The sequence below is a fragment of the Macaca fascicularis genome, chromosome 5, assembly GCF_037993035.2.
Source record: "Macaca fascicularis isolate 582-1 chromosome 5, T2T-MFA8v1.1".
Lineage (NCBI taxonomy): Eukaryota > Metazoa > Chordata > Mammalia > Primates > Cercopithecidae > Macaca > Macaca fascicularis.
In genome coordinates, this window is record NC_088379.1 from 126,198,184 (window position 1) to 126,342,362 (window position 144,179).

The 144,179-nt window shown below is 37.7% G+C and overlaps 1 protein-coding gene, 1 long non-coding RNA gene and 1 other non-coding gene across 4 annotated transcripts; 1 reads left to right on the forward strand and 2 right to left on the reverse strand.

The window, feature by feature from the left end:
* Nucleotides 1-30,417: 30,417 nt before the first annotated feature.
* TNIP3 (TNFAIP3 interacting protein 3) lies at nucleotides 30,418-115,097 on the reverse strand. 2 transcript variants are annotated; one of them, XM_065545429.1, is made up of 12 exons: nucleotides 115,048-115,097; nucleotides 81,722-81,842; nucleotides 63,318-63,404; nucleotides 60,363-60,443; nucleotides 57,931-57,996; nucleotides 56,356-56,505; nucleotides 49,339-49,455; nucleotides 46,276-46,401; nucleotides 41,586-41,636; nucleotides 40,675-40,773; nucleotides 37,116-37,176; nucleotides 30,418-31,034 (listed from the first exon to the last, which is right to left on the reverse strand). In XM_065545429.1, exons 1-12 carry the CDS (start codon nucleotides 115,077-115,079, stop codon nucleotides 31,003-31,005), a joined length of 1,023 nt encoding a protein of 340 aa, XP_065401501.1. In that variant the 5' UTR covers nucleotides 115,080-115,097; the 3' UTR covers nucleotides 30,418-31,002. The 2 variants fall into 2 exon arrangements, with proteins under 2 accessions (XP_065401501.1, XP_045248762.2); XM_045392827.2 differs by lacking the exon at nucleotides 115,048-115,097 and adding an exon at nucleotides 53,773-53,901.
* On the forward strand, nucleotides 56,406-64,908 carry LOC123573620 (uncharacterized). Its single transcript, XR_006698289.2, has 4 exons — nucleotides 56,406-56,577; nucleotides 57,821-57,922; nucleotides 63,632-63,698; nucleotides 64,184-64,908. It is a non-coding gene; the product is annotated as an uncharacterized lncRNA (long non-coding RNA).
* LOC123573727 (U6 spliceosomal RNA) lies at nucleotides 91,936-92,042 on the reverse strand. Its single transcript, XR_006698465.1, has one exon. It is a non-coding gene; the product is annotated as a U6 spliceosomal RNA (small nuclear RNA).
* Nucleotides 115,098-144,179: the final 29,082 nt, after the last annotated feature.

A 144,179-nucleotide genomic window follows, 5' to 3' on the forward strand; every position in this document is an offset into this window, starting at 1 on the left:
TATTGATTTAACAGCAAATCTGAAATCCTGTGCTGAAGAAGGTCACTAATGGGGAAATGAAGGGGTAAGACCCTAATAAAAAGGTACTTTGGTATGACTTAACAAGCAGTTGCCTAGAGAGGAAGGCTTAGACCATCTTCTGTAGTTCATAAACCCTCTCTCTGGGGGCTTTAACCCCATAAGGCCAAATTCTCAATATGCTTGAACCCTGGCTACTGACTGCACCAGCATTTTAAAGGTCCAGCTAAGTTCAATTCCTGATCCTGTTTATATGTAGACCTAGAAATTGACACAAATATTGCCCTTGACAATCATGATTTGCTTAAATATTTTAATAAATAAACTTTGTAATCAAATTACCAGTAAGCAAAACACTGGACAAGAAGAAATGCACATTATTTCATGGACAATAATGAAAGATTTTTTCTGAGCATGGATTTTTGAATTGATTGGAATTTTACACAAAGAAATCTGCTTGCCCATGGTCCTTTGGGCAGGTAAAATTCCAAGGAGATGCAAAGAAGATGAAGGTGATTACTTTATTCTTTACCTGTTTATTTGCTTGCATCTTCTTCCTTTGCTTCCTCTCATGTGAATCGTCTCTATTCACAGTGGCACAGGCACTGTGCTGGGGACTACAAAAATAAAGTTCGATGAACATATTCTATGCTCATGAAATGCCAGCGTCATGGAAAGAGCCAAGAAAGGAAATGATTTTGCATTGTGCATTAAATCTTGCTGCACAGTGATACGGAGTGCTGTGAGAACACAGAAGATATAGCCATACAGAGGATATAGAACAGAAGATGGGGGCTGGAAACAGGGCTGTTCTCAAGGAGATGATGCATGAGCTTAATTTTGAAGGATAAATATATTTATTCATTTAACAATCAAACATTTACTGAGGACTTATTGTAGGCCAGGTGTTTTTTTGTTTGGTTGGTTTTTGTTTTTTTGGCATGCATCAGTATCATCTGGAGGATTTGATTCAACACAGACTGTTGTTTGCTGAATCAGAAGGTCTGTAGTGGGATTTGAGAATTTGTGTTTCTTGTATGTTTCTAGGTGATAGTTCTATTGGTCCAAGAACTGCGCTTTGAGAGCCATTGCTTTAGACAGAATAGTAAGAAAGGAGGGAAAGATCAGTAGCAACATGGATCAGGTTGTGCAGTTTTGGCATGAAACAAAGGTACTAGGCTGGGCAGTGAGGTGGGAATGGGGCTTGAAATTTAGCCAGACAGCACTTGCAAGCCTTGAGGGCTACATCCACTTAAGGGAAAGACCACCTGACTGTATTTTGTCTCCCCATAGAAACTCTTACAAAATTTTCTGCCCTGTGGGTATGTCTTTTTATCATTGGTCTGCCCAGAGGAACCATTTTATTTGTGGCATTGGTTTTTACTGCCCTGTCTAAAGCCTCTCAAAGTGTGGTTTTTGGACTAGTAGCACTATCACCTAGATACATACAAGAAACAGAAATTCTCAAACGCCACTGCTGACCTTTTCCACAAGGGCATGGGTATGCCAGAGGCTGGAAGAGACATGTAAAACAGAGGATTAACATGGAACTGGAGATGGCTTAGTATGCCCAGAACAAACAAGTGATGGTAAAGACATGACTCCATGCTGGCCAACCTGACTTCTGTCTGTAGTCTCTTGCACTCAGGGACCTTGATTCTCCTCCACAGAGAGATTCTATATGGACATTGTCCTTATTTCACCCTGCCACTATGGACAGCTCCTCAGCTTACCTATTTACCAGGCGATACTGTCTGACATTAAGTAGATGGCAAAAAAAGGCAAAGATAGGACACTCAAAAGGCAGGTTGAATAAAACTAACAAAATAATGGCATGGGTGGAATATAGTGAGCGAATAAAAGAGAAGACCACACGGACCAAAAAGCCTAATAGAGATGACTGAAAGACATGAGTACTCAAGATATGAACCGAGAAATTAATGGAAAAAAATTAAAGAAAATGACCAGCGTTCCACATCGATCAACAACAACAGAAAAGATTACCTGAGTGGCTGTATTTAGCGTTGACCTGAGAGGATTAAAAATAAATTTGCTTGAGAAGAAAGCCGATTAGGATAAGACTACAGAGTTCTCAAGCAAGATAATCATGTTCTGAACAAGAGATTTAGCTTCAGTAATAAAGAAAGAGAAAAATCTTACAGATGAAGATTCTTTTTTAAAAAAAATATTTAAAACAGGCATAACCTGTGGGTTACTTCAAGGGAACTATGCCTGCTGTACGTATTTATGGTATCTCTATTGCCTTCTGACCTCATAATTGTTCATTCTCTTCTTTTCAACAGGGCCTCCCACTTCAAAGAATATTATTAATGTGGTACATGAATTTGGGTGAGAACAACAAAATATTGAAATTTCAGCATTTCTTTAGTAAAGGCAAAAGGCTTTGAAAGAATTGGTTATTTAAGGTCTTCTACATCATACTGACCATGGTATTTTTGGGTTGTGATTAAAAGAATGCACAGCAAGTGGGAGATTGTTTAGTGAATGCTGTAGTGCTTTGTTAAGACTTTCAGCAGCACAGGAGAGCTTCTCCTCTGTGTTATCCAACTAGTGTGCAAGTAAAATCTGCTCTTCTGCTAAGTACTCTCAGTGTGCAATGAAGCTCTGGGAAGGTTGTTACAACAGATTGGTATGCCCCCACTCTTCCAGTTTCTGATTCAAATTTTGGGGTGTGGCCTGAAGATTTGCCTTTCAAACATGTTCCCAGCTGAGGCTGATGTTGCTGATCTGAGGACTATGCTTTGGGAACCACTGTTTGCAAACATGAATCATCTCATTTCTTTTTTTTTTTTTAATTTATTTATTATTATTATACTTTAAGTTGTAGGGTACATGTGCATAACGTGCAGGTTTGTTACATATGTATACCTGTGCCATGTTGGTGTGCTGCACCCATCAACTCGTCATTTACATCAGGTATAACTCCCAATGCAATCCCTCCCTCCTCCCCCCTCCCCATGATAGGCCCCAGTGTGTGATGTTCCCCTTCCTGAGTCCAAGTGATCTCATTGTTCAGTTCCCACCTATGAGTGAGAACATGCGGTGTTTGGTTTTCTGTTCTTGTGATAGTTTGCTAAGAATGATGGTTTCCAGCTGAATCCATGTCCCTACAAAGGACACAAACTCATCCTTTTTGATGGCTGCATAGAATTCCATGGTGTATATGTGCCACATTTTCTTAATCCAATCTGTCACTGATGGACATTTGGGTTGATTCCAAGTCTTTGCTATTGTGAATAGTGCTGCAATAAATAGTGCTGTAAAAGTGCTGTGAATATGTGCATGTGTCTTTATAGCAGCATAATTTATAATCCTTTGGGTATATACCCAGTAATGGGATGGCTGGGTCATATGGTACATCTAGTTCTAGATCCTTGAGGAATCGCCATACTGTTTTCCATAATGGTTGAACTAGTTTACAATCCCACCAACAGTGTAAAAGTGTTCCTATTTCTCCACATCCTCTCCAGCACCTGTTGTTTCCTGACTTTTTAATGATCGCCATTCTAACTGGTGTGAGATGGTATCTCATTGTGGTTTTGATTTGCATTTCTCTGATGGCCAGTGATGATGAGCATTTTTTCATGTGTCTGTTGGCTGTATGAATGTCTTCTTTTGAGAAATGTCTGTTCATATCCTTTGCCCACTTTTTGATGGGGTGGTTTGTTTTTTTCTTGTAAATTTGTTTGAGTTCTTTGTAGGTTCTGGATATTAGCCCTTTGTCAGATGAGTAGATTGCAAAAATTTTCTCCCATTCTCTAGGTTGCCTGTTCACTCTGATGGTAGTTTCTTTTGCTGTGCAGAAGCTCTTTAGTTTAATGAGATCCCATTTGTCAATTTTGGCTTTTGCTGCCGTTGCTTTTGGTGTTTTAGACATGAAGTCTTTGCCCATGCCTATGTCCTGAATGGTACTACCTAGGTTTTCCTCTAGGATTTTTATGGTATTAGGTCTAACATTTAAGTCTCTAATCCATCTTGAATTAATTTTCGTATACGGAGTAAGGAAAGGATCCAGTTTCAGCTTTCTACTTAGGGCTAGCCAATTTTCCCAGCACCATTTATTAAATAGGGAATCCTTTCCCCAATTCTTGTTTCTCTCAGGTTTGTCAAAGATCAGATGGCTGTAGATGTGTGGTATTATTTTGGAGGACTCTGTTCTGTTCCATTGGTCTATATCTCTGTTTTGGTACCAGTACCATGCTGTTTTGGTTACTGTAGCCTTGTAGTATAGTTTGAAGTCAGGTAGCGTGATGCCTCCAGCTTTGTTCTTTTGACTTAGGATTGTCTTGGAGATGCGGGGTCTTTTTTGGTTCCATATGAACTTTAAAGCAGTTTTTTCCAATTCTGTGAAGAAACTCATTGGTAGCTTGATGGGGATGGCATTGAATCTATAAATTACCTTGGGCAGTATGGCCATTTTCACAATATTGATTCTTCCTATCCATGAGCATGGTATGTTCTTCCATTTGTTTGTGTCCTCTTTTATTTCACTGAGCAGTGGTTTGTAGTTCTCCTTGAAGAGGTCCTTTACATCCCCTGTAAGTTGGATTCCTAGGTATTTTATTCTCTTTGAAGCAATTGTGAATGGAAGTTCATTCCTGATTTGGCTCTCTGTTTGTCGGTTACTGGTGTATAAGAATGCTTGTGATTTTTGCACATTAATTTTGTATCCTGAGACTTTGCTGAAGTTGCTTATCAGCTTAAGGAGATTTTGGGCTGAGACAATGGGGTTTTCTAAATATACAATCATGTCATCTGCAAAGAGGGACAATTTGACTTCTTCTTTTCCTAACTGAATACCCTTGATTTCTTTCTCTTGCCTAATTGCCCTAGCCAGAACTTCCAACACTATGTTGAATAGGAGTGGTGAGAGAGGGCATCCCTGTCTTGTGCCAGTTTTCAAAGGGAATTTTTCCAGTTTTTGCCCATTCAGTATGATATTGGCTGTGGGTTTGTCATAAATAGCTCTTATTATTTTGAGGTACGTTCCATCAATACCGAATTTATTGAGCGTTTTTAGCATGAAGGGCTGTTGAATTTTGTCAAAAGCCTTTTCTGCATCTATTGAGATAATCATGTGGTTTTTGTCTTTGGTTCTGTTTATATGCTGGATTATGTTTATTGATTTGCGAATGTTGAACCAGCCTTGCATCCCAGGGATGAAGCCCACTTGATCATGGTGGATAAGCTTTTTGATGTGTTGCCGAATCCGGTTTGCCAGTATTTTATCGAGGATTTTTGCATCGATGTTCATCAGGGATATTGGTCTAAAATTCTCTTTTTTTGTTGTGTCTCTGCCAGGCTTTGGTATCAGGATGATGTTGGCCTCATAAAATGAGTTAGGGAGGATTCCCTCTTTTTCTATTGATTGGAATAGTTTCAGAAGGAATGGTACCAACTCCTCCTTGTACCTCTGGAAGAATTCAGCTGTGAATCCATCTGGTCCTGGACTTTTTTTGGTTGGTAGGCTATTAATTATTGCCTCAATTTCAGAGCCTGCTATTGGTCTATTCAGGGATTCAACTTCTTCCTGGTTTAGTCTTGGAAGAGTGTAAGTGTCCAGGAAATTATCCATTTCTTCTAGATTTTCCAGTTTATTTGCGTAGAGGTGTTTATAGTATTCTCTGATGGTAGTTTGTATTTCTGTGGGGTCAGTGGTGATATCCCCTTTATCATTTTTAATTGCGTCGATTTGATTCTTCTCTCTTTTCTTCTTTATTAGTCTTGCTAGTGGTCTGTCAATTTTGTTGATCTTTTCAAAAAACCAACTCCTGGATTCATTGATTTTTTGGAGAGTTTTTTGTGTCTCTATCTCCTTCAGTTCTGCTCTGATCTTAGTTATTTCTAGCCTTCTGCTAGATTTCGAATGTGTTTGCTCTTGCTTCTCCAGTTCTTTTAATTGTGATGTTAGAGTGTCAATTTTAGATCTTTCCTGCTTTCTCTTGTGGGCATTTAGTGCTATAAATTTCCCTCTACACACTGCTTTAAATGTGTCCCAGAGATTCTGGTATGTTGTATCTTTGTTCTCATTGGTTTCAAAGAACATCTTTATTTCTGCCTTCATTTCGTTATGTACCCAGTAGTCATTCAGGAGCAGGTTGTTCAGTTTCCATGTAGTTGAGCAGTTTTGATTGAGTTTCTTAGTCCTGAGTTCTAGTTTGATTGCACTGTGGTCTGAGAGACAGTTTGTTATAATTTCTGTTCTTGTACATTTGCTGAGGAGTGCTTTACTTCCAATTACGTGGTTGATTTTGGAGTAAGTATGATGTGGTGCTGAGAAGAATGTATATTCTGTTGATTTGGGGTGGAGAGTTCTATAGATGTCTATTAGGTCTGCTTGCTGCAGAGATGAGTTCAATTCCTGGATATCCTTGTTAACTTTCTGTCTCGTTGATCTGTCTAATGTTGACAGTGGAGTGTTGAAGTCTCCCATTATTATTGTATGGGAGTCTAAGTCTCTTTGTAAGTCTCTAAGGACTTGCTTTATGAATCTGGGTGCTCCTGTATTGGGTGCATATATATTTAGGATAGTTAGCTCTTCCTGTTGAATTGATCCCTTTACCATTATGTAATGGCCTTCTTTGTCTCTTTTGATCTTTGATGGTTTAAAGTCTGTTTTATCAGAGACTAGTATTGCAACCCCCGCTTTTTTTTGTTCTCCATTTGCTTGGTAAATCTTCCTCCATCCCTTTATTTTGAGCCTATGTATGTCTCTGCATGTGAGATGGGTCTCCTGAATACAGCAGACTGATGGGTCTTGACTCTTTATCCAGTTTGCCAGTCTGTGTCTTTAATTGGAGCATTTAGTCCATTTACATTTAAGGTTAAGATTGTTATGTGTGAAATTGATCCTGCCATTATGATATTAACTGGTTATTTTGCTCGTTAGTTGATGCAGTTTCTTCCTAGCCTCGATGGTCTTTACATTTTGGCATGTTTTTGCAATGGCTGGTACCAGTTGTTCCTTTCCATGTTTAGTGCTTCCTTCAGGGTCTCTTGTAAGGCAGGCCTAGTGGTGACAAAATCTCTAAGCATTTGCTTATCTGTAAAGGATTTTATTTCTCCTTCACTTATGAAACTTAGTTTGGCTGGATATGAAATTCTGGGTTTAAAATTCTTTTCTTTAAGAATGTTGAATATTGGCCCCCACTCTCTTCTGGCTTGGAGAGTTTCTGCCGAGACATCTGCTGTTAGTCTGATGGGCTTCCCTTTGTGGGTAACCCGACCTTTCTCTCTGGCTGCTCTTAAGATTTTTTCCTTCATTTCAACTTTGGTGAATCTGGCAATTATGTGTCTTGGAGTTGCTCTTCTCGAGGAGTATCTTTGTGGCATTCTCTGTATTTCCTGGATTTGAATGTTGGCCTGCCCACTAGGTTGGGGAAGTTCTCCTGGATGATATCCTGAAGAGTGTTTTCCAACTTGGTTCCATTTTCCCCCTCACTTTCAGGCACCCCAATCAGACGTAGATTTGGTCTTTTTACATAATCCCATACTTCTTGCAGGCTTTGTTCATTTCTTTTTCTTCTTTTTTCTTTTGGTTTCTCTTCTCACTTCATTTCATTCATTTGATCCTCAATCGCTGATACTCTTTCTTCCAGTTGATCGAGTCAGTTACTGAAGCTTGTGCATTTGTCACGTATTTCTCGTGTCATGGTTTTCATCTCTTTCATTTCGTTTATGACCTTCTCTGCATTAATTACTCTAGCCATCAATTCTTCCACTTTTTTTCAAGATTTTTAGTTTCTTTGTGCTGGGTACGTAATTCCTCCTTTAGCTCTGAGAAATTTGATGGACTGAAGCCTTCTTCTCTCATCTCGTCAAAGTCATTCTCCGTCCAGCTTTGATCCATTGCTGGCGATGAGCTGCGCTCCTTTGCCGGGGGAGATGCGCTCTTATTTTTTGAATTTCCAGCTTTTCTGCCCTGCTTTTTCCCCATCTTTGTGGTTTTATCTGCCTCTGGTCTTTGATGATGGTGATGTACTGATGGGGTTTTGGTGTAGGTGTCCTTCCTGTTTGATAGTTTTCCTTCTAACAGTCAGGACCCTCAGCTGTAGGTCCTTTGGAGATTGCTTGAGGTCCACTCCAGACCCTGTTTGCCTGGGTATCAGCAGCAGAGGCTGCAGAAGATAGAATATTTCTGAACAGCGAGTGTACCTGTCTGATTCTTGCTTTGGAAGCTTCCTCTCAGGGGTGTACTCCACCCTGTGAGGTGTGGGGTGTCAGACTGCCCCTAGTGGGGGATGTCTCCCAGTTAGGCTACTCAGGGGTCAGGGACCCACTTGAGCAGGGAGTCTGTCCCTTCTCAGATCTCAACCTCCGTGTTGGGAGATCCACTGCTCTCTTCAAAGCTGTCAGAGTTGTTTGCGTCTGCAGAGGTTTCGGCTGTGTTTGTTATTGCCCCGTCCCCAGAGGTGGAGTCTACAGAGACAGGCAGGTTTCCTTGAGCTGCTGTGAGCTCCACCCAGTTCGAGCTTCCCAGCAGCTTTGTTTACCTACTTAAGCCTCAGCAATGGCGGGCGCCCCTCCCCCAGCCTCGCTGCTGCCTTGCCGGTAGATCACAGACTGCTGTGCTAGCAATGAGGGAGGCTCCGTGGGTGTGGGACCCTCCCGGCCAGGTGTGGGATATGATCTCCTGGTGTGCCTGTTTGCTTAAAGCGCAGTATTGGGGTGGGAGTTACCCGATTTTCCAGGTGTTGTGTGTCTCAGTTCCCCTGGCTAGGAAAAGGGATTCCCTTCCCCCTTGCGCTTCCCAGGTGAGGCAATGCCTCGCCCTGCTTCAGCTCTCGCTGGTCGGGCTGCAGCAGCTGACCAGCACCGATCCTCCGGCACTCCCCAGTGAGATGAACCCAGTACCTCAGTTGAAAATGCAGAAATCACCGGTCTTCTGTGTCGCTCGCGCTGGGAGTTGGAGACTGGAGCTGTTCCTATTCGGCCATCTTGCTCCGCCCATCTCATTTCTTATAATAGGAAATCAGTGTTTAAAATGGCAAAAGTCACAGATTTTGGACAGTTCCCAAAGCAGTGTGATAAAGCCCATGAGTGAAGACCAACACCCAAGTACATGTGTGCACCTCTCACTCTGCGGCTGAGAGATATTGCCAATTTTTCCCCTGCTGCTTACCAAAGATTTCATACACAAAATGACAGGTGCAATACAGCAGTGTTTCAAAAATTCTACCTCAGTGAAAGAGAGCTGATTATAAAGTTAAACAAGGCTGATTGAGTCAGGCTGATTAAACGGAGGAGGTGAAAAAAAATAGACTTTTAAAAATTTTTCTCTTGAATAATTTTTAAAGATTTCCTAGAGGTAAATTTGAGGGCATATATTCATGAATCAAAGTGATACTTGTGCTACATATATCTTTGAACATGCCACTCTGTATTTGAAGAACTCTGTCAGTTGGAAACAAAAACAAAGAGAATAGCACAGAATAGACTTCCTAGTGATGTCCACAAGCAGGTCTGGGAACCCGTACAAATCTTTCTCAAATCAAAAGAACTACCACTGAGATTCAGCAAGCTACCCCTCACCCAGGCATCATTTAAGCAATTATTTAAGCATTTCTACATTAAGTGGCTTATTTAGCCCCAAACAAACCACTGAAATAATTGGAAGCAGAAATAGTCCTTGCACGCCATCCTCCCTTCTTTGAGTGCCAAACACCTCACTTCAGCAAGCAGGTTTCAACTCATGAAGCAATAATGGATTCAGAATTCCGATGGAATAAACTCAAAGTGATGAAGGCGTTTTCAATATTTATCTGTGAGTGACCACGCTTTTCATTAGTCTACACTACTCATGGAGGTTGGTATATTAATAGGTAACCTTCGGCCTGTAAGCTCATTTGGGAAAGCAGTAAGTGACAGGGCCCTCTTTCAAATGGGATAAGTTCACTGTTTCTCTGAAAAATAGCACTGTTGGTTCTGAAAATAGAAATGTGTAGGCACTGAATAAGTATCATAGGAAAACATTACAGAGTCTTATTAGGAATGCTGTTGGAAGTAGCTGTTGTGGGAGGGTGGAGCTCATTCCTGTAAGAGGAAGGTTGGGACTATTGAGTTAGCTCTCAGCTCCTCTCATTAAAAGGGACTTAAACGAAGACTCCTGACTGCGAAGGGGAAGCCAGCCAGGCTGGGTGAAGGAGGAGGTTTCTGCTAACAAGCCTGGTGTGGGGGCTTACACAGAAAACTAGCACAATCGACCTCCTTTGTTCTTCTACATGGAATGATGTATGGGAGAGAAGGCCCTGATGGGTTAGTTAGGGATATCCCTTTTGAGGGAGCCCTAGAAAAAAACCAGATGCTAAAGTAAAGACCAGCTGAGATCAGTGTGACATAGCTTCTACAGCACCCTTTAGTTATGGCCCTGTCATACCAGGGGGAAAAAAAATAAAACATCTGTTTGTTCCCCTTCTGCTTATATACCATGTTTGTGTGGTGTGAGTATCTTGAATGTGCCCATATAAATGCAAAAGACTAAGACCAATGTGGAACGCTAACCATACACACAAAGGAACCTCCGTTAGTCCTCTTTCCATGATGTCAGTATTTTAATGGCTCCATTCTATTCCCTGAATATGGAGTAGACCTAGGTAACCACAAATCCCAGATGGAGTGATCAGGAAAGACTCACTCTAGCCCGCTTCGCTCAAGCAGCTAGTGTTCTTTTAAGCACACATTTTGAGCTCAGCACCTTTGTAGTATTAGCGCTTGTGAGTATTTGGGACTTTCCAAACACGGAGAATAACTTGATCCCTACAGTTTATTCCTTACTGCTTAGCCTTCAGAAAGTGAGCCAAAGGAAAAGATCGTATTCAAAATTGGAGAGTAATTATTGCAAAACTCTTCTCATGAGGCAAGTTTTAAAATGTCAGGCATGGATTTGATTCTCTCTTTTAGACTAACAATGTCTTGAAAGTGTGGCAGAGCCAATGGGAAAGGACCTGGAGAAAAAGCTGCAGGATAAGGATCCTGGGGACCAGAAATGACACAAACAGTGATGGAGATTTTCAGAGTCTACCTTTATAACCTCATGATTTTGTTGCTTTGAAGCGATTTCTAAAGAGACGTGTTTATTGCATCAAAGCAAGACAGCTGATTTTTTAGAATATCTATTATCAACACTAACATTGGCCCTTCAGTTTTCCAAACAAGAATCCTTGCCATACGTTTGGCATTTGTAAAACAGTTTTTCTTTTTGTTTTCAATCATGTCAGAAGTTCTGTGATCTGATTCATTTACAAAGCTCTTGTGGTCTTGATCTTGGTCTTGTTGGGTAGGATTGTGTTTAACCATCCAAAGTGTATCTCCTGTTTTCATTTCAACTGTATTTCAATGCAAAGCTTATTGTCAAGGTAGCTTATTTAAATTGTTAAACAACCTTCAACCTTTTTTTGGTCAGTCTCGAGAACTGTATGTGCAATTCTCTTGTGAAAGAAACATAGTGAGTCACAGCTATCATGACATTATTCATTGCCCAGGTGGACTGCTTCTCAGGACCCAGGCATAATTGTTAGTTGTGTTGTAGACAAACCTAAGTGTATGTAGAGCAAAATCTTCTACCATCAATACCATCACCACCACCAGCACTGCCACCACCACCAGGACAATGGACAGGGAATGGAGAGATTTGAAGACACTGAGCTAAAAATAAACAAGGTCTTCCAATAAGAAGATTCTGGAAAGAATTAGAAAGAAAGAATTTGTTTTAAAACACACACCAAAAAACTTTTTCTTTTTTTTTTTCCCACAAAACCTAGAACAAAATAAAATCCTGTAAGGCATGCACATGGCTTTTGTTTTCACACCTCAAAATTATACTTCAAGCATGGAGATCTTAACCATTCATCTTTATCTTTAAAACTTTTTTTTTTTTTTTTTTTTTTTTTTTTGAGACAGAGTCTCACTCTGTTGCCCAGGCTGGAGTGCAGCGGCACGATCTCAGCTCACTCCAACCTGCACCTCCCAGGTTCAAGCGATTCTCCTGCCTCAGCCTCCAGAGTAGCTGGGACTACAGTCGCCTGCCACCATGACCACATTTTGTATTTTTAGTAGAGATGGGGTTACACCATGTTGGCCAGACTGGTCTCAAACTCCTGACCTCAGGTGATCCTCCCACCGTGATCCTCCCACCTCAGCTTCCCAAAGTGCTGTAATTACAGGCGTGAGCCACCATGCCCTGCCCATTTTTAAAGCATTTCTAAAGACATCTGAGAAGACTGTTGGATAGAGTATTACAGCACTTCTAGGAAACTAACATGAGAACCAATGCCTAGCAGTGCTTTATCCATGCTGATGCTACACTTAGCTGAAACATGACTGCTACTGGTAGCTACTGTTTCTGAATGCCTACTATGTGCCAGGTGATTTACAAAAGTTATTAATCTTTCAAAAACTCTGTAAAAAAAAAAAAAGAGAAAAGATTGAGTAAAATTGCATAAGATCATCCAAATAGTAAGTAGAAGAGCTAGGATCAAACAGGTCTGTTCAATTACAAATCCCATGTGTTTTCCACCATAACTCTTTGCTAGTATTATTATCTTTTTTCTTTAAGAAGAGAGAATTGTTTTAACATATTTGTGAACCAACTTATCTTTTTATTTTGAAAACTTCCAAGTGCATAATCTATTATAATAGGAAGTTTGGTGTTCCAAACTCCAGTAAGATAATGGATGCCTTTCCAAAGGATTGCATCCATTTTCTCCATTGATTTCACTAAATTTCACATAGCCTCTTTTTTTACAGCAGTTTTTTTACAGAATTTAACTTTTTCTAGATTCCTAATGGAAAGTATTCCTATTTTAAATAAAACTATGCATTTCCTATATGTATTACATTAATTGTTAAATGTACTAATTAATTATGAATATTGAACTAAGGACTGTTCATATTCTGAAAATTTATGTTAAGTGGTGGCACCTACTGACGACACATGATATTGCAGTCCAATGTCATCAGAAACATTCTTAACATTTTAGAATAGAAATTGTTCTGTCAAATTATAAAATTATAATAGTAATACAGTGTATCTGAAATATAAGTAGTCACAAAATATGCACGGCACGTTTTTTGGCATCTCAATTTTATTCAATATTTATGTATGAAAGCAAATATATATCATGACTTTGACTGCAAACTTAGCCTGAATTTTTCATTTATGATAGAGATCTTCCAAAAGAGTCTATGTCTTAACACATTCATTATCATCTTGCCATTAGAGGTTCTCCAGTGAAAAACTTTTAGAAATACTGGGTCTAGCTCATCTCTCCTGTGTGAAAGATAAGGAAATGATATTTCTAGCTCTAGGTCTGGGTTTAGAGACAGATTTGGAGAAGATAGAGTTTCAAAGTTTTATATTATTTTCATCAGAATTAATCACAGGATTTTCATTTATATAATATATTTCAAAATAACTAGAAGAGAAAAATTGTAATGTTCTCAACAAAAAGGAAAGGTAAATGTTTGAGGTGATGAATATCCCAATTACCCTGATTTGATCATCAGACATTGTATACAGTCATTGAAATATCACATGCACCCCAACTGTGCACAACTATTGAGTGTCAATTAGAAACTTAGAAGAAAATGTTACATTTGGGATATGATAAACATTTCAAAAGAATGTTGGGAATGTAAGAAGTTTCATGACCCTGAAAATTGATAGCAATGCTAGGATAAAATACTCCATCTGAGAAACCTTTGCAAGTTCTCAAACAACTATGAATGACATCCAGTGGTACACTGGTGAACCTGATAATCTCTTTTGCTGGAATATTTTAAAATTCAATTTTACTTGAAGGAAATTTTGATTGCAAATATGCCATTAGTTTCATCATATAAGACAACAGATAAATCACCAACACTAGCTTTATAATGCAGTCAACATTCTGAAATACACTTATTTCATGTAATAAAGATGCTAAAATATAGGTCAAATTTTAAAGTTCAAAGAATAGCTTTGAAATAAGACCACAGATGAGGGTCTAAGGGTCTGAGGGTCTAAGGAACTAAGATGTAGCCTAGCAATAGGCAAACCACTTCAAAAATGCCAAATGATTGCTCAAACTGAAATCATAGACTGAGGTTGACAAAAATAAGAACTGAAAACATCTAACGATGCATTACTACAGTAAACAACCAAGTCTGACTTAAAAATGTGCAAATTGGCTGCTATTATATTGCTGAAGAGGCAGGCTTTTGATTTTTTCTCAAAATGACTTGGCCAACATGGACACTTTATTGTCACACATAACTAGGGCTTCTGTTGTATGGAGGCTCCAGGATTGATTCATTCAGCAAATCAAGAATGTCATTAAGTATCCACAGTCATTCCTTTTGTTCTACCAGTCTTCAGCCTTGCTCTTTTGGTTACCCTTCTTCATGTTTGCAAAATGACTTTATCTCCAAACCTTATATCCTCATACATCAATGTCCAGAGACAAAACAAAGAAACAAAAGGGTGCTCTCTCTCTCTCTCTCTCTTTCTCATCTCTTTTTAAGAACTTGGAATCTTTACCCAAAAAAATACCCCGTATATATCAATGTCCACTCATGTATTACTACTTAGAATTGGATCAGGAACCTCTTCGCAACCCAACCTCAAACTGGCAAGGGAAATGGAATTCCTGTACTGTGTTATGATTGGTAGAGGATAATTAAGGTTCCATCTGGGCTGAGACTAAAGCAGGACTGGTCTTCTCTGAGAACTATAATAATACCTGCATCAAATATAAGTTCTATAATAAGGAAAAGGGCTCTCGGGAAGAAAACCAAGCGTCTGCTACACAGCACAACGTAAAGCAACAGAAATTGACATCACCAAAGGCCAACACAGAAACTGTTAGCCTGGAAGATACCATGCTAAATAGAAAGTATAAATGAAAAAGAAACACACTTAGGGGGGCTAAAGAAAGGAAAAACATCAGAAGAATGCTTCCGTCTATCCCTTCTGTATCTGGAAACTTCATTTCTGACTCCTGACCACTCCAACCAATGGCAGTCTAACATCTTAAGGCCACTTTTCACAAGGAGTGTATACAAAAGTATAAGAATGACAATGACTTGCTCTGCAGAATACTGGGAGAGCAAAAGGGTTTTGTTCTGACTGCATCTTCCCCACCATAACTCTGTGGGTTCTTTATGCTTACACATACACAACTCATGCAGGCTGTATCTAACCTTGCTGTGTGGCTGATTCTGGAGTTGTGTTATCCTGTGAGCGGAGGGCATGGAAGGCATTTGTTCCCAGGAGGAATCAGGAGCTCTTTGGGCACAATGAGTTCAATTTAGGGCTCTGTCAGTGTAAGTTATGTAAATAATATGATGGAAGTTTACGTAGATAATTTTGTCTGTGTTGCATATTCATTCCTATAATGTTATACATTATCCTCAGAAACTAGATGATAGGATATTTTTTCTCAAACAAGATTAAAGGGGTCAAAGGAATATTATTTTAATAAATCACTAAACCAGAATTACATCACAAAATAATTAAGAGGAGTCCTCAATCTTCTCTTTGGAAATGAAACACATTTTTAAAAGGTGAACTTCGAGAAGACTTTTTACCAGAAAACTGATTATAAATGTATCTTAGTGTAAAAGAAATACCGTACTTGGATATCCTATCAAATACTAATTAATGGCCTAAAGTCACATTTAGATAAACCATATTTAGTTCGACTAAAGAGATGTCAGGCTTCTTTCGGATCTGATATTCTATGATCCTAACAATTCAGAGATTCTATGAATCACTTAATGAGTGTTCTTCTCTATGTTATTGAGTATTTCAAAATTATATGTGTTCACTAATTCAATAGATATTTCTTGAATACCTGATATGTGTCAGAAGCTGTTCTGGGTACTTGGGATGTTTGTGAGCAAAATAGACAAACATTTCAAGCCCTTGTGTGCTAATACCCTACAGGGAGAAAGATAAGCAATAAATGATCAGCATAATAAATTAATAAATATACTGTGATAAAATAGGTAGACTAAGTCAGATGTTCCTAGCTTAAAGAAAAGATAAATATTTAAGGTGATGGATATCCCAATTATCCTGATTTCATTTATACACATAATGTGAATGTATCAAATCATCACATGTTCCCCCAAAATGCATACATCTGTTATGTGTGTATCAATTAAAATTGAAATAGAAATAAATGAATGAATAAATAAATAACAAACATACTATGGTAGGAGGTGGTAAGTGTAATGGGGAAAAATAGGACAGACTCAGAAAATCTAGAGCATAGGACATGTTGCCTTTTTAAATGAGGTGAACAGGCTAGACCTAATTGAGAGAGTTTTATATATATTATATGTGTAAATATTTACATATATGTGTGCATTTACATAGGTACAGAAGTGCAAGCTAAATTGAAATTAAATACCAACTACATAGGTATGTGTATATATATTTTTTACACTAAAAATCCATTAATATATCTTCCACTAAGTTTGAATTTGTCATAATTTAAATACAACCTTGGTTAAGCATTTCTTTGTGTTTTTCATGAAGAGTCTCTAATAGTGTAAAATGACCTTTAAAATGACATTTTTATGGTAGTTTTTGTTTTTCTTGATTCTAAAAGCTTTTTTTAGAAAATTCAAAATACTGGAAAATAAATAAATAAAAATCACATGTAATTCCACTTCTCATAGATCACTACTAATATTCTAGAACACTTCCTCCCTTCCTTTATCCCTGCACTCTTTCCTTTCTCTGCCTTTCTATTTCCCACCCTTCTAACTACCTAGATAGAATTAAGGATTATTATATACAAATGGCTAACATTTTTGAAAATTAAACCCTTAATCTCTTATCTGAAACCTTTGGAACCAAATGTGATTAAGAATTGAGAAATGATTGAATATAAAAAGGTGATTTGGTAAACTGTATGATACCTCCAGTATAATCTGGGATTAGACTGTATAATCAAATACATTAATATTGGAACATTCAGATATTCACAATAAGTAAGATGAATAAAGTCTATAGTTTTATATTAGTTAAGGTCATGTTTTGCCATTTAATTTAGGTATAGAACAGTCTTTTGGTTTTTGTAAGCTTCTTGGATTTCAGAATTGCGGATAAGAAATTGTGAACCTGAGTACATTTTTTAAAACGCTGGCTTTTTAAAAAACTTAGAGTTATGTTAACATTTTCTTATGATAAATTTTTGTAAACAATTTTAATAATAACAAAATAGCTCATTTCATGAATGTTTTTTTTATTTTCTTAGCTATTCTCATATTACTAGACATTCTTTTGCATAAATTTTGATCATATTATTAACTCTTTAATTTAGATTTCTAGAAGTGGACTTTACTGGATCGAAGAATAGAAACATGTTAAGACATGATATGTGACATATATTGCTTTCCAGAAAAGTTGAACAAATTTACACTCTCATCAGCAGTATATGAAAATTCAAATGCTCATTTTAGATAGTAGATACGAGTAAATGTTTACCAAATAGTTTTTAAATGTGTTAAAAATTATTAAATTTACATATTAAGCATGTTAGCTAATTGTTTATCATATTTGATGCATTTTTCTTGTTCATATATTGTTTTAAAAAATTTACATGTAGCATACATGTAAGTATCACATAAGGTATTATGATGTTTACATATGTATTTTTCTGGTTTATATTTACATATGTATGTTACATTGTGTGGATCAAGTTTATTGATGTTTTCTTATGTTATGTTAACTATAGCTTTTAGGAATTTATTTATTTATTTATTGCTATTTTTTTTTGAGATGGAGTTTTTCACTGTTGCCCAGGCTGGAGTGCGGTGGCACCATCTCAGCTCACTGCAACCTCCACCTCCAGTGTTCAAGCGATTCTCCTGCCTCAGCCCCCTCCTCCTGTTTAGCTGGGATTACAGACATGCACCACCATGCCTGGCTGTTTTTGTTGTTGTTGTATTTTTAGTAGAGATGGGGTTTCCCCATGTTGACCAGGCTGGTCTGGAACTCCTGACCTTGTGATCCGCCCACCTCGGCCTCCCAAAGTGCTGGGATTTCAGGCGTGAGCCACTAGGGTTTTATATCTTTAATTTACCATCTAGTCCATGTATAATATGTTCTTCAACTACAATGTATCTTCAAAACTTTTTTTTTTAGAAATTCATGAGTGATATATTTTCTGAGGTCCTATATACAGAGTGTGTGTGTGCGTGTGTGTGTGCGTGTGAAAGACAGAGAGAGAGAGAGAGCATTCACACATATTACAAGATTTTGGCAAGTACATTGGTTCACAGTATTTTCTTATGGGACTTCTCCCTCGCTTTTGGGACCTCGTCTGGCCACAGAGGGATACTGTTTCCATGTGGAAGGCTCAGTGATGCATCCCGGCCCTGTGAGGGCCGTGCAGTCCAACATCACTGGTTCTGGATCAATAGAAGGAGTTCTATGTGAAGTGTAATCTTCAAAACACCCAAGGCAGTGGTTGCCAGTGGAAAAGGAAGAAAGAAAAGCAGCTTGTTTTCTTAGGAAAGTTTGTGAAGAGCAAAAAACAAACGCAGTGATTTTGATGAATGCCAGGAGCATAACAAAGCAAAGACAGCCCCTTTCCATTGTGGGCTATTGGAACTGACCTGATGCAATTGAAGAATACTGTACAGAGAAGCTTCTTCTGCTGTGAACTATGTGCTAAGATCCAGAAACTCAAGAAAATAACTTAATGACTCTTATTCCAGGAAGAGTGATAGTAGATGGCAATTTTCAGAAAAGTGTTCTCTGCTGGCCTGGTTGAGGGTCATGATGCAGCTAGAGTGGCTGCTAATTTACCAAAGATGGCTTCGATGCTTCAAAGACGTTGGCACTGAGGCTGGTTTCTGGCTGAGATATTCCTGGGGTTCCCAATGAATGAAGCTAATTGGTTTTGCTCACAGAGTGACAGGTGATGACTGTTCTTTGATGTCTTCCTTCCTCCACCTCACCAATCAACCTCCTACCTTCCCTCTTTCTGCCTACTCCCTCTTCCTCCTACTTCCAGACACTTGTGAAAACAAGAGATTGTGAAAAGACCAGCTTAGATGAGAGGAGGAGAAAAAGAATTTATTTTTAAGCTTATTACACTCTGAGTTCAGTTTCTTATTCCAGAAATCCACAGTGCAAGAACATGAAAATGCCACACCTCTCTGGCTGTTGTTAACTTTTCCAAGCTACCATATTCTTAGCAATGAATTTGGACATCTTTTATAAAGAATCTGAAATGCACTTAGATGTCATGTTTATAGGTGCAAAAAAACTTTCAGAAAGTTATCTGAAGAAATTTGTTTTTATCATAAACTTACTTCTTTCACTGTTAAATTTCTGTTAGAATACTTCAATTGCCCATCTGACTATTTTATGCTATATTTAGAATTTAACAAATACGTGAAATCAGGATTTACTAGACAAAGTAGAATATTTGTTTTAAAATTGTGAGATTTATAGAAGTTTTCACAGATTAGCTATAAAGGAAAGAACACTTGGAGTATATACTTCCTATCAGTAATTTCCTGTCACTTAATCAACAGTTTCAAGTATAATTTGACATATTTGTACTTCCATTTTTTTTAGGATCTGAGATACATATTTTGTGAAAACTAATTGACAGCCTGATTGTCTCCTGAAAATTGTAGGTGCCTTGCAGACCTTAATATCAAGAATATTCCTGAAGCTCATTTACTCTGAAATATTGTCAGACTTTCAAAATTTCTCTACATAACGTGTAAGTTAGGCTTCATCAGGATGCCTAAAAACTATAATATGAGATCAAAAGTTGTCATTCTGCTAGACTGCTAACTCTATAACCACATTTGTGATTTAGTTTCTCCTTAAGTGATATAATTTGCTTTTCTAAAGGAGATAATCTTAAAAACACTGGAATCAGAGTTTTACTTAAAATTCTTCAGAATTGCAAAATGAAAATTATAAAAAGGATTTTGTGTAATGGCCAAAAGACAAAATGCTCTTAGTTTTCAAAAGTAAACACTTCTGACTCAAGTGGTCTGCAGCTTTGAACTGTGGCCTGTAGAATATGAAACTGGTAAATCTTCAGAATTTCAAAATTGAAAGATAAACTCTAAGAGAGGCAGACTCCTTGAATGTACCATTGCTACATTCTAACTAACCCTAGATATGGTAGCACACCGATGTATTTTTTTTAAAGTGAAAGTACATTACTAAGAAATAAGGTACTTCTAATTGCTTACCATAAATGAAGAGGTTTTGGCACCATTTATATAAATTTAATGTAATTGTAATACTTCTCTCTAAATTGCCAAATTGTGACAGCTTATCTACTGTGTTTTACATAATGAGGGCAAGACTACTAGAGGAACTGAAAGACCAAGGAATACATTGAAAATTAAAGGGAGCTTCAGTCTCCCCTTGCTTCATTGCATCATCTCATGGCTGCTAATAATTGTCCTCTGACAATAGAAAGCCTAGAAAGTATCTCTATTTCTTTCTCATCACCCATCACTGTACATACAGTATAGTTTTCTGAAAATGAAAGAAACTTTTAATAGGTGATATTGACAAACAGTAAGATCCAAAATAGATAAGTGACCAAGATAAGAGGATATGTGTAGAATTGACCAACTGTCCAAAAAGGTACTAATTTACCGAAAATTCTGAAGCCATCAGGAATTTTATCTTAACCTCTCATTAAGGAGATACTCTGAGTTTGAATTAACATTTAATGACAGAATAACTGGAAGTTTATAATGCTGGAGTTTAATTTTGCTGGAAAGAATCACCATCGTCCCACTGGTTTTTAAAGCAGAATTCATTTGGTATAGTTCTTACACAAAGGAATTCCATTTCCTATGATTTATTTATTAACAACTGATTAAAATGTAAATTATATGCAACTAAGTACTTCAGAAAAAGAAATAAAGATATTAGACATGGGCTTTGGTAGTCTTTATTGTAACTTTTTCTAAGTTTGCTTCATTAAAATATCTTCTTAAGGGGCTTTGCTAGATTTCAGAGAAAACTCAAATGAAACATTGCTTTATTTTTTATTACAGTGTTTTCCACTTTAAAATACGTTAAAATTTACTGCATCATGAACCAGGGAAATATTCCATAAGACTGCCAATCATAGCATTTGGATTGCTTAACTCATCTGATTATATCATATCTGATTATATTCTTTAAGGCCACCTCCAGTTCCACTTTCCATTTTCAAACACATTGTGAAGAAAAGAAAAAGTACACACACACACACACACACACACACACACACACACACACACACACATATATATTCCCCACAATACCCTTGACAGAAACTCTCTGAACTTTAACTCCCACATTTGTGATTAATCAAGATGATTTCATTTAAAACTAGAGAAATTAACTCTCTGACTGAAAGAATTGATTGGAGAGATACTGATTGATTCAGAGATGACAGGGAAGCTGTAGGACAAGGTGCATCTTAAGGGGCCTAGGTAGCAACCATTACCTTACCAAGGTGCTCTGCCAAATAGAAGTTCCAGTTCCAGCAAAGGGGTGTCCAGTTGGCCTGATTTGGATCACATGGTTGTTCCTTTGCCCAGGAAACCAGGAGAGGGTAGACAGTACTTTGGATCAAACTGGGTCCAGTGGGGAAACATAATTTTTCTAAAGGATGTTGAGTTGAATGTGTAAAAACCAAGCAAACCACCAGCCTCTCTGGGGACTTTTAATGGAGTATTAAATTGGAATAGCTTTCCTCAAAGAACAGGAAAATTCTTTACTTACTTTTTTATCATTCTTTGAGTATGCACATACAATACAAACCAAAGATAAATAAGGAAAGATATTCTTAATAACTGAGTTTAAAACTTGTAACTGACAAAGGGTTTCAGATTATGTCTAAGATTGAATTATTAATAGGAAGTATTCCCCTTTATAAATGAAGAAATTAATGTATCTGTAACCCAAGTTTTAACCCCGGGCTCACATAGATAGCACAATTTATTACAGTATTTGAAAAATTTGTGATTTTATTCATAACTATCTGTTGGGAGATAATTGCTCCTCTTTTGCCTGTCCTACAAGCAGAGGAATTGGCTGCCTTAGTTCTAGATTATATTTGCAAAAATAATTTTGTGGTGAACAGACTTAGAAGACAGTGTCTGTTTCTGGAATTAATGGCACACAGGTTAAATGTCCAGTATAATGAAGATAATGTCCTCTTACTGCCCATTGCAAAGACTTGGGTTCTCTAAGCTCAGGGTTCCTTTCTTGTAATGAAGCCTACTGCTTGTGTAGGCATCACTTGGCCTTCTTTACTCACCCTGTGGAAGTTCGGGGCCAGATAACTGGCCCAAGAAAATGATGACACTGTGACTACAGTCATCACTATGAGTCACAAAGTCTCTGTCTCTGGTCCAGGAGTCTTCTATCCTCTGCCAGCATCCATGAAACCGTGGTGGGCTCATCGGTTATCTTTTAAGTAGAATAAAGTCTCAGACATTTTACAGTTCTTGACAACATCTTATTAGCCTTTTCAACATTGACCTTTGTCTTTATACAGAAACCAAGGGATTTATTGAGCCCCTGCCATGTGCTAGCCACCATGTTAAGCTTATATACATTTTATAATTGAACTCTTACATACTCCTATAAATGCATAGCTATTGTCTTCATTTTAAGCCTCAGCACTTGAAAAAAAATAAATTTATCAGAATTCATCTTAATGAGAGTCCTGCAATATTTTTGGTTTGTTTTCTGGTGATAGATTGCATTGGTAATTCTTTTTGGTGGAGGGTAAGACCTCAAGGACACACTGAAAAATAAGTGATGGCCATTAAGCAGCTATATTTATCACAAAAGGAGACATTTGTATTACTACCGAGGAGAAGGAAAGAATAGGAAGCTAGAGAAAATGGTCAGAGGCCAGGCACTAAATGGAGACAAGCAGACAAGAAAGTAAAAATAAAAATAACCATACAACAAAGTTGTGGTGGAGGGAAAGGCAGGATACACAAATACTAGATAGGAGCTTTTAGTGGAATTCTATGAACGCAGCCCCTTCCCATGACTCCACAAATCTTTAGGACAGACTGTACAAACCACAAGAAAATCATTGCAGAGGGAAGATGACTTGTGGCACCTCTGAAAGGCTCTGATTTTCACATCCAAGTTTACATCCAGATTGATATGAGCTTTGGAGGTTATGGTGAGATGGTGAAACAGAGAGGACAGGTCACATCAGAGGGGCTGGAAGCTTCCAACTAACGTCTGGGATACTTACTCAAGGAAAATCTGAAGTTCACAGAAATTAAGTGTTCTTGTCAAACACCTAGAATTACTTCCAGTGCTGCACCTTGGAGATATAAAAATAAATAAGGCTTGTGTTCTCTAGGAGCAGACAGATAAGCAAGGGAAACAGGCATGGAAGCAAAACAGTTGATAAAACAATGTTATTGGTATAATGATGACTAAACATATGCAGTTGGTGTAATTGGTAACATGGGAGGGGAAATGAATAAATGGCTTGGGGAAGACTTCTCTGAGGAAGGAAGATCTTTACTTGGCCAGGAAGGGGGTTGCTGACTATGACTGGCAGAGGATGCTCTGAGGAGGACTGCCAGTTGTAAATATCTTGAAAGTCATAATAAGGAGTTTGTCCTTTATTCTATAGGCTATGGGTTTTTAAAATTTTGGAAACAGGATCCCCTTTTTGTCAGATAAACTCTTAAATGGAGCTCTAGTCTACAAATCAGATGAAAGTGGAGCTTCTGCCTAGGTGTGCTGGCTCACGCCTATAATCCCAGCACTTTGGGAGGCCGAGGCATTTCATCTGAGGTCAGGGGTTCAAGACCAGCCTGGCAAACATGGGAAAACCCCCTCTCTACAAAAAATACAAAAAATTAGGCAGGAGTGGTGGTGGGTGCCTGTAGTTCCAGCTACTCGGGAGGCTGAGGCAGGAGAATGGCATGAACCCAGGAGGCGGAGCTTGCCGGGAGCCGAGATTGCACCACTACACTCCAGCCTGGGTAACAGATAGAGACTGTCTCAAAAAAAAAAAAAAAAAAAAAAATTGCCAGGCCTGGTGGTGGGTGCCTGTAATCCCAGCTACTTGGGAGGCCGAGGCACCAGAATTGCTTGAACCTGGGAGGTGGAGGTTGCAGTGAGCTAAGATCGCACCACTGCACTCCAGCTTGGAAGACAGAGTGAGACCTTGGAAAAAAAAGAAAGAAAAGAAAGAAAGAAAAAGAAAAGAAAAGAAAAGAAGGAAGGGAGGAAGGAAAGGAAAGAGAAAAGAAAGAAGGGAGGGAGAGAAAAGGAAAGAAAGAGAAGGAAAGAAAGAAAAAGAAAGAAGAAAGAAAGAAAGAGGAAGGAAGGGAGGGAGGAAGAAAGAAAGAAAGAAAGAAAGAAAGAAAGAAAGAAAGAAAGAAAGAAAGAAAGAAAGAAAGAAAGAAAGAAAAGAAAAGAAAAGAGAAAAGAAAGAAGAACGAAAGAACGAAAAAAAGAGGGAGGGAGGGAGAAAGAAAGAGAAGAAAGAGAGAAAGAATAAAAAAAGAAGAAAGAAAGAATGAAAGATTGAGAAAGAGAAAGAAAGAAAGAGAGAGGAAGGAAGGAAGGAAGGAAGGAAGGAAGGAAGGAAGGAAGGAAGGAAGGAAGGAAGGAAGGAAGAAGCTTCTCTGTGAATTAGGTACAGGACCAGGGCCCTGAGCACTTAACCCTCTATTGCCCCTGGTGGTGGCTCTTTGGACTGCTTCTGGGGACTTCTCATTATATACGCTGGAAGACAAGAGTCAGCCTCTGCCAGCTTTACTGGGCTGCCAAAGTGTGGAACATAAACGAGCTGATTCTTGATTTGAATTTTGTTCTTTCCATTTTCCCCATCCTTTGCTCTTCTTTGTGAGTGTATGCCACCTGTATAAGGATTTACTTTTCACCAACATGATTTGTATCTGCCCACTATTCCTTTAAAAGGCCTAAGCAATTACAGATAACCTTGGTTATACACAATGGCTTTCTTCAGTGTATACTAGAATAGTGAGCTCTCCAAGTATTTCACTGCATACACATATCCTGCGTGAGGGATGGTCGAGAAAAGAATTTGGGTTCCACAGCTGGAGTAGCTCAGTGTGGAGCCAGAGCAGCACTGAGATCATCTGCAAAACTGAACTCATTCAGCAAAAGCAGCAGTTCAGGGCCCAGTGCTTCTGGAACACTAGGAGCCACTTCTGGAGAGAGTTGCAAGGATGCAAGACAGGGCACCCAGCTGGCATGTGGACTACAGTTGTAGGCCAGGTGAAGGTAGTGCAGGCGTGGACCATGCCCAGGGTGAGGGCTCTGGAGAGGAGCGGGGGGTTCAAGAGATGTGGAAGCCAGAATGGGCACCCTCTGGCAGAGAGGGTGGAGGGGCTGCTCTCTCATAGGTTTCTGGTTTTCAGGAATAGATAAATGGTAGTTGTGTACATGAGAAGAGTGAATAAACAACACAGCAGGTGGGTTTAGAAGGAAAATTCCATTTGGGACACTGAGTTCTCTATTAGGAATCACGAGGTCTGGATTGAGGAATGGAAATCTGGAGATCGCAAATAAGTTACCACATCTCCTGAGAGAATTTTGAGATTATAATGTCTACATCCATTCTAACATCTATTTTGCCTTTTCGAACCTTCAGCTGTCTGAAAGGAATATGAGGACAGTATGAACAAAGAAATAAAGGTCAAAGGGAAAGACATGCTGTTTCGGTCTAAAGAATTCAGGAGAGGTCAGGAAGTGAGAAGACATTAGGTCCTCCTTTCCAAGAACAGAGGAAAAGAACTTACATGGCTTAAACAGCATCAGAGGAGGAAAAGACTCCATCCTCTTTCTTTACGTGCCACATCTTGCCCAATTTTTGGAACCCCTAGAGGTAAGTGCAAAATATCTCGGCTTAGGCAAGACCCTGAGATCTCACACGTTGTTTCTCAGTCTCCCTTCCCAGGGCCAGGACGGAGCCACGAGGGTGGCAAACGTGCAAGAGGCATCCCACTAAGCAGTGTAGCCAGCGCTGATGCCTCCTAAATCCCCTCCAACCATGAATACGTCAGGATCAGGGTGCTGCATTAATGATTCTCACTCCCCCGTTCTTGTTCTCAAGCCTGATTGTTCTGTGAGATGCTGCATGTGCCAGCTCAGTGTTGTCTTCCTTTAAATGCTCGACGAACCAGGTTTGCAGGGAAGTATTAAGGAAAAGGTTTTCTTCTTTTGATTCTTTTCTCCGTTTTTCTTCTGCTTCAGCCCCACCCGCCCCCCTGTCTGCAGAGGCAGCTGTGAGTGAGGAGCTGCATTCTTGCCAGCTCTGTGTGTGGCTGTGGTGGACGGATGTGGGTCATTATCCCATGGCCAAGAGGCTTCTCTACAAATGTGGAAATGGAGCCTCAATTTCATCGAAGCATACTAGTACCCAGCAAACAGCAGACTCAGGAACAGCAGTTAATAAGATGGAATCTTCCAGAAAATTAATCCCAACTAACAAGTTAAGTACATTAGGAAGCCCCAAGGGTTGGTTTACCAAAATATGTCAGCAGCCTCATTCATTGTACTCTTCCTTCTGATACTGGTATGGAATAAAGTGGAAGGAGGGCAGACAAATTATTTTAGCTTCTGAGTGCAGTACACAAAGCACTGAGATTCACACACACGCACCCCCAAACATTAAAAGTTCCCTCATATTACTTAGCAATAACTGGCCAAATTAATTGGTCCTAGATCTCAACATTATTACTTCCTGGAGGAATCTTAGCATGGAGTTAGTCAGTATTCTTGGCAATACATTTACACACAAGGATTTGAGACAAAATGAGAAAAGATTAGCTTTATTATGTAATTTTTTCAATTGTAATTAATTTCCCCAGTCACAAATGGAGAACCCAGGAACCTGTAGCATTGCCTTCAAGACTGGGGAGGCAGAGGAAGAGTATGTGCCTGATGTGTATATGTGGGGTGTGTGAGCATGTGTGGTGAGTGTGGTTTGTGTCTGTGGTGTGTATGAATTTGTGGAGTGTGTGTGGGGGGTGTGTGTGTGTGCTGACAGCTTCCTTTTCTTTTCTATGGAATCGCAAAGATAGCATAACTGTTCCCCATAACACCTTTCTGTCTTGGAGCAAAAGATCGATGAAAGTAAAGAGGTAGATATATAGGAAAGAAATTAGGCAAAATAAATTAATTCTAAAATTATTGAAAAGTAGACATTACGGCAAATATTTTCTTCTTTTGAGCTGCGTCATTGGGACTTGAGCAAATTGGAGCCAGAGATAGAAGGATCATAGTGTGGCCTCAATAGCAATGCAATGGATTGTATCTCTCTAGTATGTAATCTTGTTAGGATTCCCCAGGGAGATGGCAAGAAAAATAGCAGAAATAAAAAAAGAGCAAAGGGACCTTCAAGTTAGGGGAATAATGTTTGGTAAACAACTCTGTCCTCCGCTCTCAATGTGGATTCAACCAAGCATAGTGCATACAGACAGAGGCAGTATGAGATGTGGGCTGCCTAGACATTTTTAGAAATAAGTAGGTATTTAAATAGTAATTGTTAAACTGATTTACAAATTTGGGAGGTCATATGTCTTTCAGATTTGATTCTGTTAGATTTGTTTCTATTAGCAACTTAGCCACATTAAAAGTGTTGACACGAGAAGGCACCATTTATGCCCATGCTTGCATTATTTTAGTGCACTTTCACATTAGTATACATTTTTATTTTCCTGTGTAGTAGCCTAAATGAGATAATACTTCTCTTAATTCAGGAGGCAACTTACGAATCCCGTTCAATTTATAGTATTTTTAATAAAAATATTTTCTCCTAAGAAGTGTGCTCCTGTAATGCTACTTGACGGTAACCCAAAAGAATCATAAAAATAGGCCGGGCGCGGTGGCTCAAGCCTGTAATCCCAGCACTTTGGGAGGCCGAGACGGGCGAATCACGAGGTCAGGAGATCGAGACCATCCTGGCTAACCCGGTGAAACCCCGTCTCTACTAAGAAATACAAAAAACTAGCCGGGCGAGGTGGCAGGCGCCTATAGTCCCAGCTACTTGGGAGGCTGAGGCAAGAGAATGGCGTAAACCCGGGAGGCGGAGCTTGCAGTGAGCTGTGATCCGTCCACTGCACCCCAGCCTGGGCGACAGAGCAAGACTCCGTCTCAAAAAAAAAAAAAAAAAAAAAAAGAATCATAAAAATAAGGTGAGCTTGCCAAGGTAATCTACAAAGCAGAATTGTAGCACGCCAGAAACTGGGTGCTCCCAGGTTCAAGACAGTTTTGAATCTTGGCTCTACCATTGACTTGCCATAAGAACGTAGGTAAATTACTGAATCTCTTTGTGTTCTTGATTAATCATCTGTAACAAGGCGGTGTTTATACCTCTCCTGCTGGGTGAGAAAGCTCAGTAAATAAACTAAGGGAGATCATCTACAAGTTAGTTCATGGTCAATAATACTAGCAATATGGTCCAAAATGTTCTTTTTGTTGGTAAGAAAAGTGAAGACCAAAACAAAACAGCAAAGAGAAGTAGAGGCTGGCCTAACTCCCAGTCCAAACCAGACCCTGAAGGAAAGTTTTCACCCAACCGTATCACAACCAAGACAAAGTAAAGACATCTTTCTCTTCATGTGAGACCTTCAATCAAAGATCAAAATCTTCATGATTACCAACGACCTAATGTACGCTTAGATTTACATTTCCTAAGAACAGATCATGTGACTTCCCCTCCTTTCAAAGGGACATAACTATTCTTCACACAATTTCCACAAGTTGTGTATTAATAATAATGAAGTAAGAGTCACAGCTCAGGGTATAACTCTTATAATGAGTTGAGGCAGAAAAGTCCCCAAACAAATGGTGTGGGTAGAGGGACACAGGAGAGGCTGGCTCACTCTCAGGACAGGGTTGTGAAATCCGTCTTTCGGGAATGGCAGTTGCCCTGAGCAAGGGGTCCTCTTTCCAGGAGTTCAAATTAAATTAGGTCTCACTTAAATTGGATTTTCTCCCATTACATTAGCATTTCCACAATCTTGCCAACATTTGGCAACTTGCTAATTAGTAAGAGGATGACTCTGGACTGGAGAGTTAAATCATATTTTCCTGCTGCTGAATAGGCCTGGTCCTGGCCTCTCAAGGAATACTTTCTTGGGTGTTCGTTCAGTTTTTATTCCGGTGGGCATACCTCAGTTGGCAAATTTAATCCACCCACAAGAAACTGACATTACAATGACTTTTTCACTAATCTGAAGAAATGGAAATTTAGAAATATGCCAAAATGTTTCAATTCCTGGGTATTACTTCAATATAAGTGAATCAGGGAAACAGTTAACAAGTCAGCAGCTGACTTATACTTATGCTTATACTTATACTGAGGTAATATCCAAGAATGATTTGTCTCTTTGATAAATAGCAGAAACAAGCTTCAGAAAATTAATGTAAGACAAGGATAATTCTTTCTCAAGAATTGTGTTCCAGGGTTGCAAAGGGCCGAACCTGAAAATATTTATTTTCCTAAGGCTCTTTCATCTTCCCATTATACAGAGCTTCAAGTGTATCCAGATACTGGAATAATAATAATTTGAGCTGGAATAAAGTAGCATAATTTTTGGAAGCTGAAATGGATAATTTCAGCAGTATCTTTGGATTATTTTCTTCAACTGCATTTTCAGCTTTGCTGTTGCTTTAGGTTTACTTCTAAAAGCACAGATATCCAAGGATCTCACATTTCTTGTTATATGTGTATATATATGTATATACACATATAAATGTATAATTATAATAAATGTATAATTTGAGATCCTATTTGTGAGAATATATATATACACACACATATATATGTATATATGTATATAGAGGATCACAAAGAGGATCTCAAGTTAGTCCTAGCAGAATTCTTATTAAATGGATAAACCTAATACTTCTAAATCTGCTTAGTCTTTAGGTATCTGTCATGTCACCGTAAGATTTAATTGCAATAAAATTTCAATACATTCAATTTTTTTTTTTTTTTTGGTGGTGTAGAGTGGGTGGGTAGAGGGGACTGAGTCTTGCTCACTCCATTTCCCAGGCTGGAGTGCAGTGGCGATCTCTGCTTACTGCAACCCCCGCCTCCCTTGGCTCAAGTGATCCTTCCGCCTCAAGCCACCCGAGTAGCTGGATTTATAGGTGTGTGCCACGAGCCTGGCTAATTTTTGTGTTTATAGTAGAGATGGGGTTTCACCGTGTTGGCCAGGCTGGTCTAGAACTGCTGGCCTCAAGCAATCCGCCCACCTCGGCCTCCCAAAGTGCTGGGATTATAGGCATGAGCCACTGCACCCAGCCCAAGACTTCATCTTTCATAATCAGTTCTTGTGAAGCAGGCTCACAATTTCTCATCATCTTAAAGAAATGTTCTGTTTAAGGAATAGCTTCCAATTTACGATTTTATTCAGATTGAACCACTTATTTAATTTAACGAGATTTATACACCTCTTCCATTCTATGTTTAGGTTCACTGAGGTCAACGATATCTGGTCAAATGGCTAAAGAACTAAGGCCCTGTGGAAAAAGACTGGGAGCAATGTTAAAAATTTACAACTGCAGAAATTTTTACCCCAGGAAACACACACGTATATATGCACTTTAAATCAACATACAATATCCCTGCACCAAACATTGAGCTGCTTAAATCGTAGAATCCCTTTTGTGCATCAAACAGCAATATGCTGAAGAGATTTTCAGGGAGTCGTGCATCATCCATCTGCCGTCTCATTTCAAGGAAACCGGAAGTTGTATTTGGTTGTATAATAACGGACTCCTCCGATTTGATCAGGATCTCAGCTGTCAGAAGCCTTTTCCTGTATTCAGGCCAAAGGGAAACATGACCAGGCACAAATAACAGGGTAGATGATGTGCCTTCCTGGCAGAAACAAGCCTCTGTATAAACAAAGAAGAGGGTCCTCAGCCACGGTCCTCCGTTGCCTGTTGTCCCTCTCTGTTAGTGTGTACTTCTACTGATTGACTTTCTTTTCTGAGGAGAAACCTATGGAAAACAGTAGGAAAATGTTTTAGATTAAAAATTAACATTTCATTGCCTTCTTCTGGCTTAAGGCTGACATAAAGTTCCAGGATGGCGAAAAAAAAAAAAAAAAAAAAAAAGAGTTATGTTATATTCATGAGCTCCCCACAAGTTTACACTGAGAAATCAAGAAGCGGGAAATGGAGGGTTATTATTTTAAGCATTGACATATGCTTACCATTTTGTGAAATCAGTTGTGGCCTCGTTCTAATTATGCCTGAAGCGCAATGTTCTACACTAATTCTCACTCTTGCTGGCATTTTGGCTTGGGCATGTGAAAGTAAGTCATATATATGACTTAGGTTAGTTTCAGTACTTACCCCAGAGAAAGAAAACTTGCAAAATATTATCTTTTTTTTTTTTTTTTTTTTTGAGACAGAGTCTCGCTCTGTCGCCCGGGCTGGAGTGCAGTGGCCGGATCTCAGCTCACTGCAAGCTCCGCCTCCCAAATATTATCTTTTAAGATATGGTACTGGGTACCTTACTGCCAAAGCTATAGAAAATATCATATAGAAAGATTTGTTGGTGTATCATGAAGACCGATATGAAAAATCTGGAATATTTTGATTGAATACTATTTGATAATTAATACTACATGAAAGACAAAGTCAAATAAGTTTACTCATGGCAACAGGAAAAAAAAAATCATAGAAATGCCAGGAAACAAAGTGTTATCCTTATCCGTGATAACTTAAAAACATGCTGAATGTTTTGTACTTGTTGCCCTCATTTGGTATACCAAAGACCTGCTAAACTAACATTTTGGTAACAAAAAATAAAGCAAATAGTAAGATAATAAGTTACTTTTCCAGGCTGAAAAATTATGTTGCTGAGGACTGTGGTCATTATGTTAAAAAGGTATCTAATATGTTGAGAACATAAATTTGAACCCAGAAGCATAAATTCATTGATCTAACCAATCTAAAGTTAACATTTAATCCACTAATGATACCTCTCCCTTGGTATCTTAAATATTTTAAAATTAACTCCTCTTCAGTTTGGACAGTGCTCTTGTGAAACAGGTATAGAATTAAAGATCAATAGCCTCATATTTTAGATGGAGAGAGGCTGTGGCCCATGAGATAATCCATGGCAGAATGGAAATCTGAACAAAAAACAAAGATAGATCTTTAGTTTCTTGAAGGGAAGGCAGAATTTCCCTAAATGTACAGTGAGGGTGGGAGGAGGGCCTCAATCCACTATGACTGGTGTACATGTAAGAAGAGGAAAATCTGGACACAGAAGGAAGATGGCCATGTGAAGACCGAGGCAGAGATTGCAGTGATGCTGCCACTAGCTAAGGAATACCTGGAGCTACTAGAAGCTGAAAGAGGCAAGGAAGTCTCCTCCCCTAGAAGACTTGGAGGGAGCTTGACCCTGCCAACATCTTGATTTTTGGATATCTAACCTTCAGAGCTGGGGAAAAAAAAAAGTTTTTCTATTTTAAGCCACCCAGTTTGTGGTATTTTGTTATGGCAATCCTAGGAGACAAATCCAGTCAGTATTTGTTTAGTTGGTTATTAATAGACATTAGTAAAAGCTAATTATAATATTTAGGCTTTGATCTTCTATATTGTAAAGAAATAATTTCACAACACAGTTTCATATCCCTACATTTTATGCCTTTCTAGATACATTAATAATCCAGGTCTGGCTCATTAGACAAAGCATAACTCTGTAACCTATGAAAAATTTGGAATGTACAGAAGTGACTGGCATGCAGTGCAATCAGAAACCATAGCTTTTTGACATTTCAGAAAGGAAGAAAAAACAACATGTTTTTTAAGGCTATACTAACTCTGTTATGACATAATTGTTCTATAAACATGGAAGTCATTTTGCATCTCATTCTGATAACAGATGAAACAAGATGAAAATGTTCTTTGTAAAATCACATGTTTCTAAACAAAAACTGTAACCCATTAATATCTGTGGACTTCAATGTATTAAAAACACCATTATTTAATGTTATACCAAGAGAAAGCCAAGTCTCAAATGACTTGAAAACATTCGAAACCCTTCATTTAAAATATTTAGTTTTTGAAAGAAGGGTTGATTTTCAATGTGTCTCCAAAGCATTCTACAATAACCACAGACAGTAACTGAGAGCAAAGCTGGAAATTAGTTAACTGGCAGACTGTGCGCCATGGTACTCACCACCTACCACCCTCAGTCCCTAGTCAGGAAGCCCTTTACTGGGGTCCCCACATTATAGAGGACTCTGCTCTGGCCCTCCTCCAGCCACACCCTTCCTCACAGTGTGAGCAACCCTTCCTCCAGAACAAGCTCCCGGCACCCAAATGTACACCCCTGAAGTCCCTGCCCAAGTGATTCTGGACCAGCTTCCCAGACTCATGTGGTCCTCTTCCCAGCCTGAAGGCTGTCGAAAGAGTGCTGTTTGTAGAGTGATGAGGGGTGTATGGACAAGGCTGGGATGTCCCAACTGGGCTGTCTTCAAGTTTGCACTCAAGAGTCCTTATGATGGGAGGGTGGGGAGAGAAGGTGGAGGGTCCCAGGCAGGAGGTCAGGGCTTAGGTCTCCCTGTGCCACCTTGTCCTGTCACAGACTGGTTTTGAATCTGAGCATTGTAAATTGTACTTTGGTTTTACATGTATGTTTATCAAGGTAGGAGGATAGATTATACTTTAACAGTTTCTATGCTTGATTCATGAGATTTACACATATAGGATGTAGCTCTCCACTTATTCTTGCTCTAGGCCCCAGAAATGTTAGAGGAAGATTTAGTGGTATCTTTGAAATTTAATCACTCATTATCTGCCATACCTTTTAAAATGCATGAAGTTTTATTTTATTTTATTTTTTTGTTTTTTGAGATAGAGTCATTCTCTGTCACCCAGGCTTGAGCACAGCGGTGTGATCTCACCTCACTGCAACCTTGGCCTCCTGGGCTCATGTGATCCTCCTACCTTAGTCTCCCAAATAGCTGGGACTACAGGCACATGCCACTACACCTGGCTAATTTTTGTATTTTTTTGTAGAGACGGCATTTCACCATGTTGCCCAGGCTGGGCTTGAACTCCTAGGCTCCAGCAATCCACCCGCGTTGGTCTCCCAAAGTGCTGGGATTATAGGCATGAGCCACCACGTCTGGCCTTAAACCAGTGATTTCTTAATAATCAATACCACAAAATTATTTTATGAGAATTCTGAACAATTCAGTTACACCAACAGATTAAAAGGACCTTTTTAATTAAATGAACCCCAAACCAGCAAAAACCACTACTGAAATTAAATTATGACACATCCGTCATTTGTGACGAGTGATTTCAGAGTTCTTGCCAATTCTTATGACATGGCTTGAGCTATGAAATACATCAAATGTGGAAGCTAGTAAAGGAGGCATAGGAATCCCAAACAGGTAGATTTTTAAGTAAGGAATTTTTTGGTGGTGCCCTAACTACGATCAGCCCTCTTGCCTGCTGCTGGCCAGCCATAGTTAGTTGCAGAGTTGTGTTGGTATGGAGAAGGATGGGTTTCAAATGATAACATACCCCTGGTCAGGTTCCACCAGGGCTGTCCATGCACAAGTTAGTTCATAACATATTTATTACACACTTAATCTTACATAGTACTGTGTCTTTTACTTGTGATATTCTAAATGTCAAATGAGTAGCATGCTGTGAGTTCATACGAAGATGAGATTATTGAGGATTAAACGCTAGTCATATTATTATCTGTGTTAGAGACCCATTCTCATTTTTGTATTTATAATTTTAGAAAATTTTAATAAAGTGAGAGGGGTACAGTAAGAGGGGCACTGTACTATATAATTCAAACCATAGGTTTTAGAATCCTATATATCAAATAATCTAATCCGTGTGTGAAATTTTATTAACTGTGTGATTTAGGTGTTACATAAATTCTCTAAGCCTCGGTTTCCCCATGTGTTAAACAGTGCAAAACAAAACCTATTTTATAGCATTGTTGTGAAGACTGAAATAAACAACTCTTTAAAAACAGGCCGGGTGTGGTGGCTCACACCTGAAATTTCAGCAGTTTGGGAGCCTAAGGCAGGAGGATCAATTGAGGCCAGGAGTTCGAGATCAGCCTGGGCAATAGGCTGGAGATGGAGCAAGACTCCCTCTGAACAAAAAAATAAAAATAAAGATTAGCTGGGTATGGTGGTTCATGCCTGTAGCCCTAGCTATTCATGAGACTGAGGTGGGATGATTTCTTGAGCCCAGGAGTTCAAGCGTACAGTAATGATCATACCACTGCACTACTCCAGCCTGGGTGACAGAGTGAGACTGTCTCAGAAAAAAAAAAAAAAAAAAAAAAAAAAAACAGAAACAAAGCTTAGGTTGGTACATCATAGAGATTTTTTTGTTGTAGTTTTACATCTGTAGACACTGTTACATGGTATGCTTATACATCACAAAGCTCACTACATTTTTCCTAGCTAGACAAAAATCAGTACGTCTCATACACTGACTACAACGTTTCATTACTGCGTATTCTATTTAGTTTCTGAATGTCATCACAATTCGTTTCTATTTTATGTAATCACTAGCTTGTGTAATATTGGTCCAGGGAGAATTCAATAATGATATATAAATGACCTTATGGTATTACTAAGTTCCGTACTAAGTAATTGTATTTTCTAGTGATTAAACTCCAATTCAGAAAGAAAATATCTTTAATAGTCATTCCAGAGCAATATAAAATGGAAAATTATAATTGGGTAGCAATTCTGCAATTATACAATAATAGATTTTAAAATTGCATATATTATGCAACACTCATTCTGGTTAATGGTATGCCTTTCTAATAAAAGAACTCCATTATTGTTGGAACTCAAGAACTTCATTAAAACCTCTGGCTATATTTGTAGTAGAAAGCAAAGAAAAAAGAGAGTCCTATAGAGTTTTGATAAATACCTGGACATTTTATTATGGAGTTCTCACATTTCATATTTCTTTTCTATGATGCTGTTATAATCTATGGTCTTTGCCACACCCATTGCTGCTGTGTACAGCTGTCCAGATTGCAGGCTCCATCCACATAGACGACCATTATGCACCCCTTAGACTTGTAAAGTTCACAACCTGCAAAACTACATGTGGTATCCCTGGCTTCCTATTTACACTCCATAACAGACTCCTTGTATTAAAAACTAAATTTCTGTGATCTCAGCTCTGACTTCAAATGAGATCAAATTTCAAGAATGGCCTGAAATTAGACTATAGAGCTCATCTTCAGCATTTTTAGATAGATTCAAATCTTTGGAAATTAACAAGTGAGAGTCCCAGGTGTGTGTCATATGAGACTTTAAACATGCAGCAGACATTTCTAACTTTTGATTATGTATACGTGATGAGAATAGAAGTGGGATTTTGATTATAGCTCAGTATATACAGCCTGCTTCCGGGTGGCCTCACAAGACCATAGAAAGAAGCAGTAGAAAGTATAGCAGATTCTAGAAACAAAAAAGAAAATGTTAAACCAATAAAAAATAAGATGTAAAAAAGTAATCTTAGTTGTGAGTACTTCATAAGTGACTTTTAGTTTTTCCCAGCATACTTTGAGGTGGGCGTTGTGGGCAACCCTGGCCTAAACTAAGAACCCTGCCTTGGAGTCTGACATTTAGTCATAAGGGAACACAGTTCTGAGCCTTTGGTTTCCTCTGTCTGTCTGCCAGTGACATTTAAAACATCTGTCTAGCAAACTCAACTTGGAATAGTGGGTGTGCATCTGTACTTTGTAGTACAATTGCAGAACTTTGTTGTTGTTATAATACAGCTCTGCTTACAGTTTTCATTTCTAACCCCAGATGGAATTCTGACTCTGAGACTGAAAAAGGAACAGAAGCCAGCATTGAAGTTCATGCATTTCTGTATTTGCACATTTTCTGTGTCTTAAGGAGTTCAATTTAACCCCAGGTGCATCAAATTAAAGTTATGTATGTAACACAACTTTATAGTAAGTCCTCCCCAAGTACGAATGAATGTATGTTGAGTAAACATCCCAAAAAGATCCCATTAAGATGTAAACGTGAAAGAATGCTCAATACAGCTGTGGTCTTACCATTTGCCTTGTGTTGTACATCTGGCGGAAGCTGGTCAAGAGCATACCACTGATAGTCTGGCTGTGTGGAACAATAAAACATTATTATAGCAATATGGACTTCAAACCAAACATAGTGGCATGTCAAAAATACAATTAGGCTATGTGGCTTTTATTAAGCAGGTAACACAAAAGTAATTTCTATCCAAACCTATTGCCGACCTCACTCATCCTGCTTATCCCCCATCACTGCCATCATCTCTCCCTACCCCCTCTTAAATTCACTCTGTGTTTGGCCAGAATTTCTACTACTTTGAGGTTGTGACATGTTTTCTTTTTTTTCTCTGAAACAGATGTGTTTTGAATATCTGCAGAAGTATAAACACTTGTAAAACTTACTACAACCCATCAATAAAACAAAGCAACTTAGCATCAACAAATACTCTTTTTGAGACCCTCACACTAGAGGCAATGAGAAGGCCAGGGGGAAAAAAAAAGCTTAATACAAGTTTTCTAATCATTTAAGGAAGGAAATCTAAGCTATTAAATAGGGACTTGGCATTGATAGAAGTTCAGGATGGTGAAGGAGGGCAAATCTTTCCCTTTTTTCTATTCTGAAGAACCAATCCAGCAGAACCTGTCTTCTAAATTGCTCGTATAGTTTAGTCTACAGAGACAAGATTTTTCTCTTGGGATTTTCTCCTAGGTTTACACCAGTTAAGAACAGCTAGATATCGAATGCCAAACAGATTGCATTGAATAAATAGTAAACCCACAGGCCTAAATTATCAAGATATCTTCAAGGCCCGGACCTCTGTATTTAACCCCTAGGAATGGAGCAATCTCAGCTTTACCTGCCCACAAAGCAGGTCTGTCTTTCTGCTCTGAATGCTCACCCCTGCCTCCTACTTCTCCACAAGGCACAGAGAATATAGATTTTTTTGTTCTGTAATTCAATTATCTCCTAAAAATAACTTGAGGAAAAATTTTCTAACATGAGTCAACAGAGAGCATTTACAAGGCTGTCAGACCACTGAAAGTCACCTACGAAGTTCAATTACTCAACAAGACACTGAGAAATGCTGCTTTTAGTGCAGTTTGACCCCACTGTACCCCCACTCTAGACACCTAGGCCCTTGGCTCCTCTGGCTTATGAAAAAGCTAGAAGAGGAAATGAGATCACCTCTGTTTTTTATCTTCTCGTTTATTTTTAGACGTCTCAAATAACACATAGGATAAGTGACATGAGCCTCAGTTTTACATTCCAGGAGGGTTGCCAAAAGAAGGTAAATATCCTGTAATGTTACCAACACTGTAGCATGTGACTTAATTCAGCCTTCAATATAGGCAAGAAACATGAAATCTTATTTTTAAATTAACTTGAGGATTTGGTTGTAAATTCTACTGTTATGCTGAGATTTTTTTCATCAGACTACTGCTTGAAAATATAGGCCATTCTGGCCAGGCGTAGTGGCTCACACCTGTAATCTCAGCACTTGGGGAGACCAAGGCAGGCAGATCACGAGGTCAGGAATTTGAGACCAGCCTGGCTAATATGGAGAAACCCCATCTCCACTAAAATTACAAAAATTAGCCAGGCGTGGTGTTGTGTGCCTGTAGTCCCAGCTACTCGGGAGGGTGAGGCAGGAGAATCGCTTGAACCCAGGAGGTGGAGGTTGCAGTGAGTCAAGAGCATACCACTGCACTACAGTCTGGGCGACAGAGTAAGACCCCTTCTCAAAAAAAAAAAAAAAAAAGAAAGAAAAGAAAAAAGAAAAAAAATGTAGGCTATTCTACATGGCTTGGAGTCCTTTTTCAAATATAGGCCTTTATTTGGTGACAATTTTATGTGACCTGGACTGCCTTGCCTTTTTTAATTGACAGGGAATGCTTGATTAGCTGTAGTAGGTGAATTCCTTCCTTCTTTCCACAAATAAAGATTTGACAGAAACAATAATTTGTACTCTTAGGTAAATGTGAATGACTGATTGGTTTCATAGTTAATCTTTCATAAGAATATTTCGTAAGAATAATCCCCCAACCTGTAGAAGCCAACTTCTATAGGTTAATTCACTCCTACAGTAAATTTCTCTTTGTGTTTCTCACAATCTGAGTTGACTTCTACAATCTTGAAAAAAAAAATTTTTATGTTATTGGTAAAGACTGAAAAGTAAGCAAACAGATAAAGTAAAAAAAAAAGGAGGCTGGGCGCAGTGGCTCATGCCTGTAATCCCAGCATTTTGGGAGGCTGAGGCGGGAGGATCATGAGGTCAGGAGATCGAGACCATCCTGGCTAACACGGTGAAACTCCATCTCTACTAAAAATACAAAAAAAAAATTAGCCAGGCATGGTGGCAGGCGCCTGTAGTCACAGCTACTCGGGAGGCTGAGGCAGGAGAATGGCGTGAACACGGGAGGTGGAGCTTGCAGTGAGCTGAGATCACACCACTGCACTCCAGCCTGGGCGACAGAGCGAGACTCTGTCTCAAAAAAAAAAAAAAAAAAAAAGAAAGAAAAAAGAAAAAAAGAAAACAAAAAAATGGAAATTGGGGAAGGAGAGCAGACAGAACTAGCAACCAGCAACAACATGAAAAGAACCAATTCTTAGCAGTGTGCTGTGTCATACCGGGGTCAAATAAGAGATGCTCATTAAATCCTCACATCCTTCTGCCACCCAAAGAGTCATTATCTCCTCCCTTGGGAAAAGGGCTTTGAGTCACACTCAAACAAAAGTATGAGAACTTTCAAGAAGCCAAGAGAATCATGCTTTCTGTAAGCATTCTGGTCGGAAAATCCCAGTTTAAAGTCTTAGATTTTTTTCATCATGAGAAACACAATCAAACCTAAAGTTTGGGAGGATTTGCCTGGGTAAATACAAAATGCAGAAAAAACACATTTTTTTTTTCCCTGGATAAAGGTTCTATCTATGTAGGCAAAATAGAAGGTAGAGGAGGGTGGGTGGAATACTGCTATTGAGAGGGAAAAAAAGGGTGCTTTGGGCCTGACTTATTCAGGTTGACTGTCCAAATCAATTCCCCTCACAAATAATTGCCCAACTCTGCATTTCATTTTGTCTGGGAAGACACAGCCATGGAGAACAACTTAAGTGGGTCACTTTTTCTTGGATCCTTTAAGAAAATCCTTTCAATTGGAAAATGTCAAAAACTATTTTGCACATATGTAGCAATATCCATAGTAGTTCAATATAAATTTACAACTGAAAAAAAGCATCTCTTTTTTTTTGTTTTGCCATATCCACTTTCTTTTATACATAAATACATTTTACACCTAAAATACCCTTTGGGTAGAATGAGGTATGCCAATTGAAAATGTTATATGTTGTTCAAGGAATTATTCCCAATTTAATACCTTTCAGTTAATTTATTCGTATCTATGTGTCCTGTGGATTCAGTGTCCCAAAGATAATTCTACTGTACACTGACCACTCCAACTTTGCAAGTTTGAGACTGAGAGAAAACAGAGGCTCTTGCTGTAGATAATATAATGTGCTGAAATTCCAGAGATGGACATAATTTCTACCAAAACAGTATACTAAGCACTTTTTCAAATGCACTCTTACTGGGTGCTCCCGTCGCTTCTGCACAGCTCCAGCGCCTGTTGGTAGCCATGGATCTTGCAGGTGGAAAACCAAGCCGCAGTTACAGGTTGGGAAATACATCTGAGGAGAACAAAGCTGTGGGTTCACTACCAGTGGGAGAGACTGAAGAGTCGCACTGACATTGCTTTATACAAAAGGTTTGGTTTCAATCTTAAGGTTCCGCCTAATCTGGCATAATTATAACTCAAAACCGTAAACATGTCAATAGACTCAGGACCGATACAGATAAGGCTCACTGGTCAAGTCTTACCTAAGGTGAAACTATAATCATTTCTCCATTTTGAGGAAATGAGACACACTTGAAAAGTATATAGAGTTAACTTTATGTTTTTGAGTTATCTTTATTGAGGGCCCTCAATGAAGAAAATCTATCCATTGAGTCATGAAATAGGTTTTCTTAAATTGTAGCCAGGGAAAACTAAAGTCCAGAAAGGAAATTAGGAATTAAGACAAATAATATTCAGTCTTTAAGGCACCTAGAGAACTCATGGGATAGAATACTTCAGTGCTCAAGAAGGCATGTTATTTTTTCAAAAGAGGCAGTATTTGATTTAGTTTTCCACTGTTAATTGTGTGAGCAACTGCATGAAATACCAGTGAAATCTATTTCCCAGGTGCTTGTGGGTCTAAGGAGCACTAAGGTTTGTGCTACTGGTAACATGCTCTATAAAGCATATACTTTCCATGAGTGTTAGGGTTGAAAGGCCTTGGTGGTGCCTAAGCACTGTCTATCCATTGATGGTGTAGTCGGTAATGAAGACCATGGGTTGTTGTAGGCCACCTGTAGCAGAGCTTGAATATGTCTTTAATTGGGACAATGAGAAATGTTGTACGTGGGAATAAATGTATGAGTGAAAATTAGAACAACATACCTGCTTTAATTGCTTTTCTAGTTTTTCTTTCTCCATCTGACAAGCTTTTATCTAAAGACAAAACAAAGGCATTTGTTAATCAAGACAAGTTCAAATCATTAGTTCCTAAGCCACTCTTGACCTACTCAAGTGTGAGGCACTGACAGCAGTAATACCAACAAAAACAGCCACAGGTTGGTTTTTCCAGATATGCATTGATTCTATCTTTACATTTCCAATTGAAGTTTGAAAAATGTGATAGTTTTAAATTGCTATTCCAGTTTTTTGAGGCCATTACAATTCTGTTTTAGGTAGATCTATTTAGATACAGATATAGAAACAATTTTCATTGCTTACTGAATGACACTGAAATTGTCAAACTGACATTCAAAGGCTTCCATAATAAATTTTGGAAGTTATATATGCACTTAATCCATGTCAGAAACTGATCTAAATTCTTTACATGCAATAACTCACTGAATTCTCCCAATCCCTCTATGTGATACTTAGTATTATCTCAATTTTATAGATGAGAACACTAAGACATAAGATTCTGAGTAACTTGTTCAAAGTCACACTGCTATATTCCACGGCTTCTCACTACTTAAGGCCCAGCCTCATCTAGATGAATCACCTACCCTGGGTTCCCTTAACTTAAGACACACTTAGAGAAAGCTGGCTTTTCCTTGACTGTTTCATTGTCATTCCTATACTCCGTGTCCCACATTCCCATAAGGGATGGTCAAATATCCCCTTCTGAATGATACCTTTCCAGGTCCCACTAATCAGAATTATTCTGTCCTCTTATGTAGTGTTGTACATTCACTGTGTGACTTTTTAGACCAATGTGTACTATTTACAGGCAATTCTTGCTGCTTGTGGTAGTCATATTCCATAAAGTCTTCAGGGACACTGAATTAGTGAATATTGAACCACTGCTCCTAGGAGAATTGTTGGGTTAAGTTTCTGCTAGCCTCTTCTCACAACATTTGTGTCAATGAATCAATACATAACCTTGTTTCATGTGTGTTTCTGATTAAAGACAACTTATTTAATATGTTTCATTGATTAACACTGAACTCATGGTCAAGAGTACTATAACATGCCTTAATGAAACTTCTCTAACACACATTTTCTCTGTAAGGCACATCACATCCTTCGTGTTTAGGAATCCTAGAGAGCATGTCAGCATATATATGTGGGCCATTCTAAACCATGAAATCACCAACAAAAAGCACAAAAACGCAGCAAACATGGCACTATATGGACCACAAAAAGAACACTATGAATGTGTATATGTCAGGAAACAACTTTGCTGCTCTGCTCATATGTAAGGATGTATCACAAAGCACCACAAGTATTGATTTGGGGATGACAAATGCATTTTAGTGAGTAGGGAAATTCACATATGCAGAATTGGTGATGATGAGGATAGACTGTACATGTCTCTTTTACTATATTGTGAGTTATTTACTAGCAAGAACCAGTTTTCGTTTTCTCACAGCATATAGCAGAATGCCTTGCAAAAAGAAAGCATCAAAATTAGATTACAAGGAACTGAAAGTAGCATGCTAATTATACAACTAAATGAAACTATTAAACATGTCCCCTCTTCTAATAGACTAAAATAATTTATAAAATACCTCTGAGCCATGATTTGGCTTGAGCTAAATGTTTTCTAAAGGGTATTTTGTTTTTTTCTTTTCTTTTTGAGACAGAATCCCACTCTGCTGCCCAGGCTGGAATGCAGTGGCGCAATCTCAGCTCACTGCAACCTCTGCCTCCTAAGAGATTATCCTGCCTCAGCCTCGTGAGTAGCTGGGATTACAGACGCGTACCACCATGCCCAGCTAATTTTTGTGTTTTTAGTAGAGATGAGGTTTCACCATGTTGGCCAGGCTGGTCTCAAACTCCTGATCTCCAGTGACCTGCCTGCCTTGGCCTCCCAAAGTGCTGGGATTACAAGCGTGAGCCACTGTGCCTGGCCTGTTTTTTGCTTTTTTCACTTACCATTGAGAACAACTTAGTGAAATCATAAGGTAGGTTTCATTATCTATATTTTACAGGCAGGTATACTAAAAGAGGTTAGGCAACTTATTTTTTAGAGAGAGGTTTTAGAGTAATAAGAAACATTTTAGAGATGATCGAGTTCAACTTTGTCATTGTACAGATTAAGAAAAGGAAGCATAGAAAAGTTAAATAACTTGTTCAAGGTTACCACCAATGGAATATCAGAGCAGGAAGGAACACCAAGTCTTTTTTGCCCTAAATTCCTCTTATTTCTAAGTACCCTAAGCATCTTTCACTTTACCACATTACTTATTTTACCATTGACACCGGCTTAACGCATTTTAGTGACAGAATGAATACATTCTGGGAAGAAAGCAACTCAGAATGCCAGAATGGTTTGACCTGAACATTCCTCTAAAAGTCCACTTGGACAGCAAATATGTTATTCAACTAAGGTAATGTCAGGTAATGTCAGTTCCTTTTTTTTTTTTTTTCTTTTTTGAGACGGAGTCTTGCTCTGTCGCCCAGGCTGGAGTGCAGTGGCGCGATCTCCGCTCACTGCAAGCTCCGCCTTCAGGGTTCACGCCATTCTCCTGCCTCAGCCTCCCTAGAAGTTGGGACTACAGGCGCCCGCCACAACCCCTGGCTAATTTTTTTGTATTGTTAGTAGAGATGGGGTTTCGCCATGTTCGCCAGGATGGTCTCGATATCCTGACCTCGCGATCCGCCCGCCTCGGCCTCCCAAAGTGCTGGGATTACAGGCGTGAACCACCGCGCCCGGCCATCAGTTCTTTTTTAAATATCTTAGCATTTAATCTGCTGTTAATACATTTAACATACATCATCAAACCATCTACTTCGTCTCTGTGAATTCTATCATTCTCCTACTGAGTAAATGAGACTTTAAAAAAAGGATTGGGCTTTCATTACTTTAAAGAAAAAATTTCATAGCTCTAAGTTATCACTTTAGATATGATTAAGATTTTCCTTTAGGTTCTAGGCACAATTATACCATACTGCATTTAGAAAATACATTTATTTTGTTGATACCAATCAAGTTTACAGGTGACACAGGAAAGGACTTGTGGATTATAGTATATAACGTTAAGTAGATAGATGTATGTTCCTGACCAGACTAAAAGTTCTGTAATGGCAAGGACATTGCCAGTCTATCACCAATCTTAATATAGTAGAATAAACAAAATTATATAATTATATATTGATATATAATTTATCATACAAAAAAATTTACTAAAAATTGTTTTAAAATTAAAATTGTTTCACTTGCTGTTGTACTGGCAGCAAATTTTACAATTGCTTTAAAAAACAAATTATTTTTTGTTCTAAAACTGTTTTGCTGGCAGCAAGTAAAACAGTTTGTACAGAGACAACTTGAAAGAAGTTAGGCTAGCTAGGCATGTAAGAAACAAATTAAAAGAATAAAAATTCAAAAAATTAACTGGGCGTGGTGGTGCATGCCTGTAATCCCAGCTACTTGGGAGGCTGAGGCAGGAGAATCGCCTGAACCTGGGAGGTGGAAGTTGTGGTGAGCTGAGATCACGCCGTTGCAGTCCAGCCTGGGCAACAATAGCAAAACATCATCTCAAAAACCAAAAAAGTATATATATTCTCTCTCTCTTTTTTTTTTTTTTTTTTTTTTTTTTTTTTTTACCAAGAGTAATGAGAACATTGTCTTATCTATTGTTACATGAATTATTAGGTTGCCTGAATTATTTTCATAAAATTATTTGATTTTTTTACTACTATTTTATTTTTTCTAATTTCTTACAGAGAAAATGGTTCTGCAAAACAATTTTTTCCACGTAAAATTAGGAATTTCAAGTTAATCTTTAAAAAATCAGAGATAATTAAAATTAAATTAATTAAATGTAATTCACAATCCACTTTGTATTTGGAAGAAAATGATGACTGTTTAAAAATTTTTTATGACTAAGAATCTTGAAACTAAGAGCTGCCACAGCATTGCCATAACAATTTTCTATTTATTTAAAAGTATTGCAATATTTTACAAATAAAAATGGTGCAGTTTGTTTTATTTTTTAAGGCAAAATTATGTTAGCTACAGTTTCCTTCATTAACATCACTATTTACCCATCATGGCAACTTCCTGAATCTACTTTAATATATTCAATTACACTTAATTTTAGTATGCTTACATTTAATATATTCTATTTTAATAAACTGGTGACCATTATCTGGCTTCCTTGAAAGTACTCCAGTTACATTACATCTGGGAACCACTGAATAAAATCCTCAGTCTCACATATAAATGGCATTTAGAAATATGTATGTTTTTGGCAGACAGGAGCATTCCAACATAGCCCTTCAAAGAAAATGACAAGAATTTTGAAAACCACTTCACTTTATTTGAGTACTAGGTAGTTCAACTCTCATTCTACCAGGATAAATATTATGAGAAAAAGATCAAAAGGACTGTATTTTATAAAAAAAAAACTTTGGAATGCAATTTCTTGGGCAATTCCTTAATATACTTAAGTTAAAAGAAATTTCCAGTCATTTTCATCTCTTTACAAGATTGTTTAAGAATGACTTCATCCCAGGTGCTGACCTTTCAAAAAAATTCGATGGCAATTAACAGAAGTCAAAAAGTCTTGAATTTTTTAAATGAAAAAAAAAAATACATACATGCTGGCAAAGATTATTTTGTTTTGACTTGTACCTGGGAATTCAGCCTGTTCAACTGGGATTGGGAAGTTTCATTAATTTGCTGTAGCTCCTCTTTCTCTTGATTAAGTCTCTCTCGATCTGATCGTTCCTTTTTGAAGTCTTCTTCGTATATTTGCACCTAAGAAATATTAACTTGCTGTTACTGTTAGCTTCCTTTTCTCTTAAGCCATGTAAATGACTTTATTTTAAATGACTGCTGCCTACTCCATTATTGTAAAGAACCCTCCCAACTAGTGTTCAGTGTCACTGTTTCAGAGCAAGTCATCCATCCTTAACACAAGGACTTTGATGTATGAATACTGCTTGAACTTCTAAAAGACAGTTTACTGAAAATAGCTGTTAAGTGTCACTAAATACTGACATGCCCAAGTTTCCAGACATAATGTATAAGTTGAATGCAACAGAGAAACAAAACCCTTACGTATGTGGAAAAGCAAAGCATGATTGTTAAAAGGTATTCACAAATTTTCCCTTTATTAGTTACTTTGGGTGTGTATCATAAATAATAGTAATATTTGAGTGGAACACCGCTTGAGAGGCACTCCAAATATTCCAGAAAAGTGACCAAACTAAAAACAAAAACAGGTTTAAGTATTGTTATTGTTTTCAACTGACTTATTGTTGACTGAGGGCTAGGAGACTGGCATATAAAGCTATGAAAACAAATGAAACTTAGGGAATGAAGCAAAAACATTCCTCTAAGACTCTGATTTAAATTACTACTTATATTGGAACCTAGTAGCTAGATTTTTGTCTATTAAAACTACTGCACATTACACTTTCATCACTAACAGTGCAACACATTTTAACTAAAGGTTTATCAATTTTATTGTTCTAAGTCGACAGCAATAGAACAAAATATGCAAGGGAAGAAATTAAACATTTTGTATACATTTACATGCAGATACTCATATTAAATTTTTAAGTCTTTATTCACCAGAAGTACTGAAGGGAAACTACATCCAGCCACACTGACATTTTGATAATTTTTTTGGTTAAGAACTGACATTCATTTCCAGAGACAGTTAAACTAATACTCTGTAAACAATCACCAGAGGCATTTTAAATGGGAGGAGACCATCTGATTAGAATTAAACACTGGCAACGTCATCACTTTAGTCAGGTAGGGGCCAAGATTCTCACTCAGTTTCTTTGTGCATTTAAGCCCTTTAGTGTTTCACCTGGCACTTGGTGATGTAACGATTGTGGGTGCCTGATTACAAACATGCACAGTTAAAATATTTACTGAGAAAGTCAGCAGTAGATACACTGCAAAACTATGGAGATGGATTTTGGTCTTCCCACAGGGATTATGAAAAAAGAATATCTGTCACTGTAAGAAATATGAACCAAACCATTATTATAAACTTTATGTGTAAAAGTGACTCTTGCATGTCATGTACCTTATATGCAAGTTCCGAAGATGTCAAGTGTTTGAACATAAGCAGTACTTTTGGTTTTTGAAGAAATCCTGGCCAGTACCAACAGTACTCTAGGGGTTGAGAATTTGACAGAGCTTTGAGACTGTGCATATTACCCTTATTCTCTTCATGAGTTTATTTTTCAGCTATGTATTTTACCCTGAATGTAATGAAGCAGATTATTCAAGTAAAATTGACAGAAGAGAAAATCCAACTTTACCATCAAATGCTATAAAATTTTTAGATCTATTCACAGATAGGTTACTTCATATGAAGCAGTAACAATAAAACAAGTAACAGCAATAATAACACAATTGCTCGATTTTTCCATGTATTGCAACAAAAATCTTTGTAATTAGTACTCACTCAGGGCAAAAGCAGTCAGTAAATCATACCCAGGGACATCAGAAAAATGATGCTTTCCAGCCCTTTGTTCTATGGCACCCTGTCTTCCATTGCCAATAAGTTACTGACAATGTGTGCTTCAGGGATTGAGGTTCCTTGATGTATCCTGTATTTACCACTATTGCCATGAACCATTCCAGATTTTTCTCTACATTAGTTTATTTAACCTCTCACATAAAAAGAGACATGATATACATGGTCGGCCCCTCAGCTAAGTGAATTCCAACAGATTTAGAGAATTCCAGAGTAAGTTTAGACACAAGCAGTTTAACCAGTGCGGTATCTCCTCTGCGCTATGCTGCCAATAGATACATGCAGAAGTTGTAGAGTGCATCCTTACTCTTGCTGTCCACTTGGCAATAGTGAGTGAGGTTAGGTGAGTGGAGAGGAGAATGCTATTGTGCATCAGTGAATTGCTAAGTGGTGTGGGACTAGCTGAGCAGACCTGGTTTCAGTGATTATAATAAATACAAAGTATTCTCTTTAAAACTGCTCTTATTGTGCAAAGGCCTAGAGGCTAGCAACTACAGAATGATCACTCAGCTGCTACTGTTTTCTGAAAAGATCCAGAGTTGGGATTTAATAGTGTTCTTAAAATAAGCCATGTGGCTGGGTGCGGTGGCTCACGCCTGTAATCCCAACACTTTGGGAGGCCGAGGCAGGTGGATCACGAGGTCAGGAGTTTGAGACCAGCCTGGACAACATGGTGAAACTCCATCTCTACTAAAAATACAAAAAATTAGCCAGGCATGGTGGCATGCGCCTGTAGTCTCAGCTACTCGGGAGGCTGAGGCAGGAGAATCGCTTGAAACGGGGAGGCAGAAGTTGCGGTGAGCCGAGATCACGCCACTGCACTCCAGCCTGGGCGACAATGGGAGACTCCGTCTCAAAAACAAAATCAAAACCAAAAACTATGTCTACATGAAACTCTCTAGCCCCAGTGCTAATAGAACCTCACCCAAGGTTAATTGGCATGTCCCTCTTTTAACTGTGTGATTGGGTAAGCCATTTAATCCATCTGAAACTCAGTTCCCTATATTCTAAATGGCGGGACTGAACTAGCTGATCTATATTCTTCCTATCAAGCTTGAAAATTAGATAATTCTACTTAAAATAAATGCAAAAACCTTTGACATATTTCTAGCAGCAAGACATCTAAAAATGCCCAAAGAAGCATGAACAATGGGCAGTATGTTCTCCACAGGATCATGCCACTTCCAGCTTCTCACCTGCTGCTTCAGAACTTCCATTTCTGTTCTCATCTCCTCATGGCAAAATTCCACTCGAGACTTCCTCAAACAGTCCTCAGAAAATGAACACTTGAAATTCAAGGCATCCTGAAGAACCTATGTAATAAGATTAAGTACACTGTTGATCTAAGATTTACCACATGGAATGAATTCTTTTATAATTGTTACAATCATCTCAAATGCACCCACAAATAAGCATTTCATGTTCAACGCTGCTGACATAACCGAGTAACTTTCTTCTTTCTGATTTTCTCATATATGTATTTTTTTCCAGAATCTTTGTCTTTTCTACATGATGATGCTTATGTTAATTGATCCTCATTATTATTTAGGCTTTGATGTTGTACCCTCCTCCTCCACCTAGCCAACTATGAAAACAAAATCTGTATCTATAGACTTTCTCCAGATTCTCTGCTTCAGTCAAATGTATACCCTATCAATGATGCTCAGACATTAGGGAACATCAGAGGTAGCAGACATGCCCATCCCTTGGTACTGACTCCCAGAGATTATGAATCAGTAGGCTGGAGGGTATAGTTTCAGAATTTGCATTTCTCAGAAGCTGGTGCTGCTGGTCCCAGGTAATGTTTTGAGTAATATTCTGCTATATAACTATGGCATGCCCTCAACAGGAGAGAGGGACATCCACAGAAATGAGAGCCCATGCAGACTCAGAATCTGTTAGCTCTGTTGTGCTACTCTCCTGCCCTGGCCTAGCCACAGTCCTATTTGTTTTCTGCTAAAACATTCATTAACTCACTACCGAGTGGAGAGTGCCCTGCTTTCTTGACATCCAGTATAAGTTGATGCTTTTAGCATGGCATGAGGAGAGGAAAGAAATGCCTATATTCACCAGAAAGATGATCGCCCTTAGTCCTTAGTCATTAGCTCATCATGATCACATCATTACATTATTTTTGGTAACATCATATGAAAGACATTGCCTCTCTTTTGAAGACCTTTGGTTCATGATAAGTTCAACAAAAATGACTTCCAAATATCGTGGCAGAACACTTCTCACCCTGGTGTGGCCTCAGGGACCACAAAATGACTACTTGCTCATTATCAAATGAGTCCTCTGTACAAATAGAAAAGGTTTATTTTCAGAGATCTAAGAATAATTTGCTTCTGTATTTCTTTAGTAACTTCAACAGTGTCTATTTGGTGATATTAGTAGGTAACTAACTCCACTGCATTACTATATAATATGGTCATAAAGGTAGGAAAAGACAAGCAAATGTATGGTTTTGAGTATGTGGACAGACTGGGAATTTCCTAATAGAATGTCTTAGAATATACAGATACTGTCTAGCCTGATATGAATATCATTTTTTTCAGGAAGTTGTAAGAGAAATAAAGAGCTTTCTTCATCCTTTGGGGAGAATTTACAGAAACAACAAAAGTAGATTAATAATTTATGTTTTGTGAGGATTTGTGTTAAGCTCTAGGAAGTGTCAGAATAGTTCATTTTTTTTTCAACTGCTGAATAGTAGTAGAGAGAATCTAGGGTGGGGTGGGCCAAATGGATTATGGCAATTGAATATGCTAGTTCCTTATCCTACACCTGGGAATAGACTACTTTTGTAGATCTTGTTATTTGCATTTTCTGATCTATTTTTCATGCTATTTGGGATCCTAGAAATTTTGTAAATGAGTCATAAATGAAAGATGAGTCTAATAGATATTTATTCCATTTTGGGTTTTCCCAGCTTCCTTGAACAAACACCTATAACCTATTCTAGAATATTTACGATTAGTACAGATATTCTAAACAGATCTACCGAGATGTTAGACAAATCAAGTTTGCCCATGGGTGGCACAAGCTGAGTAGCCTTAGGTAATTGTTTTCACTTTGGTTAAACATCTGGCTTCCCTTTAGGAGCCTGATAAAAACAAACTCCCAGGTATTTTCTTCAAAGCAAACAAATCGAATTGAATACACACAATTGTGTGAACTTCTGAAAACAGTATGTTAATTACTAAGCTGACATATTACACATGTTTGCTGAGTGAATATGGGTCAGCAGGCATTCAGCTTGTACATAGAGGGTAGGCTCTGGATTCCATGCTGTGATGGATGGTGTGCACAATCAGCTACCAAAAACATTTTGAGTAACTTCTGTTTATCACATTGGTAAGAAGGAAAAGAAAAATATTCATTGTAAAATAGAAGAACAATAATATCTTACATTAGGTACCAATACCCATCTTAAATAAGACAAAAATCTACTGTCATAACTCATCACTTTATATCTATACTTTCAAGGGACAGCTTAAAGTATAGATGTGGGATGAAATCTTTTCTGGCTTTAAGCATGCTTTTATTTTTTTCCTCACTACCCATACGTAATGTATTATGCCTGTTAAAGCATGAATTCTAGGTCCAGTATTGTCTACCAAACGTTATTATATACTAGCTAATTAAATTCATCCATTCACTCATCCAATAAATATTTAAGATCTTACTCTGAGCAAGGTCCTGCTCTAGGTATTTAAGATAAAGCAGTGAAAAAAAACAGAAAAAATTCAGAACCACATTATGACATTGCCTGAGTCCCTCCCTCCCTAAAATACACGTTAAAATGATATTTTACAAATGCATTGTTATAAAGATGGTTACATAATATATGAAAATGTGTTTTCACCCCAAGAGTTTATTTTTTCTTCTAATTTTAAGAGAAATTAAACATAAACATACTTATGGGCCCCTAAAAGTACTACAGGCCTAGACACTGTGCCTCTGGTGCCTAATGGAGGAGTTGGCATGAAAATCCTACCCTCATGGAGTTTACAACCAAGATTAGTAGCTAGAAAACAAATAAAGTCATAAAAGTTAGACTATATATATATATATAATATATATATGTATATTAGATAGTAATAAATTCCAAGGAAAATTTAAACCAGGAAACACCAGTAGTATAGTATGTAATTTTAATTAGGATAGCCAGAAAAGTCATCTTTGAGAGGTGACATTGGTATAAAGATCTGATTTTACTCAAATTATTTTTTCTCATTGAGATTTTATAATTATAAAATCATAAAATTTTTAAATGTAAAATTTCATGGAGAATTATTAAATTGTATTATCACTGGAATGATGAAAACTTATATTTTTCTAACTTTAAACAATTTTCTGTGAGCTACAAATATGGATACACAAACATGAAGAGTGCACATGGACATGAGCAAAAATACAGCATTCTTGGCTGTTTTAATATCTACAAGGTTTATATCTTTGTATCTATATTTAAGGACAGTCTATAAATGAGACAATGTAAGAAAACTTGTAATATGGTATCAAAAATGGGAGGATTTTAAATATAATCTCAATTGTTTATAGTTCCTCTAATGCATTTGTGCAACATTTTCTGGAAGAGAACAAAAGGGAAAAGATAGATTTTGCCCTGCATTGTATGTTTGAGCATGGTTTTTCTCTCTTAGAGGATAAAGTGTATTATGAAGTTTATCCTCACTTTCCAATTTTCTCTTGAAGAATAACTTGTTTGTGGGCAAACAGATCTACTACAGGATCACATGTGCAAAGCATCCTATCAGCTATGCAGGCACATACTTAATAATTTGAGGATCTTTAAATGACATCTCTGAACACTAGTTAACTAGAACCATGGGCATGTGGCCCAAAATACAGGGGTTGAGCATCTGTTTCAAGTCCAATCACCTACTCTTGTTTCAGAAGACAATTTCTGTTCTTTTATCAGGAAATATCTAGTTGAGAGATGCGTATCTCAACTCAACCATGTGCTATAGCATTCCTATGTTCCACATATGGGTTGGCTCTTGGAAAAGTCAACAGTATAGGATTATTTTTCCTGAACTATTTAGCGACCCATTCCTCCAAAATATGAACCAACTAGTCCATAAAACAACATACACACACCACTACATGCACATGCGCACACCTTTCCTCTCCCTGACTTTAAAGTAGGTTTTAGGCTTGCACTTGAGAGAGCTACCATCTCAGCCTTGGATTCGGCATTTAGCATGCTTCCTTAGAGTGTGTTTCACACCCAACTCCATAGTGATCATTTTAAAGAGCAGTTTGTTTCCTGAGGAAGCTTTTGTGGTTGACCAAGAGATACGTTATTGTTCGCAAACACCCACTTGCTTTATGTGGTTCTTCAAACTAAGAAACGTTCTTACTGTCTCTATAATTCCTCCTCATTTCTCTTTCTCATGATGAATCTTTGTAGGGACAAAAATTCCCTAAAACCTCCTTAGCCAAGTATAGCTGAAAGCTGCAGCTAGGAGTGATTTATAAAATCACAGCTAATTTCTTGTGCCTGAAAGCTGGGACCCACACTGCAGCCTAGATTTTGTTGTGACTCTCGGTAAGAATGTTTTATGCAGGGACTTCTCATTTTAATATCCCATGCTTGACCTGCCTGATACCTTATTAAGGCGTTTTATTTCACATTCGTAATGTTCCTTCTCCTCGTTCACAAGAGCATTTTTTTCCTTTAAAAGCTTATTCTCTTCCTTCAATTCATGTAATTCTTCATTTAGGCGTTCCTTTTCCTTCTGAAGTAAAGACCAAGAAAAGAAAAGAAAAATCAGTACAAGTCGAACGAGATGATATTGTAGGAATTCTGATATATCGGCCGTGGCAGGCAGATTGAGGGGTCACCCTTCTGAAATACAATAAAAACAGGACCTGCAAGACTTTAACTTAACGTCCCACTTGAGCGATATTCTTTGGATGAATGCTAGAATTAGGACTGAAGGAATCTTTCTTTTACCAGAATTTACTGAAGTATCTTAGAAATTTTGCGACCCCAGGGAAAAAAAAAATCAAATTTCCCAATTCTGGTTTTTTTTTGTTTTGTTTTGTTTTGTTTTTGTTTTTGTTTTTGTTTTTTAAGATGAATTCTCACACTGTCGCCTGGGCTGGAGTGCAATGGTGAGATCTCGGCTCACTGCAACCTCCGCCTCCCGGGTTCAAGTGATTCTCCTGCCTCAGCTTCCCTAGTAGCTGGGATTACATGTGTCTGCCACCACGCCCAGCTAGTTTTTTATATTTTTTAGTAGAGACGGGGTTTCACTATGTTGGCCAGGCTGGTCTCAAACTCCCGACCTCGTGATCCGCCCGTCTCAGCTTCCCAAAGTCCTGGATTCCCAATTCTTACTTTCAATTGTCAAATAAATGGGTCTGCAGGATAAGCAAGTCCCTATGTACTGTTACTAGGTGATGGATAAGCGATTAAGAAACATAGCTGAAATGGCAGAAAGAAAAGGCTTTCAGCTATTTCTTACTGTCATTGTAAGAAAACAATCCGAAATGTCTCAAAGCTCATTCCTGCATCATTCTGTATTAGAAAGAGGGAAAAGAGAATAATCTTTAGGCCAATAAGACCCTTCATTACAGATCTTATTTAGAGCACTCTATTGTTGTGATTATTATTTTTAAAAGGGAGAAATCAACTAGTCCAACTGCCACCACTTCTCCATGTTTTAGATTATCATCCAGAAGTGCAGTGTTTTAAACAACTGAAGGTTAGCTGCTTAAACATCAACAGGCTCTGGATTCAGACAATATCTCCCACCTCTTAATTTTGTATAACAGATAGCAAACATTTTGTGAAGTAAATTGGATTCTTAGTGAGATTGAGATTTTAACCCAGTAAAATAAATATTGCAGAAAATAGGTAACTCAACATGCAGAAATAGCTAATATATGTGTTAAAGTGTATTATTTGAGCAACTCATATTTCCCAATATGATTACAAAATTTAAGAAATCCGCTTTAGGTAATTCATTTTCTTTAAAAGGGAAAATATTTCTACTTGCTTTTATTTAAATAGAAAGAACATATACACTTAGAAAATAAGCCAATTATTTTCTAAGTTAGCATAATTTAAGAGAAAATTATTCCAATGAGAAAATGGTCCCAACTGCATTGAGGGAAAAATTACTCAGATTCCTGGCTAGGATGTAATTGGAAAAGGAAATGACTGCTACATGGCAGAAAGGGAGTGTTGCTAAACTCTGCTTTCCTGACTCACTGTGACAAAGACATCCTCAGCAAGGTAGGAAAACCTGGACTGGCATTGTCTGTGCTAATTTTAGACATTGCCTTAAGATTTCTACGTTTTAAAATATTGCCAATGCCTCACCATATCAGTAATAAGACATTCCCTCAGAGTCTTTACACTTTGTTTTTTCTTACTATACCTAAAATAACAAGGGACCATTAGAGTTTAAGGTTTTCTCCCTTTTTCTACAATATTCATGAAGTCCAATAATGGAAAGTAAAACCAGGACAAAAAGAGTGTTTTTTAAGGAAAAGCTGTCATCTCAACACCATCCAGTTCTCGGCAAGGGACTGATGGAGCTTTAGAATCTGGAGGTTGGGTTCCAGTCCCTTTTTATCAATGTGGGCAATTCAATTTGTTTACATCTCAGCTTTCTCATCTTTAATATAGCAAAAATAATTATTTTGCTGACAGGTGGGCCGAGAATGTTAAATGAGATAATGAGGATGAAGCCTTTTAAAAATGTCATAAATTTATGGTTACAGAAGTAAAACCTCATATGTAAATCTCTCTGTAAGCTTGAAAAGCTACTGCACAAATACAAAGTACTGCCATATTATTATTATGAACACTACTAATAAAAATAATAAATACGAATAAAAGCAAAAGAAAAAAAATAATTTTCTCTTAGGCTGAAATGCCCTAGAGAGTCAGCAAATCTATGGATCGGTTTTCTTCTTCCTGGAAGGGCCTGGGGGATGACTGTCTGCCTATTTATGCAACCAGGAGAAACCCGGCAGAGAATCTCCTTCCTTCTTGTTCTAGAGAAGTCACCCTTGTTCATGGCTCTTGGGGACTTGCGTAACCCATACACCCCTTGCACATCGGTCCTTGCTCAGTAGTGAGTTGATTTTAATAAAACGGTAGGTTTTCTACAGGAAATCCCCCCGCCCCTTTGCTTTTACTTGGATCCTCTGGGCTCGAGAACCCGGGCCCCGCCCACCTCCTCCCGCTGCAGCCGGTCCCGGGTCAGGTCGCGCTGCCGGTCGTCCTCTCTCTGCCTGTCGTCCTCTCTCTGCCTCTCATGCCGCTCCTTCTCTCGCAGGCTGAGGAATCTTTCTGCGGCGTCCAGTTTCGTCTTCAGCTCTGCTACCTGAGGAGGTCGTTCACAGACAGCTGCAGATACCTTCTCTGAAGCTCACAAGCCCCTGGATTTATTCCCAGGGTATGAACTTTGGACAGAAACGCCCCACCCCAGGACGTCCCCTAAGGAGAGGTCCTAGTTCCCACCGTCCCTAACACAGATCGGGATACTCGCGTTTCAAAGGGAGCTTGGCCTTGCACCAAAACAGCCTTCAGCTCTTCCTTCTTTTCTCCAAACCACCCCTACTTCAGAGGGAATAAAAGACTTAGACCACACCCAGGGAATTCTCTAGGTTTATTATCCTATTCTCAACTCTCCAGGCGAGCCTAGCCTGGTCTGGAAAAGGCAATGAGGGGCAGCAGGTTAGGTAGAATATGCCTACACCAGAGAAAAACAGACATGGCCTTTAATCTATCAGTAATTTGCAGCATTTGAACTTCTACTAGGTGCCAAATCACTCTGATGACAGAGTGACAGGTCCTCAGAGTAACCACAGTCCAGAGCGAGAATCTTAGAGAGGGGTGCGTCTTCCAAGATGAGGATTATAGCCATCACTAACACTGTCTTCACACACCTGCAAGCCCTTCAAGAAAGCAGCTTCAGCATTCTCTCTGGGATCATCATCTTTAACATTTACAGACCGTATTGCCCCAGCAGGGATATTGCAAGGCTGCCTGACCATTGCCTGGTGCAGTGGGAACATTATCCTGAACATTTTAAATTCAATACTTTTGGGTAACAAAATGAGGAGGAAAGGAACAATGCTGCTATATTATAATACTCATGGTCAAGTTTCTTAATACTGAATTATTTAGGGGAAAGTACTTTCTCTCTTTATCTCTTTTTGAAGATAGAATAATTTTAAATTATAAATGGTCTTTTATGTATTAAAGGAGGTTTTCTTCCAAAAGCCCCTTTCTCACCAGAGCTTTTTAAGAGCAAACGTGCTTTAGATGGAAGAGGAGATTGCCCCATTTTTCCTCACACTTTCACTGTTATCACCATTTGTTTCTCTATTTGTGGAAAACAGCTCATGCTATCTAATTAAAGAATTAGGGCTAACGTGGCATAAACAGTGTGAACTTTAAACCATATCTCACCTCACATATAACTGCGCATTTGTGGCTTCTAGGGACAAAGGTAAGGCTGGGATACTCTGTGAGCCATGATAACTGTGCATAAGAACTCTTGAGACATCACTGGGGGGCATTTTTGCACTTTTCTTTAGCTGTTGTTCAAGATGACTCACTGACACCGTTCATTAATCTTCAGTGCCATGAGACCAATACTACACTCAGCACCCTCTCCCATCATTTTCCAACAGTTGGCTCTCCACAAAGCTCTTCGTAGCTGAAATCAATGAGACTCTTCACACAATTGGCCACACCAGGATAATGGATTTAAAGAAAATACCGAATAGAGAGAGGTATTTACCTTTCTTTCATATAACTCTTTCATACTTCTAAACTGCTGATCCCATTGCTGGTTAACTTCCAGGAGCTGAAATTATTAAAATTTGGGGCATCAACAAAGAATTTCTGCCCATTTGGAAATTTTGTAAAAAAGAAATTACTTTCTGAGCTTATTAAGATTTTAGAAGCCATGGATGAAGACAATATTTTTTTTCATCAAGTTCTGATTGTGCTGGGATGATTAAATTGAACACACTCTCACCTTTTCACAACTGGTTCTTATATGAAAAACTATTGGCCGGGCTCGGTGGCTCACGCCTGTAATCCCACCGCTCTGGGAGGCCAAGGTGGGTGGGATCACTTGAGGTCAAGAGTTTGTGACCAGCCTGCCCAACATGGTGAAATCCCGTCTCTACTAAAAATACAAAAATAAAAATACAAAAATACGTGGTGGCATGCATCTGTAGTCCCAGCAACTCAGGAGGCTGAGGCAGGAGAATCGCTTGAACCCAGGAGGCGGAGGTTGCTGTGAGCCGAGATCGTGCCACTGCACTCCAGCCTGGGCAACAGAGTGAGACTCCATCTCACGAAAAGAAAAGAGAGGAGAGGGGAGGGAAGGGGAGAGGAAAAACTATTAAGTCGTAGGTGTATCTTGACAAGGCAGCTGAACAGTTTATCAGTAACTTTTAACTTTTCTTAGTTATTTGAATTTTCATTTTCTTTGTTTAATCCAACCACAATCTGATAAAAATTTGTAAGTATTGATGATTGTCTGTAAGATTTCTTCATTCATGAAGGTTCTTTTCCCAAACTTTTTCATATTTTTCTATGTGCTTACACTGATTATAATGAAATATTTTTTCCAGCTCTTTTAAAGCAGAATTTATGCTAACAAAGCCTAGGCGCCATTAACTGATCATGATTTTCTTGCAATAATGTGCTTTAAAAGATTAACACATGATTTATAATAAATATTCAACAAATAGATAATATCACTATTTTGAAAATTTAGATTTTCAAGAAATTATAGTTTTGTCATAAGACAATATTTAGATGCATTTTAGGCTGAAAATAATTTAAAGATCTTAAAACTATCTGCTAATTAGAAGGCAGAAGAAATGCTATGATATGTGGTTAGCTTTTTGTTGGGGAAGTTTGTAGTTTTCTGCATTAAGAGAAATTCCAGCACTTATGGATATGGAACAGACACTGAGAAGATAGTGGTAATGACTAAAAACTAGCAAGACTTTCTCCTAATTAAAAAGCAAATTACTGAATCCATAGTGGCAGTTACTGTCATTATTTAGTATGAAATTGTATATTATTATTATATCGAGAGTTACTTTGTTGGCATTTTAGGGATTCCATTGTGTATACTATAGTTACATTACTCTGCCGTAGTTTAGTAATTTTCCAGAAGGTCACAATATTCTTCGCAGTATCAAAGAAGAGTAGAAGGCACCATAGAAGAGAACATGAAAGATTTAATACACAGAATGAATTAGAAAAGGAATTACAGACTGGGCACGGTGGCTAACTCCTGTAATCCCAGCACTTTGGGAGGCTGTGGTGGGCAGATCTCTTGAGGACAGGAGTTCAAGACCAGCCTGCCCAAAATGGCGAAACCCATCTCTACTAAAAATACAAATATTAGCTGGGCATGGTCGTGCATGCCTGTAATCCCAGCTACTGGGGAGGCTGAGGCACAAGAATCACTTGAACCTCAGAGGCAGAGGCTGCAGTGAGCTGAGATTGTGCCACTGCACTGCAGCATGGGTGACAGAGCAACACTGTCTCAAAAAAAAAAACAAGAAGGAATTACAAAATTGACAATATACAGAGTGCTAAAATTGTTATACTTTTCACTACTTCCTCTGTCAAGAAGAGTAAAGAGGTTCTAACATTCATTAAGCTCAGAAAAATAAAACTCAAAATAATACCCATTAATTCCCAGGAACATTTTAGAAACAAACTTTATTTATGACAATGCTTTCTAACTCCCATGTGTTTGGATGCCCAAACCCTGAAGTCATAGCACCTAAATCAACCATACTTAAAGACTTTTCAAGTAACTCAAGAAACCTTGAGTTCCAACGTGTGTGAAGTTGCAAGGCATAAAGGGTAAAGGTCATAAGCCATAAAGGATAAAGGCATAAAGGATAAAGTCACTTGGTCTGTGTGGAGGAAACATCTAAGTTTTGAGAAAATTAGGATTATGTTACCAGACTTATTACTTTGTCATTTTTCATTCATCACTGCACAGACACTGAGACAAGTATGAGACATACAGGTGAATAAGAAAAAAGCATTTGCTCTCAAAATAGTGCAGTCCAGTATCTTAAAGATAAATACTGTGACCTGATAACAAAAATAAAAGGCACAAGGATAATACATTATTTTATCCTCAGCATTAATCCATGGCACCTGTGGTTTTAGCGAGTATTTCTAAGTTACCTCTTTTCTCTGTTTTTCTAAACACCTTATCTTTTGTTCAAGAGAATTTGTCAAGTTCTTTCTTGTTGATGATTCAGCACACTTAAAAAAAAGAAAAGAAAAGAAAAAAATTGAAACAAAACTGTTTACAAAATAAACAGAAGTACTGCTCCTCACAAACACCATGCATTTGGCCAACTCTCCTGTTGCGATTTATAAAAATACCTGATTCTAGCAGTAATAATCCTCACACCCTAAGTCCTTCACAGTGGCTGGTGGAGGAATCAGTTCGTATTATGTTTTAGAATCCTTTATATAAATTAGTTACCATAATAATTCTGTAATAAATTATAAATATATCTATATACTATAATGGGTAAGTCAGAGATTAAAATTTTATGAATTTGGATTTCAATCCTTTTCCAAAAAAATGACAATTAAGAAATCAGGTAAGTTTCCTGGATATATTTTAGGCATTTTTATAGTAAACATTTCAAAAAAGTCATTTTGGTAGCTGTGCCCATGAACATGTATGTGAGTAATATTCTGAAAAGTAGACCCAGTAAAAGTCAGAGGAACGACAGAATCATCAAGAATAAAGACAAACACATACAGCTATTACTGTGTAATTACTGTGTAATTTCAGCCAGCTCCTTGAATAAAGTCACTAGGTTACTAGTTTAGATTAATAATAAATTACTGTCATAATGAAAAGTTTACCACCTTTCTTTTCAGTTATTTTTTTTTCAGGAGTGAGAGTATTCATTTAAAGGTAACACAAAAGCTGTGGAAACTGTCTGCCATCTGCCTAAATCAACTAAGAACAACATTTACTTAAATGAAGGACTGATTCCTCTATAATAATTCAATAATCTTACTACTATCTCATCCCAGAGTCATATAAGTAACACAATGAATTGGGTGATGGGAGTAGTTCCTACATCTGTAATCAATTTCAGCCTTATTAGTTACTGTGGGCCACTAAATTGCTTAAAGTTGTTCATGAACAATTAAGAAATATTTTCAGAACATGTTGTGGTCTTTGCCAAAAATGTGTAGAGGAAATTGTTCTTTTGCAATCATCATGGTATTTCAAGCACTTTTTTCATCAGAAATTATTTATAAAAGTGTATTTTCTATCTTTTCTCTGTTTATTTGTGTTTCGGCATTTTAGGGTTTGATGGTATTTTATGTAAGCATAGATGTTCTCGTTTCCTTAGCTTCTTCCTATTTAGACCTATGTTACAATTAAGACCACATTTAAAAAGAGACAGTCTTCTATGGGTAAATAAATTCTGAATGATTATATTTGCTTTTGACCTCAAGACACTGGTCTGGCTGAGCACCAAGAGTGACACTGAAACCCAAATGTCAATATGTTGGGGCCTGTAGTTGGATCTTCTTCTTTTTGGGAAGACTTCCAAGAAACTAGACCCATTCTGGGTTAGAACAGACTAACCATTAAGCGTCTTTGATCTGGAAAATGCTGTGAGCCAACCCTACTTAGTGTATCTTGAGGTCATCAGCAAAGTAGGGCCATAGTAAGACTGGATTTTAGAACAGTGGTTCTCACCAAAAGAGCACATCAAAGTCACCGTTAAGCTTGCTAAACGTCAAGCATCCTGAACAGTGGATCAGAATTTCTAGAAGAGCAGCCAGGGCACCTCTATTTCTAATATATTTCCTAGGTAATCTTGATTCACACTAAAGTTCAATATACTCCCATTCTAGGGAATAAATTATGGGTGCTCAAAAATGGCTCCTCTCTGTTTGTGATGTAGACAAAAATCTGTGATTGGCAAGCATTTGTATGTCCCTGACTTTGGGAACCCAGATGTGGAACAATGAGACAATGTGCTTTTTGTTTGTTTCCCCATAAATAATTTTCTCTGGAAGAAAATTATAATATGTTTCACGCTTGATTTTTCTTTTATAAATAAAAATTACTGAAAATCTAGATACCAAATCTGCAAGAGACTCTATTTGTAACTGCAGGAGTACTAGTTTTTGAAATTCATAAGTAATATTCAGTTATAAGTGGGGGAGGATAGGAAGGAGGAAAGATAGAAAACATAGTGAATAGGAATGGCATGTAAGTCACAAACGTATCACCAGAGCTTTCTCTGGAGATTAATCAACATTTTGCTATAGTTCATATGTCTCAGGTTTCTATAAAATAAAGCAAAATTAATCAAATACAAAGGTTTGGGGGACCTTTTCCTTTGTATTTACTTTGCTTCGCAGTGCCTAATGAAGGCATCTGATTTGCAGTAACTACAAAGATTTTCAGTCATTGCTTCTAGTAAGGGCTGCTTACAGAACAGTTATTCCCTATAAATAATTTCCTATAATTATTCCCTGTAAAGTAGAATTTGTGTTCAAAGCATATGGGCACTTCTTTCTCTATGATAGCATCCTTACCAATGTATATTCAAGGTCTGATGCTACTAAATTAAAAACTTAAATGAACAGAAGTTTCCATTTAGTTTCCCATTATACCTTGGTTATCTGTAAAAGAAAACTAGAAAATATTTGAATTCATTCATTCAATTAGCAGTAGTCTCTATTGCTGAACAAAATCTATGGTACCAATTGTAAATATATAAAAATGTTACTACAGATACTCTATTGTTAAAATATGTTCTATTTCTACCCACACCAATATATTATTCTTTTTAGATTTTATATAGAACCAAATACCTCTAAATCAAGAACAAAATAAGGAACCCACAGAATTGGAAGGCTGAAAGGAATTGGAAGGCTGAAAGGAATTTAAGCCCAGTGGGTTAAAAGCAATGTACTGGTTACTTAGATTTTTTTTTTCTATGTTACATAATATTGGTTAAAACTATAGAGTAAATCTTAGCTAAAGAAAGCAAACTAGCCATTTCTATTCTTATTAAGTGCAAAATTAACCACTAGAAATGCCATCAATGCTAGATGTGATCAACTCATCTCCTAGAAATATGTTCTTACCTCGTTATGCTCTGTAGAACGTTCTGCAGCAGTCATTCTAGATGTGCCCTGTACAAAATGTGCCATGGAAGCTGTTTTTCCTGGAGTCTTGGAAAGCAGAAAGAAAAAGAGGGGAAAAATGTCTCTTATGATATATTTTAGGGTGAGAGCAAATATACAAAATTTAAAAAACACACATCACCATTAACTCAATAGAAAATAGCAGCAATAGGTTTTCATTAAAAATGAACAGAAGTGACTGTGGATAGGAATTACACAGAATAAAGTTATAAGCACTGCAACTGTGATTTTAACTTTTCTTCTCTTCCAAATAGGGATTTCCCAGGATGTCTCAAATAGGCAGGCTGTGACTAAGACCTGGGGCAGATTAGCCTTGCTATGGTATGTAAATCGTCATTCTTCCTTTACTGGCAGTTTCTCCCACTGGAGGAGGAAGTTCTCCACCACAGAAAGCCTGGGCAATCCAAGTGTTTCCTCAGTAGCCTAACTGCTATAAATTCATTGTATTTCCCAGAGCAATTAGGTAACTGTTGACTTTTTGATAGCTCAGTTTCCCTAAAGGCAAGATTTTCTGGCAATGCCTTCTAAATGTGAGTGTAGCTTGGTAGAACTTAATGAGTCATACATAATTCTATAAGTGCCACTAATTCTTATAGAAGTAAAAGGGAAAATAATTCATCAGAAAGAAAATAGGCATTGTTTGCAAATCTAATCTTCTGTATTGGCAGAAAGGTTAAACTTGCCTCTCAAATTTAAGACTGTCTTTTCTATAAATCAAGTCTAGATTTTCTCCATGACTCATTTGAAGTGAAATCTTCTCATGGAGAATCTTTTTAGTTTTAATTAGTTGACTGCTGTCATTTTAGGGGCCTTGAGGTAATGGAGCACTACTGGGTGGTACAGATAAAAGCGTGGAAATGGCAGATACTTGGAGCTACATAAATGAACTGCGATGGAACAGAAGACCTCATTTTGGACTTGGAACGAAAAAAAAGGAGGCAAGGAATACAAAAAGGGAAAGAACGTGTAACTAAAAGGAGAAAAGAATTTATAGTCAATCATTTAACTTCATTAGACCTGCCTATGAGATATTCACATATATATAGGATAAAGCCGTAAACTCCTAAAATTCAAAAGGGAGTGATTGAGTGTCCCACATTTGGCCCTCCCATTTCTCCTGAATATCTCCCCCCACTCTCCAACTCTCCCCTGTGCTCCAACCATCCTGACTGACCTCCCTTTCCTGAAATGAGTGAGCTGGTTCTACGCCCCTGAGCTCTGTGCATGCTGTTCTTGCCACCTCAGATGTCTCCTCTCCGGGCTCTCCATCCAACCTTGTGGCTGGAGAAACCTACAGTCAGTGCTTCTATTTCCTTCTGATCTTCTCTTGACCTCCTCTAATCAGCTAAGAAGAGCCCTTCATCATGCATTATGATTACATATTTCCATGTTCCTGTATTCATCTCTGTGTCCACAGCAGCCAGGCACTGAGCTGTCTGGCACACAGCAGGCGTTCAACGCATTTTGCTACATGAATAAATGGATGAATATCTATATAATGATATACCAAATCGATGAACTTTTTGCTAGTTTGTGTGTGTGTGTGTGTGTGTGTGTACTTTCTTCTGGTTTCTTGTTATGTTTTGGTCTATGCTTGAGTGAAAGGGAGTGACGCTGCTTTAAGGCAAAATCCAAAAATACAGGTAGGAGTCAAATTGTTCATTCAGGGTTCTGAAAGTAAAAGTTACAACTCACATAAGATCTGACTTTAGGGTATAGAGGCCGCGATTTCCTGAACTGACACTTTATCAACGCTAAAATCTGCTCATCAGAAAAGAAAAAGAAAACTCTATTGTAAAAATATTTTTCTTCTGAAACATACCACGCACATACACATTCCACAGTTTTATACAGTTTAAGGTTCCCTTCAGCTTTAACTTTGTATTTGGTAGTAATAAACTAGGGATGTGGTAACATTGACCCAGAAAAGTGGGTCGGAAGAACATTTTCTGGCCAGGAAATACCATCCTTGGCATTGTGCCTCTTGAGTCTCCCCTGTAAAGTATCCTGATGCACATACATTGTTAGATGCGATGGCTTCTATTAAATGGAAATTCTATACCTTTACATCTTTCATTACAATTCCTTTTCCTCTTCTACTATGCAGATAAACAACAAACAGGTTTTCCATTAGCTCAAGAGAGCCATATGATTATTTATGAATAAGTAATAACTCTTCTGAAGAACCACAAGTTTGGTTTCAGAAAAACAAAACTTTCAATAGGCCATCCCTAAGAATTAATTGGGTCTTTTCTGTTACATATGCTCTCTTCACTTCACCTCCATCCCTTTCACATTGTGCCACATATTTTAAGAGTCTGGCTTTGAGTCAAGCTTTGTTTCATGAGAAGTCTCGCTAGCTGAAATCATTTTCAGAGAGACAGAGGTGTCATTCCATGTTTCCAAGGCTATTGTGAAGAGTCTTCATTTCTGAAGTCAATATTATACAGATGAAATAAAAATATTATAATAATATACAGATGAAATAAAATTAAAATTAAAATTATGAAAGGGAAATGTGGTAAAGGAACAAGGACTACCAGTCACTGGTCTGTAACCATCATTCTAGTGGACAATAATTATCTTAAAATTAGTCCAAGAGGAGAGCATCGTATTTCTACAAGTTATCAGAAGCATTCTTTGGCAGGTAAAAGAAACGTGGCTTTTTCCTTTGCATGCTTTTAGAATGGGAGCTGAAAAACCTTGTTTGTTTCCTGAATCTATTTGCATGAATTTTTAAGTGTATGTGCTATGTAGGTGGGAAAGAGAGGATCAGTAATGACTAGAAGATCTAGCTCTAGAATGTGATCTGGATTCACAGCTTGGCTCTACTACTCCCTGATTGCGAATTTGGTCATGTAAGATGCTTAAGGTCTCTAAGGCTCAATTTCCATTTTATACAATGGAATAGTAATAGTATTCTCCCAGGGTTGCTATGTGAGCTTAGATAGTAATAAGAATTTGACTCTAAAGATAGGGCCATCAATCAAATTATTTATGAAACAAATAATATGACAAAAGGAAAGGGAAACCCACAATTTATGCATCACTCACTCTGTACTTGACATTGTGTGGGTTCCAAAGGAAAACAAAAGCAAAATTCCCTGCTTATGATGAAATGTACATATACATACACACATGTGTGTGGCTGTGTGTGTGTGTCAATATATATACTTGAAAAACTAAACAGTAAATGAAAACTGGGAAATAAATGATAAAGACAATAAGGCCTGTAAGAATTCAGAAGAGAGAGTGTTCATTCTCACCTTTAATAGCTATGGAAAGAGTCAGAGTTTCTGCTGGGCCTTGAAGGATAGATAGGATTTTGATAGAGAGTGAAAGCTGAGCTATAAACGCTGTAAAGGGAGCAAAGTAAGAAACAGAACACAACTGGACAAACTTAGGTATGAAGGATTCTGACAAATCCAGTTTAACTAGAATAGGGTCCATGTGGCATTTCTAAAGTTGATTTGGATGAAAACATAAAATATTTTAATTTCAGATTAAGACATGTTGACCTTATAGGCCATAGGGAGTTACAAAAGACCTTTGGGCAAAGGAATTACATGATCAAAGTGGTTTTTTAATTGGTTTTAGTTCATCATGTATTAAATGGGAGAGATTGGAAACTGCAATGTAGTTAATATTGCAATGTAATAATATTAGCAAAACTAATATTCAAAATGTTTATTTCAACAGCTTGTGACAATCAAAATATTTAGCAATCAGTTCACCAGGGGAACTAGGAATGGACCATACCCCTGGACTCGAGACTCCTATATTAATTGCTTAATTGTCATCTCCGCTTGTATGCATAATAGTTGCCTCCTTCTTTACCTGACCTGTTTGATCAGGATAACTTAGTTTATGATTTTCCCTGCAAAACTTGCCTTCCCTCTTACAATTAATAACACCTTTTATTCTCCAGATTGAAAATCTTGGAGTCATCCTTGACTCCTCTTTCTCTTACATCCTGTATCCAATCTACCTGAACATTTTGTAGGCTTTTTGAAAATATATCCAGACAGGGGAGGAATACATTACCCACAAAAGCCTAGAGACTTCTCAGTTTAATGAGCAAGTGGCAAGGTGAAATAAACTTACCTTTTTTTTTTTTTTTTTTTTGAGACAGAGTCTTGCTCTGTCACCCAGGCTGGAGTGCAGTGGCACAATCTCGCCTCACTGCAACCTCTGCTTCCCAGGTTCAAGCAATTCTCCTGCCTCAGCCTCCCGAGTAGCAGGGATTACAGGCATGTGCCACCACACCCAGCTAATTTTTTTGTAGAGACAGGGTTTCACCATATTGGCCAGAGTGGTCTCGAACTCCTGACCTTGTGATCCACCCGCCTTGGCCTTCCCCAAGTGCTGGGATTACAGGCATAAGCCAACATACCCGGCCTTTTTCTTTTTTGTTTTCTATTTTTTTGTTTTGTTTTGTTTTTGAGACAGAGTTACATTCTGTAGTACAGGCTGGAGTGCAGTGGTGAAATCATAGCTCACTGTAAGCTCCAACTCCTGGGCTCAAGCAATCCAGCTGCCTCAGCCTCTTGAGTAGCTACAGTTGTATACCACCACGCCTGGCTATTTTTACCTTTTCAATTTTTGTAGAGATGGGGCCTCACTATATTGCCCACACTGGTCTTGAACTACTGGCCTCAAATGATCCTCCCACCTCAACTTCTCAAAAAAAAAAAAAAAAAAGCCTTTTAATAACTTTTTCAAAATGAGGACTTTAATATTTGCTTCCTGATTTTATTCATAGGAACATTTTTAAGAACGTATCCAGCAGTGACTGATCTCTGGCTGTTTGTCAAACCTAGTTCCACCACTTGCTAGTTATGTGACCCTGGGCAAGATGATTGGCATTTTTGCATTGACCCCCATCATCTCTTAGCTGGATTATTGCAATAACCTAAGGGCTTTCCTGCTTCTATATTTGCTCCTACTCCCCCACCCCCACCCATTATTAATACAGTGGCCAATGTGAGGCTTTTAAAATGTCATTTCATGCTCAGAACCTTTCAGTGGCTTCCCATGTCACTCAGAGTGAAAGCAGAACTCTTTACGGTGGCTAGCAAGGTCCTACACAATCCAGCCCAGGCCCTTCTGACCTCATTCTTGGTATCCTTCTGTTAGTTCATTCTGTGCCATGTCCTGGCCACGCTGTTGCCCCTTGAACCTACTCTCTCTTGCCTAGAACTATCTTTTCCCTAGATGTCCACATGGTACATCCCCCCACCTTTGACAGGTAATGGTGTAAGTGACATCTGTTTATTGAGTCTTTACTTGGCCTCCCAATGTAAAATTGCTCTCCACCCCAGCACTTTCCATTCACCTTTCCTGCTTTATTTTTCCATAGCACTATATTTTCTTCTTCTTTTTGTTGATCGCCTCCTGACACTAGATTGTAAACTCCATGCTAGCAACTTTTGTGTGTTGTGTTCACTCTGTATTTCTCGAGGCTAAAGTAGTGCCATTTTAGTGCCTGCGCATGTTCACATGGGACTCAGACACACACAAATTGCCTTCTTTACCCTGAAACAAATTTATGATGTTCTCAAATCAGGTATCTTCTCAAGAGATATGAGATCTAAAGATCAGAAACTTCAACTTTTTGGCTTCCAACTAGTAAATCACCTCTCTTTGTTCCCCCAAACCTGGTTTTGAACAAGCAGAGTCAGGGGATGGGGTGTCACAGATTCCATAGCCTCTTGGGGGATATATGTTCACGTCCCTCCTGGTTGGAACTCTGAAACAATGCTCCTATGCAATATAGTGAGGTTGTTTGCAGTCTGTTTTGATTATACACTTTTAGTTCTTAGGGCACATCAGATACATTAGAAGGCAAATCGGCTTTTGTTGACGAGTCTGTAGCCTCTATAAAACTGCAGACTTTGTGAAATCCGTGTTTAGAGATTTCTGACTGCCCCACAAAGCAGTAAACAATCTGACCCACCTTGACCATCAGCTCCTCTGTGAAGTCTCCCCTGGTCCTCCAGAGTGGAGTTAGCTACTTCCTTCCTGAGATCTCATGGTGCTTTGTGAAGCATTAACTCTTGCACTTATTGTAAAGCAGCTGTTAATTGTATGTTCCCTTCCCCTCTGAGATGCTATAAGCTTCTTGAAGATGAGGTCAGTATTTATCATTTTAGCCTTGGGAACTACCACAGTACCTTCAGGGTACAGAGTAGTAGTACAATACATTTTTATTGAATGGGTCCATTTGTGTACGAATCTATAATACAAAATCATAGCACACCCCTGCTTTTCAGAACACAGTCCAGAACACACAATGACCACAGGGATACACAAAGTTACAGGCTTTGCCTCCAAACCAGAAATGATCAGGTAGAACTGTTAACACATGTTTAAAGAGCTGGCCTGTTTCCGTGTATTTACTTTTTATTCATTTTATAGGCAAATATTTTACTTTATCCTATTTTGGTTACGTGATCAATATTCTTTAGCGTTCATACAAATGCCTTTTAAAATTTTTTACTTGATTTTGATTACTATTTAATAAATAAAAAATATAAATAATTAGATATGCTATGGGAAAAAATTTAAAAGGCAGAACTGTTGTCTTTAATGATATTTTCTACATTTTCATGGTGCTTTCTAAGATCTTGTAAGTTAATATATTGAAGTATTAACTGATGATCCTCCAAAACACACACTATTCTTTTGTTTTATGTAGCTAATTCTTTCTTTGCTTGGTAAGAGATTTTTTTTTTTTTTTTTAAGAAGGAATCTTGCTCTGTCACTCAGGCTGGAGTGCAGTGGCATGATCTCAGCTCACTGCAACCTCCGCCTCCCGAGTTCAAGAAATTCTTCTGCCTTAGCCTCTCAAGTAGCTGGGATTACAGGTGCCTGCCACCACGCCCTGCTAATTTTTATACTTTTAGTAGAGTTGGGGTTTCGTCACATTGGCTAGGCTGGTCTCAAACTCTTGACCTCAGGTGATCTGCCCATCTCGGCCTCCCAAAGTGCTGAGATTATAGGCATGAGCCACCATGCCTTGCCAGTAAGGGATATCTTTTGTCAGATTAAGTTTGTCATAGAATAAAAAGAGGAGAACAGCCCCTGTTTGGCCTTTGCATTTCAAAATAGACTCTCCAAACTCTAGATACCATCTGGAAAATCAAACCTTTGAATTTCAAGAGCTAATGTTTTCAAAACAATTTTTAAAGATTTTAGGCTAATTTATTTTGTGCAATTTATTTTGAAATGCCTCAAAAAGTAACATGAGTTGATGGATTAAAAGAGGGATGGCTAGATGGATGAATAAATGGTGAACAAGTAGAGTAAAATGTTCGTGTTCATGGCAGAATTTTGATGGTGGGTATATGTGTATACCATACAATTCTTTCAACTTTGCTACATGTTTGAAATGTTCATCATAAAATGTTAGGGGAAAAGTCTGAATTAAGGCATAAAAACTTATACCAAGAATAACTGATAAAAATAAATGAGTAGATGAAGAGTCAGTGTAACCTGTCCTTACCACTTTCACCATCTGCCCCAGAAGAGTAAAGGTTTCATGCCCCAGGAAAGTGAAAATGAATCAGACAAAAAGAGTACTGCCTGGATGTTTCTCAGTTCTCATGAGGAATGGAGCCCTACTACCCTACTTCTTCTTCTTCTTCTTCTTCTTCTTCTTCTTCTTCTTCTTCTTTTTTCCTTTTTTTTTTTTTTTTTTTTTTTTTTTTTTTTTTTTTTGAGATGGAATCTCGCACTGTCACCCAGGCTGGAGTGCAGTGATGTGATCTTGGCTTACTGCAACCTCTTCCTCCTGGGTTCAAGCTATTCTCCTGCCTCCGCCTCCCAAGTAGTTGGGACTACGGTCATGAACCACCAAGCCCGGCTAATTTTTTTGTACTTTTAGTAGAGATAGGGTTTCACCATGTTGGTCAGGCTGGTCTTGAACTCCTGACCTCAAATGATCCGCTTGCCTGAGCATCCCAAAGTGCTGGGATTACAGGCATGAGCCACCACACCTGGCCCCTATTCTCCTACTTCTAGGTACTCATCTATCATCTTCCAAATTGCTTACATTGAACATCAAAGAGCAGAGTCAGCTCCAGCCTTACTCACTGGGTTAAGTCCAGGGAAGGTACAAGCCTTGAAGAGAATTTCTCCACGGCTGTGACATGGCCTTACGACTTGTTTAAGTAGAGAGGTCCTGAGACAACTCAACCCTAGAGTGGTGTGGAAGCAGAGCCAGAAATTTCCTATGCATCCTGAGAAGGATGAAAGAGTGGCTAACTGAGGGTTTGAGGGGTCTTCAGGGTCAAATTGAGGAGGATGTAGTGTTTACCACATGACCCTAAGGATAAGAGATAGCTGAGTGACCTGGAAGCATTAGTGATTGCCAGTGAGGATACAGGCCAGTGAAAAAACCCACAAGGGATAGACTAAATCAGTGCCAATGGCAGTGTCAGATGGGGGATCACTGTAGCCCTGATGCCTCCACCCCAAAGTTGCCAGAAAAATACATAATATTCAGTCAAATTTGAATTTCTGATAGACAACAGTGTTTTGTATGTTTGTCCCATACAATATTCTGCCATTTATCTGAAATTTAAATTTAGGTGGACATCCTATATTTCTATATGCTACATCTGGCAACCCTATTTCACCCAGATTATTTCACAAAATCTGTTCCACAAACCCTTAGGTACCATTACATGAAGGGATAGGGGAGAATTCTTGCATACCACTGCACAGAAAATATAAATTGCCCGAGAAAACACTGAAGTGACTGAAATTTTCTGCAGTCAACTAGATAAATTATTTTCCAAAGGACAAGCTACAGTTCCTAGAATGGAACTAAATTTAGTTCAGAAATAAAATTACTATTTTGTACTAAGGAGTTATGTGGTTTAAAATACTTTATTTGCTTCAATCTGAACTTCATAACAGCCCTGTAAGAAGGGGCATCTTTAATGTTAATGAGGACAAAGTTGAATTTAGAGACGGCAAATGACTCGCTCACAATTATGACGTAACAAGTGGGTGGCTGAACCCGTATCAGAGTTCATTTAGTCTTCCTGGTTTACTTCCCCCAAAGAACCTTTGATCTATGTTGGTAGACATAAATAACACACCTAAAAATTATAGCAGGAGACATCATTTACCAATGATGGAAAAGCAATGCGGGGGCCCAAGCCATTAGGAATATGATTCAGGGAAGTTTTATGGGAATTAAGCATTTTTTGAAGGATAGGTATGAGGTAGCTTGACCTTTGATGTTGTATCCAAACAAAATCTTAACAAATTCCCACTATTGCTTGCCTAGAGATTAATTTCCATTTCCAAAATAGAAATTAGTGGTTGGAAAAGAGAAATTCAGTCTTTAAAAACTGTAGTAATCAGAAAAGAGAAACTCAGCCTTCAAAAACTGTAGTGGTTAGAAAAGAGAAATTCAGCCTTTTAAAACTGTAATCTGTGTTTGAGTTTTTTTTTTTAAATTCTTTTCTCTGGAAGGAAATTAGCTGCTGATCATTTTATAGCAATGCAGATCACTCTGTTTTTCTCTTGTACTTTGCTCATGTGTTGAGTTCACCTTCATTCATGTATGCACTTTTCTCTTTGAGATGGAGTCTGGCTCTGTTGCCCAGGCTGGAGCGCAATGGTGAGATCTCGGCTCACTGAAACCTCTGCCTCCCAAGTTCAAGCAATTCTCCTGCCTCAGCTTCCCGAGCAGCTGGGATTACAGATGTGCGCCACCACGCCCAGCTAATTTTTTTTGTATTTTTAGTAGAGAGAGAGTTTCACCACTGTGGCCAAGCTGGTCTCAAACTCCTGACCACAAGTGATCCACCCACCTCTGCCTCCCAAAGTGCTGGGATTACAGGCGTGAGCCATTGCACCCAGCCAATGTATGCATTCTTATATTAAATACTTATTGATTATTGTCTGTGGACCAAGTATTGTGCTTAGTACTAGAATATGAAGATGAGCAAAAGGCACATCTCAGTTGTATTTTCTGTTTTCTGAATATAAAATCTGAACATTAGAGGGGACCACTCCATTGATGATGGAATCTTTTCTGCATCATTCCTGCCAAGGGGTTGTCCAGATTAGCTTGGATACTTCAGGTGAAAGAGAACTACCTTTTTCCTGAGACAATATATTTCAACACTGTATCTATAGATTTAGACACTATTTTCAAATACCAAAAGTTATAATTATAAAAATTAAGAGACTAGGCATGGTGACTGACACCTATAATCCCAACACTTTGGGAGGCTGAGATGGAGGAATTACATGAGCCCAAAAGGTTGAGGCTGTAGCAGGCCATGATTGCACCACTACACTCCAGCCTGGGTGACAGAGCGAGACCCTGTCTCTAAAATAATAATAATAAGTAAAATTTTAAAAATTGAGAAAGAACATGTGCATATAAAGATGATACAGGTATATGGAAAGGCTAATGGTGAGTACTCAAAACATGGGTGATACAAAGAACACATACCGAAAGTGTTTTGTCTGAAAATAGGCCTGACTCAAAAAAAAAAAAAAAAAAAAAAAAAAAAAAATCTCCCAATATGCTAGCCTAAAAAATTGCAAACATTTGCTAACTCAGTTTTAATAACAAACATTTATTTTAAAAAGAAATCAGAATAGCTATCTTCTTCACTGGAAAATAAAGGAATAATTGATCTTATTTTTTTGCTATTTATTCTAGAGTCCCATAAGAAAACATATTTACATACTTTGTGAGTTATACCTCACTCTCACCACAAGTACAAAATAAAGTAAAAAGCGTTTTTGTTACATTTCATCTAGAAGGTGGACATGAGAATGACATGAACATTCTTCAGCAAGAGCTTACAGTGTCCATTTTGCTAGTACTGTTCCCAAACCCATTCAAAAATATTTTCAATCAAACTAGAAATAAGAAGGCTTACTTGAGAAAGAAGACTTATTGATGTATTAGATTCCAAAACCCAGCTTGGGTTGAGATGTCCCTAGGAGACATCCACATCCTGTCACAAAGCTAAACAGATCAAGAACATCATAAACACATTTGCTAAACAACTCTTATGAACACGTTATTTATGGTATCTCACAAGCCCAATATTTTGCTTCCTTAACATTGTCATGATGAGTTTACACATTTCCTAACCCACAGGCTTATGCTGTTCTTCTTCTTACATTAAAAGGAATACCTATCCAAAACTTCTTCAGATTTACTTACTGAAGTCATGCAAGTCTGGAAGAAGACAAAGGTAGAGTGATAATTCCAAAAGTAAGAATAATACCTTTGGCTTTAAATGTCCATTCAGTAGAAACCCTAGACCTCAAGTGCTTTTTTTTCTCTTTGTAGGGTTCTAGGAAGACTTATATTCTTCTAATTAACATTTATAATTTCCACACAGATGCCACTTTTCACTTCAAGTCTTGATTACTTCCACCACCAAGCCCCCCAGTGTTGTCGTCTGCTCCCCTGCCCACACCATTAACCCAAACTAGAACTGCCTGGACTGTTGTGTTCACTGAGGCAGAGAGAATCCTCTTCTAACTACTGCTTACATCTTCCAAAAGATAATCTGCATCTCCCAGTTTTCTGTAACTCTTTCTTTTGTGGAAGATGGGACAAATTCTCCCAGTGATAGAACAGATGACTTCTGAGTAAATAGAAAGCATCCTACTCAAAAGCGTGTCTTATTTATCAACAAGAATGGAGCCTCAGTTTATATCCCCGTTGCACCACTTCTTCTGTCCTGTATAGAAATTTCTGCCAAACGGGTGTGTGGCTTTCAAAAGTTAGGGAAATATTTTCTCTTCTTAATATTTATGAGTTTTAATTATTTGGTCTTAGGATCTAATTTTAGTTCACAGACCTATGTCTCTGTTTTCCTGGGATGTCTGGTGGTGTACTTTATTAGAATATAGAGTTCAAGCTGGGCATATGCAGCAAGATCTCTTTATCTGGATGTATACCTGATATTCATGTAGAGTGGAATCCTTTAAAAATCCTTGTAATGAACAGAAGGAGAAATATGTCATAAATTAACCATGGGATCAAATTAACTCTATGGTGATATTTTGGGAAATACAACCTGGCCTAATTATCCACTAATCTGTTTAATTTGGAGAGTTTATAAAACTTTCAGAATCAGAAGACTAAACACTAAGAGCCAAGCTTTACTGATAATAGAAAGATACATGGTTCATTTAAATAACTTCACCTATGTTGCCAGTAATGAGTTTCGAATGCCATAAGGTGCAGCAGCTGAGCTGACAGGTTCCTCACTGCCTGAGAACTTGCAGGCAGAGCTTTTCAGCCAGGTATCCAAAGGTTTCCCAATGAAAGTTTAACAGATCCTCACACAACAATGCAACATTTTTTTTTTCTAGCAGAAAAAATAGATCAAGACATTCCACAGCTACCTTTGAAATTAGATAATGAGATTCAAAGAGGAAGTCAGTTATTGTATGAGAAAACCATTAAAGAAAAGTTTGAAGCTCAAGCTCATCCTACTAGCATTGTGATGATGATGATGATGATGATGATGATAGTGTTGTGTTGATTTAGCACTTTATATTTACAGAGTGCATTTTCACTCAATTTGTATAATTATCACAACCCATTGTACAGATAAGAAAATAAGATTTTGATTAAAAAAAAATACACAGCTTTCAAAAAAAGGGAAATAAGAAAAGGAAAGCCAGATTTTTTTTTTTCCCAACAGTGTGGTTACAGAAAACGTGTGTCAATTTACGGTAGTTTGCAAGAAGTTTTTCCCTCACAATCTTTTGAAGTGTCATGAGTATATATTAATCTCGGAACCAACTAAAGCAATTTCTTAAGGCTTTTTACCTTGGGAAGAGTGTCCAGGTCTAGAATTTGTCCCCAGCCACTGGGAGTTCCTCCCTGAACTTGTATCAAAAGTAATTAAAAGCCCATTTCTAGTTCTGCCTCTAAGTTAAAATCAGAAGCAATGGAATCCAAAGACAGGATGGGGCTTTTAGGTAAATTCAATCCTGGCAGGATCTGCTTAAAATTTGGGCATTTTTCCCTTTCACTCCCAGGTTTCATCCTTGTTTTCAAGCATTATTGGAACGTATTTGTTTACCCAAGAAATACAGTTCGAGTATCCTGTCCCTTTCTTTTGTATTTGAAGATATATGACTGCAGGTTCATATATTATTTTCATAATTTTCTCATAATACTTGGACAATAACTTGGTTATATATAGCTTTCATTTAACATTCATATTGGAACCTTAATGTCATTCTCACTTAGGTAATTATTTTTCCTTTGCCTACAAGACTTTAAATGACCTTTGATTACTAACTTTCTACTTTTTCAACTGTCCCAGAATATAAAAGCATACTTTCATGCTCATGGAGTTCCTCATGTTCATCAATAGTGGTTTTCTGTTTCCTCAAAGCAGTGAGTCAGTCTGTTCATTTCTCTTATAGTAATTCTTCTTCTTTACATATTCTTGGCAATAGTAGCTGAACAAAAAGGGAACTTGACATATATCTCAGACTCTTTCACTAAATAATATCTCTTTTATTCAGTCGCACCCTTCACATCCCATAAAGTCATAAAGAAACCAATTTCCTTCTCCTTGAAAGGGAATCTACCTTATTGTTCTTAGGCTAACTTCATTCAGTGTGAAAACGAGAGAAGTCTTCTTCAGTCCCTGTCATTGGCTCACCCTTGTCTTAACCAAATAGAAATTTTCTTATATATTTCCCTTTCTATCAATATCTCAGCAAAAATGTGAAGGTCTTTGTTTTGTTTTGAATATAGGATTTCTTTCTGCAGAGTGCTATTGTGTAAATAGTTCAGCAGAGATTCCACCTGGAAACTAAGCCATGTTTACTCAAAGAATCAAATATTTGAAATACCTGCAGAGGACACTTGAGGAGGATATGCCAGTGGTCTATTGGGATAAAGAATGAAGACTCCTGGGGGCTGTTCTGGGAGAATTTACCCAGGAGAGAGAATCAAGTCACAGTGGCTTGATCCAAGTTTGGTGCTTTAAGCTCAAAGAGGAGGAGTTAGCCTGATGACAGTATCGTTCCTGACACCAGCTGGAGCTCTGGTCTACTCTTCAAATAACTCTGAAGTGAGGGAGGGAAAATTAAAAGTAGAAAGTACAGGGCAATTGTTTTCATTAGACAGATTTGAGATTAGGTCCAGAATCTAAATCCCCTTAGCTGTACAATCATGAGAAAATTGTTTAGCCGCATTGAACTCCAGTTTCCCCATCCATAGAGGGGTAAAGATGAAATGGGCTAATGAATAGAAATACTTTGCAAAATGCTGGCCAAGAGTAGGTGCTCAATAGACAGCAGCTAAAACTCGAACAAGGACAAACTGAAAGGACCGTGACCCTCCGGCAAACACTGGAAGTGCACGCTAATTTTGGAAAAGAAGAAGTCTCTTCACCTCGGTCACAAGAGCAATAGTGTTTGGCTGCATTTTGAGTTCTCGAAGACATATTCCACATTGAGCACACTTGGCATAGTGAGTGGTACCCAACGGTGCTCCTGAGAGTGGTACAGCAAACTTTGAGAAGCCAGGAGTTTGAGCACCTGAAAACTTTCCGCAGTCAGTAACTTCATGACACCAGGATGGGCAAGACCAAATGGCAGCTTCCATACAAGAACGGAGAGATTGAGCTTGAGTGTACATTTTATACTCCCCTGCAGACTCTGAGAACTATTTGTAAAGGAATTATAGGAATAAATCAATTGTATATTCAGTGTTACCATGTCTCATGAAACCAAACAAGTTGTTTACTACTGGTGCTTTCTAGAAAATTCTATGTTGTGATACTTTATACCTTCATGGAACACTTATACCCCATCATCAAGGAATCCATGAGTCTCTCATAATTCATATGAGAGAAAACACTTAGATACATAAGTGATCACAAAAGCAAAATGATGAAGTCTATAAATGACATATAAAGAAGATAAAGAAGTAGGACATAGCAGGGAGGGGGCTGAGTAATGCCATGTGGGACTAGAGAGGGTGAAAAGGTTTCAAAACAAGAAAGGTTTGAATTGGGATTAAAAAAAGGCAGTTCATCAAATGGGCAAGGAAGCAAGGATTTCCAGAAAGAGTAAACAGCATGTGAAATGACAGCAGAGGAAACTTCATGGTTTGTTAAAGGCTTATTGGTAGCTAGAACACAGGGTGCACTTTGGGAAGCAGCAGAATATATAGAAGACACTAAAACACTACAGGAAAAATATGTACAAACTTGGCTTTCTATCCTGATACAACTTTGTGAATTTAGGCAGTGTTTTAAAATTTCTATGAACCTTAGTTTCCTCATCTGGAAAATGTGGATAAAGACAGACATATTTAAGTGTTGTTGTAGGTAACAAACAAAGTATTTACCCCAATACGTATTTACCCCAACAAGTATTACATCTTTCTTCTAATGTTTTGTTCTAAATGTGGCAGAAGCTGTATCTTGGAGGAATGTATATATGATGCAAAGGCATTTGGATTCAGTGATGTATGTAAAGAGATCTACTTTTAAGTTTTAAGCACTTTTAGGTTTTAAGTACATCAGTAAGATCTATGTTGATAAAATGAAGAAAAGGAAAAAAGTCCAAAGATATAATGAAGGCAGATTAGATCTTCCCTTAGGGAAGGTCCAGAGTGAAGGAAAGATGGCACTATTCTGTAAATGGTGCCACCTGAGTCGTGCAGCATGGTGGCCCTGAAGGAATTCAGGATTCCCCCAAATTTGGATGACTGGGTGCCTAGTGATTCACTCACCAGCATAGAAAATGTGTGTGTAGTGTCTGGGGTGGGGGAGGGATGACAAGCAGATATAGCAGGAAATATATTGAATTCACTTCAGGAAAGACTGAGTGGAAAGAAAGTACATATAGAAAAGCACTCCATGTTTAGTAAGTACATGTGTCTGGAGTCATTGTCATATGTTTGGTAGTTTAATGAGCCCAGGACAGATACTTGAGTAACACTAATGTAGCACAAGTAGGTGACGTAAGGGAAGTCTGTGAAGGTGAGTGAGAAGAAGAGACCAGAGAAAAAAAGCAAGGAGGGGTGGCAAGGGTATCTAGGGATTAATATTATAGATGTCAATGGAATAAGACATTTTAAGGAAATTGAAAGACTAAGTAGTATCAAATGCAAATAAGAAGACAAGTGAAAAGTAAAATGCAAAATGACGATTGGATTGATCCAGATAGAGGTTATTAATGGTGTGATAGGAGAGGGAAAGTTTTGGATGCTGTGATCAATGAGCTTGGCTATGTTGTGTAAGAGTGAGTTCAAACATTACCCATAAAAGAAGATGAGGTCTCATATATGTTTGAAGTGAAGGAGAACAGTACATATTTTGAGCTGGTGAGAGGTGATGGAGAGATTGGAGATACAGGAACCCCCACACTGTTAAGTGATTGGTCTTATCATACAGTGGTGGTTTTCAAACTCAACTCGGTCCTCACTACTACTCTGCGACTCATTTTAGTTTTACTTATCTCTTCTGTCTCCCTGCCTTCCAGCAGTCATTTCATATCTTCCCCAATTCTCTTAAGCCTTGGGTCTCACCTCTCACCCTCTCAGTCTCTGTAGATGTCTTTACCTCATACTTCACAAAGAAAATAGAAAACATTAGCTAAGAATCTGCTGCCCTTTGCCTGGAAGTGTGAACTGCAGGAGAACAAGCAAATTTCCTCAATGAGGTCATAGAAGAATCAATGTCTTAGAGAGAGAGACACAAGTTTCAGTGAAGTCCAAAAGGAGACATAACCTGTAGCTAAGAGGATGGTAATAAGGATGTAGAAGAGCTTTTTATCATGTAAAGGATGACAAGAAGATGAATGAACAGAATTGCAAGGAGGTCAGTCATGAGCAAATGGGTCTTAGAGGATGATAATGAGAGGATATGAGGATGAGGGTACCAGAGGGAATTGATATTATCACCATGAAATTTCTTTCTGGAGTTAGACAAGAAGGTGGCTGGAAAAAGCACACATTTTCATGAAGGAATAAATTTCTAGTTGAGAGTTAGAGGTGTATATGTGAGGGCTTGGAGTTGGGATGAGAAGAGCAAAAGAAAACAGAAGAGGTCTTATTTGACCTCTTAACCATTAGTACACATTCATCGGTAACTCCAAACATAAAGACAACCTGTTAAGGAAGAAGTAAGTTTTTAAACAGGAAAAAGTGACTAAATGCAGAAAGCACACAACATTGTTCATGACATGAATGAAAAAAAGAGGTACAGGAGTATCCACAGCATATTAAGTGAAAAGGGTAAGTTAACAAGACAGGTGTGTGTGTGTGTGTGTGTGTGTGTGTAAAAGACAGAGATATCCCAAATGCTAAGAGATGGTCTCTATAGGTGGTGAGCTTACTAGTGGTTTCAGAGGCAGTTCTATGTTTAGTGAAGCCTGAGGCCTATACAATTCTGTGATTTCCTTTAAAGGAAAAAAGAAACAAATTTATGGATGCAAATTAGTTATAAAAGTAAATATTTGTTTAAGGGAGCCCATGCTCCATTATCTCCACAGCAAATCTGTCTCTACATGATTTTTACAGTTTTCTGTGTTTATCCATATACATTTTCTACACTGAGTAAGAACTTCTTTAGAAAGAAGAACTAATGTTATTGTTAAAAAGAAGTATAAATTACTTTTTAAAATGCCAGCCATGCTCTCAAACTACTCACATTAGATTTTTTTTTTTTTTTTTTTTTAGTAAGAATCATGAAAGATAGTTTTTAATTGGGAGGACTAGAGTTTAAGAGTTCATGTTGTCATAGGATGTATGTCAAGAAAGTCATCTGTAAAATTCCTAGCTTGAGCCTACCCTTGAATTTTATTTGCTTATATAAAGCACCATAGACAAATACCCTGAAACAAGTGGAAGTTCAAAGTCAAACAACTCCTTTAATCAGTGAAATCTTGCTTTTTCTTACAAAAATACAAAATGAAACAAAAACGACTACAAAAAATCATTGACATGAGTTGTGCTGATTTTGGTAACCCAATTTAAACAGGTTTACTTAAAATGGGTTACTTCCTCCCAGAAGAGAGTTATCCCTGCATTAAACATTCTTTCTAGTAGCATGATCTCCTCACCTTCTTGTAGTCACAGCTGCCTGGACACTTTAAACCGGAAAGTGCCAGCAAATTCTTCTGCTGAAGAATTTCTTTAGTAACAGGAAGTGGCTGTGTGAGAGAAGTTTTATACTGCTTTACTTTATCCTCTCAGCTGACAAGGAAGTACATGACTGACTGTAAATGACTTGGGGACTGTCCCCGCAAATTCTTCTTGGTGAATAAACTGCTGAAGGGTAATCGAGATAAGGAGAAAAAAGGTGTTTTCTTACCCTCGGAGAACACAGATTTCTGTGAGTTGGCATGGCCTGTGGGGTGAACCCTTTTGGATGAGGAGAAGCATTTCTCTCAATCAGATCCTGGATTTTTTTGTCCAGCTCCATGCTTTCACATCTGCCCAGAAAGACATGAGAAAGTTACGTTATACAAAGGTAATTAAAAATTATTCAGGTGTAGAGTGAGCTTATGGATGACATGGAGGTGTTATTTATGTATGATACTTCTCTACGATCTCCTAAACTCTAATCTCATTATGTTTTCATTAGTGCATGCCATGAGAGCACTTTGAAAGAGCATTAGAGTTTAATTTTCTCTTACAAAGGAAGATACGGACAAGTTTAGGAATTTTCAGTCTGAGAAAAATGGCAAGAATTGAATCAAACACTCACAGTGAGCTAGGCTCTTTCATGCATTTTCTTATCCAATGTGCACAGCAACCTATTAAAGTAGCCACTTTCCCCGGCATTAGACAGATAAGTAAACTTGAGTTTAGGAAGTTAACTAACTTAAGTGAAATCAAACTGAAGCATCGGCAGGGCCAAGATCAAACTCAGACCTATAGAATTCTACAGCCTGTCTCAACCATTTTTGCTGTATGTCTTCAATTAACCTGAAAACAAATCCCTAAGCAGCTACTTGCCACCAAATGGAAATAATAGATTACAGCTGAAGAGTATCTGGTAGCCCCCTTAGGAGAATCTAGTCCAGCTGCTTCTCAGAGGGAGTTGCTCACAGTCACATGACCATTAGCTGATAACACCAAGATTTAAACCAGAGCTTCCTACTCAAATCAAATTTTTATTTTTCCTTTATACTAGGGGTCCCCAATCCCCACTGCCAGTCTGGGGTCTGTAAGAAACTGGGTCACATAACAGGAGGTGAGAGGCAAGCAAGTGAGCAAAGCTTCATCTGTATTTACAGCCCCTCTCCATGGCTCACATTACCCCCTGAGCTCCACCTCCTGTCAAATCAGCAGCGGCATTAGATTCTCATAGGAGCACAAACCCTATTGCGAACTGCGCATGTGAGGGGTCTAGGTTGTGTGAACCTTATTGTGAACTGCACATGTGAGGGATCTAGGCTGCCTGCTCCTTATGAGAATCTAATGCCTAATAATCTGTCACTGTTTCCCATCACCCCCAGATGGGACCATCTAGTTGCAGAAAAACAAGCTCAGGGCTCCCACTGATTCTACGTTATGGTGAGTTATATAATTATTTCATTATATATTACAATATAATAATAATACCAATACAGTGCACAATCAATGTAAAGTGCTTGAAACCATCCTACTCCTGCCCCAGTCCATCAAAAAACTGTCTTCCATGAAACCAGTGCCTGCTGCCAAAAAGGTTGGGGACTACTGCTTTATACGATGTTGGTATAATGGAGAAATTTTCTCATTAAAAATACAACTCACAAGGAAAAATGCATTGTGTGATTTTTTCTTTATATGTATATTATTTATAACATATATATTATATATAAATATATATTATATATAAAATTACATATATATAAAATATATATTACATATACAAATATATATTATATAATATATATATATATATTTTTGCCTGCCTCATCATATCTCACCCCCTGAAAATAACCCCTTGGATCGAGGGAGGAGTTCTTGCAGGAGTACTTCTCAAAGTTGTCTCCAAATAAAATAAATAACTAGATGAACGGCCTATTCAAATGCCTGTATGGCAGAGGTTGCTAGGGTTGTCTGCTCAATCTACCACCTTCGTTGAGAGTGGCTCACAGGAGCAGGCTCTGACAGCCATGTTTCCATTGGTATGACTTGAACTTGCCTTTTGGTTATAACTGATTGGACTAAGAGTAAACAACTGATCCCAGTTTGGCCAGTGGGATTCTCCTCCGTGTCTGGAGTGAACTGAGAATGAAGCATATGGGTAGAGAAATGTGGAGCTGAAAGATGGAGAGAGTCCTGACAATTTTCTAGTTTAGAATCAGCCCCTTCTAAGGTCTGACTACCTTCCAACCTTTGGATTCTGGGAAACACTCCATGTCGTTATAATGAATTCTCTCGCATTATGTTTAAAGCTAGCTTTGCTTGGTTTCTGTTATCTAAAATCAAAAATCCCTACATATGCACCTTGACTTTCATATTTATATTGTTTCTTTCAGGCTGTGAAATGTCTGTACATCATGTGCCGTGTATGATCCCATTGTAAAATATGGGCTACTGGGTCTACGGTAAATCCTTCATGGTGCAAAAGGTTGCATATGCATAACAATGAGTTTGGACCTATCTTCAGGGTTTTCCACAAACCTGTGAGGAGGAAAGTCACAAAATTTGTTTGGTAACTGCCCTAAGTCCTTCAGGTTAATTAGATTCCCACATAGCAACAGAATTTGACTAGTCTAAATGTTAAGCTCCTGAGGCAGCTTTCGGACCTATTCTGAACCAGACTTGCCTGCCGAGTACCACAAGACTTTCTGGTACCACATCCCTCTGTGACAGAAAAGTTACTGAGCCACTTCAATCTCAGGCAAGATCATTTGAAGATAAAACTCCTCATGATCTACAAGTCCTCAAATGATCTCATTTTCTTGCTTTCTAATCTTACCTTCTACTCTCTCTTCCTTCCTGCTGTCTTTCCTCCAGACACGTTTGCATCGTCAAACTTTATGGAACATGCCAAGCAGTTCCCACTCCAGGCCTTGGCGTTTGCACTTCCTCTGCAAAACTTGCTCTCCCACTTCATTCAGTGCAAGCTCAAATGTCACTTTATCACAAAAGCCTCTGCTGACTAACCTATCTGAACTAGCTTTCTCAGCCCCATCACTATTGTCCCTTAATTCTGTTCTATTTTCTTCTTCGAATTTTATTATTATTTTGATTTCATATTTGTTTATTTTTCTTCTCCCTTGCTCCATCTATGTCCCAGGAAAGAAGAAAGGCCTTTGTCTGTGTTTATTCACTGCTCCGTCTCTTAGCACACAGTAGGACGTCAATAAGGATTTGTTATTGAATAAGTATAACAACAGGATGAGATTTAACTCAAAATACCTAATTATTAACTCAAATCTAACCAATAAATTAAGAGCTTATCTAAAATGTATGTAAATAAACTCAAACTCATGGGACTGATAAAGTCAAAACACAAATCAGTAAGCAAGGAAACACTAGCAGCAGCTTCAGAATGGACACTCAAGCTCAGCTGGTATCGCCCTCAAGGCTACCTTGTTCTTTTTTACTTGTATTATATGTGTTCTTTGATATTAAACAACAATTGAGTATCCATTATTGCAAGATACTGACTTTTCACAGAAATAATCACATGCAGTCATCACTGTTCAAATTGTTTCAACTTCAGTGGCAAGCGTGTTAGAAGCCAGCAGTTACTGTTCCCACTTCATTTGGACAGAGTGGTGAAGGGTCAGCCTCAGAACTGGGACCCTGCGTCCTCTCATGTGAGCCCGGTTCAGCACACATCCCTCAGGACCACAACCAAAGAGGGAGGGGCCCTCATGAGGATAGTGGTTTTCTGGGCTTGGTGCACAGTGAGACTCAGCGTGGTGACTATAGCTTCACTGACTTTGACCACTACAGAAAGAGGAGAAGTGGCAGCAAAAAAAAGAGAACCATATGGAAGTGACCACACATGGGGGGCTTTGGTCACACCTATGGAGAGAGTGGGTGTCAGTGTTGACCACTGTGGGAAGGATAGGTTTCGAGCACTCAGGAATCCAGCTGGGAACGGAAAGGACACAGGAGGGGTGGAGTTCTGGGGATTGTAGCACAGTAAGGACTTGCACTTACTGTCTTTTCTCATTGCCAATATGATTGACATTGTCACTGTCACTATAATGAATATGCCTCAGAACTTGCATATGAACCCTCTGAAAGAAGCATTGTGATGCAGGAGAAAATCAACACACTTTTAGAGTTGAACACAACAGTGGGATCTAGCATAAGTCCTTTAGCATCTGTGAACCTTTTTGGCCTGTTTTGTAAACAGAGGAAAACAACGTAATACTGTGAGGCTGTCAGTAGGATTAATGATGCCATATGTACAATGCTTAGCACAGTGCCAGGCATGCCATAGATGCTCAGTGATTGATGCTATTGTTATTATTCTGAGGGTCTGGAATAGTTACCAAACATTCTAACAAACAAGTTTGGAAAGCAGGAGCCATAAATTTAGTATACCACCATAAAGAAAAGAAAAGTACAAAAAATATTCACTGGGTTCAAAATATACTCAAGAAGTTTAGTCACACTTCAAATAAATGAGAATTATGTCACCTATTTGGGCTTTATAATATTCTTAGGAAACCTTTTAGGTTATTCTTTAATTAATGTAGGAATTTGTACATGAAAATATTTTACATTAGTGAAATTCATTATGTTTCATAAATTTCAATTTGACCTAGATTTATTTCACAGAAGAAAGTACTTACCAGAGTTCATTTTTTCCTATAAAGCTCAACATTCTGACAATCGAGAGGCAGAATTAAAGTTGAAAAATCCTCCTTTTTTCTTGAGATCACTTAATAATCGCATCCAACAGTATTGTGCTCATAATACAACACTATGACCTGAGGTTTGCATTAGGGTAAAACAACAACAACAAAAAAACACCCTACCAAACTTTTAAACACCAATAGAACAGATCCTATATAATCCTTGCATTAGTTCCATGGGTACATAGTTGTCCCCACCTTGGGATCTGTTCCAAGAATCTGCTCAACTGATTGAGAGTTACGGCTCCAATGATCTCTGCTCTGGGCCCTACCTCTTACTCACACATATTTTTCAGATAGGAAGCTTGAGCGTCAATGAGGATAAGCAGTGAGGCTAGACACCTTCTCCCAGCTCACTTGACTCATGAAGAGCAGGGTAAGAGTTCATGCTGAAGCTTGTGACTTTTTTACTCTACATCTGGGGTCTTAGTGAGCTCAGCAATTGTTAATACAGCAGGACCATGGAGGGCTGTGTTATTTCCAAAGAATTTGTTTTAGGTTTTCCATTTTGCCAGGCATTTCTGCTCTAGTTCTAAAGAAAACAACTATAGGTCCCTCCAACTGAAATGTAGCTGATTTGTCAAGTCAGATGTTGGGAGAGGCTTGGGAGATAAGATATAGGGATCACGTCTATCTTATATTTTTGACCAAAGTCCATGGATGGGATTCAACCAAATTAAATACAAAATAATATGTGTGTTATGTGTCTATCGTCTCTTCCTGAAGATAGGGTCTCTAGCAAGTTCTGGACCTTTAAAAAGCTTAAAAGCCCTGACCCAACTTTAGTTATTTTCACTAGTGACTACTTTTTTGGGTCTAAGTGTACACTTTTATTATGTTTTCTTTCCTTCCTTTTTTTTTTTAACCACGCAGGAGTTATAAAAATTCAGCAATGACTCTTTGAACCAAATACTATTACTAAAATCTTGATTTAAGGGAGCCTGTTTACTAAATTATAAATGAACAGAGAATGATGGAGGGAATATTACTAGGCTAAGAGTTTGAGGTGAGGGTGACAGAAATCAATGAAATTCAGTAAATACCGGTTGGGTGTTGGCTTCTTCACAGCTTATTTTAAACTGACATGGACAGAAATCTCCTTCCTTCCTGCCCTTCACTCACAAGAATAAATCAACATAGAAATGAAATAGAAATGATATTAATATGAATTAGATTTTATCAATAGGATAGTAGGTTTCACCGATTTGACAATGAAACTTAAAAAACAAACAAACAAACAAACAAAAAAAACAGACTTTCCCCTGAGTTCTGTATTATTGTGAACTGTTTTTCCCAGACTAACATTGGGAAATAGCGATCTGCCCTGTAGTCTCTGTGAGCAGCCAGAGAGGACACAGGAAGAGATCAATGATTTTCAGCGATATTTGGAGCCCCCATATTTTTGTTACTTTTTCAAAGGTCTCCAGTACGGAAGTCTCCAATAAGTTATCTAAAGGGTCCAATATGTTGTTGAATGACATTGTTTAATGAGTTCATCTAAATTTTGTTTATTTAAATTGTACTAGTTGATGAGAGCATAAATACCATTAACTTGTAGAATCTTATCTGGTGGAGAAGATAATCTAAAAGGTTATGGTTTACTGCCTTGTTTGGCAGTTTTGTATCTAACCATCTTATTCTAACACTTCTCTACTAAATTGCCTATAAATACCCAGCTCCTCAAATGCTTCTGAAATGAGCTGTCTTCTGTTTCAGGATATCTTATTAATTAATGCATTGAATAAAACCTTGGACAAGGGTTCATTTTAGGTTTGCATGAGTGTCATATATTTAACTTTTTGTAAATTATACCATAACACCCCTGGATATCAGTACTTTAATACCATTGAATTTCGAGTCGACACTAATGATGCCTGGTGAGCATGCAACTCAAACCACGAGACTTGGTTTTTGTGGTTACATGGTATGGTTGCCTCGTTAGTATTGGCAAGAAGTATAAATTCAAGAGGAAAATAATTACATTCAGTAGAAAAAACATATAACCACAATCTTAGAAATAACTTGAAAATCATTTAATTGACCTCCTGCATTAACATAACAAATAAATGAGGCTCAGTGGGGCTAAGTAATAGACAGCAAAGCCAGAATAAGAATTTAGGATGTTAGTGTTCTTTCTTCCTCCGCACACTCGCCCACCTCAAATGCCATATTTCTTCCCAGTCTATTGCCAAGGTCACATTTTCTGCTTTGATCTTATGTCATAAACCATTATTTTCAGGAAAGACCCTGGAGAACAAAGCTCATCTTCAAATACGAGAAAAGGAAGAATTGACAGGAGATTCTTCTATAATGGAAATGCTTACAGATGTTTAAACATCAGGAATCCATGTGACCCAGAATGAGAAGTGTTCTCTAAAAGATGCTAATCAAGCAGTAATTTTTAGGTTTTACTTTTTGTTATTATGATTAGTACTCTAAGTATGCTCCTGGTGATTTTGGGAAGAAACAAGTGACTCATAAATTACTCTGTGTATATGTGTTTTAGACGACTGAGTTCAGGTGTCTTAATTATTTTAGTAATTGGAAATATTAACAGTTGTGGCTTAAGAGTGTAGTAGAGAGAGAGGGTTTGCTCAGAGAATTTTGAAAGTAACACTGTCCTCGGACAAGAAGGAACATTTCTAAAGTTTTACCCAAGGCTATGTGGTTTAAAAATTTAAATAGATATCGAAGAATTGTATTCGCATGTCTGAAATAAAAGCCCAGAGAATGGGGTGGGGGATGTTTCTTATAAACCTGGGCACTATTATTGCCCTCAATCTGCATTCTTGGCTGGCTCCTTGTTTATTTCCTCCCTGCTTTTGTGATGTGCCAGGTCACTATACTTATGCCACAAACCTGATCCAAACCTCTTGTGGCTGTGCCTAGGAGCACCGTGCAGGCAGAGGAGCCAGTTTGGAGTAGAGATAGAGCATGGCTTCAGGTGCTGGTGCTAGCCCCAGCGAGAGGTTAGGAGTGAACAGAGTTCTGTAGAAACCACATCCTCCTACAGGCATCCTGCAGTCATAGGTTTGGCCTTCTTCTTGGGACTGCTCTGCATGGGTGAAACAATCTCATTCACAAAACAGAGTGACAGACTAAAACTGAATATAGAGCTTTTGAAAACACAGTGTTTTAACAGAAGATATTCTGAAACATGCATATCTCGGCCTTTTTGCCTGGCGTGTTTACTCACATTCAGTATCCTTTGGATTATAAACTTCATGAAGGCAGAGACAGGTTTAGCCTGCTAATCATTGTATTTTTCAGAGCCTCACAGTGATTATTAAGTATTTGACAAGAGAGTAAATTGACAAGAATAATTAGATCTGAATTAGAAAAGGAAAAGCTCCCATTAAAAAGTACTGTGCAAGCTGGTCCCCTGTCTTCTTCAGATGCACTCTAACTTATCCATATTATGTCTTTCCTTCTCAGCCTCAGTAAATCCACTTCTGGGAAAAGGGGCTCACAAAGTCTTAACAGTTGAGTAGCGTAACAGGGGACACGCCTGTCTGTTACAAGCCATAGAATGTCAATGTCAGTGAGCAGGGATCTGGAGGTATACTGGAGTTCGGAAGTCCTTCCCAAGTTCCCTGGAATTAAAGCTAGAGTCAGGCCAATACTCGAAAGAAATATGAATAAGGGTAGAACCTTAACCAAAGGTAAGTGTTGAGCTCAATACTCCCCGAACAAACTCTCAGAGAGTTTCTTCATAAAAGTTCAAAGAAAAATGATGTCACATTAGATTTCATGGTTAAGGTAAGCCTGGAAGACCAAGTTATGCTAAGATGTGATCTTCTCTCCAGAGAGCAAGGACCCTAGTAGAGAGAAAGGACAAAACTAAGAAGAGGGTCAAACACTGTTACTCTCACTACCCTTTATTCCAAAGCTGAAAATTACACGAAATTTACCCTCTGATAGGGACACAGGAAGAACACAGCTTAATAGCATTATGGGTCAACAGAGAAAAGCTTCCTTGTTTTTGTTGTTGTTGTTGCTGTTATTGTTATTATTTTAGTATGGCATGCTATTAGTAAGGTTATTTTTATTTATTTGAAACTCTATTTTCTTGAAGAAGTAGAGACTATAAGGAGTGCACAAAGATTTAGAGAATAGGAAACATAGCTCCTAATCAAGTTTATGAACAAGGCTGAGCCCCTATATTTAGGTGAAGAAAAAGTTGGTACTTGATCTAACATTTGTATCACCTGTTAGTGCTTTTGCACCACTATTCTACAGTAGAAATACACTCAGATGGATCTATTGATAAATCCCTGGTGGAGAACAAAGTTAAACTGGCTACACATGCACAGAAAAATTATGTATTTTATTGTTAATGTTCTTGGAAGTAGGCATTTCAACAAGAACATTTAAATGATGTATTTTACAGTTGTGTCTATGTTGCAAAATGAAGTAGAGTACATAAGTTATATCTTACACATTCACCTCATGTAACCACATCCCATGTCAACTACAGTTGTCCTTTAACTCATCAAAATGTTTCTCTCAAATCTCTACCTGAATTTTAGACAGGTACCATTCCAACTTGTGACATTCTCTAGGAATATGAGAAGACTAAATTTTGAGTCATGTCTAATAATTTTCCCTAGTATCTCACTGTTATTTATTAACTATGTATTTAAGTAAAGATTATTATCATATAACAAAACACTACTATCTTAAAATTATTCTCTTAAACCAATATTGTTAAGGCTGAGTTTCATTGGGATAAATATTTGAAAGGACTTTTTTCTTTAAGACACAGCCATTGCTGAAAATAATTTTATTCAAATTCTTCAGAAATTATGACAAAGGTGGTGAAAAAGACATAATTTTTATGACTATATCTGGCATATTAAGTCATTTAGATACCATATACTTAAGAGCTGTCTAAAAATTTTATAATAGAAATGCATTACCTATTTAATCATTAAATGACATTTATTTGAAACAACAGTTTAAATGTGCATTCTTTTCACATCTGTATTGGAATTTCCTTTCAAGACACGATTACAAGTTTTGATTCTACGTCACCAGAGTCTTTTGAGCGCCTGTGCATACACAAAGAAGACGCCGAGCCAAGTCAAGTCTGACCGCTGCAGCAGTTTGCCAATCTCAATCGACGCCTGAACTGTCTGTGGGTGTTAAAGAATATTAAGAAATAGCGGAATGAATTTCTGAAGACATTCTTCCTGCGTGAAATATTTGGAAGACGTCATAACAGCTTACAAAATGTCATAGGACAGTGTTAACGTACCTTCTCATCTCCGATGGCACGTTCCCAATCCTTTCATGTAGCTGATAAAGTCCAAGCCACTTTTTGTCAGATCCTTTGCATTAGTTTTGTTTGAGATGGTACAAAATATGCTGAAACAAATCATGATCACTTATCATGTGTAGGGTAATTCTACCTATTTGACGAGAACTGCTTCTGAAAAGCTTCTATGGAGCTTCAGTTCATCTGCCGTTGGAAAGATTGCACTGATTTAATGATGCCTCTAGAGGGCACTCTGCACTCAGTTCAGGTCGAAAGTAGTTTCTGAGGTTGCTTGCACTTTTCCCCAAGGTTTTCATTTTGAATTTTGAATTCAGGAGAGGCGGCATGAGTATAGAGAATGTGTGGTGTACATGTCAGTAATAATTATAGCTCATTTCCTTTGTCTCATTTATGTTAAAACTTTTGATAAAAATTATTTCTTTTATTTTCCTTTTAAAAAATATGTAATGCTTCACAAATTTGCATTGCATCCTTGCATATAGGTTGTGCTAATCGCCTCTGTATTCTTCCAATTTTAGTATATGTGCTGCTGAAGTGAGCACAATTATTTCTTCCTTAATAAAGTTGGTTTTTAAGTTGCAATTGTTGTTGGACATTTATATAATAGACTTATATCCAATAACTTTCCTCCTATATGCTCTGTAGAAGCTTTTCAGAAACAGTTCTCATTTTATAGACATAGAATGACCCTATACATAATAACAACCGATCATGATTTGATTCAGAATATTTCCTATCATCTCTAACAAAACTAATGCAAGGGCTCGGACCAAAAGTGACTTCTGCTTTATCAGCTATACAAAAGGATTGGGACATGCTATCAGAGATGAGAAGAGACAGTACGTTGTCATATGTAAGCTGATTTTTATAAAAAATTGCAAAAATTCATATTCATTCTCTTCTTTTGTGATCTTCATATGGATGTGAAATTGATGAGCCTGGAATTTCTTTTTGTGCCAGAAATTAGGAAGAATTCAAAGAATTGATCAAATATGGCATACTTTCAACATCAAAATATGTAATTATAAGAATATATTATAACTCATCAAATAAAGTAGGAATTATTAACCTATACTGATGCAAATGTTAAAATAAACATAAATGGGGATAAGAAAAGGCTTTTCTTTACATGAGAATGCCTACTGATAAGTGTAGAGAACGTTATCCCATTAGAAAATCATTATTTGACAACCATCATAGTAATAATCTCAGTAAGAAGTATCAATAGATGCTAAAACTGGTGGCTGAAAATTTGATAAGAAATGGGATCGTTACATAATTTCATATTCCCACCACCAAGTATGTAGTGAATACTAGGGGAAATATAAAAGAATAACGTTACATTGAGGAATCTTGGTAGGTACCACTTTAATCAAATGATCAAGGTTAAAATCACCTGTAATGAGAAAAAGCCAAACTATGATCATATGTTAAGATGCATTAAAAAAGTTCCACATCTGTGATATTCTTGCCGAAATTATAAAATCTGAATCTAATTACAAAGAAACATTAGCCAAAAGAATATTGAGAGACATTCTAGAGAAGATCAAGCCTATAATCTTCTAGAGTGTCAGGTCATGAACGTTAAGCCAAGACTGAGAAACTGACCTAGATTGTAAGAGACTAAAATTTATGAAAACTAAATGTAATGTAAGATCCTGGATTGAAGCCTTTTTTATGCAAAGGATAGTAATAGGATAATTGGCAAAACCTGAATGGGGTTTGAGGATTAGATGTAGTACTCTATCGATGTTCTTTTTCTGATTTTGATGGTTATCTTGTGGTATGTCCTTGTTGATAGGACATGCAGACTAAATCATCCAGTGGGGACCTTTTTAAATTTTTTTCTTTCTCACAGAACAGACTTTAAACTTCCAGTGGTAACTTATTTCCAAACGGCTGAGGAAAAAATATTTTTGTGCACTTTGTAAAAATTTTTGATAAGTTTAAAATTATTTTATAAGTGCAAAAAAGCAATTAAAATATTAAACCTACAAAATAAGATCTGATTTGATACTTAAAATTATCTTTTGCTCAATGTAGAAATTATTTTATAAAAATGAAATTAGCATTTCATTATGTAGCAGGAACTAAGATGCAGACCAATAAATCTTTCCTGGGGTTTACAAAATTAGTGCTAACCAAAGCAACTAAGATGATTTAGTTTTTGTTTTGTTTTTCTAAAAGGATGTGGAGGAAGAGCATTTGTGTGCATCATATTACTGTGATGGCATGTTCTAGCCCAAGGATTCTAGAAAATGAAATGAAATACTCCCACTATAATATTCAAAATTCAAATAGTAAAAAACATGAAACAAACAAAACCCCTAAACCTTCAGTGTCTTCATCTTTGCTCTCTTTAATGGCTGGCATTTCACCTCCCTGTGGACTTCTCATAATAAACAAATAGGCTCAGTTAGAATCCTCAGATTATAGAAGCCTGCCTTTGGAAATGTGAGTCAGTGCTAACATCCATGAACAACAGAAAAAAAAAAGTGCACACACACACACACTTCTTCTCAGCAGGGTGCAGTGGCTCACACCTGCAATACTAGAACTCTGGGAGGCCAAGGTAGGTGGATCACTTGAGATCAGAAGTTTGAGACCAGCCTGGTCAAAATGGCAAAACTCTCTCTCTACTAAAATTACAAAAATTAGTCTGGCATGGTGGCGGGTGGCTGTAATCCCAGCTACTCAGGAGGCTGAGGCAGGAGAATTGCTTGAACCCCGGAAGCAGAGGTTGCAGTGAGCCAAGATCGTGCCACTTCACTGCAGCCTGGGCGAAAAGCAAATAAAAAAAAAAAAAAAGAGTTCTCAATTAAGTCAATAGATATTTTTTAAAAACCTCTTTGTGTAACCCCCATACACCTTAAAAATCAACTGTCTGTCTGTATGCTCATAATTTTAGATGAGATTATAGAAGGAAGAAATGTGCATATAAGGGAATTTTTTAAATTATTCTTTAAACAACAGTGGTATGAGCCTTGACATCAGACAGCATCACGTGGATTAAAATGGAATTATATCACAGCATTACCTTTGGCTAGAAAAGTTATAAAACCCAAGTATTACAGACCTTGTTTATTTATTTCTGAGTATAGAGAGTGGACCATTTTTTCACAGGTGAAATACCAAAAACATTGGGTTCTTTGTTTATTATACCATGTCAAACAATCGAATTCAGATGAGAATTAACAAGGGTCATGACAATGTGAGAGACCAGGAAATTAAAAGTTATTTGGAATAAAATTGTTTGTTGTTCTTCATAATCCTCTTTATACGATTGACATAAAAGCAAATCTAGTATTTGTAGTAATGCAGCTATACAAAGGCTCGAAGACAAATTCCTAAAACTGGGTAAGTTAGATTACTTGACAGCAACAGCAAGTCTCACTATAGCTGACATTTCAGAAACAAACTGACTAGGGCTGATAGCACTCAGCAGTAAGAACAGGGACCAGCAGGGAGTGAAGTGAACTGGTTTTGTGAGTGATGATAGGATGAATGGGAAACAGTGGCATTCTGCTAAAGAAACGACATTTACCCTCACGTTGTTGATGCTTGTAGAAATACATACAAACAAACAGACCTCCTGCCCAGACTAGTCACAGTGATGGCAGGATTCATGGAGCCAGGCCCTGCATTAAACACCATTCGCTTGATTTTTTTCGGACTGCAGAAGGCCCTCTTCAGGTGGAAACTGTCTCCCTATTCTTACAGTTGAGGGAACTGAGACTCACAGAGACTAAGCAATTTGCTCAAGGTGAGCTCTTAATCACTGCATTTACTCAGGAACAAATGATCCATTTTCTGTACTCAGAAATAAATTGACAAATCCACAATACTTCCTTTTTATAGCTTTTGTGTCTAAAACTAATACTGTGATAAAAATCCATTTTAAACCTGTGTTTGTAAATTGCTAAAGGTAAAGAATTAAGACAGATCAACTAGTGATAATGGTAGAGGTAGCTCTTTTTAATAAGTTTTTTCCTCTAACAAAATACAGGGTTTTTTTTAAATTAAGAAAATAAATGGATGAATATAATATTTGGTTCTAAATAGCTAAAATTCTGGAATTGCTATAGGAAGTAATTGTGTGTGGTTGACTATGTAATAGAAATCATAACAATTAAATGTGAAATTCCAGCGAGATTTGGAAAACCAACGAATTTGTCACATTTTTTAATGGAATTATAAATTACCTGAGATATAAAGTATATACAGCTTTGAAGATGAAAAAATTAACAATTGCTTAGTAATATACATTAATACCAAAGATAACTATAAATATTTAGCAAAGGCTCAACAAATGCTGAACAAATAAATAAATAGGAAAAACAAGTACTTTAATCTTTTGTATAAAGATTTTTATAATAATTGTTATAATACAATTTCAGTGTAGAAAATTTAAAACAAAATTATGATAGATTTGCTCCTATTTTCTTTCCGTTTATATATGAATTTTTAAAATTGAGATTAGAGATACATAGAGTTTTATATTTTATTTTTTCTGATTAGTATTTCATCAGTCATTAAAAACCATAAGAAATAAAATTCTCCTTCTTTTACTCAAAGAACCATGGGTAGAATAAGAATTCAGTTTAAAGCATTCAAGAACAAGCACGAATAGACTTGACTCAAAGTCTTAATGAACTTAAAAAAATACAATGTGTTAAATACACCAAAAATGGGAAAAAATCAAATAGAAAGCAGTGGGCTATTTATCAATGCAATATAAAAGTTGTACTCATAAATAACAAGTAGATGGCTGCTAAGATTTAAGAAACTTGTTGTTTAGCTTTACTGTTAAAGACTTTGGATGTTCTTACATGAATGCTCTCTTTAAGAACACCTAAGTCCTGCCGGGCACAGCGGCTCATGCCTATAATCCCAGCATTTTGGGAAGCCGAGGCGAGTGGATCATGTGACGTCAGGAGTTCGAGACCAGCCTGGCCAACATGGTGAAACACCTTCTCTGCCAAAAATACAAAAATTAGCTGGGCGTGGTGGCGGGCGCCTGTAATCCCAGCTACTTGGGAGGCTGAGGCAGGGGAATCGCTTGAGCCTGGTGGCGGAGTCAGGAGCAGAGATTTCAGTGAGCTGAGATCGGGTCACTGCACTCCAGCCTGGGTGACAGAGTGAGACTCTGTCTCAAAAAAAAAAAAAAAAAAAAAAAAAAAAAAAAAAAAAACACAAAAAAAACCTAAGCTAAATTCAAGCTAAAATACACACATGAAGTATTTAAATTTTTTAAATAAAAATGAAGAATCAAAGAGAGTAATGAGAAAGAGATCGTCTTTAACATGTAAATCTATTCCAAACCTACCTGGAAAACTAAACATAAACAAAAAACTGGGAATTACCCAAGAATTCTGAAGAAATTTGGGGGCAAATTTAGAAATCCTCCTCAAAATACATTAGCCACCATGAAAGAGAAATGAAGATTGTTGGTATTATTCTTATTAATAAGGAGAACCATATAAGAAAGACGAAGTCCTTATCAGTGAGTAGTGGAAAGTCATGGTGTAAGTTCACTACTATTCAAGTGTTTTGCGCTATGGAAAGAAAAGTTTCTGTAATGACAAATCTTGCTTGACTGAATAAATACACATGTGAAAGATTCACTAATATTACAGGCGAAGGCAATTTTAAACATTGAGTAACTATGAAAATGTTCGTCATGTTTTTAAAAATACATCCTAGAAAAGAACTAGAGGATGCGAATAATAGACATGTTTCTGGGTGCGTATAAATATTTGTTCTTTCTTAAGGACCTTGACTAGGAGAAGTTTCATTCTTGTTTTGTTTTGTTTTTTAGAAATTACTTGTAAGAGAAAGTAAGCAATGACATTTTTAGGACTTTTCAAACCAAAATGCTAAAGCAAAAGGAATAAGCTACAGAGAAAATGCACAAATTTATAGGAATAGGCTGAAAAGTAGAGCATGACCTTCATTGTAAAGAATTGCATTTAGAGAAGAAAATAACCCAAAACATATCTATTTGATATATATATAGACTAAACTTTCTGTTGCAAAGAGGTTTACAAGGCATTTAGATTGTTTGCTTATGAAATCGTTCTCACAGAACCTACAGTGCAAAATTTCTCAATGACTAGATTTTATCATTCATTTGGCAAATAACACTTGAGCACCTATTATGGGCCAGATGCATTTCTTGGTGGTTAGCATATTATGTCAATGAACAAAACAGAAAACAAATCCTTGTTTTCATGGAGCTTATATTTCAAGGTTTCTGTTAAAAACACCAAAAATTGTAGCATTATTTTGCCTCTGAACAAACTTATAGTGAATTTACCCTCAAGTTCCTTAATAAACATGACTTGAAAGATCTAGTGAAGATGATCAAGAAGATGGGTTGCCTCAAGGTAAAATTTTTTAAAGTTGGTTTATGTGTCTGGAAAATATAAGTTCAAAGAGAGTGTTAACAAAAATTATGGAATACGTTATGAGAACAAGCTGTTCTTTCAAAGTAATGATGGCCTGAGCTGTCATAAAATATACATATAGCTCTGAGGTATTTAAAATTTTTAAATAAAAATGAAGAATTAGACAGGGTAATGAGAAAGAGACTGCCTTTAACATGTAAACCTTTAAAAGAGATCTTTGAAAAGGGTATAGATCCTCTTCGATGGCCAGAGATACAAAGTTGTAAACAATTAAGAGGAAGTTTAGTGAAATCCTAAAACCAAACAAACAAAGGACTAGAGAAAACTCAGATGTGATATGGCAGGTCCAGTTGAAAGCATTGAGCAAGGAGAGAGAGCGGATAGATAATTCGAAACAAAAAATAAAGCAAAACAAAAAGCAAAACCAGAGCATTTAGGGAAACAGGGACACACTCACAGAAATGGTGGCAATACAACTTCAGGGAACCAGGAAGGGATGGATGCCAGAGCCGGGAAACTGTTAGTAAAATACCAGTAATATCTACAGCACACTAAGCTTCAAGATATACCTATACAGCTAGTTGTTACTTAGACAGCAGTTTTCACTTAAAAGAAGTTGGACATGAGGTCTTTAAGAAAATAATCTTACTACATTTCTAGCCCAGAAATACCTCTTTCTGGCAGAGGTAGATGGGCAGGAAAAACAAGGACTTCAAAGGCCCTAGTTATGAGAAGGGGTCAATGAATGGGAGGAGGAAGTGACGCCTGGGAACCTTTGATTAAAGATTTCAACCCATGACAAGCTGAGAGATCTGAGATTAAGCTTATCACCGAATTGATCTTTATCTCCAAATTCCTCTATTCTTCACTAGAATTAAGAATAGTGTGCTCAGCAAGCCTCAACAGCCTGAGAAGAATGGCCTGGAGAAGAGAAAGCTGATCATGTAAACACAAATTCACAATGCCCAGAAGAAAGACATTCTTTTGATACCCTCAGATAAGAAAGGAAACCAAGGAAGCCTAATCTTTTCAAGTGACATCAGAGTAGGTAACTTGTCAGGTTAGGTACCTGAGGACGGTTGTGTAGGTTGTTGGGTGAGAGCACCTGGCTTAGGAGTGAAGGCTGGGACACAGCCCATTCTCTACTTGCCCAGGCAAGAGACCTCGTGCGGGGCTGCATATGCCCAGAAAAAAGAGTGCTTTTTCTTAGTTACACAAAGGCACTACACAAGCTAGCATTGCCTTGGGAACTGTGTCCCCTCAAAAACCATGGTCAGAGGCAGAGCCCTTACCTGTCAATACTGTGAGGGCATTTGGCATTTCTTTTTTTTATATGTTGCAACACTGTGACCACTTTCACTGGGTTCCTTTACTGACCCCAAATGAGCACAGACATGCTAAAGGAGCTTCCTCTTGCCTTGGTTCTCACCCAAATAGGTAACAGCAGCCACACCTGAGAATGCTGAACAATGGGTTCACCGAGACAACTGCAGAAGAGTTTCCACAGAGATGCTACAAAATTATAAATTCCCTTTTGCATAATCCACTAAGAAGAGGAATATTTACAGTCCAAGATTTCTCAAAAACTTTATAGTAGGGCCCTCCGTAGACTTTATTTAGACACAATGTCTCAAAACTGTACCTAGTTAGAACTTGTCAGGCTGAGGGGGTTTTCCACACTTCTCAGCAACGTTTTTCAACTTTACGCAGAGCTTTGACAGTTGGCAGCTGTGGGGTCCCTGGCAGTCTCTGGATTCACAGAGACCCCGGAGCACACATGCCCTGACCAGTGGGCTCCCATGGTGCTTTTAGTAACCACCAACAAACTACTGTCTTTTCCTATGATAGAACCATCCAGTTCAAAGAGAACTGTGGCAAACACTTACTGCCAAAGCTATTGGTTTAATGATCCCGGAGTTACTGCCAGTAATCAGGCACCTTGGCTATCTTTTTTTCAACAGATTCTTTGTTGTTGTTTATTTTTGTTTTAATTTCCTCAGAGAGCTTTTTGTTCCTTTTTATCCAGCAGATATCTGGAACCCCAGCTCAGCTGGCCATTTCAAGTCCTCTGTTCAGGCTCTGTTAAGAGAACAAACAAAACTGTACTGGAAAATCACTTATCATGGGCAGAAATAAACCCAGAGGGAAGTGTCACAAAGTGAAACTGGCTTTTTGGATCTGCTTGGTGAGAGTGAAAGTAAAGGTCACTTTTTGGTAAGATACTCTGAATATTAGCAAAAGTGGAACTGTGTGCTGGGGAGGAGAGTAGGAGTTGAAGGTCAAGGGGGAACTTTGGTGGCTGCAATAACCATGATTAATTTATGAATGGACTCTAAACTATGTAAATGGATGCTTCTGATGAGTCTGGATGAGTAGGGGGCAGGAAAGAAAGTTTTGAGGTGTGAGGAAAGTCCAGAAAACGTGCTAATCAAATGTTCCACGAAAGGGGGCAACTGGGTGGCCATACGGATGTTTTATTTAGTGCTTGGAAGGACCACAGAAGGACTTACTGCAGAAACCACGAGGGCATTCCATGCAAGATGGCGTGTAGTCAATGGCTGGCTTCTTACAGAGCAGTAGGCTCCAGGGTGGAACATCTGGTTACTAGGCATTGTTTTGTATCTCATGTGTTTAAAATTAGTTTTTAAGCATTATGTTGTATGTCTCAAAATCAAACAAAACTCCCAAAATAGAAGACAATAGGTTTTCTAAGAAGAAGACATAAATATGGTTCTACAGCATGAGCATCATGATTATTGCCTTAGGCAAATTTGGAGCTAGAATGTTTGTAAGAGTTTTCTAGCTAAGCCTAGCTAGCTTCACGCAATACATGTCTGCATGTTATTCTTCCAGGCTTGTGTCATGGTAGAAAGAGCCCTGGACCTGGAATCAGAAGAGTTGTATTCTAGATTAACCAACTAGCTATGATTTGGGCAATTATTTAGCTCATTCATTTGTATATTAATTAATACACACATTCATTTATTCAACAGTTATATACCAAGAACCTGCTATGTATTAGTACATGAGGATCTCATTTTCCTTATATGTAAATTAAAGAAACTGCCTAGATAAACTCCAACATTGAAGTTATATAATTTATTTTAAATGTCACATTATTTTGAAGCATTGAGATAAAAATCTAGGTCAACTCACAAACAAATAGAAACATATCCCATGTTCATGGATGGGTAGAATCAATATTGTGAAAATGACCATTCTACCAAAAGCAATTTACAAATTCAATGCAATTCAAATCAAAATACCACCACCATTTTTCACAGAACTAGAAAAAAAATCCTAAAATTCATATGGAACCAAAAAAAAGAGCTCACATAGCCAAAGCAAAGCTAAACAAAAAGAACGAATCTGGAGGCATCACAATACCCAATTCCAAACTACACTATAACGCCATAGTGACCTGACCAAAGCAGCATGGCACTGGTATAAAAATAGGCACACAGACCAATGGAACAGAATAGAGAACCCAGAAATAAGCCCAAATATTTAGAGCCAACTGATCTTTGACAATGCAAACAAAAATATAAAGTGGGGAAAGGACTCCCTATTCAACAAATGGTGCTGGCATAATTGGTAAGCTACATATAGAAGAATGAAACTGGATCCTCATCTCTCACCTTATACGAAAATCAACTCAAGATGGATCAGAGACTTAAATATAAGACCCGAAACCATAAAAATTCTAGAAGATAACATTGGAAAAACCCTTCTAGACATTGGCTTAGGTAAAGACTTCATGACCAAGAACCCAAAACCAAATGCAACAAAAACAAGATAAATAGATGGGATTTAATTAAACTAAAACGTTTCTGCACAGCTAAAGAAATAATCAGCCGAGTAAACAGACAACCCACAGAGCGGGAGAAAATCTTCACAATCTATGCATCAAACAAAGGATTAATATCCAGAATCTACCAGGAACTCAAAGAAATCAGCAAGAAAAAACAGATAGTCCCATCAAAAAGTGGACTAAAGACATGAATAGATAATTCTCAAAAGAAGATATACAAATGACCAGCAAACGTGAAACAATGCTCAATATCACTAATTATAAGGAAATGCAAGTTAAAAACAAAATGCAAAACCACCTTACTACTGCAAGAATGGTCATAATAAAAAAATCAAGGAATAATAGATGTTGGCGTGGATGTGGTGAAAAGGGAACACTTTTACACTGCTGTTAGAATGTAAACTACTACAACCACTATGGAAAACAGTGTGAATATTCCTTAAAGAATTAAAAGCAGTTCTACCATTTGATCCAGCAATCCTACTACTGGGTATCTACCCAGAGAAAAGGAAGTCATTATATGAAAAAGATACTAGTACACGCATGTTTATAGCAGCACAATTCACAATTGCAAAAATATGAAACCAGCCCAAATGCCTATCAATCAATGAGGGGATAAAAAAAATGTGGTATAGATAGATAGATGGATAGATAGGTAGATAGATAGATAGATACCATGAAATACTATTCAGCCATAAAAACAAACAAAATAATGGCATTTGCAGCAGCCTGGCTAGAATTGGAGATCATTATTCTAAATGAAGTAACTCAAGAATGGAAAAACAAACATCATATGTTCTCACTCATAAGTGGGAGTTAAGCTATGAGGACTCAAATGCATAAGAATGATACAACGGACTTTGGGGACTCAGGGGAAAGAATGGGACAGGGGTGAGGGATAAAAGACTATACATTGGGTACAGTGTACACTGCCCGGGTGATAGGGCACCAAAATCTCAGAATTCACCATTGAAGAATTACTCATATAACCAAACACCACCTGTTCCCCAAAAACCTATTCAAATAAAACATTCAAAACAATCTAGGTCATCTGATATAATACATAAACTTATTTATCAGGTTATTGGACCATGTATTTTCAAATAGTAGCCTGTTTTATTTTTTAATGGATATTTTACATTATAGAAATATATCCATTTTAAGAAGCAAACATTAGAGAACACAAAAAAGTTAATAATATTCTTATGCTTCCTTCAGTTCCACTCTACTCTGATAATTAGTATTAACATCACTCTTCCATATTTTTCTCTGTGTTTATACAAATATAAGTAGAGTATATATATAATATATGTGTGTCTGTATATATACACTAATACACAAGATATTTTTGTTTCTTTTTAAAATATAAATATATATTATAAATTAAATATTTAATATTAAAGTATTGTATTATATATAACTGCTAATTATTTGGTTATTTTGCATTTATGCAAAACTCTCTGAATATTCCATCAGTTCATACATATTGCTCTAATTATTTTAAATAGACAAATAATATTTGAAAATTATGAATGGACCAAATTTACTTCGTGAAAGGAAAATAAATCTTAGGGCCCAAAATCACGAAGCTAAAGGGCAAAGTCAAGCTGGAAACTGCTTAGGGCAAACCTGCCTCCCATTCTATTCAAAGTCACTCCTTTGTTCATGGAGATAAATGCATATCTGATTGCCTCATTTGGAGAGTCGAACCAGAAAGTCAAAAGAATGCAACCATTTGTCTGTTATCTACCTATGACCTGGAAGCTCCCTCCCTGCTTCAAGTTGTCCTGCCTTTTTCAGACCGAACCAATGTTTGTCTTACATACATTGATTGATGTCTCATATCTTCCTAAAATGTATACAATCAAACGGTGCCCTGACCACCTTGGGCATATGTCATCAGGACCTCCTAAGGCGTGCATCCTCAACCTTGGCAAAATAAACTTTCTCAGTTAACCGAGACCTGTCTCAGATTTTCAGGGTTCACAACTTAATCATTTCTCTATGATGGAATAGCAAGTTGTTTCTAATTACGTTTTCCTCTTGATGTCACTACAATAAAGGCACAATAAAAATGCCTGTCTAGATATATTCTTACATACTAGTATTTTATTTATATAGAATAGATTTACCAGTGTGAGATTGTTGGTTCCAAGGGTATGGACATTAAAACTTTTAGTAGTGCTTCTTGGTTATTTTCTAAATTGGTTACGATAATTTTCATTCCTGTCAGCTATGTGTAAGAATTCTTATTTTCCTGCAGCCGAAGTCAGTCCTAGGTGTTATTGGTATTTTTGCCAACCAAAAGAATTCCATTGTTCTAATTTATATTTTCCTAATTACCAGCGATATTGATCATATTTCAATATGTTCATTATTCATTTGCTTTTCTCTTCTATAATTGTTCGCTCTGGTTCTTGACTGGTTTTTCATTATGGGTGTCTTTTCCCTTTCCCGTTTGTAGAAGTTCTGTGTCTAGTTAGCATTTTAACAGGTAATAGGTGTCATAGAAGAAATAAAGAGCAATGTAAGTGGAATCAGGGTTATGAGGTGTTAGCTGGGGAGATGGGAATTGCAATTTTAAATGGAGTGATCAAAGGTAGGACTTATTGAAAGGTGACAATTGAGCAAGGCGTGAAGGAGGTGTAGTATGGGCCACATGGCTTATTGGGGAAAGAGCATTCCCTGTAAAGGTAGACAGTGCAAAATCTCTACAGCTAGAGCTTGCTTGGTTTTTCCAACATACAACAAGAAGGAAAATAGGCTGGAGTGGGGGGAGTGAGAAGGGGCGTTGTAGCAGATTACACTGGAAAGGTAAAAGGGAGCCAGCTCGAGGAAGCTCGTGGGCATTGTAAAAACTTTGCATTTTACTCTGAGTGGATGGGGGTTTTCAGCAAAGGAGGGATATGATGTGACATAGTTTGGAAAGATCATTCTTGTTGGTGGCTTTAGAACAGCCTGTAGGGAAGCATGGATAAAGGTGCTAAGACCATTTAATAAGTTCTTGAAATTATGCAGACTAGGGATACTTGTGGTTTGGACAGAATGGTAGTGAGGCATGTGGACACAAAGGTGGTATTCTGGGCGTAATTTGAATTCGGCCAGTAGGAGGGAAAAAGGAAAGAGAGAAAAAGCTCAAGGGTGCCTCCAAGTTCTTTCAGATTAAGAAACCGGAAATAATAAAGTTGCCCTTTATTGAGATAGTGTACTAGTCTGTTCTCATGCTGCTATGAAGAAGTACCTGAGACTGGGTAATTTATAAAGGAAAGAGGTTTAATCGACTCACAATCCTGCATGACTGGAAATGCCTCAGGAAACTTACAATCATGGCAGAAGGCGAAGGGGAAGGGGAAGAAAGGCACCTTCTTCTCAGGGTGGCAGGAAGAAGTGCGGAGCAAAGGGCAAAGGCCCCTTGTAAAATCATCAGGTCTCGTGAGAACTCACTCAAAATCATGAGAACAGCATGGGGGTAACTATCCCATGATTCAATTACCTCCCACTGGGTCCCTCCCACAACATCTGGGAATTATGGGAACTACAATTCAAGGTGAGATTTGGGTGGAGACATAGCCAAACAATATCAGACAGGGAAGACCAAGAGAAGAGCAAACTTAGACTAGTCTTAGGAGACCCTTACTTGGGATATCTTTTAGACTTCTCAAGGAGACATGTTCATTAGGTAGGTGAATATGCAAGTCTTAATCAAAATAAACTTTTTGCTAAACACTTTTCATGTGTTATCTCATTTAATCCTCACCTTAACACAATTAGGAAGAAGCTATTATTCCCTGATCCTCAGGTAAGTTAAATATGATGATAAGCAACTTGCTCCTTAAAAATAATCTATAAATTATTCATTATTCTCATAGGAATTTTATCATAAATTTATTGTTCTAACTTTTAAAATATAAATGTATTTAAAGGTGCTAAGATATTACATTTGTGTGTGTGTGTATATATATATATATTGTGTGTGTGTGTGTGTGTGTGTGTCTTTTCTTTTCTTTTTTGAGGTCTTCCTCTGTCACACAGGCTGGAGTGTAGTGGTGCAATCATGGCTCACTGCAGCCTCAGCCTTCCAGACTCAAGAGATTCTCCCACCTCAGCCTCCTGAGTAACTGAGACCACAGGAGCTGGGACTACAGGTGTGTGTCACCATGCTCAGCTAATTTTTTCTTTTTTTTGTCTTTTAATAGAGATGGGGTTTCACCATGCTGCACAGGCTGGTCTCAAACTCCTGGACTCAAGGGATCCACCTGCTTCAGCCTCCCAAAGTGCTAGGATTACAGGTGTGAGCCACTGAGCCCAGCCATGTTTTATTTCTTGCACTAAGTTCCTGAGGGTACAGAGCTATCTAATTTTGAATTCATGGGAGTTGTACATGAATTGAAAGGTCAACTTTTCAATTTAAAATAGAAATAAGTTCAAATATTGACTCCAAAGGGCAAAGAGCTAAGGCAAAAAAATGGGATCAGGTAGAGGGAAATGTTTTCATTGGAAGAAAACAGTCATGGAAGATCATATTAGTGAAAATATAGTATGTGTGATCTGGGGTTCTTTGTTTTGTTTTGTTTTGTTTTGTTTTGTTTGCTGTTTATTTGTTGCTGTTTATTTGTTGCCGTTAACGACTGGAAATTGAAGAAGAAAGAAGAAGGAACCCTGAATATTCAGAGAATTGTTCAGAAGTACAGAAAAAAAGCCTCAAGATCAGTAAAAAACAATGATCAATGACGTATTTTACCTCAAAGCATAAAATAGACATTAAGCATTGACAGTTGTAAAGCAGAAACTTCTAAATTTAAAAGAGCAACTAACAAGTCCCAGGAAAATCAAGAAAATTCCATTAAGTTTAAATCTATTAAAGTTTCGTAGAAACCAGGATATGTCAATGAATGATTTATAATAGCTGTATGTTAATGGATTAGGCAATAAAGTCTATGTAGATGCTATATATCTTTAAATCTTACTCTCTGTATTATTTCATAATTTCAGTGATGTTTAGATGCTTTATTTAACTACTTTAACATTGACTTAAGGTATTAGTTAATAAAAACAACCAGCCTGCAGATTTGGGCATGGCAACCACACAGAGGCGGGCAATTTAGACAAGAAGACCAAAAATTTGAAACTGCCTTTACAAAAATTATAACTGAGAAATCTATGACAGTGAAAGAGATCTGACCTAACTGACTCCATCTTGCTTTTAACCTGCAAGCTGACCTTGTTCACTCCTGGATATAGGCCAAACTAACTTTGGGAAGAACTTAGTTTATAGTTTAACTTTGAAACAAAGATGATAACAACCTGATATGGTTTGGCTGTGTCCCCACCCAACTCTTACCTTGAATTGTACTCCCGTAATTCCCATGTCTTATGGTAGCGTCCCAGTGGGACATAGTTTGAATGATGGGGGTGGTTTCCCCCATACTGTTCTTGTGGTAGTAAATAAGTCTCATGAAATCTGATGGTTTTATCAGGGATTTCCGCTTTTGCATCTTCCTCATTTTCTCTTGCCGCTGCCATGTAATAAGTGCCTTTTACCTCCCGCCATGATTCTGAGGCCTCTCCAGCCATGTGGAACTGTAAGTCCAATTAAACTTCTTTTTCTTCCCAGTCTAGGTATGTCTTTATCAGCAGCATGAAAATGAACTAACATACAACCCTTTCCCAAAACAAACCCCCTTCTACCTGGGGACCAGACTGCCTCTATAGGACTAATAAATTATCCACTAAATTAGAAATTATGGTTTAAGAGTCATGCAGCCAGAGACATCAAGATTTGAAACCTCCCCAGTTGCTCCTAGGGATAACATCACCATTGTAAAACCCAAGAGGAGATATTTTACAGACCCTGAACTAAATGCGTCAGCTGGTGCCACCCAGATCAATAAACTGATTCATCTGGTCTTGTGGACCCCACCCAGGAACTGACTCAGCACAAGAGGGCAGCTTCAAATCCCTATGATTTCATCTCCAACCTAACCAATCAGCACTACCCACGTCCCAATCCCCTGCTCATCAAATTATCCTTAGCCTTGATCCCTGAATTTTCAGGGAGACTGATTTGAGTAAGGGTAAAACTGGTCTCTCATTCAGCTGGCTATGTGTGAAATAAATGCTTTCTTTATTACAATTCCTCTGTCTTGATAAATTGGCTTTGTCTAGGCAACAGGCAAGGAGAATCCATTGTGCTGTTACAAGTGGGTGTGGTATAATAAAAAATATACTCTTTGTCTCTGGTTCCTGGCACAGAGCTTCTGATATCCTTGGAATTTCTTAAGTGATAGGAATGACTGTGTCTTGTTATTTTAAATATACAGTCCTCTGGACCACACCTAAGTTTATGCTAATGAAGTCTGTCAGGGTGCCAGAAAGACCAAATTTGTGATTAGAAGGTGGGAACTTTCAGCCCCATTCCCCAATCTCCAGGAAGGGGAGGTAGCTGGACATTGGGATGTAAATACTCTTTAAAAAAAAAACTTAAGTCTACTGGGTTCTGTATGGATATAAATACTCTTGAGCAAAGAAATTTGGAAAGCTTCCTGGTTGGTAACACATTGATGTGCTGGGAGGATGGCAGGTTTGTTAAGGGCGAGGATGCTGTGTGACAGCATCTCCATGCCTCACCCTTTGGATTCTTTTCATCTGGCTGTTCCTGAGTTGTATCTTAATAATAAACTGGCAAAATGTGTTTCCTGAGTTCTGTGAGTCCTTCGCATGAATTACCAAACCTGAGGATGGGGTTGTGGTAACCTCTGAATTTGTAGCATGTTGGTCAGAAGTGTGGGTGGTCACTGGACTTGTAACTGGCCTCTGAAGTGCAGGCAGTCTTGTGGGACTGAGGCCTTAACCTGTGGGGTCTGTACTAACTTCTGGTAGTGTCAACATTGAATTGAATTATTGGCCACATAGTTGGCATGGAGAGTTGGGGGAAAAAACTACGCATTTGTGGTCAGAAAAAAGAAGTCATACTGGGTATAATGGATGCTTAAATGAACTCAAGCAAGCAGCATTATTCCTAGAAGGAATAGTGAACCCAGAGGAAATAATTAGGCTCCAGATTAGCCTTGTAAACTCAGACCAATAAAGTTATGACAAATACCACACATGTGTGTACCTGTGAAGCTCCATTAAACAAATACAGAAGATTCAAGATCTTCTGCTTTTTTATTCCAAATAGAAAGAGATAAATATCAATTATATTATTTTATTGATGTTTTATTGATCATTTTAGTTATGCAACTTTTATTCACTCACTCAACAAATATTTATTGAGGTTTACTACAGGCCAAGAACTATTCTAGGTACTTCTTATAGTATATTTCTTACTATAGAAAACTAGTTGGTGGCACATTTTTTTGGTAATGTATAGAGTTTTGCTGAATTTTACATGAGTGCTTCTAATAAAAGAGAAAATTGTTAAAATTTGAAGTATTTTTAAGGCTTTAGATTAAATGACTTACCTAAGAAGTGTGATTTGAACTCAGGGAGTCTGATTCAAGAAACCACACTCTTAACCACCATACTGATTTTAAATGGTGTCATTGAGATAGTGGATACTTCTCACTTCTAAATAAATAAGAACTTTTGCTATCAGCTTTGCTCAAAAGGGTAGGTGTGAGGTACCCTGAGCCCACAGATGAAAAGGTATTTCACCATCCTTTAATGAATTATAATTTATAATAAAGAAAGGAAAAATTACTATTACATAGAGATAAAATAAGTCCTTGTTCTCTGGAACATTTTTTAATAGCCTGAAATTGCACCAGGTTTAGTAATGATATCTTAAATAATAGAAGTATTGGTGGTCCCCTAAGGGAATATCTTCTAATATATTGCCTGGACTTCCAGATGCCTATTAGATATTAATAGCCACTTAAGCCCAATTTCTTCACACAGTCTCTGAAATCATTATAGATCAATAAGAAAAGCAAATAAAATCCTTATTAAGTACCTGTAGCACAAATAGGTGTCTTAGTCTTCTTGAGTTGCCATAAGGAAACAGCATAGACTGGGTGTAAACAGCAGGTATTTATTTCTCATAGTTTTGAAGGCTGGGAAGTTTGTGAACAGGTAGGTTTCATTCTAAGGCCTCTTTTCAAGGCTTGCAGTGTGCTCAAATGACCTCTTCTTTGTGCACATGTGGAGAGAGACAGCAAGCTCTCTGGTCTCTTTTTGTGAGGTCACTAATCCTATTGTACCAGAACCCCACTCTTATGACTTCACTTAACCTTAATTACTTCCTAAGGGCCCTATCTCCAAATGTAGTCACACTGGGGGTTAGGAGTTCAACATGTGAATTTAGGGGGACACAATTCAGCCCCACTGTTGTGTTCTAAAACAAAGTATGATGTAGCACAGCAAAGAATGAAATGAAAAAGAGAAATCATCAAATGGTTTGGATCTTAAAATAAATATTATTTTGCATTTTAGTACGCAGGTATTTTCTGTCATAATTGAAAACCCTGATCTGGTAATATAAAGAAAATAAAGGAATTTCTATGGTTAGAACAATGAAAATAACTAGGCTTGGAAAGCAGAAATGCCCTTGGCATAGAAATGATTCCTAGATGTGAAACTGAAAAATGATTCTCTAGTTCATTTGGCTTGGAAAGAGGGGTGATGTGTGATTTAAATAATTATGATACAATTTAACTAACAGAGCAGAATATTTAGAATATGAAGTGACAGCTAGAGTCTTATGTCAATATAAATACTAGCAAATGATATAAAATACTAAAAAGAGGAATAAAAAGGTATTTGAAACAAATCTTCAATATAACCTGCCTACTCTCTAAACTTATATTTGAATAGAGACATAAGTAGTATCCCAAGTGGAAGCCCATGAGAGATGAAAACCCAACTCACTGAGGGTATTACATTTAAATTTTCAATTTATGTGAAGGAATAAAAACAAAAATATTCAAACCAAAGCCAAATTGAATTTTCCAAACTCTAGTGTCTTCATTTTTTCTTCATTATTTCTTCACTTAGTACATTTACACAAATTCCTGTCAGAGTAGCAGAGAGAGTTGTGAATATGTTATTTCCAAATTGCCCTGAAAACTAGAATTTTGCTAATGCAATACCTTCTATTATATTAACTGGCTTTGAAACTGCTTCAAATTTAAGCCACAGAAATGGAATGTACTGCCATGGAGGGTCTGTATATTGAATTATCAACTCGGAGGAGGTGGCTTCAGCATAAACTCTGAAGCCTTCTGGAAAAAGAGAGCCAAGTCCTTAGAGCTGCCACACACAGAAAGGACAGACTTAAATTCATTCAGCTGGCTGCAGGTTGTCTGTGGCCTGCCTGGGGCCTCGTACAGACCTCCAAGCAAGCTCCGTGCCACCACAGCTTTTATCAAAGACATTTCCACTGAGGTAAAAGCTGGGTGATTTCCCATCTCTAGACACACAAATTTTATGCTGGTACCAGTACTTCCCAGAAAAATGCTAAGTTGATTCTTGGGAAAATTCTAATTTGGTATTCTTTTCACAACATCTCCCAAACACTTTCTAGCATACAGTAATAGGCTTACAAGTGCTTTCTACATTGAATCCAAGAGTGTATGCAAGCATGAAGTATTAAAGGCAGACAGAACAAAAGGTATACTCTAAATATCTTCTTGGACCTTCTGTATAAGGTAGGCCTCAGAATATGGAAATCTGTGTTTATCCCATGGGCGTTGTTTGCATGGAAGAGGTTTTTCTGAAATGTGCTTTATGAGCCTGGCTCAAAGCACAAGTTGTCCCAAAGCTCCTTGTCTCAAATCTCTGTGAATGTATCCATCCAATAAAATGTAATTTCATCTAATATACTACACATAAATAAATAAGATTGAGAGACTGCTTTCTTAATGTGGAAAGAGAAGAAACTTAGTCTATTGTCCAGAGACCCAATGGGACTTTGATGTTTATCAGTTTGAAGACATGTAATTTCTGAAAAACTAACAAATTTGAACTGCAAATAAATAAATTAGTAAAATTTATGAAAAAAATTATGATTGGTCTGTGATGTTTTGTGTGTCATTAAAAAATACTTATTCATCAGTGTTGCTGCTTATTTAGTGAAAATAAAAATACTTTTATTTAGCTCTTCAAACTATAAGGCTCTCTTCTACCTAACAAAACAATATGAATGGACAGAAGATACATTTTCAGGGATGTCTGTCTTTATGAAAAGGTGTGAGATAACCTTAACTTACAGTAGCTGCATAAATGGTTCTTCCTTCTGCCTTTCCAGAACAGTTTAATTTAGAGTCAGGTAAGAAGGGGGTTAAAAATAAAGAGGCCAAAAGAATTGTAGAAATGCCGATGATATTATAAAAGAGATCATTTTAGTTTTCGTTTACCACATACATAGTACAAGTAAAACATCTGCCTGTCACCCCATAAACATTCCTACACTTCTCTTCCTTTTATGAGACAAAAAAAAAAAAAAAATAGAGCTTTAAGGGACTTTTAATAGCCAGCAGCTGTTTGGCTGCTCAATGTTGCATCTGGAAGAGAGTATGCTACTCACATGGAGAAAAACAGACAAAAGTATTGTTTAATTTTCTTAATGTCCACCAATGCTTTACATAAAGACATTTGAAAGATTTGAATATGAAGAAAGACACAGAGCTCCTTAAGTGCATCTGAAATCCACTACATCGTTACCAGAAGGCATGAAAAATGGATGGCATTAGATCCTGTTTAATATTAGGTTCAATGACTGCAGTTGTGAATGAGTTTAATGCCAGGTAAAAGGGTTACTTCATGAGAACACAAATTCATCTCATTCTTCTGAGATGAGCTCTACTTCAGGCTAAAATGAATCATAGTAGTTTTTCTTGCAACGTTATAATTATAATTTTCTGAATGCATGATCCTTTTTTTTAAAAAAAAGACATTCTTCTTACAATAATTGTTAGGACAGGAAAGCATCTGCTTTAGAAAAATTAAAATGAGGAACTGGTATTACAAGAGTACTTCGAAAAAAGGATGACCCCAGGATCACACATGTTGAGAGGGATTGCTTTTATAATAACAATATGTTTCAAAACTGTGTTAAAGGGAAATATAAAAACTATAAAACACCATGTTTACTTTGATAATCCCCCACACTGACAATCAAAATTATTTCTTCCACTCCTTTGAAAGGAAGCCTGGTGTCAACCATAATATCAATATGTAGGCCCTAAAGCACTTCATTGAGGAAGGAGTCAGTTCAGGAGTGACAGAGGGAAAGATGACTCAGGTGCTCACTATTCTCTTCCTGCCCTGTTTGCTCTCACCTCTCTTCTTTATTCTTCTTTCCCACTTCCCTCAGGCAAAGACACGGACCGTGGCCACTGCCTCACTGCCTCATCCCTTATCCTTCTTTCTGCACTTCCAGGTATATACACCCTAGAAGGCAAGTTGAAAAACATCTTCTGAACATTTTAGATTACTATCAAAGAACCTAACCCTCTCTATTCAAAATACAAAATTTTAATCACTTTAGAAAAAACGTTAGCTACTAAATTCTACATAATTTTCATCATCGGTAAATAGAACTAAACAGTAAAATGCATTGCTGGCTGTGGAGAGGAGGCAAGAGAATGGGACTCAGGAGCTCACACAAGGTCCTCAGAATTCTCCATGTGGAAGGAAATGGCTTGCGCATGTGGAGAGGTGGTGGCGTGAGGATAGCCCCTACCTCTTAGAAATAATAGGTTTCTCCCTTCCTTTCTTTATTCCTCCCTTCCTTTCTTCCTTTTCTACATGGTGAAATTTTGCCAAGCATATGCTTCTGCTACCAAAGGAGGATGGGTATCATCTTTCGTAGAAGTTGTTCAACATCACATCATATATTTTTTGTTTCTGTAATGCCTATAGTATCTTAGAGGTTGTCAATATAATAACTTCATTATCAAATGACTCCTGTGATGTAAATTTCAATTTTACTAATATTTTATTAAAATTTATATAAAATAGATCAATGCTTATTGTAGACCCACAGTCTTCGGGGGGAATATTCTGCTGCATGTCAAGTCTTTCCGTTGAGGTAGGTAAAATCATATTGACAAGGAGAGACTTACACACCCAGTACAGTTATAGAATAATAAAGTATAGTGCACAGGAAAATGCTAAATTATATACAATTAAAGGCTAAAATGCTTGTTAAAGATACTGAATGTAATTGAGGTGAATGGGAGAAATCAATATTTCTATATTTATTTGAACTTCAGATATTTACCCTTTCCAATTAATTTTTAACACTATTGCTAGAGTAGCCTATTGGAAATCCTTGGTTCAAAATTCTTAATGTTACCCCTTGTCCAGTCATGATTTTCATATTGAAAGTACAGACGGGCCTCTTTTAATGAAAAGATTCTCATAGACAATCTGAGAATATGACTCCAGACACACAGGATCTGAGAACTCTAGTTTAAGAACCACTGGCCTAAGAACTTAATTATTATTATATATTTAAATTATCTTTCACTTGAAAGGTATCACAAAATAGAAGTTTTGTCTTTATAAACAGAAATATTGGCCTGTAGAATAAATTCTCAGCTGTTTAGTCTCTCACTCAAGAGAGAGTATCAACTGAGTTTCCTTTTCACTACACACCACCTGCGGAAGCCAAAACAAACCGTTAGTTGATCCAGACACAAATACATGACTTTCCTACCACCACATCTTGGCACACATTCTGCCTTCAGCTTGGAATAGCCTTTCCTTCTGTTTTTCCATCTTTCTCCTCAGTTTCTCTTTGCCAGAAATTAGGTTAAACCACTTCGTGTATTTCTATCCCAATCTCTGGAAATCTCACTTTCCTCCGATTTCTTAGAACCAACAAATAGAATGAGGCTTTAAAAGAAAACATTGAAAGATTGATAGAATGTGGAAAGTGCCTAAGTAAGGGATTTTTTTTCATAAGGAACTTAGTAAACTTCTCACACTCCTTCAGGTGAGCTAAGGATTAAGCAAATCAGGAGAAAAGATAAAGCTACTCCTTCACCTTACTGGTGGAATACAGTTGTTTCCTAGAGACAAATTTGTGCAATTACAGAGAAACCATCTACCAAGGCTTGTCAATGGAAATTTACAAATACGTTAAAAATCAAGTAATCTTCATAACCTACCATGTCTTTTGCCGTGTGGATAGCAATAAAAGAAAATATGTTCAGATAGATAGGCCGTACTGTGACCCATCATCTTTTCCTTGTCTATTCTATATAGCTCCATCCAGACAGCTTCTCTTCTACTCTTAGTACACTATCATTGTTGCAAAGCAGAAGTGCTCTAATTAGAATATTAGTATCAGAAGCATATAATCTCCAAATAAACTGTTATTACCTTTCAGAATCTTCAGATTGATTGGTGACCATTACCAGTTTATCGTCCTGTTTCTCATTTTTGTTTATGAGCCATCCACATGGAATCTAAAAGAAAAAAATATGAAGGACATGAGTCTCAGATGTACCTCAAGGGAAGTTAACTATGTCAGTCACCGAAGGAGAAAACCACCTGTTAAATGCATTTTTCATCAAAAGCCATGTTTTTATTCTCATGTCTTGTTTTCAGCCCTGCCAGACGTGAGAAGACAGACCACAAGCCTGCCTTCTGCCTAGTTTCAATGAAAGGTAAAACACTGGGTGTAAACACAGGCTCAGTGAGTTAAGGAAGAATCTCATGACAGGGAGAAATTGTCCAGGAGCAAGTAAAAGAAAGCTGGACATTCTAATACACACAGCATGAACGGTTAAAGTTGTCAGACTGACATGTTTGTAGTTTAATTAACCCCAGTCTAGGAATGAGTTATCCAGGAGTGCCTACTGACCCCAGGACGCCAGCAGCTTTCTTCGAGGAAGAATGCTCATGACAGCTTTTTCTCCAATAGGAGTTACTGATTATTTCTATGATTTTCAGGGTAACAAGGGAAGTGGTAATGGGACAATGAAAAAAAGAGAGAAAAGAAACTACTTGTGACAGAATTTGTTTCTCATTTTTAAAATTTATTATTAAGTTGCACTTAAGTTTGGTGCAACTTAAGCACCAAACTGTGGACAAACATACAGACTACATAGTACCTCATGGGACTTACAGTAGAATCTTGAGATTGAAGAATTTGATTTGTGTATGCTTTAAAAGCCAATTCCTGCAGGCAATGAACACATTTTAAATGCATCTGGAAACCACCAATTGCTGTGACCCCATTAGAACATTTAGGAGTTAGGCACATGGGAAACATGAAGCCAGTTTGTCTGAGTTTCATGCCTCTCTGTTTAATTGTAACAACCACCACAAAAGAAAAAAAGGTTTGTTAAAATGCTCCAGGAAAGATTCATTTCAGCTATTGGCAAGCTGGCTGTACATAGTGTGGGAGGGTGGCTTTTTGTTTTGTTTTGTGTTGTTTTCAGCTTGTGACAGCTGTTTAAAAATCATCTGTTACCACCATGGTAGCTAGTTACTAGATGAAAGCAAATGCCTTTCCGGACTGTGGAAGGAATTGGACCACCAACTAGTACAGCTATCTTTTAAATATGCAAAATTGCACAACTGCGCATCTTGTTTACATGGCACGCTGGAGATATTACACAATTCTGCAAATATGTTGAAGAGGAAACCAAGTGATAGCCATCTGATAGAGTGACTGCAGTAAGTGCTCATTTCTGAAACATGAAGTTTTAAATATTTAATTAATAAACAAATTTATAGTAAGGTTTTTAAACTGTCTTATATTCTTTCACTATTTCAAAAATTACCTTTAAAATGCTAATTTCCAAGCATATGTGAAATTACACATGGAGTCTTGGAGTATCAGGGAATCATAGAATCTGACACTGTGGAGAACACGCTAAGAATTATAATGCTATCATTTTACAATAGAGGAAACAGAAGTCCAGAGAAAACAAATGACTTGGCTAATTAATGACTGATCTAGGATTAGACACCAAACCATCTGACCTGTAGTCACGATCTTCTATTGTTGTTCCATAATTGAAAATTATACAGATGAAATTTTAAGTTTGAAATAAAATAAAATTAGATACTGATCTATTTTAATACTAATATATTTTAAAACTAACCTACAACATTTTTACATTACAGATACAACCTCATAAAACTATATTTCTTAGGCAATGGCATTGTATTATTTGAACTGTGGTGGTAAACACCCCAAAAATGGCATGTGCCAAAGGAAATCTCCAGACTTAATATTGTACAGTTTAAAATTGACAAATAATATCTTGGAGGCACTGGAAACAGACAAGATGGAAATTGTCTCAAAGACATTAATTAGTTTACTGAACATTGTACTTCCTTCATAAATTACCTTTTCCTAGGCTAGAATTTTACATTTGTTATTATTCTATCCAGGAAGTAAAAATATTAACCAGTGATAATCAGAAAAGTCAATATCCCGGGCATAATTTTAATTTCCAATAGTTTATTTTCCTTCCTTACTTCCTTCCTACCTTCCTTCCTTCCTGCTTTCCTTCCTTCCTTTCTTCTTCCCTCCCTCCCTTCCTTCCTCCTTCTCCCTGTCCCTCTTCTTCTCCCTCTCTCTCTCTCTCTGTCTCTTTCTTTTGAGACAATGTCTCACTATATTGCCCAAGCTAGAGTTCAGTGGTTGTTCACAGGCACCATTATAGTGCACCATAGTTCTGAACACCTGGGATCAAGCAATTCTCCTCCCTCAGGCTCCTGAGTAGTTGGGACTACAGGTGTGCACTACTTTCCCTAGCTACAGCCACATATAATTTCAGAGAACAAAAAGATTTACAATTAAAAACCACAGAAGTGGCCAGGCGTAGTGGCTCACGCCTGTAATCCCAGAACTTTGGGAGGCCGAGGCTGGTGGATCACCTGAGGTCAGGATTTCAACCAGCCTGACCAAAATGGAGAAACCCCAACTCTACTAAAACTACAAAAATTAGCTGGATGTGGTGGTGTGCACCTATAATCCCAGCTACTCGGGAGGCTGAGGCAGGAGAATCACTTGAACCTGGGAGGCAGAGGTTGCAGTGAGCTGAGATCACACCATTGCTCTCCAGTCTGGGCAACGAGACTGAAACTCCATCTCAAAAACAAACAAACAAACAAACAAACAAAGAAAAAACCCATAGAAGTAAGAGTACCCAACTGACTGAGCATCCTCTGAAGCTAAAAGCAAACACATGCCTTTGTTTCCATCATTTGATTACTTCTCCTCGTCCTTTTCCTCCTTTTTTAGAAATTCCTATACTGCTAAAGAAGCAGCTGTTGCTTTCCGTTTAACTTAGCCAAAAGATGTTCTCTATTCTTGGATGCATTTCAGCACATCAGTGAAAATCATAAGCTATTGATTGTTTAAGCAGAAGTTTACACAATCCATAGTTCCAAAATAACCCAACTTTGAAGATAAACTTACTTTTGGAAGTAAACAAAGTTTTATTAGCTTTTTGACATTTCTAGTGACAGTTTTTAAAATATTTGGATTTTTAAAGTCAGATTCAAGGGCAAGATGTTAGTACTACCTGTGATAGTCAAAGTTTGCTCAGATAGGTTTTACAGACCTTGAGAATGTTATATTAAAAATTACCAATGAATTATTGTACTATTGTTTACATTTATGTTGGTCAAGTCTATGTTACACATTGAGAGGTGTCCAAATTTACATACAATCAAAGGCATGAAAACTTTACTTAAGGTAGAAAGGATAGAAGCTGACAAGGCATATTTATTTATATAAAATGTGTTTCTTTCTGGGTCATGCAATTTACAACTCATAACACCTACCTGGAAACTGTTTCATTTTACTGTCTTTACTAAATTAACGTTAAATGTTAACCGGGTTCAATCCATTTAGGATGAAATGTTCTCATCAGGTACTAAACCATCATGAAAATTACTATCCTTGTATCCATATATAATAAGTAATGAAGAATCTATAAAGTAATAGGCTGAAAACCATATATATGTACATTCACATGCTTACAGATATAAAAGCACTTATATTAATTTTTTAGAAATGACATTATACCATTTAAGAATACATGAAATCTTTCTTATTGATCACATAAGAGACCTACAGGTAGGCAGTCAGTTAATCAAAATATTGGTTAAAGCTGGGACTCATGAAGAATGATACATTAATACCATATTAATTTAATGTCACTGAAAATACATAGGTGAACATCATTGCTAAGCGCTGTTTTCTAAGGAGAGATCTATTAATGGTTGTCCACATGTGTCTTCTGGCCCACAATAAATCCTCGGTGAATTCTAGTTTTGGTTTCTTTACAAAGGAGCAAAAATTTTAAGACACAAAACAATCTGAAAACATACTGCTTTTAGGTTTTTATGATAATTAACTACTTTTTTTTGTATTCGCCCTCACCAATATCCAATTCAAATTTGATAACTTAACCTTTACTAGATGTTTCCAAGATGCTAAAACTAGCTTATATTGAAACAATGTTTTGTTAACCTTTTGGTACTCATGTATTATCGGCTTATATACATTTTATTTAAATATGTAATGGCAAAAAAGTAAAATTGTCATAAATAGTGTGGGAGAATAAACAAAGATGATCCTAGGTAAATGTACCACTTAACTTTTAGAGTCAGAAATAAGTGAATGTCCTTAGCTGTGAGTATTCAGCATGCCTTGAGTGCCAGTCTGTGTGTTTTACGGAACGAATGGATTTGTTCCTGCTGTGATTTGACTGAGTAGGGGATGAAAAAGAGCAATAGATTCAGTCAAGAGTGGGAAAATGCCTGCAGAGTCAGGAAGCTGACATAAATTGGTGACAAGTTGTGGTAGGGGCTGTGGTGAGTAAGTGAAGAAATATCCTCCCCAAAGGTATTAAAATTCTATTTAAAAAAATCAATGTGAACAAATAAAATCCAATGCTCTTTAAAAAGTTATGGTTTACTATTAGCAATTCTCATGGCTTTTTGTAATTTCCAAAGCTTGAGATACTTGTTGCCAATATGTGGACGATAATGGACAACCTTTTTGAGATCCTTGCTATTATTGGTAAGAACGAGATGTAATGAACTATAACATTTTTAGTATAAAATCTTGGTTATGTTTTTCTAATAATATCTTTAATATTCAGTCTAAATCACTCTTAATATATAAAATAACCAGTTTGTATGTTCAAGAAGCTTTATCCTTAAAGCTCCCTATCCATCATTTTATCTCCATAAATATTAAAAAAGGAAAAGGAATTCACTTAGCCTAGAAACAGGAACAGTAAAGCAGGTCACGTGACTATAAAACTACCCTAAATTTACAAGCACAAAGCTAAAACAGCAATAAAAGATTTCAGATAATTTCTATGCAAAATGAGGCAAATGATCAATGTTTTTAAGAATATGCTAATGCTATTCAAAAAAAGATATGTTACACATTTTAATTCATTTATTTCCTCTAGCAAATAAGATTCCTATACCTAATAGGTACTTAAGGACCTTTGATTACAGTGTGGAAGAAATTGGAGGAAAGGAAAATTACACACTACTGTCATTTACAGTAATGGCCCAAGAGAAATTGAGAACAAGAAAAAGATTTTTGGCTACACATCGTTTGGCTAAACCAAAAGAAAGAACTACTCAAAAGAGCTGTAACTATTTTTTTTCCATTTCATATTTCTGAGAAAGGTGTCAAATAAGGGGACTTTCATCATCTATTTCCTTCTAAGAAGTCTTTTTGTTTTATAGCGATAAAGTTTTCTGCTACCACAAATTCTCTACAGCTCAATCACATCAGGACACCTGCATTTCTTCTACATGCAAAACTGACATTTGAGGACTGAAACTAAAAAAGTTCCTGAACCAGGAGTCAGGAGACTAAGATTCTGTCTGTCACCAGGGCTATCACTACATTTGCTTGTCGCTGAATGTCTATCACCGGCTCTGATATGAGAACAGATTGTACATCGTAGTAGCTAAGAGTGCTCCTAATACTTGAGTGTTATGAAAACTGGTCATCCTAGGATTTTGCAATATTGCTATCTTGTTCTTGATGCATCTTAGAGGCTTAGTGAAATATTAGTGAAATTTTTGCCCTGTGAAGAGGATCTAGTTTTCCGTAGAATTCCTTCATTCTGCAGAAAAATGAGCATATCTTTGTTCTGAGTCTTTATTCAGCTCTATTTGGGAATATTCCTGTATTGTGGATTTCTACTGATATATTTCATAAAAACACCCCAAATTACAAATTCGCTTTTTCAAACGTGTTTTGGAAGGATGATTGGGTTTAGAGTCAAAAGATGTGGATTCCAATCTGTCTCTCACGTTTAACAAGCTGTATGTTTTTGGGCATATTATTTAAACACTCTGAGCCCCAATGTACTCACCTGCAAAGTAAGGATAATACCTCCCTTCTTCAAAGAAAAGTCCATAATGATTAAACAAGATACTGCATTTGCAAGCAACTTCCACCTCAGTTGCCCTATAAGATGACTTTTCTAGTGTTGCATGGCAAATAGTAAGCTCCAAATAAATGTGAGAGAACTTAAATTTTGTTTAATCTTCAAAACTCACTGGAAAGCCTATAGAGAAAGTGATTTTTATTGGACATAAATGTTATTATATATGTTATTATTTTTTAAAGTTGGTTGTTCTGCTGAAAATCATGAAAATGTGGAGCTGAGGGTGTGTTTGTTTTTATGAGAATATGCTTCAGGTGGAACTAGGAATGGATCGCTTTCATATCCATTACAGGTGTGCCAGCCTCGGCCTATCCTTAGCCTCCTGCTAACTGTACCAGTTCCTCCAGGCAGATGCTTACCCGCTTGAAAGGGAAGTAAAGGATAGCCTGTGCCAATTTATCAGAAATCTTTGCACACCAGGATTTTGTTCTGAAGTAATAAATTTTGTTTTATAACTATACATTAATTTTGAATGCAGCTTGGCAAGCAATGACCAAACTTAAACCTGGTCTTGTAAAAAACAATTCAAACTTTAATGCTGGATTCGCTCTCATTATTTCCATGGTAAGGTAGCTGAAAGATGGTTTTAAAAAATAACACACAATAATACTGATGTCCTATAAAAAATCACTTTTGCTACGTGCTTTCCAGTGAGTTTCAAATATCAAACAAGATTTAAATTCCTCCACTTATTTAGACCTTACAAGGCTCCACAGAAACTAGAAAAGGTAAATGCCTTATTATCACACTTGCATTTCATCATTGCCTTATGAGATTCAGAGCATGAAGAGCAGAAGCCAGAGCTGTGTCCTTGAACAACTTTCTTAGCTTCCCTATCCATTAGCACAGAAGGTATCTGCATAATTGTAATACTAGTTTTTCTACTCCTGTCAACAGATCGTTAGCAACTAAAAGGAAAGAGTATAATGAATTCTGATTTCCATCAAATTTTCAGCAATAGAAGCCATATCAGAAACTATTCTTTCAAAAAAACATACATTATTACTATTAAAATCAATCAGTTGTGCTAAATCTAACCACCCGAGGCTAGACAGTGATTATCCCCAGATTAACAAGCATCAATACAAAGAACTATGCTGTCTCAATTCCTCAAATGAAAATAAATGGAAGACTGTTCAATTATAGTAATGAATAATAACGACTGATCTCAGCTCTGTGATTTTAATTAGTACTCTCTGCTGATAATGAAAAGTTGAGATGCCAGCACTTTGAGAGGCCAAGGCAAGAGGATCACCTGAGGTCAGGAGTTTGAGATAACCTGGCCAGTGTGGCAAAACCCCATCTCTACCAAAAGGACAAAAAGTAGCTGGGTGTGGTGGTGGGTGCCTGCAATCCCAGCTACTTGGGAGGCTGAGACAGGAGAACTGCTTGAACCCAGGAGACAGAGGTTGTAGTGAGCAGAGATCGTGCTACTGCACTTTAGCCTGGGCAGCAGAGCAAGGCTCTGTCTCAAAAAAAAAAAAAAAAAAAAAAAAAAGAAAAGAAAAAAAAAGAAGAAAGAAAGAAAAAGAAAAGTTGAGATGAGACTTGAGAGACTTGATCCCTGAGCACTGGATTTCCGATACAGAATCCACACTTCGGCTTTTACCTGTAAAGCTCAAGATCCTCTCAGACTAATTATATCTTAATGTTCATGTTCATGGTTATGTTTTTTGATATTTTTCTTGCTTTTAAACAAGTGGCAGAACACTCTCTAATTAGAAATTCATCTTATTGTTTTCACCCATATTTAGGCAGGTTCTAATTTGTCTACATTAAACACTTTAAAGTTGATAATCTTTCTACTCATTTTTTTCTATTAAAATGATTTTAGGTATTTCTTTCATTATAAATAAAATTTGATCTTTATAGCTTAAAGTTAAGCTGAACAATTTTTCTTTTATTTTAATATCTACAATTGTTTTGCCTTTCGTAATTTAGAAAATGTGAACTATCTTACTAGAAGATTTTTGAACACCTTTCTAAGTAAAGAGTTTGGGGGAAAATGACAACGTATTCTCTAATATTGAAAAAAGTGACAACATACTGAACAGCATACTGAATATAGTGTGTCAGCTATACACTGTCTGAGAGTCATCTGGCTGTAATCTATATATCTATATTTATTCACATCAAAAGGAAACATTTCACCATATTTGAAATTTAAGATGTAATCGAAAACTGAGAAAGGAATCATTTGCCTTCAAATGTATTTTATTAACTATACTGCTTAATACTACATTACATCCTATATCCTTTCTTCTTGCAGCATTCATACATGTCAGATTAGCAAAGGCAGAGAATGATTAATTTTTATTACTTATCACAATGATCTATTAACTACGTACTAACTGCCCCTTGTGACCGTCATCCAAGGTTTTTTACATACTTAGATTAATCAAGAGATTCATTTGTTTGGATTGTGCTTTGCAACCACTAGAATAATTTCCCCCCATATGGTGTCTTTGTTTCAAAACAACGGAGATATTTAATCTTGGCCATGTTTTCAAATATAATTGATTTTTATTCATGCTCTGTGCAATTTCATTAGAAGGGCATTTTTTATTCTTGGTTTTTTAAGATTTGTGGACATACATGTGAAAAGTGAGGTTTTTGTTTGTTTGTTTGTTCTAAGATCTTTATCCTTTATGAAACAAATATTTGAAAGATCCAAACTGTCACAACCACAAAGAGATGGGAGCCAACTATAACTAATAGGTGTTCCTCTGATAATTCATCATTATCTGATCTTAATAAGAAAGCCGTGTTTAGAAAAAGAGCTAAAGAGTAAAGTGTTAAAGAGCAATTTTTGAAAGTTAACAGTTAAAGTGAGGTCTAAGGTTTTATCCAGCAGGAAGTATTTAGTCGGCCAAAAACTTAGTAAGCACCTTTGCCTTCCCCTCCTCACACCTTCTCCACCTCTGCCCCCCACCTGGACAAGGAGGCCTCCAGGACTTTTGATGAATCAGAGACTTTGATTGATGAGATATACAGGAACTCTGCCTGTCTCCTCTACACTGTGCCGCAGGTCTCTTTGACGATTATGTGCTTTAGGTTCCTTTAACAGGAGGAATTGTATTTAACAGTCTATTTCCCATATTTAAAAAGTCTTATTTCTTCCTCATTCATGCCTCATTAATATCATTAAAATTGGGGAATTGTACAATGGCTACAAATTTCAGTGAGAGAATTGTGCTGGAAGCCAATGATAATTAAATATATACTTGGAGAGACAGTAGGACCAAGCTGAAGGGGAGACAGAAAGAGAGAGAGAAAAACAGAGGCATAGTGAGAGATCAAGACAAAAAAAGAGAGAAACAGAAACAGACAAAGGGGGACAGAGACAGAGAGTGACAGGAAAAGAGACAGAGGCAGAGGTACACATAGGGAAGACAGAGAGAAAGCAACAGAGGCACAAAGGAAGAGAGACAGAGTGAAAAGGAAAGGAGAAAATGAAAAGGTATAATGTTTTTTCCCTTCTAGACTTTAAAAATTCATTAAAATTCTGATATAAAAAATAGACTTAAAAAGTTGAGAAGATCATATCTGAACATAGTTTGTTAACGTTGATCCATTCCACAAATATTTGCTTCTTGCTCATTAGGTTAAGGCCCAATTCAGGCCTTCCACTCTGGGGACAGGTCTGTGCATGCAGTGCCACTTGAAAGGACACTCTGGGAGTCTCTGCCACAGGCCACTGATCGAGATTCCTAAGAAGAACGAAGTTCTCAGCATTTCACAGCAGGGAGTTTGTGGTTAAGCCAGAAAGCAAATGTTATCAGATTCAAGAAATATCAGCACTGCACCTGTAAGCATCTAGTCTACCTTTGTCTACTGCTCGCTTTTAAAATGAACCTTCCTTGCAGGATAGTTTAACTGCTCACACTTAAATTATTCCTAGGGAAGTTTATTTTCCAATCTCCTTTGGGAAATTTGACTATTTAAATAAAAGAGCCCGGTAACTTTATATTGAGAAATACATTCTTTTAGAATGTTTTATGCTCCCCATCGACATGATTCTATAGTACCATGAAGAACATGGTGAAAAATGTCCCCTGCAGAGGAACACACTAAATGGATGCTGGCTCTGCTCATTGCTTAATCAAGATTGTTCAACCCTGTAATATGCCAAGAGGGAAAGCATAATTATTCGTGTAAGTACTCACATTTAGTTATTATTTATAGGATTTTTTAGAAGTAATAAAGCAAATAGAGTAACATTCACATAGTTAAATGTGTCATTTCCAAAGCTTATTTTATCTAATGTGCACAAAGGGGCCAACTGATAAAAGCTCTAAAGTAAAAAATTTAAAGGAAACAGCATACATTATTACATTTACAACAAGTTCTATATCATTTCTCACCGGGAACACATAAAACCATATCTTAATTGTTAATATTACTGAGATCCTGATCAATTATACATGTCTTTCTAATATGAGAACTTTATGCATTTTAAAAAGAAATTAAGTTACAGCCGACTCTCGTAAGTAAGCGAAATGAAAGTAAAGGCCCAGGACACTATGTTACTCACCATGTTCTATCCTGAAAGTCCCTCTCAGGTCTAGGTAAGCGCACTACAAGGTCTAATACGGAGACCTGTCTTTATGACTCTTTGAATGAAACAGTAACTAAGTGGTTTAAGTAGAAACATGTATTTTGAAAGGTTAATCCACCCATACACAGGGAAACCCCTTTTTTAAGAAAGTCATTCTGCTGCCAAGAGACTATTAATATTCACCTCTCAGATACAAATACAACCTACAGATAAAAGATTCACAACCTATGTGAAAATACCACAGAGGATTCCCTCTTAGTCTCTATGTTGTAATGGAAACACAAGAAAACAATAAACCTCTTCAGGCAATTGGGGGTACTACAGGAAATCCACCTGCCCACTTAATGGAAAAGTTGTATCAGCTTACTAGGGCCACAACACATAAACATAAATTTAGAATTAGTATAACTTACTGTAAGGACCACATAGGTCACACACTCATTTCTAGGAATGTTCCTGTGTTTCATCTTCCTATTTCTTTCCCTGAGAGAGCTAGCACCCAGGTTAACATTTAAACAGTTACCCTTTAAAGTAATTTAGAAATAAGCTCATTACCTTTTAAAAACAGGACTTGCTGAGTGTTTTCTTACTTACAGGGGAGATTATATTTACAGTCTCTATGTGGCTTCCCTGGCACTATACCATTAGGAATGATGTGTATTTTTCTTATCCCAGAAAACAGTCTGCAAAATCATTAGTAGTGGTAAACCTCTCCAAAGTGATAAAGACATTTGTACCAGTTTGGGAATAAAATGTTTGCTGAGGAAGTGCCTAATAGTGATTATTATTGGTTAGTTATACCATTTGCTTATATTGAAGTATTCATTTTTCAGATAGGCATGGTAAGATTAAGAAAATGGCAAATAGCATACTGGCAATATGCTGGAGGAGACATTTTCTCAGAGTTTGATTCTTTGCTCTACTTTAGCTCTCATCACAACAGGCATTGTGACTTCAGAAAAACAGATGGACAGTGATAATCCCCTTCTACACTTCCACTTCTACAGACATGCTTTGGGAAGTGTGAGACAAAGGGAGCCTCAACATTATCCTTTTTATTACAAAATGCTGTAAAAATCAGTCCTGGTTGGTAAAGCCATACTGTTTCTTACGTTTTTCTTTACTGTATTTTCTTTTTCTGTACTGTATTTTATGTTTCTGTATTTTCAAAAAATTTAAAAAATAGTCTATTATACGATGTAGCTTGCATATGCAGTGAACTGAAAAAGAAAATCAAAACAGAGCTTAGGAAGTAAACAGTCCATCCTTAACCTGAGTTATTAAATTAAATACATTTGATATGAAAATTCCATTGTTTCAAGGTTCCCTAAAGCATTTGGAATATGTCTTTTAAAAAGTCTTTTAAATGAACACAAAATGACATTTACCCTGTTAGTTTTTTTCAATGTGAGAAAATTAATTACTTATTATTTCACAAGAGTATGCTATTTTAGCACAATATCGAAAGAACAAGGAGAAATTAATCAGCCAACAACAAGGGGGCTAAAAGTTAAGCCATCCTTACAGACTGGAATATTCAGATCTAACTAATGTCTTCCTTTCCTGAAAGTACTTTTAAAATTATAGAACGCTATGCAAATTCACAATGTGATTGCTATTATTGGAACTGAAGTTTTCCCAAAGTGTGTTGAAAGACCATCTTGTTTCAAGCCACATGTCTTTTCATTTGACGATCACATCAATTAAAGTGTGGAGGGAGAGCAACGCAGGCATATTGCCTGAGCTCAGGAGTTCAGAATCAGCCTGGGCAACATGGTGAAACCCCACGTCTACCAAAATACAAAAAAATTAGCCGGGCATGGCAGCATGCGCCTGTAGTCCCAGCTACTCAGGAGGCTGAGGAAGGAGAATTGCTTGAACCTGGGAGGTGAAGGTTGTGTTGAGCCGAGATTGCACCACTACACTGACAGTCCAGCCTGAGCGACAGAGTGAGACTCCGTCTCAAAAAAAAAAAAAAAAAAAAAAAAATCACGCCTGTAATCCCAGCATTTTGGGAGGTCAAGGCGGGTGGATCACGAGGTCAGGAAATCAAGACCATCTGGCCAACATGGTAGAACTCCGTCTCTACTAAAAATACAAAAATTAGTTGGGCATGGTGGCACCTGCCTGTAATCCCAGCTACTCAGGAGGCTGAGGCAGGAGAATTGCTTGAACCAGGGAGTCGGAGGTTGCAGTGGGCCAACATTGCACCACTGCACTCCAGCCTTGCAACAGAGTGAGACTCTATTTCAAAACAAACAAACAAACAAAAAACCTCCAAACTATGAGATGGATGGTGAGGATGGTAATGCTAGTCAAATGAAAATGTAGAAAGACACCATATTTATTTACCTCATGGAACTGTTATTGGGAGAGGAGAATAGTCCATAAAACAGAATGACAGATGTTGTTATCACTGCTTCTCACCGTTCTAACTGTAGAGGGGAAACTGGATTCTGTTGAATGCCACCATGAAATAAATGCATTATTTGCACATAAAACACTGTATTGCTTCTTGTATACATCTAAGCCACCTGACATCAGCTGTGAGCAGAAACTGGCCACGTGCCAACTAAACGATTTTTACTGTTCACAGCATTTTGTTCAGTGATTTACCTTCAGGGAAAAATGAGGAAATGAGTTAGGAAAAAAATTAATAAAACTTGAAGACCAGTGTCAAAAATGATTGATCTAAAATTAGTTTCACATGTCTGAGGGTACAAGTGTCTGAAGAAAACGGGGGCGGAAAGGAGAAAATGAGACTGGCGAAGCAAGACAAGGCCATTTAGAATTTGGGGGAGAAAAAAGCAGTCATATTCAGTGTTTCTTCTTTTTTTTCAGCGAGAGTATTAAAGAGCCTAAGATAAGAAAATTTCCAAGCTTTAGGCTTGAGAAAGGGTAAACCCAACTTGTCTCTGAAGATGAGCTGAATGCGTCACTCAAGAGTCAGCTCCCATGGACCTCACCGCGTGCCTTGTGTGTAGGCTGTCCACAGGTGTCCTCGGGAAGACAGGCAAAGTGCTTCCACATGTTTCTTTCTGGTGAGATTCCAGGCACCCTCCTCCCTCCCCTTCCGCCACAGATTCAGGCTCCTCTCCCTCTTGGCCTCCCAACATCCAAGTTCCAAATCATGGGTAAGAAATGGAGATTGAGTGGAGACAATAAATGTAGTTGTCACAGTTGAGGAAATTATTTTAAAAGTGTTCACCACCGTAGAATTTTTCTACCAAGTGTGGTAAAGCCAACCTGGCAATGTTTGTCCCATTTAAGTACAGTTTCCTCAGGAAGTGTTCAACCTAGATTTTGTCTGTTAGGTGAGAGCTTTCTGTGGATTAGGGACATTTAATTACCCTCCAGAGTCTTTCAAGACGGAGGCCATGGCCTCTTGCCAAACTTTGGTCTTTATTGTTTTGATGAGAGAGGCAAACTAGAGAGTATATTCCCATGGCAACTTCAGAATATCACCTGTTATATTACTTAAAGGACAGAGGGTGGCTGTGCTGGGAGCCTCAGCTGGACTGGATATCAAACTAGAAAGGGTCATATTATGGGCTTGTGTTCTACTCTCTCCTAGCTCAGTTTATTAGGAACAAACTTCAGTGTTAGTTTGGGCTTCCTGCTCTTCATAAACAAGAATAGTATTTTTTTTTTTCTCACAGATACAAACTCCTATCACAACTAGAAGTATGGCTAGCTGATTACAATATTTGATGACTCTTATTTTAGAGAAACGAGTTGTTCAATGCATCTTTGCTACATTCTCTTCCATTACTATATATATGCTTTTATCTTTACTCTGATATGGATAGCAAACAGGTAAACAACACATGATTTAAATCATTAAAGTAGCACAGCTCTGCTTTTTCCTAAGAACTGTAGTCAACTTTTGTTCTGTAAAATGCTGCCAAAAAGAGGATATATCATGCAAACTATTGGGACAGAGGATGGGCATAAATCTCCTTACTAAAGAGGATGAACAAAAAGGAGATGAACCATGGATGTCGATAAATCAGAAATGCAGCTGTTTGGGACCAAAGTCCAGTTACCACTTTAAGCCAGGCCCAAAAGATATGGCGGCCTTTCAAAGGCAATTCCAGGTGTTGACAGAGAAGTCCCCAAAGAACTCTTTGACACTCGGGCCCTTTGACTTTTACCCTCACTATATCTGTATCCTTTTCTGTTTTCAATACAGAGACATTTGAAGGGACATTTTGCTTATAGCAGTTTCTTGTTTTCAGTTGAAAACCTAAAATGGAAAAATAACTTTTAATGTTAAGCTGTGGTTTCCACCTTCTATGACCTTCATTTACAGTCAGCTGTTTTTAAATGATCTTCAGATCTTCACTCCAGCTCTACGGCATTGTGGGGTTCATGCGCTTGGGAATAGACAGGAACTCTGGAACTCTAAAAACAGTTACTAAAATTATTAAGTTTATGGACATTTTAAGGTAAAGTCATTCACTAAGCTGAAGTTTGAGAGGAGCCCTCATTGTTTTATCCCAAAAGATCCAAAAGATTATATAACAAATGTAAAAGTTTACCTCTAGCACTTTGAAACTCACAAAAAAATTTTAAAGCTTGTATCAAAAGTAATTTTATACACCAAGGAGAGAAATCTGTTTATAGAAGTTTAATGTAAACTAATGTGTTATTCTCCAGGGGCATTTGTTCTAACATACTTATTAAATATCAGACTCATTTAACCCCTGGAGGCTTCCATTCCTTTATCTAAAAATGAGACTGGTATACATAGTGCCTAAAAATCGCTTCCCTGTCAAAGAGTTTAATTTGATATCACCCCAAATAGCAAACAACACATTTCCATTTTGATTGGTTTTATGGCATGAAATCAATAGTCTTCTTAAGGTCCTTTGTATCATTGTGAAAAATATCCCACAAATATGACCCTCACATTGCTCTACAGTATGTATACTCTGAGTTGATTCTACTTATAGAATTAATAGCATGAATGATTTCAGATATTAAACCAAAGTACCAAAGACCTAAAAGGTTGGACTCCCAGTACAATTTAAAAATTATATAACTGAATGCTTAATTTCCTAAAAAGGAGTAAATAGATCTTTAGAAAAGCTGTCTTCTTGAGTACTTCATTGTACTGTAAAAACATTTGACATTAAGAGGAAGTACTTCACTCTTAAGAAAATTTTCTCCGTTTTACAAAGATGCTAGGATTCTGGAAAGTCAAGCATAGCCAAAGACCCAAAATTATAATTATTTTAAAAAATATTTTAAATTACAAAGCCACACATAAGAATCATGAACTACACTACACGAAAAGGGAAAAAAGGGAGAAATAGACTCCTATGATAGACTGTGATTTCCAAAGATGACAGTCATTTTCAGAAAATTTGGTGTATATTCTTCTAATATTTATCTTCTCTATACACATAATAACTGATATTATCCAAGGCATAATATTTTGCTACTGAATGAAGCCAACAAGTATTCTTATTGGTAATAATACGTCTAATTGGGCAATACTAAGAAGACTTCACGCAATCTTCTGTATCTATTACAATGAAGAGAGAGAATAAAAAGTGTCACAAATTCAACAGGCTTTCATAGTCTCTTGTTTTTAAAATTTTTAATATTAAAAAATTACGTAATATAAGGAATAAGCATATATGGACAGAGTTTATTGCTGAAATAAGTATTTTACAATTATTGTATGACTTAATAACATTATTGTTGTGGTATATAATTAACTGTAATGGAAGCAATTCACACATGTGATTTTGATGACAATGATGATTGAAAATAATGATTAGCAATTATTTCTGATCATCTATGGTATACCGGATGCTTTACAAACATTATCTCCTTTCTACTTAAAGTGGAGTCTTTGGATCAGCAGTACCGGTATTACGAGGAAAACTGCTAGCAATGCGGAATCTAAGGCCCAACACACCCTGGTTTGTGAGTCTCAGAAGCCTGTATTTTTCCCACAATCTCGTACAGTGATTATTATGACTTTTATACAAATAAACCAAGAATTTCTAAAGTCAGTTGGGGTGAAAACTCGATCCAAAGCTAAACTTAAAAGATTTCATTGTTTCCAATTTCTCTCTGCCCATTCAATTTCTGCATTCACTTCAATTTTTTCTGCTTTACTTCTCTTGAATATATCCAGACCCCACCAAAGCAGCATGATGTCTCAGTCACCATAAAACAAAGCCCAGTCCCCTTGAGGACTGATAGAACCCGACTTTCCATCGATTGGGTCATTTACCTGCAAGGACCCTCCAAAGAATGTAATAATTTTCTCTCTTGACTGTAATTCTCACAATAAATGGTTATGAAGCATTTCTGGCGAAACTGTAGTAAAACCTATGTCACCGTCCACAATGAGAAAGTCAACATTCATTTTGCACTCCAGAGTCCTTCTAGTCACAGTCCAGCAGGATCCTAATCTTTGTTTTTCCTGGTCAGTGTCATTGCACTCAGGAGCCTCTGCCAGATTCAGCAGGGAAGTGTCTGGGTGATTCCTTCTTTCATTCCTAGGACTGGGAAGAGGAGTGCGCTCTGGGGCTGGGACCATGGGCAATGTGAAAGGGAGTATTTGTTTCTCTGGAAAACATCATCTCAAGTTACATGCCAAGTTGCCACTAGATGTCCCTTTTCAACTCAGTCGAAAGAAATACAGGGCTATGTCCAAACTTCAATGTTGAAAGCATTTAGGAGGTAATCTTTCTTTTTTTTTTTTTACTTTTACATTTTAAATTGATGCCTAATATATAGAAATAGTACATACACATTTGTATTTGATGAGTTTTCAAAAACTAAATACACCTGTGTAACCAGCACCCACATCAAGAAGCAGAACGTTATCAAGGAGATAGTGTTTTCATTGCCTATCCATGGCAGAGTTTGTGAATACCAGGGGTAAGTGGCCCTCCCATTTGTGACTCATCTCATCCTGATGAAGACAAATTAGTGAATGGTGTCTCCAAACTGAGATCCAGTCTGATCGGAGGGTGTGGAGTCGGAGAATAAAGTTGTAGGTGAGGTGTCTGCTGATCGGAATTGGAGAAATTGCTTATTTCTACCCCCAGGTTCTTGTTTGTTGGGTCTGACTTCAGAAGCTATGGCAAACTTACATTTTTTCGAACTCTCAGAGTCCACATTTTCTCGAATTTGATCTCCTTCATTGTCCTGCCCCTGAAGGGCCACGGGAAACATCTTTTCCTATTTCCTCCTAGTGTGGGAGTATCAAGATTTTTCAGCCATCCTTGGCTATAAGTGTATTTCACTTGGACTTGGCCTATTTCTTTTTCTCCAAGCATCTTTTGTCACTTCTCCCAATTGATTTATGTGACTGCCTTCCAAATGGAAGAGGAAACCATGTGAATCTCAGTCACTGTCTACTCTAGACCACTTGTTCTTGGGCAGTGAGGCCATTCTATATGATTTGTATGTGCCTGAGACCATGAGCCACCCCAGAGTTGAGGTCTGGAATCTCATATTTGGCTGTTGATTTTTCTCAAACTCTGAGGCTTCCATGCTGTCTGTGTCACTAGTGTATTCTAACAAAACTCAAAGTTGTTCCTTAGGATCTTGAAGAAATGCGTTCTATGAATTTCTCTAGTTTATGTTAAAAATACTTTATGCACATGGTTCAAAAGCCTGCTTGATTATAAGTCATACCGTAATAGCTACCTCCATATGGAATCTGGGTTATACCAGTGAAGCAGAGCAGTAAGTCTGTGATAATCAAAACAAACATGGGGCTGGACATGGCCGCTTATGCCTGTAATCCCAGCAATTTGGGAGGCCGAGGCAGGCGGATCACCTGAGGTCAGGAATTCAAGATCAGCCTGGTCAATATGGTGAAACTCTGTCTCTACTAAAAATACAAAAATTAGCTGGGCGTGGTGGCAGGTGCCTGTAATCCCAGCTACTCAGGAGACTGAGGCAGGAGAATTGCTTGAATTTGGGAGGTAGAGGTTGCAGTGACCTGAGACTGTGGCACTGCACTTCAGCCTGGGCAACAGAGCAAGACTCTGTCTCAAAAATAATAATAATAATATTAACCTAAACAGTTGTCATTTCCTAAGAAATTTAGTGCTTCATGGATGTTGGGTAAAAGGTAATGACAGATTTACAGCTTCACAAGACAGATAACGAGTTTTCCTTAAATTATTGAAAAAACTTAATATTGTGTACGTTTGGTTCTCTACCTGAAATAGCCATTGCATACTTCCCAAAATTGCAATTCAGATTTCAATGAAATTTCATTAGTATTTCATTGGTAACTAGCAGAGTTCAAAAAAAAAAAAAAAAAAAAAACCGAGAGAGAGAGTAAATGGAATGGGAATAGATCTCTTGAGGCATAGGCTCAGAAATGGTACATCTCTGCTTCCTGCATATTTTATTGGCCAAAGCAAGTTACAAGGGCATTCCAGATTCAATGCCGGGAGAAATAGGCTCTACCCCTTAATAAAAGAAGCAATGTGACTTTTTAGTGTCTTCCATCAAGAGGAGAGACATATTCACAGGTGCCTCCCATGCCCCACTCACTCTCCTCCTTGTTAAAGCCAGCCAAGCCCCAAAAGCGTGATTGCCTGACCTCACCAGCCTCTGTGAGAATTCAGAGCTAAATAATTGGTTGTTATATTACATTACTAAGTTTTAGAATGATTTGCTACCCAGCAAAAACTAATAGACTGCCTTATCAGGTACTTAAATATGTACAACTATTAAACATTACAATTTAATTCTCGTCTTACTTTTATCTTTTGGAAAACTTTGAAGGATATCCAGTTCACAGCCCACAGGCCCACTTCCACGAAAAAGAAACAAATAATGCAAATGATCACCTATTATCTTTTGCTCTGACATCTCTCAAGCAAGTCTGGAGCCCTTCTTTCCTCATTCTGAAACCACATCTCAAACTTCTGGCTAGCACGCTGTCCGCCCAGGCTCCTCAATTCCCGTCTCTGACAAAGCATGCTTTGCTGCCTCTCTGAGGGAGTGACTCTGGGGACCCGTCCCTGACTATTTTTGGGTAGCCTGAAGATCCAGCAGCTGCACATCCTCTGGTCCTTTGCTCATAAAGACAGCTGTGGCCAGTGCTCCTTGGAAAGCTGGGCTCTGTTCTCACTTTGATTGCTTTTCTTATGGAAAAACTCCTAAAGCTCTTTCAGAAAAAGATCTCCACCTTGCACCTAAGCAAAACCTTCTGGGGTTGATAAATGAAAATAAAAGAGCCGCAGAGTCTGTGAATGATTCACACCTTCACGTAGAGTTCCGTATACGCCTTTTGGATAAATTGCCAAAGTCATCCCCAATGGATGTACCCGAACTAAGAGTTCAAATGGGGAAAAAACAAAGTGAGCTGAGGCTTAGTGCAAACAAAGTTTAGAATTAGAAGATAACTTTTTATAACCTCCTCAAGTTAGCAAGTAGTTTCAAAACAAGCAGAAATTGGAAAGCAACTGTTGTTGAAGTAGTTACTAAAGTAATGGGAAATGTCTCAGTGCAAGTCGAGCATCAGTTGGCAGCACTGCTAGACTGTGGGCAGCAGAGTACTCTGCGGGAGGCCAGGATATCTGCCTTGCCAAAGAGTACAGAAAACCCAGTCGAAACATTGAACCAGGATATTACGTTACCAGAGAAACTCAAAACACAGAACCAAGGGGCAGACAGGCCAGAGTAGTCAGACAAGAGGACGTGCTAGATCAGGGTCAGTGACCACATGGTGGAATCAACCATTAACATCAGAAGTCAGAACAACTACTGTATCCCAGGACCCTTTGAGATGAGACTAAAATTTCCTACCCATTCCTGTCCTTCCTATAAGGGGTTTGTGTCATCCTATAAATGGAAAGTTCATCTAGACAATTTTTCCTGCTTCATGCTTCAGAAAATCCCATGATGGGTAGTGAGGTGAGACTTAGGATCACTGCCTATGAGCAGCAAAGGGTGGAAAAGATCAAAGGGTTGTGAGGGTATCCCATTCCCAGGACCTTTCTTTGGGTCCACATCTGCACAATCAAAGAACAGTCATATTGGAGATCAAAGGTCTTGGCTTGAGCTGAAACTACTTCCTGACTTTTTGCTGTGATAGTTGGAGGTAGACAGTCAAACTAGGTTGGCCTAGTCAAAAGAAGAGGAATCAAAGTAAACATCAATATGGCAGTTACTCCCAATAAAGTTGATTTGAAAGTATTTGGAAAGGTTCAATAAAATAATTGTATGGTTATTGGAGATCGTAGAAAAAATATTGTGGGTTAAAAATCACAATCAATCTCTCACCTGGAGAATTCCCTCAGTGATTATGAGTTCATCCAGTTGCCATTTGTTGGAAATTTTGACCAGTGAAAGGATGGCTTGAGATCACACACAAAGTGTGGTTGAACAAAAGTGCTTAACTGTATTAGGTCAGAGTGTGGAAAGTTAAGTAAAATGTAACTCCCTGAGGAAGGTGGTTCTGAGTAGAGCAGATTCTAGAATTACCATGTGAGTACTCTTCTTTAGACAGGAAGATGGCTTGTCTGTCCGTGAGGCTGTACAATTCTGGAAGTTCTGTGGTCAAAAGGAACCTTCTGACTATTGACCTGAGAATTTAGGATCAAGAAGTCAGGTTTAGTTATACTTAGAGGATAGAGCTAAAATATATTGTTCAGGAATATATGTACATCTTTAATAATCATGTTTTTATCACAACTGAGGAAGAAGTGTATTGTCTTAGTTCTGTATAAATTACCTTGAAGATAGTAGCATGTTGTTGGGACACAGAGATTTCTGCAATAAAATCTCAAAAAGGCATTTTACTTTCTCAGCTCAGATTTTGACCCGAATATACAAACTTACAGGAATTGTTGTCACTCTATTTGCTGGTAAGAGCATGTAGAATCTTGAAGGTAAAGGTAAAATGACTTGAAGATGAGACTGTTGCCCCAAATAATTATAGAGAGCAGATAAAATCAAATAAATGGCCATCAAAATGGCTATATCTTAGAGTAACTATAAAATCTACATGACACTACAAAGAATTGTACCATCTGCAGTTAGTTTAATTATGTCAAGCAGATACAGCTATAAATTGTTATCCACATTTTTGAGGAGAACTTGTGTTCTTGCTTGTCTCACTGATGACTAATTTGCCTTGACCTTATTGCTTGACTTGTGGCTGCCCACCCATTGTTTCTTCTGATTTCTGGCCTCTCCAATGGTGAGCTTCCTCTCTGGGGCTCACACGCCTTTCTTGGCCTTGGCCTTGGATCCCCAGGTTCTAGCTTTTGGGGCTAATGTCTCCACATCACATTCCATGCCTCTGCGAACAGCACGATGACTTCTGGCTTATGGAGAACCACCTTCACAGTCCAAGCCGTCAAACGAACCATGGCTTAACTGATGTCTTACCCGTAAGATTTGGACTTTCTTTGGAATAGGAAGAAACTTTTGCTTAAGAACAATGGCAACAGCATCACCTGCTTCTCTCCCTGCTACACATGATACTGGGGTGCAGTATCCAGATCTATTGAGATTCTTGCCACAAGCCAAGGCAGCCAGAGGGAAGGAACATTTCTTCCTCTGAATTCAGAGTACACAAGCTTTAATTCTGCTGGAGATTGGTGGGCCAAAAAAGGTAGGTGTTTCAAATTTCCCATGTGGGTCTACCTGAGTCAGCTGCTCCACCTAGCCTATCCACAATATGGGCCGCTCCTCTCCTGCTCCTGGCTCCTTCCTCACTGCCCATGTACCCCCTCATCTCTTTCACTCAAGACTGCCAGAGTTTCTTTTTTTATTATCTTTATTGTTTATTTCCATAGGTTTTAGAGGTGCTGTTTTGTTACATGGATAGGTTCTTTAGAGGTGATTTCTGAGATTTTGATGCACACATCACCTGAGCAGTATACGCTGTGCCTAATATGTAGTCTTTTATCCCTCACACTCTTCCCACCCTTGCCACAGAATACCCAAAGTCCGTTGTATCACTCTTATGCCTTTGCATCCTCATAGATTAGTTCCCACTTATGAGTGAGAACATAGGGCGTTTGGTTTTCCATTCCTGAGTATAATATTCCTGAATATAACCACTTAGAATAATGGTCTCCAATTCCACCCACGTTGCTGAGAATGCCATTATTTCATTCCTTTTTATGGCTGAGTAGTATCCATATATATATGTGTGTGTGTCTGTGTGTGTGTGTGTGTGTGTAATTTTTTAAATTAATTAATTAATTTATTTTTTGAGACAGAGTTTTGCTTTTGCTGCCCAGGCTGGAGTGTAATGGCATGATCTCGGCTCACTGCAGCCTCTGACTCCTGGGTTCAAGTGATTCTCCTGCCTCAGCCTCCCAAGCAGGTGCCATCACACTAATTCTTTGTATTTTTAGTAGAGACGGGGTTTCACCATGTTGTCCAGGCCGGTCTCAAACTACTGACCTCAGGTGATCCACCTGCCTCAGCCTCCCAAAGTGCTGGGATTACAGGCATGAGTGTCTGGTCCTATGGTATCTTTATCCACTGACTGATTGATAGGCATTTGGGCTGGTTTCATATGTTCACAATTGCTAACTGTACTGCTATAAACTTGTGTGTGCAAGTATCTTTTTCATATAATGACTTCTTTTTCTCTGGGTAGACACCCAGTAATGGGATTGCTGCATCAAATGGTAAGCCTGCTAGAGTTTCATTAAAATGTGTGCTTGAGCTCAGTGCTCTGAACACAATCAGAGTTTTAGTTGCTTCTAGATTCCCAAAGCTACATGTGAGGGAGTCAGATACTCAGACAGTTTTCAAATCCTGGCTTTGTGACTCGGCTAGGATAACTCTTAACCTCTTTGGGCTTTATTTTTCATATCTGCAAGTAGGATTATTATTGTTGTTACAATCATTATTATGGTGGTGGTGTGAGAATTGAAGAGGGTGTATGTAAAGTACCTAGAACATGTTAAAGCAAGCACTTTGTCAATCAGCTTGGGCAAAAGAGAAGGGCTCTGGATCATGAGGCTTAGACATTTAAAGTTTCTTATGGAAATAGAGAGAGTTGAGCTGGCCTTGATCACAGGCTACCCAGGAAGATAAAGGACACTTTTGATCCCTAGTAGCAGTTGTAAGCTGTCTTCTGAGTTGTGTTTCTGTTATCTTTAACTTTTCAGGAAATTCTTGACAAAAATTACAGCCTGATCTTAGTTGTGCGACAGGAATTTTGAAAACCAGCCACCCTCCCCGAAGCCATGTAGGGAACACCAGCAGAGTCACATTGGAGGACTGGTGTTCACGGAAGACCACAAGCTTGTGAAGGTCAACTCAGCTGTGGCAGCTGAGCAGCTATAGGGCAAGTCTGCCGAAATCTGAAGACCCGAGACCTTTGTCCTGGGGGATATATGGTATGGTTCCCTTGGGTTCTCAGAAATGACTGAGATGACATTTTGAGAGAAGCTAAGTTTTGGAAATTAGGCCAGAGACTTATGCCAAAATTGTGGATAAAGAGGAAGTTCCTGTTTGGGTTGTAGTGATAGGCTGTTGAGACTGGTGAAGGAAGCATCACACTCAATTTACCCCACACTATGAGTAGTAAAAGAGTTCTTAAAAAGACAGAGAGGCATAGCCTCATCATCAGAGCTCTTTAGGGAAACTGTGGGTGCTTGGGATTCCCTCTATATGTCAGATTTTCAAATTAGCATTGCACACCAGAGACCTCTTCAGGTGAGGTGAACTTGTAAAAATACCTGAGAACGGCTATGAAACTGTAGTGTGCTGCTGCTGTGATTTCTGTTTTATTTTTTCATTTCATTTACTTTTCTGTATACAAGTGTGTGTGTTTGTGCACACACACAGAGTATATATAAAGACATAGATATAGTATATAGAAATGTATTTGTATAAACACATGTATTATGTTGAAAGTTTGAGATTCTTTGGTTTTTGATTAAAAACTAATTTAAATTGTTATTAAGATCTGAAAATTAATTCACTCAGCTTTAAGAGACATAGAAATTCAGAGCAGCAATCCCTCTTTGGCAAATGTTTCTGTGGGGGACAACATTCTCCACTAAAGTAATTTTGAGCCACAATCTTAAATCAAACCATGCAAAGATAAAAGTTATTTCCTTGGAAAAGCTGTGAACAGTATTACCTAAGGCTTTGGGTAATTTCAAATGAAATGCTGAATTTAATATATTGAATGACGCAGCATCTTTATTTTAAAATGGAACAAGTCAATAAGGTCTTTACAGGAACACACAGCTTGAATAATAAAATGTGTGTGAATAGATCTTATTAATTCATTCCATGTGCTGATGCAATTTGATACAAACTCAAGTGTTTTAATAAGAACTGTAAGCTGTTTTTTGAAATTATGTGTTGGATTAGAGAGAGAGAGAGAGAAAAGACCAATTAAGCAACGAAAAAGTAGCGGGTGATTTGCTAATGCTGAATGAGTAGGAGCCATCTGGGACTATAAAGCGTCCCCAACAACCTACAGCTTCCCACACAGATCGTAACCTCCTCCTCCGACACCCCCACCACTACTTTGTGTAGGAGTTTATCTTTTCCAGCTATCATTATGGGTAGAGTAAAAACTACTTTTATAAAAATTACCTTCGTGGTTACTGAAAGCTGAAGAGGAATACTTCACTAACCATGGGTCATGACTCATAACGTAAATACTTATCTAGTAAGCATTTATAATATTTCTTTGGTGCTAAATTTTCTCATTGAATAAAGTTTGCTTTCATTTTGTTTCATCCACATCATAGTGGCACTTTCTGACTGAACTGCTTAACCCTCTGAATTCAACTCTTTGCAGAGGCATAAAGAATTTTGATGACTATTTCATTATGCTTCCTCTAAAAAATATTTTTTAAAGACTCTAAAGATTGTTGACTGTGTGCAAAACACTCTAAAGCTTGTATCAAAGTAACATAAGGCATTTAGATGAGAAAAGGGCATATACACAATCCACTTCAGCTACACATAAACTGGTTCATGTGTTAAGGACAGTTCTAGAACTTTGGAAACGTGGATAGGGACACTTCTTCTGAGTATAGTTCTCACAGCACAATCCCAAAGGCCAACTTCAACTCCCACTGAGCTTAGAACCTACCCTGAACATTGCCTTAGAAAAACAAACACACTCTTTTATGTAACCCCCTCTCCATTCTCCCCTTCCTTTTACAAATTATATACTAAAATGCTTCCAATGTAGTTATAAATAGATCCAGTAAGACATCAGTTTCTACACCTTCCAAGGAACAGGGGAAACAATCACAGGAAATGAGGTTAAAAACAAATACTAGGCCGGGCGCGGTGGCTCAAGCCTGTAATCCCAGCACTTTGGGAGGCCGAGACGGGCGGATCACGAGGTCAGGAGATCGAGACCATCCTGGTTAACACGGTGAAACCCCGTCTCTACTAAAAAATACAAAAAACTAGCCGGCCGAGGTGGCGGACGCCTGTAGTCCCAGCTACTCGGGAGGCTGAGGCAGGAGAATGGCGTGAACCCGGGAGGCGGAGCTTGCAGTGAGCTGAGATCCGGCCACTGCACTCCAGCCTGGGTGACAGCGCGAGACTCCGTCTCAAAAAAAAAAAAATAAAATAAAATAAAATAAAATAAAATAAAAACAAATACTATTGGCCGGGCGCGGTGGCTCATGCCTGTAATCCCAGCACTTTGGGAGGCTGAGGCGGATGGATCACGAGGTAAGGAGATCAAGACCATCCTGGCTAACACGGTGAAACCCTATCTCTACTAAAAATACAAAAAAAAAATTAGCTGGGCATGGTGGTGGGCGCCTGTAGTCCCAGCTACTTGGGAGGCTGAGGCAGGAGAATCGCTTGAACCTGGGAGCCAGAGCTTGCAGTGAGCCGAGATTGCGCCACTGCACTCCAGCCTGGGTGACACAGCGAGACTCTGTCTTTAAAAAAAAAAAAAAAAAAAAAAGCTATTATCCAAATTACTAAAATAAAGGAAACTTGAACACTACTGAAAAAATAATTTTTTTTTTTTTTTTTTTTTGAGACGGAGTCTCGCTCTGTCGCCCAGGCTGGAGTGCAGTGGCCAGATCTCAGCTCACTGCAAGCTCCGCCTCCCGGGTTCCCGCCATTCTCCTGCCTCAGCCTCCCGAGTAGCTGGGACCACAGGCGCCGCCACCTCGCCCGGCTAATTTTTTGTGTTTTTAGTAGAGACGGGGTTTCGCCGTGTTAACCAGGATGGTCTCGATCTCCTGACCTCGTGATCCGCCCGTCTCGGCCTCCCAAAGTGCTGGGATTACAGGCTTGAGCCACCGCGCCCGGCCTGAAAAAATAATTTTTACAAGAACGTTCTAAAGCAAATTGTAGTATCACTTCATTTTCATTATTATAGTAACATTTATTCAATGACTTGGTATCAATAAATTGTATACAAATAAAAGTCCTGTGTTGGCTTAATATTTTATTTTTCAACTTTTGTGTTAGGGTCTGTAAACAAGTTTATTGGTACCTGTGTTTACAGAAGCACCATATTTAAATGTAGTATAAAATCTGATACATATGAGAATACGATGGGATATGTGTATGTGTGCTCATGTGTGTCTGTATGTGTGCCCATGCGTGTGCAAGAGGGTGTGTGGAAAGGTTTGTGTATGTATAAAATGCTGTGCATCTGTTTAATTAAGAGTGTTTCTGATAGGATATGATTCCAGTGGGTTAGGGAAGGAGAAGATGAGAGGAGAGTAGGCCAAGGTTGACACAGAGGAAGTAAATAGAGGGAAGTTAAGCACAGTAACAAGGGTAGCAGGACATTGGCTGTGCTTCCCCTGGTTTATCTGACATTTTCCCCTGAGTGTTCCTACTCACCACTAGCAAACCTAAATCTATATTGATCCATCTGCACCTCTGTTATTCTCAGCATCCATCTCAAATTATTGAAACCAGTCTTTTGAGGATAGCCTGAAATATTATTTTGGTAAAAGAAAAGAAAATCTTGGGCTGGGTGCCGTGGCTCATGCCTATAATCCCAGCACTTTGGGAGGCTGAGACAGGTGGATCACGAGGTCAGGAGTTTGAGACCAGCCTGGCCAACATGGTGAAACCCCGTCTCTACTAAAAATACAAAACTTAGCTCGTGGTGGGCTCCTGTAATCCCAGCTACTTGGGAGACTGAGGCAGGAGAATCACTTGAACCCAGGACGCAGAGGTTGCGGTGAGCCGAGATGGCGCCATTGCACTCCAGCCTGGGCAACACGAGTGAAACTCCACCTCAAAAAAAAAAAAAAAAAGGAAAGGAAAGGAAAAGAAAAGAAAAAAAACTCTACGTATATTTTCCAAAATCATATTTGAAAATCTCAATGATTTAATTAATTTATAGGTAAATTGTTGGTAAAATACATTCCCTAAATGAATGTAAATATAATAAAGTAAGGTTTCATGTCTCCTCTGATTAAAGTGATATTTTATTGAAATTTTGTCATTTAAATAATGACCTTTCCCTTTGTTCAATGCCATTTCTTATATAAATTAATGTTTTAGTAGAACAATGGTGTCAGACATTGTATGTTGCTAAAATTGGTCAGATACTGCTAAATGTCATTGTAATTATCTCAGAAGTTTTCCATTTGGCATTGTGTGGATGAGAAAACGTGTTTCTTGGCTAAGCCAAAGTCTCTCTAGCCTTGAAATTATTATGTTATCTATAATCTAAAATATTTCATAACAGGACAATAACAAGAATAAAAATTTGTCAGCTGGTATCAAATTTTACAACTAAGTTCATACCTACCTGTTCATAATTTTAAAGTGTTTACTTTGACTTTTATATCCTCCAAATGTGATTTTCCCCCAAATCTTCTGTAATTATATATTTTTAAACTTTTTGTTTACATTTAATTTTCCAGAAACTATATTCATATTTTTTGCATCAACTTTATTTTTAATACTTAAGTGTCTTGAAATATGTATGATAAAACTCTGTTGCATACAAATGAGTGGGGAAAGAGCTGTGTCTTTAACACTGCCTCCAGCAGACAGTGTTTATTACTAATTTTCTTTCTGTGGGGGCTAGGGGCGGTTACATAGTAAGACCAGAAATATCAATTTGTTTTTTGTCATTTATTCTCTCAGTCAATATCTATTGAGTACTTCTGATGTGCCAGGCACTGTTTTAGGTGGAGAACAGAAGTAAACGAAACCAAATTGTATGCCCTGGTGGAGCATAAGATTAACTAGAGAAAGACAGAATGCTAACAAACAAGTAAAACATAGAATGTGTCAGAGGGTGATAAGTATGCAGAAATACAAAAGCGAGACAGGGAAGGGGTGCGGGATTCTGTAGTCAGAGAAGGCTCTACTGAGAAGGTGATATTGGAGCCCACATAGAAAGAAGGCAAGTGAGTGTGGAAAGGTGTTCCAGGCCCAAGCAACAGTGAGGGCAAAGGCCCTGAAGAGGAGGTATGCTGAAGGGAGAGGAGAAAGGATGAGGTCAGAGGAGTGAAAGAGGGCACATTGCACAGGACTCATAGTACTTTATAAGACTGTTGACTTTTACTCTGGGAGAC

Excerpts from the sequence above, each read along its gene's own strand:
- TNIP3 (XM_045392827.2), bottom strand. The coding sequence starts at position 81,832 with ATGGAGCTGGACAAAAAAATCCAGGATCTGATTGAGAGAAATGCTTCT. Across the intron at positions 53,902-56,355 it reads ACCGGCTGCAGCGGGAGGAG|AAGGAAAAGGAACGCCTAAA; the intron begins GTGGGCGGGGCC and ends TCTTTACTTCAG. Across the intron at positions 49,456-53,772 it reads AAATAAAACGCCTTAATAAG|GTTCTTCAGGATGCCTTGAA; the intron begins GTATCAGGCAGG and ends CTTATTACATAG.